Source organism: Aotus nancymaae, unplaced genomic scaffold (assembly GCF_030222135.1).
Source record: "Aotus nancymaae isolate 86718 unplaced genomic scaffold, 86718_ANA_hifiasm-v0.15.2.pri h1tg000019l, whole genome shotgun sequence".
NCBI classification, from domain to species: Eukaryota; Metazoa; Chordata; class Mammalia; order Primates; family Aotidae; genus Aotus; species Aotus nancymaae.
In genome coordinates this window covers 29675002-29786973 of record NW_026988431.1, presented here as the reverse complement: position 1 = coordinate 29786973, position 111972 = coordinate 29675002, and the positions used below count along the sequence as shown (strand labels likewise).

The 111972-nt window shown below is 38.6% G+C and overlaps 2 protein-coding genes, 1 non-coding gene and 1 pseudogene across 12 annotated transcripts; 3 read left to right on the top strand and 1 right to left on the bottom strand.

Annotated features, from left to right (window-relative positions):
* Positions 1–19863: 19863 nt before the first annotated feature.
* Positions 19864–20023, top strand: LOC135275988 (U1 spliceosomal RNA). The gene has a single exon (XR_010343564.1). It is a non-coding gene; the product is annotated as a U1 spliceosomal RNA (small nuclear RNA).
* On the bottom strand, positions 19936–103759 carry CEP63 (centrosomal protein 63). 8 transcript variants are annotated; one of them, XM_064378715.1, is made up of 16 exons: positions 103473–103759; positions 91451–91515; positions 79474–79651; positions 58413–58508; positions 57455–57577; positions 53193–53306; positions 44269–44501; position 44212; positions 43846–43985; positions 42651–42788; positions 40924–41038; positions 39850–40047; positions 37856–37942; positions 34016–34221; positions 32937–33216; positions 30530–31053 (listed from the first exon to the last, which is right to left on the bottom strand). In XM_064378715.1, exons 1-16 carry the CDS (start codon positions 103647–103649, stop codon positions 30895–30897), a joined length of 2310 nt encoding a protein of 769 aa, XP_064234785.1. In that variant the 5' UTR covers positions 103650–103759; the 3' UTR covers positions 30530–30894. The 8 variants fall into 8 exon arrangements, 7 of the variants coding, with proteins under 7 accessions (XP_064234785.1, XP_021522308.2, XP_064234783.1 ...); XR_010343453.1 differs by lacking the exons at positions 32937–33216; positions 34016–34221; position 44212; positions 44269–44501 and adding an exon at positions 19936–20019 and having other exon boundaries at positions 30751–31053; XM_021666633.2 differs by lacking the exons at positions 32937–33216; positions 34016–34221; position 44212; positions 44269–44501.
* On the top strand, positions 75297–76186 carry LOC105716504 (developmental pluripotency-associated protein 4-like; annotated as a pseudogene).
* ANAPC13 (anaphase promoting complex subunit 13) lies at positions 103460–110623 on the top strand. 3 transcript variants are annotated; one of them, XM_012451181.3, is made up of 4 exons: positions 103469–103563; positions 104214–104343; positions 106207–106332; positions 110386–110623. In XM_012451181.3, the coding sequence occupies exons 3-4, from the start codon at positions 106234–106236 to the stop codon at positions 110509–110511; spliced, it is 225 nt and encodes a 74-aa protein (XP_012306604.1). In that variant the 5' UTR covers positions 103469–103563; positions 104214–104343; positions 106207–106233; the 3' UTR covers positions 110512–110623. The 3 variants fall into 3 exon arrangements, with proteins under 3 accessions (XP_012306602.1, XP_012306604.1, XP_012306603.1); XM_012451179.3 differs by lacking the exon at positions 104214–104343 and having other exon boundaries at positions 103460–103563; XM_012451180.3 differs by lacking the exons at positions 103469–103563; positions 104214–104343 and adding an exon at positions 103620–104053.
* The last annotated feature ends 1349 nt before the right edge of the window (positions 110624–111972 follow it).

Here is a 111972-nt window from a genome sequence, read left to right as displayed (position 1 = left end):
CAAAAGATGCTAAACTGAAGTTACTTTTCTCCCCCAGATTACTCCCAACTCCTCCTGGGCCCCCAGTTCAGTAAATGCATCCTATCCAACCAGATAACTAAGTTAGACTCATGGTGGTCACTGGTGATGAAACCCAGTCCCTTCTGGATGTGTCTCACCTCCTACCTGCTCTCCCAACTCCACCTTCGCTCCTTTCCCACGACCCGCTACAGCCAAGGTTCTCATCATCTCAGCTATAGTGTTTATGTTTTATACTTCCTATGGTGAGATGATGCTGCCCGGCCCCATCACTGTCCATACTGGCCTCCCATTCATATATTCCTACAGCACCAGGATGATCGGGTTGTTAAGACAAAGTTTCCAAGAAATCCTTCCGGAAGAAGCTCACCATCTCTGGAAAGACATAATTGGTGTTAGGCACTAGTGGGAGAGGTAAGTCTTCAAACAAAAACTGGTTTTTATAGGGAATCAGGTAGAAGCCCTGTCTCCTCTTTCTCTAGAGACAAGGTGCCAAGGCTACCCAGCCAGCCTCATGTCACACCTGAAAAATGCACAAAGGTCCCAGAGGCACAACAGCTATGCACCACCACAGGGAAACAAGGGGAATTTTATACCCTAAAAACAGCTTTTTTGCACACCTTTAATTTTATGGGCTGAAAGAAATGTGTTTCATCAAAATAATTAGTGCCTTCGATGATGCATGTCACTCACTGGCCTCGCACTGGCTGCCTCAGCCTACTCCACTACTGGGTGAGGGTATGCAGGGTGGCTCTTCATACCACACTCAGGCAGGGGACTCAACAGGGTGCAGGGGTGGAGCCCCACCTGAGGTAAACAAGTTCCATCCTGAAGCCAGACTCCACATGCATGGCTCCCAGGTTATTTCCCTTCTGTCCTCCCGGACCAGCAGCAGCATAGATCATATGTTCAGGTGGGCCAGTTGTATTCCCAGGAAAACAGATGCTGAGACATAGTTAGGAATGCAAGCAGTGTGCTGTAGGGCAATACATGTGGAAGGTAAAAGGGAAGGGGAAGCAGGAGGAGGCAGAGAGAAGCTCAGACAGTGGTGCAAGTCTGACCAAGTCCCAACCAACCCAACAGGGAGTTTCAAAGCAAAGATTTTTATTAGAAGAGTCTGGAGCTGCACAGAAATGTCCAGGCCCTAAAGAAACCATCACGCTCAGCCACTTGCTGGGGCTGCCTGGCAAGCGCCTGGCCCCAGTTCAAAAGCTCAGGCAGACCCCGAAGGTGCTAACCGCTGGAGACTCTCCACTACCTACGCTCCTTGCAGGGAATCAGCAAGTTCTTCCAGAGCAGCACACACAGGTTAACTTGCCTATGCTACGGAGGGTTCAGGAAAGACTGGGTGAAGGTTCTGGGTGTGAAGTCAGATACCCAAAGCCATCTGGGATCCAGCAATCACTGGGGCGGTTTCAGAAGATGGTTTGTGGAAGGGACAGGGGCCACTACATAGGAGAAACATGTACTCCAAGGGCTTACCCTCAAGGTGTTGTGGACTAATTTGATGAAAGGCAGCTTCTTTCTTACTTCTCCTTCTCTGCCTTTTGCCCCTGACACCCAGGGAAACCTGAACACAACAGCCAAGAGGATCGGTCCATGCTCCACTCTTACTTAAAACTGGCGAATGGTTTCCATTGTTCAGGGATGAGACTAGACCCCCACTCTGGCCTTACATTGCTTCCTTCACTCTGTCTCCCATGACTCTCCCTAATAGCCCCTTCAACCAGGCAGGCCATGGACCTCCCACCAGTGTCCTTTATACGTGCTATCCCTTCTAGCTAGGATGCCTTTTCCAGCCTAAGGAAGCTCTGCCTGGCCTTCATGGATCAGGCCAGCCCACCCCTCTGTCAGAGCTTCCTAGCCCTCCCACTGCCCAAGCCATGGGGGGAATTATCTGCCCATATTCCATGTTCATGTTACACTTTGTTGTTTATCTATTAATCCAGAGCCTTCTACAAGATTCTAGGATTGAGGAGGTACTTGGAGGTTCTGCCGCTAAGGTGTGAATTCCTTGACAACACATGCTTTGGTTCTGCTCCTTGGCACACAGTAGGTGTTTGGTAAATGCTTGGCAAGTGTTTCACTGGGGAAACAGAGAGGCTAGGAAAACAGGGCCAGGGAAGTACTATCGCCCAGCAGTCCATAACCACCCACTGACCATTTGTCAAAGCACGTTCCCATTTCACCAGGGCTGGCCCTTGTGCTTTCTGCCCAACTCAGGATGCCACATCCTGGACACTGAGGAGAACCCAAGATTCTCTCAGAGGAGGGCCCCATCCTGGGGAGGGCTGGGAATGGAGTAACCACCCTGGAGGAGGCTGAGGATGCAGCTAACTGTAGTCTTCAAAGGAAGAGGCCCTTTACCAGGTCCAATGCCTAAAAGAAGACACACACAAACTATGTAGAAGATAGAACAAGTCCTGAAAATAGGACTTGGTCTTGACTAGAGAAGGATGGCCATCTTGTCTGTGAAGGTGGGTAGCACAGGGTGGTCAGGGATTCTTTGGCTGTGAACAGTTTTAATGGAATTTTCTTTCCTTTATCTAGATTTGTTCCTGCTCCAAATATTCTCCATGGCTCTGTTTGAAGATTGTGTAACCTATGCTTGACGCTTCTGTTTAACCCAGAATGACATAAAAATTTACCTGAGGGCACCTGTCAATCCCACTCCCACCCACCCAGAGACTGACAAACAAACCTTTCCATGGGAAAGCTTCTAAAGCCCCAGAACCTGTTTTCTCAGGAAAGAGCTGCAAAATGCAAATGTAGCTATCTATGGTCTAAAGGCATAAACATTTTCTACAGGCAAAGCCTGAGTATGTGGTGCTATCCTGAAGACAGTTGATATTATGGAAAGCAATGCTCCAGGGAACACTCAGACTCATAGTTTCTTTGAGCACAGTTGTCCTCAAGGCTGATCCTCTGAAGAGGAGCCCCTGCAGGATGAGGTGTAAAAAAGAATGCACCACAAAGTGCTTGGTGTATCCAATGGCAAAGCCGAGCCATCAAGGTTTGAGAATGAGAAGGCCACCTGGACAGGGCCCACCAAGAAAGTCCCTCTCCCAACTTAAACCAGCACTCTAGATGCTTGCTCATCATTGCCTGGGGTACTGGGTTTATTTAGACGGATTCTGAGGCCATATCTGGGCTCTGCAGGAAAGAGTGTCATGACTAGCTAGCAAGTTGTAGACAATGGATTAAAGGGTGAGGTGTGCTAGGTATTTGCCAATCCTAGCTTAAAGGTAGCCAAATCAGGGCTGAGACCAAAATAATGAAGGAGACTGTTTAGTCTGTTCTTGCACTGCTAATAAAGGCATATCTGAGACTGGGTAATTTATAAAGGAAAGAGGTTTAATTGACTAACAGTTTGGCATGGCTGGGGAAGCCTCAGATAACTTAAAATCATGGTGGAAGGGAAAGCAAACATGTGCTTCTTCTCATGGTGGTAGCAAGAAAAGTGCTGAGCAAAATGGAGAAAATCCCCTTATAAAACCATCAGGCTGGGCATGGTGGCTCATGCCTGTAATCCCAGTACTTTGTGAGCCCGAGGTGGGTGGATCACCTGAGGTCAGGAATTCAGGACCAGCCTGGCAAACATGGTGAAACTCCGTCTCTACTAAAAACACAAATATTAGCTGGGTGTGGTGGCAGCCACCTGTAATCTCAGCTACTTAGGAAACTGAGACAGGAGAATCACTTGAACCTGGGAGGAGGAGGTTGCAGTGAGCTAAGATTGTGCCAATGCACCCCAGTCTGGGCGACAAGAGAGAGACTTCATCTCAAACAAACAAACAAAAAACCGTCAGATCTCGTGAGAACTCACTATCATGAGAACAGCATGAAGGTACCACCCCCATGATTAAATTACCTCCCCCTGGGTCCCTCCCATGACACATGGAGATGATGGAAACTACAATTCAAGGTGACATTTGGTTGGGGACACAGCCAAACCATATCAGAGGCTATTCAGACCAGTGAAGAGCACTAGCTTCCCACAAGCTAGCTTATGGACTGACAACCTGTCAGCTTTTAAACCAAAGGTCCCAGGATGTGCTGAGGGCCTCCTGACATCCCCTGGGCTCCAGCCAGATTCTACCTAGCATGCATGCCACCCAGTTCAGAGGACACAAATGCACACAGGCATATCACTCCAGGGAGAAGGAGCCTAGGCTGAGCGTATTTGCTCTTTTATCTCCATGATTAAACAGTGCCTTGAATTTAGAATGAGTGATCAGTAAATTTTTGAAGTGAACATTGCCTTGTCATTTCAAAAACGAAATGATAGATCTCTGGGTTGTTTACATGGCTGTTGACCAAAACGGCTGTTGAGTTACAACATCCTAAATAGTCATTTCCTTCTTTTGCTCAACTAGGAAAGCATATGCACAGCAGTGTACTCCTTTGCCCCTGTGGGAAATATATATTTACAGGAAGAGAAAAATTGCCACCTGGCTGGGAGTGCTCATGGTGTCTGCCTCTGGGAAACAATCAGGGCATGGGCAACCAATCAATGGGAGGACTGCCGTTCTTCTCGGGGGAATCCACCCGCCCTGAGCATGTGCTGAGATTGCTTTGTTTCCATCAGAGGGAATGGCTCACTGCCTCTGTGACACAAGGAATCAGCCATCATTTTGCCCTGGCTGTGCAGGGAGGACCAAGGCAGTGACGTCCCCCTTTATGGTGGCAGGGGCAGCTATAGAGAGGCTGGTGGCATGAGGACAGAGGGACAGCCACAACCACGAGTGCACAAGAACAGCTGGGCTGCATGACTGATAAAGTGCAGATATTAGGAGTGGGGAGCCCCTGGCGGCTCTCAACTGGGTGAAGGATGGTGGTGAGGAAAAATGAGGAAGCGTTTATTTAAAACAACATGACGGTGGGAATACAGATTGCCTGGTGAACACTTTGCTGATATTTATATATGTATTTGAATGTATGTCAACACCAAAGAGGTCTGCAAATTAACATCCACCATTTTATTATATTTAAAAAGTTGAATGAAGCCAAGATACTGGCGGCACTTCAAGGCTGTCCCCTCCTCCTAGCCCCACCCTAGGGACTAGGCAAGCGTGGGCACCATGAACCTTTTGGCATTCATCTCATGAGTATCAGATCCCCTTCTCCATCTCCCAGGAGCAACACAGTGGAGAGAACACGTTAACCTGATCATGGGAGGGCATTCGCTCTGGCAGTAAAAGCTTCACTTGACATTTTTAAAGCTCAACAAGAGTGTTAAAGTCTATCTTTAAAAGAAGCAAATGGGCTTCTTTCTGGAAAGATGGCCTCTTAGCCGCTGGTCCCCTGTTTGACTGAAATCTGTCTTGTGTGGTCAGGAGTCATTACTGTATGATTGAAGCCTCGAGTTTTCCTCTATACACATTGATTTGACTTGGAGAAGCCCTGTGGACCCCGCCTCAGCTCTGGCTGTAAGGAGGCTGGGGAGGCCTGTGGCTCAGCTCCTGTTTAACAGCAAGTAGGAGAGTGTGCCAGCTAAGAGCACACACCTGGAGCCGGCCACCTGATTCCTAACCCCAGCTCTGCCAGCTCCCAACTGATTTGTGCAAGTTACTGAGCCTCCCTGCCTTTGTTTCTTCATCAGTAAAATAGGGATACTCACAGCACCTACTGTGTACACTTCTTATGGGGATTAAGTGAGCTAACACTGGTACGATGACCAGAAAAGTCCCTGGCACATAGTAAGTACTCAGTAACTGTTGGCTACCATCACGACACAGCAGTCATTGTCAGCATAATGGGGATGACACTGATGTGTTGTTCCCTAAGGAATCCAAAAGTCTCAAGCCCCTCATAAAATCATAGCAGTCACTGATTTCAATGCAGAAATCCTATATACAATATACAATCAGCCTTTCCAAGAATACTTCCAGGGACCAGGAGCTCTCCACTCCATAAGGCAGCCATTCATTACTGGATACCTATGTTAAGGACTTACCTATACATAACTGCCTTAAATTAGGGCAGCTGAACCAATCCACCCACTAGGCTCGGTGAGTTGTCTACTATATGCCAGGACAACCATGTAGTGGAAGCCCTGAGTTACCACTACAAAGCCTAGCTTGAGTCTGGGGCTTCTGAGGACTAGGTAGGAGCAACTGCAACATACTCAGACAAGGAAGGGAGCCCAAAGAGCAGATGAAAAGAAAAAGAAAACCTCCCACTCAAGAGAGCTGTAAATCAGAAACCACATGAAGAAAATTAATGGTTAAAAAAAAATAGTGAATGGTTTTCAAAAATACAATCTGCATAGTGAATGGTGAGACCACCTCAAACCCTGTGTTACTTAACTCCCCAAATTTGGCTGTCTAACTTTTGTCCTCAAAGCAAAAACTGGAGGATATCACTCTGAAAAAAATGGATCAACCCAAAAAAAAAGGCCCACAGATACCATCTGTGAGTAGCGCCCCAGTGAAAAGACCAGCAACCCATCTGCCCATCTCTGGGAAGCCAGTCAGTCAATTCCTACACACACACACACAGTCTGCAGATGGCATTTGTGGTGATTTGAATTGGTGCTCCTACATTCAAAAAGTAGAGCCTAATTCCCATCCTCTTAAGTGGAGGCCATACTTAGTGACTCTCTTCTGACAAATAGAATGTGGCAGAAATGATGGTGTGTGACACTCAAGACTAAGATATAAAAGGCATTATAGCCTCCTCTTTCTTTCCAGATCATTTGCTCTCAGCAAAGCTAGCTGCCATGTTGTAAAGATGCAGCCTCTGGAGAGGCCCACATGGTGAAGAACTGAGCCCTCCTGCCAACAGCCATGTGAGTGAGCTATTTTGGAAGAAGATCCTGTGAGGATTTTGCAGCCCTGGCCAGCTTCTTGACTGGAATCTCATGAAAGACCCAGAGCCAGAACCACACACTTTAGCCATTCCTAAATTCCTGACCCTCAAAAGTTGTGAGGTCATAAAAAGCTTACTGTTCAAAGCTGCTAAATTTGGGAGTAATTTGTTACACAGCCATAGATAGCTAATACAGCATTTTAGTATCTCATTTTTTTTTTTTTTTTTTTTGAGACAGGATCTGGCTCTGGTTCCACTGCCCAGGCTAGAGTGCAGTGGTGCAATCTCAGCTTACTGCGACCTCTGCCTCCCAGGCTTAAGCCATCTTCCCACCTCAGCCTCCCAAGTAGCTGGAACTACAGGCATGTGCCACCACACCCAGCTAATTTTTTTTTTTTTTTTAAAAAGATGGTGTCTCACTTTGATGCTCAGGCTGGTCTTGAAGTCCTGGGCTCAAGCATTCCACCTACCTCAGCCTCCCAAAGTACTGGGATTACAGGCATGAGCCATTGTGCCTCACCTGTATCTCAATCTTAAAAAGGGCTTTGAGAGGACTTCTAAAGATCCCCAGACTTAAGGAAAATGTCTGACCTACAGGAGCCCCACAAAGAGAATGATAACACTAGCAAACACTGTCATCGTGCCTAGTTTGTGCCAGAATCTGCTGAGAATTAAATTATCAAAGACATATTTCAATGAATTTTCCAGAATTGTGAGACACTCATAGAGCAGTGAATGAAAACAGACCCACACTAAGGCTTGTGATTATGAATTTCAGATCACTAGAAACAAACAAGTCCTCCAGAGAAGAAATAAAGCAAGTCACCTGGAGCAGATCAGGAATCAGAATGACTTCACACTAGCAATGCTGAAAGTGAGAAAACAGTGGCACCATACCTTCAACATTATGCAGAATAATTTCCAACCTCGAGTTCTATCCTCAGTTAAAATTTCAATCAAGGGTGAGAGTAGAATAAGAATATTTAGAAACATTAAAAGTCTCAAAGAAAATCCACCTTTCATGAGCCATTTCTCTGGTGGAGTGCTCCACCCAGTGAGGGTCAAAGACCAAGAAAGAGGTCTGCCTGGAACCAGGAAGCTCCTTCACAAAGAAGAGACAAAGGAAATTCCTGAGAGGATAGTAATGGGATGTGTCTGGAGAACAGCTGTGCAGTGAGCAGGATGAACACAGTCCAGACAGGAGCAGGACAGACCTGTCCAGGGGGCATGTCATAGGGAAAAATAAAATGGGACTGATAAAGTGGTTACCTGATGTAGTTGACATTATTGGGGGAATTGTAGATTGCTATTTAGGACTTTAGAGGACCGTTTGGTGAAAGGTATGCGGAAAACTAAGCAAATGCTAGCTCCATGGGGAAAATTTGTACAAAGAAAGCAAATGTAATTGTAGTGTACTATATGTGGATATTTACATGGCCATAATAATGTAAATGCCAAGTATTGATGTGTTAGGCACTGTGTTCGGACATCTATCTGGAGCCATTCCAGCCCCATTCTCCCTTTCCCATCTTCCACTCTAGAGCAAGCAAATTCCCACTTTCTCTTAGTAATGCTTGGTAGATTTTTTATGGAGTCTTGCACATCTTTTATTAGATATGTTTCTGGGCATTTGCACGTGTATTTTTGATAATGTGGTAAATGGTATTCATTTTTAAGTTCATTTTTTAATTGCTTATTTCTAATGAGTAGAAATACAACCCTTGTCATGCATTGACCTAGTATTCAATGATATTACTAACTTTACTAATTAATTCTAATCATTTATAGGGAAGTCCTTTTGGATTTTCTACACACAGAATCATGTTGCCTATGAATAATTATCTTTTTTCACTTTTGTTTTAGGTTCGGGGTGGGTATATGTACAGGTTTGTTATGTAGGTAAATTGAGTGTCATGGCGGTTTGGTGTACAGATTATTTTGTCACCCAGGTAATAAGCATAGTACACAATAGGTATTTCAATCCTCACCCTCCTCCCACCCTCCATCCTCAAATAGGCCCCAGTATCTGTTGTTTCCTTCTTTGTGTCCCTACGTGCTCAATGTTTAGTTCCCACATGTAAGTGAGAACATGTGATATTTGGTTTTCTGTTCATATGTTAGTTCACTTATAGCCTCCAGTTCCATCCATGTTTCTGAAAAGACATGATCTCATTCTTTTTTATGGCTTTGTAGTATTCCATGGTATATATGTACCACATTTTCTTTATTCAGTCTACCATCGATGAATATTTAGGTGGATTCCATATCTTTGCTATTGTGAATAGTGCTGTAATGAACATTCACATGCATGTGTTTTTATGGTAGAATAATTAATATCCGTTTGGGAATATACCCAACAATGGGATTGCTGGGTCAAGTGGTATTTCTGTTTTAAGTTCTTTGAGAAATCATCAAACTGCTTTCCATAATGGCTGATATAATTTACATTCCCACCAGTGGTATATAAGCATTCCCTTTCCTCCACAACCTTGCCAATATCTGTCATTTTTTGACTTTTTGGTAGTAGCCATTCTGATTGATATGAGGTGATGAATAAGTATCTTTTTCTTCTCTGTCATTCTACCTTTTATTTCTTTTCCAGATCTGATTGTGCTGGGTAGAAGTGATGATGGTAGTAGGTATTATTTGCACATTCCCAATCTTAAGGGTGAAAGTGCTCAATATTTCACTATTCAGGTGATGTTAAACAAAACTCGCATGCCTGGAATAAACTCAGCTTGGTCATAATATATTATTCTTTTTATATATCACCTTTTATATATCATTTGCTTTGGTCATAATTTGTTTAGGATTTTAACATTTGTATTCATAAGAGAGTCTATAGTTTTCTTTTTTTGAAATGTCCTTCTCAGACTTTGTTTCAAGGTTATGCTGGTCTTATAAAATGAGAAGAGAATTATTTCCCCTTTCGTCATTCTCTGAGTTTGCTGTGTAGGCTTATTCCTTGAATATTTGGAAACATTCACTGGTGAAGTCAACTGAGCCTGATATTTTCTTTGTGGAAATTTTTTCAATTAAGGATCGGTTTTAAAATTATATATGACTCTTCATATTTTCTATTTCTTCTTGTGTCCATATTGGTATTCTGAGTTTTTAAAAGAATGTATTCATTGTGCTTAAATCTGTACAGTTGTTGACAAAGAGTTGTTTATGCTTTTTGTTAGAGTCTGGTGAGATCTGCACTTGTCTGTTTTATTATTTTTATTCCTGACATTTGTAATTTGTACCTTTACTTTTTTTCTTGGTAAGTCTAGTTAGAGGTTCAATCAATTTTGCTAGTCTTTTTAAAGAACTTTTGACTTTGTTGTTTTCTCTATTGTACATTCATTTTCTAATTCATTACTACTCTTTATATCTTCCTTCTTTCTATTTTCTTTAGGTTTAATTTGCTCTTCTTTCTTTTTAAGATAGGTATTTAGATCATTCATTTTCTCAGTGCTTTTCTTTTCTAAAATGCTAATTTAAGGCTACCAGTTTCCCTGTGAGCACAACTTCAATTGCACGCACAGAGTACAGTTGTTTCATGATAATTCATTCCAAAATATTCTGTACTTTCAATCATAATTTCATTTCACCCATGTGTATTTACACGGTGAATTGCTCAATTTTGCTTAATTTTCAAACACTTAGGTATTTTTAAAAATACTATCTAAAATTTATTTCTAGTTTAATTCTACTACGTCAAGGATTATATTACTTTAATCATTTGAATTTGTTGAGCATTTCTTCTCAACATATGTTTAATATGAGATTTATTTATTTATTTATTTATTTATTTTTGAGATGAAGTTTCGTTCTGTCACCCAGGCTGGAGTGCAGTGGCGCAGTCTTGGCCCACTGTAACCTCTATCCACCTGCTACAAGCAATTCTGGTGCCTCAGCCTCCTGTGTAGCTAGGATTACAGGCACATGCCACCAAACCTGGCTAATTTCTGTATTTTTTAGTAGAAATAGGGTTTTGCCATGTTGGCCAGTCTGGTCTTGAACTCCTGGCCTCAAGTGATCCACCTGTCTCAGCCTCCCAAAGTGCTGGAATTACAGACATGAGCCACTGCGCCCAGCCAATATTAGTTTTATTTGTATTTGAAGAGGGACATATTCTGAAATTTTAGGATGGAATCTTCTTCATAAGTCCATTAATTGAAGTTTGTTAATCTTATTTCTCAAATCTTTTACATCTTTACTTATGTTTGCTGAGAGAGATGTATTAAAAACATCCACTGTAGTTAAAATTTCCTTTTCCTTCTATTTCTGCCAGTTTTTTTTCCCTGAGCCTATATTATTAGTGCCATACAATTCAGAATTTTTTATCTTCTTACAGATTGACACTTTATCATCATTAAATCTCTTCTTTTTTACTTCTATTTCTATTTCTGGTTTAAAAAAATGTTTTCATCATTAATGAGTATTGAGTTTTGTCAAATGCTTTCTCCATCTATTAAAGGGATTATATAATTTCTGTTTGCTCGTTTCTATGTTTTTTGAGACAGAGTTTCACTCTTATCACCCAGGCTGGAGTGCAATGGCATGATCTCGGCTCACTGCAACCTCCACCTTCCAGGTTCAAGCAATTCTCCTGCCTCAGCCTCCCGAGTAGCTGGGATTACAGCTGCCTACCACAACACCTGGCTAATTTTTGTATTTTATAGTAGAGACAGGGTTTCACCATCTTGGCCAGGCTGGTCCCGAACTCCTGACCTCAGGTGATCCGCCTGCCTTGGCCTCCCAAAGTGCTGGGATTACAGATGTGAGCCACTGCCTCTGGCCTATATAATTTTTTATTTCATTAATGTGATATTGATTTCTTATTGCTGTGGTAACAAACTACCATAGAACTAGCGACTTAACACAAATTTATTGTATATTCAAAAGTACAAAATGAGGTTCACTAGGCTATACTCAAGGTGATAACAGGACTGTGTTCTTTTCTGGAAGCTCTATGGAAGAATTAGTTTTTGTATTTTTTACAATTTCTAGAGGCTGCCTGCATTCCTTGGATTGTGGCCCCCATGCATCTTTATAGCCACCAATGGCCAGTGGAGTCCTTTTCATACCACATCACTTTGATACTCTTCTGCCTCCCTCTTCCACACTTGGGTCCCTGTGATTACATGAGGCCCAACTAGATAAACCACGATAATCTCCATATTTTAAGGTCAGCTGATTAATTCCATTTGCTACCTCAATTTCCCTCTGGCACCTTAATTTCCCTTTGACATGTAAGATAATTACAGATTGCAGGGATTATTAGGACACAGACGTTTTTGGAGGGCTGTCTCGCATTCATATGAGATAAACTGCATGTTGTTATGACGTATTAAGCTTGTTCTTTATTAATAGATTTAATTTGCTAATATTTTATTAATGACTTTTGCATTTGTGTTCATGAGGAATATTTGTCCATAAATTTCTTTTTAAATAATGTCTTTGTCAGCTTTTGGTATCATGGTTTTGCCAGCCTAATAGAAGAACTTGAAAAGAATTCTTTCTCTTCTACTTTCTACATGAATTTAGGTATGGTTGCTACTATTTCTGTTTGTGTGTTTGTTTTTAAATAGCTTTATTGGGATGTAAATTTTAGATCATAAAATTCACTCTGTATAAGTGCACATTTAAATAATTTTTATAAATTCTTAGAGTTGTGCAGCCATCACTACAATCCAGTTTTAGAACATTTAAGTTACCTCAAAAAGCTTCCACATACCCACAGCCCCAGGCAACCACTACTTTGTAAGATTTGCCTTCCTGACTTTATATAAATGGATTCATACAATATATAATCTTTTGGCTTCTTTTACTTAGCATTTTTTTTTTTTTGAGATGGAGTTTCATTCTGTCACCCAGGCTGGAGTGCAACGGCGTGATCTCAGCTCACTGCAAACTCCATCTCTGAGTTCAAGCAATTCTTCTGCCTCAGCCTCCCCAGTAGCTGGGATTACAGGAACCCACCATCATGCCCAGCTAATTTTTGTATTTTTGTAGAGATGAGGCCTCACCATGTTAGCCAGGTTAGTCTAGAACTCCTAACTTCAGGTGATCTGCCCACCTTGGCCTCCCAAAGTGCTGGAATTACAGGCATGAGCCACTGTGCCCGGCCTTTAGCATGTTTTTGAGTTTTGCCCATGTTGTAGCATGCATGAGTACGTCATTTCTTTGTATTGCTATATAGTATTCTTTGCATGGATATACCATTTTTTATTTATTTACCAGTTGATAGACATTTACATTTTGGCTATTGCAAGTAATGCTGCTATGGACATTCAAATTATGTCTTCATATCTATATATATATAGATAGATATAGATATGGATATAAATTCTCATTTCTAGGTACCTAGCAGTAGAATTGCTGTGTTGAATATATAAAGAACTCTTACCCTTTCATAAGAAAATAAACAACCCAATTAAAAACTGCACAGAAGTTTTGAATTTCACCAAAGAAAATATATGAATGGCTAATAAGCACATGAAAAGGTGTTCAACATCTTCAGTCATTAGGGAAATGCAAATTAATACCACAATGAGTTATCAGTACACAACCACTAGAATGGCTATAATCTAAAAGACTAATTACTATCAAGCATTGGTGAGGATGTGGTTAAACCAAAATCCTCAAACGTTGCTGATGAGAATGTAGAATAGCTTAGCCACTTTGGAAAACAGCTTGGTATTTTTAAAAGTTAAACATAAACCCAGCAATTCAGCATATTATTCCCAGGAAAGTGCAAAAACCAACTCTGTATAAGCCAACCCTACTCCAAGGACAACATATGATGTACCTTGCAAGGTACTCATTTATTGATTGCAAATTTTATGTATGGTGTTGCCTTATATATTATACTTCTTCTAATACATGAAATCACACTGTGTTGTCTGCGAATGTGTACACACACAAAAATATGATTGTCAAGTGTCAACACCATCACCAGGATAGCAGTTGTTTCTGCTAAAGAAATGGTGTGGAAGACGGGTGCAGTGGCTCACGCCTGTAATCTAGCACTTTGGGAGGCCAAGACAGGTGGATCACTTGAGGTCAGGAGTTTGAGACCAGCCTAGTCAACATGATGAAACCATATTTCTACTAACAATACAAAAACTGGCCAGGTGTTAAACTAAAGAGCTTCTCCACAGCAAAAGAAACTATCACCAGAGTGAGCAGGCAGCCTACAGAATGTGAGAACATTTTTACAATCTACCCATCTGACAAAGGTCTAATATCCAGAATCTACAAAGAACTTAAACAAATTTACAAGAAAAAAACAACCCCATCAAAAAGTGGGCAAAGAATATGAACAGACACTTCTCAAAAGAAGACATTCTGCAGCCAACAAACATATGAAAAAAAAGCTCGGCCAGGCGTGGTGGCTCACGCCTGTAATCCCAGCACTTTGGGAGGCCGAGGCGGGCGGATCACAAGGTCAAGAGATCGAGACCATCATGGCCAACATGGTGAAACCCCGTCTCTACCAAAAAATACAAAAATTAGCTGGGCATGGTGGCACACGCCTGTAGTCCCAGCTACTCAGGAATCTGAGGCAGGAGAATTGCTTGAACCCAGGAGGCGGAGGTTACAGTGAGCCAGAATCACGCCACTGCACTCCAGCCTGGCACCTGGTGACAGCAAGACTCTGTCTCCAAAAAAAAGAAAAAAGAAAAAAAAAAAAGCTCAACATCATTGATCATTAGAGAAATGCAAATCAAAACCATAATGAGGGCCTGGGCTAGTGCCTCACACCTGTAATCCCAGGACTTTGGGAGACCAAGGCACTTGAGGTCAGGAGTTTGAGACCAGCCTGGTTAACATGGCAAAACCCCATCTCTACTAAAAATACAAAAATTAGCCGAGCATGGTGGTGCATGCCTGTAGGTCCAGCTACTAAAGAGGCTGAGGCAGGAGAATCACTTGAACCCGGGGGCAGAGGTTGCAGTGACCTGATACCGTGCCACTGCACTCCAGCCTGGGTGACAGAGCAAGACTCTGTCTCAAAAACAAAAACAACAAAAAAAGTCACAATGGCAAGTATTAAAAAGTCAAGAAACAATAGATGCTGGCAAGGCTGTGGGAAAATAGGAATGCTTTTACACTGTTGTTAGGAACGTAAATTAGTTCGACTATTGTGGAAGACAGCGTGGTGATACTGTAAGGATCTAGAACGAGAAATACCATTTGACCTAGCAATCCCATTACTAGGTATATACTCAAAGGAATATAAATCATTCTACTATAAAGACACATGCACAAAATGTTTACTGCAGCACTATTTACAATAGCAAAGATGTGGAACCAACCCAAATGGCATCAATGATAGACTGGACAAAAAAAATGTGGCACATATACATCATGGAATACTATGCAGCCATAAAAAGGAATCAGATTATGTTCTTTGCAGGGACATGGATGAAGCTGGAGGCTATCATCCTCAGCAAACTAACACAGGAACAGAAAATCAAACACCCCATGTTCTCACTTATAAGCAAGAGTTGAACAATGAGAACACATGGACACAGGGAAGAGAACAACAAACACTGAGGTCTGTCAGGGGATGGGGAGCAAGAGAGGGGAGAGCATTAGGACAAATAGCTAATGCACTTGGGGCTTAAAACCTAGATGACGGGTTGATAGGTGCAGCAGACCACCATGGCACACGTATGCCTGTGTAATAAACCTGCACATTCTGCACATGTATTCCAGAACTCAAAGTAAAAAAAAAAAAAAAGGTTAAAAATAAAAAATTAGCCAGGCGCATACCTGTAGTCCCAACTCCTCAGGGAGGCTGAGGCATGATAATTGCTTGAACCTGGGAGGCAGAGATTGCAGTGGGCCAATATTCCAGACTCCATCCCAAAAAAAAAAAGTGGATTAGAAAAGGCCACAGAAAAGTTTTTGTAAGCTTTTCTTCCATACAGGTGTGAAGCATATATGATGAAATGTTGACATTTGTTAAATCCAAGAGAAAAAAACCATCCATGCTACTATTTTTAAAAAAGAAGCTTTGCCTAACCCAGGGTCACAATTTTTTCCTATGGTTTTTGTGATTTTTTTTTTTTCCTAGAAGTTTTTTGGCTTTGGTTCTTTATAGATGTCACTCTATTGCAAAATGAGCCCCATTCTGGTTGAAGGGACACATGATGGGTGGCCAGTTTCTGTGGTTCCAGTCTTGTTTGGAGCCCTGCAGGCAAGGGAAGATGGCTCTCCTCCTACTGGCTACCACTTCCTTTCCTGGGAGTCTTACCTACAGTAATGCACCATGGCCCCAGGTCATCTTTATCACCCCAACACTAGTGTGGGCAGAGGTTACAAACTACTGTTCAGCCTGCACGGTGTTGTTTTTTGTTTGGTTGGTTTAAGTTAATTGGTGCTAACATTTAAAAAACAGGAAAACCGCATTAAAAATCTGACCAGCCAGTTTTTCCTGAGAAGCCTGTGAACACAGGGAGCCAAGTTTTAGTTGCTCCCTTTGGATGGGCTGGTTCTCCAAGTCACCCCACATGTGCCCCTCTATTGTCTCCCAGACCCCGACGCCAGGGTCAGCTTCCTGCCCGGATGCCTTCCTACAGCTGCCCTCTTGGGTGGCTGATGTTACATGCAGAGTCCCATCTACAGCTTTTTTATTGTCTTCCTGTTCAGCATCTCACCTGGCCTTGTGATAGCCTTGACGAATTAGGATCATAGTCCACATTCTGCATATGAAGAAACTGCCCAAGGGCGTACAGCTGCTAAGTGGCAAGCTGGCTTTGAGGCCCTACCTCTCTGCTCTCAGTCTCATCTCACTGGGCCTCACTGCCCTAGGCACTGGGGCTGCCTTCAAGCATTGGCGATGCAAATTGCTAAGGGCACAGGTGTGTTACTAGTCCTGCCATGTGCACCTGTCGGAGGTTCTTGGAGCAGAAAGGGAGCTGGCATCTGTGTCTTTTGTGCTGGCATCTTCAGGGAATAGCAGAAGCTCAGTCTTCTAAGATGAGGGGTTTGCTTGATTAATGTTTGATGAATGAATTAATAAATGGATAAACTGTAATTCTGAGTAGCCCATGTATGTTTAAGCATTAAAGTTTTAACTATGAAACATTTTAGTGGAAGCACAAAGGAAGAGGAGAAAGGGCTGGCCTACAATGTCCCAGAAACCGTACCAGGGCCTCACCACCAAGGCACTTTCATCTAGTGGTACAACATTCAAGAGAAGACTTCCTGTGAAAAGCATAAACAATAGTATTTACACCTGCAGCGTAAACTGGAGAGAATTTAAAGGGATCTATATGTAAAATTCATTTCATTTCTCTGCAGTATATCATCATGATAATGAAAATAAAATGCAAGTATTAAGAAACATTGAATTTATATGAAACTTCTAATATAATCTTTGCAAAAATATCTGAAAATCCCATGGTCTGACACAGTGACTCAAGCCTGTAATCCTAGCTCTCTGGGAGGCCTAGGGTGGATTGCTTCAGCCCAGGAGTTTGAGACCAGCCTGGGCAACATAGGGAAACTTCATCTCTACAAAAAATTTAAAAATTAGCTGGATGTGGTGGCAGGCGCCTGTAATCCCAGTTACTCAGCAGGTTAAGGTGGGAGGATCGCTTGAGGACAGGAGGCTGAAGCTGCAGTGAGCCGTGACTGTGCCACTGCACTCCAGCCTGGGCAAAAGAGTGAGACCCTGTCTCCAAAGAAAGAAAGAAAGAAGGAAAGAAAGCGGGAGGGAGGGAACTCCTGACCTCAAATGGTCTTGAACTCCTGACCTCAAGTGATCTACCCGGAGGGAGGGAGGGAGGGAGAGAAGAGAGAGAGAGAGGGAGAGGGGAGAGGAGAGGGGAAAGGGGGAAGGAGGAAGAGAGGGAGGGAGGAAGGGGGGAGGGAGGAAGGAAGGAAAAGAAGGGAAGGAAGGAAGGGAGGAAGGGTGGGAGGGAGGGAGGGAAAGAAAGAAAATCTTGAGTTTTCTAGCATAAAAATTCCTGATATTTTTAGTAACAATCTTTAGATTCTTCTTAGTCCGTATTGATGAGAAGCTTTGCCAAAATATTGTTAATTTTCTTTACAATATTTATTTGAAACTTACAACAGTAAAGATTGCATATAAAGATTATAATTGAGATTCCCCTTCTTTCATTGACAAATTGTTAAAATTCTTAGCTGCCAGTGGTGGTAGTTCACACCTGTAATCGCGGCACTTTGGGAGGCTGAAGTTGGTTGATTACTTGAAGCCCGAAGCTCAAAACCAACCTGGGCAACATGGCAAAACCCCATCTCTACAAAAAATACAAAAACTTAGCCAGGTGTGGTGGCACATGCCTGAAGTCCCAGCTACTCAGGAGGCTGAGGTGGATCACTTGAGCCCAGGAGGTGGAGGTTGCAGTGAGCCGTGATCGCACCACTGAACTCCAGCCTGGGTGACAGAATGGGACTCTACGACACACACACACACACACACACACACACACACACACACAAACACACACAAATTCTTAGCAATATTATGAATAAATTTTAAATCTAATCAAATATTTTTAGATCCAGTGTTAAAAAATAATGAGAAACACTTATTTGGAGAATTGTTTCTTGTTGGAGCAGGCACCCTGTAGCTGACTTGGCAAGAGAGGCAGCAAAGTATGCCAGCAGTAAACAGACATAATTGTCTGACACATCACTAGATAATACTTTTGGCCTTGTTTGTAGTGTTTAAGTTTAGGTCAAGGATCCAAAATGCATCTTGAGATTTCAGAAAGATTCAGAACCTGTTGGATTGTTTTGTAAAGACAGATTTGGGACTGCTGTCCAGAGTTGTGCCCACCTGAGCTCTGCCTGGTCTCTTGCAGAAGTCCCTCCTCCATCTCTCTTCTCGCCCCAGTCCTAAGGGACTGCACTTTGGCAGTGAGCAATTATCTTGGAGCACACAGAGCACCAGCTCCTCCAATAGTGCTACAGGCCCTTTGTCCACAGAGGAGCATACTCTACAACTCTGCAGAGAAAATGTCTGAGTAGTCCAGCTTCTCACTGGTCATATGCAGTCAGCCCATGAGGCTGCATGTCAAGCACTGGGCTTGTGACCTACAGAGATTGTAGTGTGCTTGGTCAAACCTGGTCTTCCTCCAAGAAGCCCCAGGAGAGGAGCACCCCCCCATCACAGGCTTGACTTCACTGCCCCAAATGCTGAGGGCTTCCAAAACCTCAGGGCCTAACAATAACAGAGGTAGAACGCTCTGATCTGTCAGATACAGAAAAATAGTTCTCCAAAATTCCAAAAAGTATGTCATGAATAAAAAATTAATATTACCTTCCTTGGGTAAGTTAATTTATTATCTCAGCCCATTTAAAGACTAAGCTCTTATTTAGTCAGAACAGCCAAAGCAATCCTAAGCAAAAAGAACAAAGCAGAGGCATCACACTACCCAACTTCAAACTATAATACAAGGCTACCATAACCAAAACAGCAGGCAGGGTAAGGGTACAAAAACAGATACAAAGACTAATGAAACAGAATAGAAAACTCAGAAATAAGGCCACATGCCTACAGCCAACTGATTTTCGACAAAGTCAACAAAAATAAACCATGGGAAAAGGACTTCCTATTCAACAAACAGTGCAGGGATAGCTGGCTAACCATATGCAGAAGATTCAAACTGGACCCTTACCTTTTACCATATACAAAAATTAACTCAAGATGGATTAAAGAGTTAAATGTAAAATCTCAAATTATAAGAGTCCTAGAAGAAAGCCTAGGAAATACCATTCTGGACATAATCCTAGGCAAAAAATTTATGACTAAGTCCCCAAAAGCAACTGCAACAAAAACAGAAATTGACAAGTGGGACCTAATTAAACTAAAGAGCTTCTGCACAGCAAAAGAAACTATCAACAGAGTAAACAAAATGGGAGAACATATTCTCATACTATATATACAATCTGACAAAGGTTTAATATCCGGAATCTACAAAAAAACTTAAATAACTCACAAGAAAAAACAACACCATTAAAAAGTGAACAAAAGAGATGAACAGACACTTCTCAAAAGAGACATATATACTTACGTGGCAGAGAAGATACAATAATCACGAAGGTGGTTCTCCCAGGGCGAAGCTTATCCATTGCACTCCAGATGTGCTGACCCCTGCGATTTCCCCAAATGTGGGAAACTCAACTGCATAATTTGTAGTAGTGGGGGACTGCGTTTGCACTCTAAAAAAAAAAAAGAAGAAGAAGACATATAAGCAGCCAACAAGCATATGAAAAAATGCTCAACATCACTAATCATCAGAGAAATGCAAGTCAAAACCACAATGAGATACCATCTCACACCAGTCAGAATGGCTATCAAAAAGTCAAAAAAACAACAGATGCTGGTGAGGTTGCAGGGAAAAGGGAATGCTTTAGATACTGTTGGTTGGAATGTAAATTAGTTCAGCCACTGTGGAAAACAGTTTGGAGATTTCTAAAAGAACTTAACTACCATTTGATCCAGCAATTCCATTACTGGGTATATATACAAAAGAAAATAAATAATTCTACCAAAAAGACACATGAACTTCTATGTTCAGCATTACACCATTCACAATAGTAAAGACACAGAATCAACCTAGGTTTCCATCAATGATGGATTGGATAAAGAAAATGTGGTACATATACACCATGGAATACTACACAGCCATAAAAAAGAATGAAATCATTGTCCTTTGCAGCAACATGGATGCAGCGAGGGGCCATTATCTTAAGCAAGATAAGGCAGGAACAGAAAAACAAATACTGTATATTCTCTCTTACAAGTGAGAGCTAGACATTGGGTAGTAATGGACATAAAGATGGCAACAATAGACACTGAGGACTACTAGAAAGAGGAAGAAGTGAGGGGAGGAAGGGTTGAAAAACTACCTATAGGGTACTATGCTCAGTACCTGGGTGATGGGATCATTCATACCCCAAATCTCAGCATCATGCAGTGTACCTATGTAACAAACATGCATATGTCCCCCTGAATTTAATATAAAAGTTGAAATTACTTATTTAAAAAAGACTAAGTTCTTAGAGTAATGATTGACATTAAGCACAAGTACTGCCCCTTGTTAACAAGTGAACGTTCACAGGGAACCAACATGACCAGGCATGAGACAAAACATAAGTAAGCCTCTAAACTCTTAACCTGGAGTCCACAGACACTCCCCAAGGAATCCAAAGATAAAATTTAGAGCTTCATGAACTTGGATGGGAAAAACTGACATCCTTATTTTCAATAACCTCTGACTGAAATGTGCTTTTCTTTCATGATGAGTATAGGCCACAGTGATAGCATTACCTGTAGTTTTATTCCAAAAGAAATTACAGAGAGTGTCATAGCTCATTACAATTGTCATGGACATCTTAAAACATTACTTTCATGTGTCCCCACTTCAAAAGCATGCTAGGTGATAGACCTGACCTGGCACTCAGTCCTGTTATTTAATAAGTTAACAAAGAAGTCCATAACAAATTTGTTTTTTCTTTGGTTTTCATAACTGAATGATGATATAATTTATTTTCCTTTTAATGCTTTGAATCTTATTTTATGCACTTGGTCATTATTCGAAGGGGTCCATAGGCTTCCCAACTCTGCCAGAGGAGTCCCTGACACACAGAGGGTAAAGAATCTCTAAGTAACTAAGTCACCAGCTCACATTCCATTTGGGAAGCAACAGAGGAATCTGAGGCAGGATCCTTGCCGGTAGGAGGGAGAGAGGGCTCTCCTAATCCCGCTCACAGACTGACCTGGCCCTGGGGAATTTGACTTGCCATGTTTTCCATTCTGTTTTGGCATATTCTTAAAAAATTCTTGATGTGATTTGGTTGTGTCTCTGCCCAAATCTCATCTTGAATTCCCATGTGTTGTGTGGGAGGAACCCAGTGGGAGGTGGTTGAATCATGGGGTCAAGTCTTTCTCATGTTGTTCTCGTGATGGTGAATAAGTTCTCATGAGATCTGATGATTTTAACAAGGGGAGTTTCTCTGCACAAGCTTTTTCACCTGCTGTCCTCATGAAAGATATGACGTGCTCCTTCTTGCCTTTCACCATGATTGTGAGGCTTCCCCAGCCACATGGAACTGTAAGTCCATTACACCTCTTTCTTTTGTAAATCACCTAGTCTTGGATATGTCTTTATCAGCAGCATGAAAACAGACTAATACAGTAAATTGGTACCAGTAGAGTGGGGCACAGCTAAAAAAATACTCGAAAATGTGGAAGCAACTTTGGAACTGGGTAAGCAGAGGTTGGAACAGTTTGGAGGGCTCAGAAGAAGACGGGAAAATGTGGGAAAGTTTGGAACTTCCTAGAGACTTGTTGAATGGCTTTGACCAAAATGCTGATAATGATATGGTGAAATTCAGGCTGACATGGTCTCAGATAAAGATGAGGAACTTGGGGGAACTGGAGCAAAGGTGACTCTTGCTGTATTTTAGCAGAGACTGGCAGCATTTTGCCCCTGCCCTAGAGATTTGTGGAACTTTTAACTTGAGGGTGATGATTTAGGGTATCTGGCAGTAGAAATTTCTAAGCAGCAAAGCATTCAACAGGTGACTTGGGTGCTGTTAAAAGCACTGTTTTAAAAGAGAAACAGCATAAAAGTTTGGAAAATATGCAGCCTGACAATGCAATAGAACAGCAAATCCCATTTTCTGAAGAGAAATTCAAGCCCGCTGCAGAAATTTGCTTAAGTAATGAGGAGCCAAACATTAATCCCCAAGACAATGGGGGAAATGTCTCCAGGACATGTCAGAGGTCTTCACAGCAGCCTCTCCCATCACAGGCCTGGAGGCCTAGGAAGAAAAAATGGTTTCATGGGCCAGGCCAAGGGTCCCCAGGCTGTGTGTAGCCTAGGAACTTGGTGCCCTGTGCCCTAGCCACTCCAGCTATAGCTGAAAGGGGACAACGTAGAGCTCAGGCCATAGTTTCAGAGGCTGTAAGTCCCAAACCTTGGCAGAATCCATGTGGTATTGGTCCCGCAGGTATGCAGAAGACAAGAATTGAGATTTAGGAACCTTCACCTAGATTTCAGAAGATGTATAGAAATGCTTGGATGCGCAGGCAGAAGTTTGCTGCAGGGGCAGGGTCTTCATGCAGAACCTCTGCTTGGGCAGTGTAAAAGGGAAATGTGGAGTCAGAGCCCCCACACAGAGTCCTCACTGGGGCACTGCCTGGTGGAGCTGTAAGAAGAGGGCCACTGTCCTCCAGACCCCAGAAAGGTAGATTCACTGACATTTTGCACTGTGCACTTGGAAAAGCCAGACTCTTAATGGCAGCCCATGAAAGTAGCTGGGAGAGAAGCTGTACTGTGCAAAGCCACAGGGATGGAGCTGCCCAAGACCACGGGAACCCACCTTTTGCATCAGCATGATCTGGATGCAAGACATGGGTTCAAAAGAGATCATTTTGGAGCTTTAAGATTTGACTGCACCACTGGATTTTGGACTTGTATGGGGTCTGTAGCCCTTTGTTTTGGCCAATTTCTCCCATTTGCAATGGGTATATTTACCCAATGCCTGTATCTCCATGGTATCTGGGAAGTAACTCCCTTTCAATATTGCAGACTCATAGGCAGAAGGGATTTCACTTGTCTCAGATGAGACTTTGGACTATGAACTTTTGAGTTAATGCTGAAATGAGTTTAAACTTTGAGAGACTGTTGAGAAGGCATGATTGGTTTTGAAATGTGAGGACATGAGATTTGGGAGAGGCCAGGGGTGGAATGATGTGGTTTGGTTGTGTTCCCACCCAAATTTCACCTTGAATTCCCATGTGTTGAGAGGAATCTGAGTGGGATGTGGTTGAATCATGGGGGCAGATCTTTCTCATGCTGTTCTCATGATAGTGAATAAGTCTTGCAAGATCTGATGGTTTTAAAAAGCACAGTTTCTATGCACAGGATCTCTTTTGCCTGCTGCCCTCCCCATGTAAGACATGACTTGCTCCTCCTTGCCTTCCACCAAGATTGTGAGGTGTCCCCAGCCACATGGAACTGTAAGTCTATTACACCTCTTTCTTCTTTTGTAAATCACCCAGTCTCAGGTATGTCTTTATCAGCAGCATGAAAATGGACTAATAAAACACTTAATACTTCAAATATTTTGAATCTCTGGAAAACAGCTTGAGAAATGTAGAATTTAAGGAATGTGGATTTAAGGAATGACTTTGCCTGAGAAGAGTCTGGAATTGCTTGGTGTTATTAAACAATGTGTTAATGTTAAACCTTTTGGAGCAAAATAAATAGATCAGGTGATGCCTTCTTAGTCTACATAGACATTGAACTTTTCCCATCCTTTGCTCACAGTCCAGAATTTATTAGTATGAGCAGGTTACTGCTGGGGTTCCATGCTGGGCTGAGGGGCCCATCTTCCAGGAGAGGGGATCCTTGGGGAAGCACCGGGCTCCTGCCCCAGCCACTGCCCTGTTGGGTTACACAGGGACTTGGAGGGTTGAAGTGAATGCTCCTGTTGGGACCAAAGGCTGTGCTTGCCTGTGGCTGAAGAAACCAACTGGGAGATAATACTTCCAGTCTTGTTTATTGCATTTCATTTAAGCTGAGGATCTGAAACACATGTCCTAGATTGCAGAAAAATCAGCGACTGGTGGGCTGTTTGGGTTTATGCTACACATCAATGGCAAGACAAATCCAAGAGCTGGTCCACTGAGAGGCTTCCATTGCCTCCCAAAGCCAGTGCCACAGGAATCAGGACAGCTCTGGGAAGTAGTGATTAGCCCATCCACACTAGATACCTATCAAAGGAGTAGCCACTCCAGAAAAGGACTGGGAACACTAGTTTCAAACAGTGTCATAGCTGATCCATTTCTCACAGCCAAAGAAATAATGCAGGTTTAGGTAATGTACTTGGCTCTTCTTTCTCTACTTTGCCCAGTCATGCTTGTAGAATGTTGAGGGACTTGCTAAGCAGTCTTAGGGCGGAAGTTCAATATGCTCACATTTCCACATCAGTGGTCTGTAACCCTCTCTAAAAGTGTTCTGTAAACTGTCCTCTAAGCACTCAGGTTAGTGCCAACTATTCCTGCAGCTCCTCCTTAGAATACACTTAGCTAAGACACTGCCTGGCTGATGAGTGGACTTTGCTGCCTGTACCCTTGCCTAGCAGGCAGCAGCACCAAGACTGAACTCCCACCTGGAGGAGCAGGAACTTCTGCAGTGTGCAGGCCCCTGGCCCTCTGCCCCACAATATCACACAGTGCAGAGCCACCCCACACCGCAAGCAATGATTGACAGAGCTTGATCATCCACTCTCTCAAAGAAAGGTACCACTGTTACTCCTGAATGTGAACTGAGAGCTGAAAATAGAAAACTTTAGAATAGCTTGTGCTATATGTGATATTTCCTTAATATAAACTTGATATTTTTAAGGTGCTGCCATGCATCAGAGGCTTTTTTTGATAACAGTTATTAAGATATAATTTACATACTATATAATTCACCCATTTAAAGTACACAATTCAGTTTTTAGTTGTATATTGAGTTATGCAACCATCACAATGTTAGAACATTTCTATAATCTCAAAAAGAAACCCCATACCCTTTAGTCTTCACCTCCTCATCCTCTTATCCCCATCCTCCACCGCCCCCTCCACTCCACCAACCCCTAGCAACTCCCAATCTGCTTGCTGTCTCTATAGATTTGCCTATTCTGGGCAATTCATATAAATGGAATCATACAACATGCGATTTTTTTGTGTGGCTGGCTTTCTTCCTTTAGCATAGTGTTTTCAAGGTTCATCCATGTTGTGGCATCAGTAGTATAATACTTTACTCCTTTTTGTTCCCATATAACATTCCATTACATGGATATACATTTTATTTATCCATTCATCAGTGATAGACATTTAGGTTGCTTCCACTTTGGTGCTATTGTGAATAACGCTGCTAACATCATTTATGTACAACTTTTTGTGTATCTATGTTTTCACTTTTCTTAGGCATATATTTAGGATTGGTATTGCTGGGTAATATGGCAACTCTAAATTTTTGAGGAACTGCCAAACTGTCTTCCAGAGCGACTGCACTGTTTTATATTCCCATCAGCAACATATGAGCATTCCAATTTCTCCACATCCTCTTCAACACTTGTTACTGTCCATCTTTTTTATGGTAGTGGGTGTGTAATGGTATTGCATTTTGATTTTGATTTGCATTTCCCTGATGACTAATGATGTTGAGTATCTTTTCATTTGCTTATTAGCCATCTGTATATCTTTGGAGAAATGTCTATTCCAATCTTTTGTCCATTTTTGAATTGTCTTTATTATTGAAAAGCTTAAATTTTGAATGACTATTCAACTGCACTTTAAAATTCAGCCCCAGAAGGGAGGGGCTGGACTCCTCCAATTTTATGTCTCTCCCCAGAAAACGGGATACCATTCTGGGAGAACTCTAGTCCCTAAAGCTATGGTTCTTAATCTCTTTTTGATTCACAGATACCTTCAAGAATTTAATGAAAATTATGAATCTTCTCCCCAGAAAAATGCACACATGCACATTTATGTGTTTTGCATTTAATATCAAGGAGTTCCTGGCCTTCCATCAACTACTGCCTTACGTTCTTTCTGTAAGAGCAGTGCAAAAGTTCTTCTGATTGGATGATTGTCAGATCATTGAACCTGGCCTTAATGGGCAACATAAAATTCCCAAATTCTAGGTCCTCACAGAGGACAAAAAAAAAAAAGAAAAAAAGATGTGAACTATACTGTTCGAATTATCGAAATTGCACTCTGAAGAAACAGCTTTTACAAAAGATTGTTTTAAAGCAGTCCATCATCCCTCTAAATTTTCCCCTTTCATAAGAGCTTTACAGCATTATGTTTGGGGCCCTCTCAGAACCCTTTCCTTTGAATTGGATGTCAGCCTTATGCCATCAACCTATAGTGAAGCACACTGTGGGGGAGCTATGCAGATTATTATTACCAGTTACGAAAATGTTGGACCTCTCTTCTGGATGTTCACATACTTTACAAAACGCTTATTCAAACACACAGAAAAAAAACTGCTTTTCTTAAGCCTATGATTTTTTTTTTTAATCTCATGGATACCATAAAACTTTTAGGTAAATGTTTTCTCCTCTGCTTTCCCCCCTCTGAAGCTCAGAGGAAACTTGGCTGCCTTCCTCTAGCAACTGGACTGGACAACTGGATTCATTAGTGAATTAATGTTTACGACCCTCATTTTCCCTCTGCCCTGATTCCACTGTTTGTTTCTTTTCGATACATTTATATATACTATTTCAAACTGTTTTGGGACAAGCTGACACATTTCTAACTTTGTCATTCTACACTTCAGTGTTCATGACAATTGTTTGCTTAACCTATGTTCTCATACCATAGAGTTTATTTTGTAGTTATCTTTCTTATCTGTAACATTTAGGTACTGGACTTGAGTGTTTTGCAAACAGAAAATCATCACCCACAGTTTACCAGGTGTTATGTGTATGTATGAAAGAGAAGGTAAGAATTGTCTAGGGTTAAGCAGACGTCATAGAAACACGGAGTGATGTAATGTTTTTTCCACACTTCTTGAGATCAAATGAGGCTGCAAGGGAAGTCAACTTTGCCCTCTTCAGCTAAAATCTGCACAGGAATCCAGATGAAAATTCACTGGGAATCCAAGACAAGAGGAATGAGATAACTTGCCCAATAAAACATTACCTGTAAACACCAAAAGTATACTACAGATCTCTAATCTTTTCATCTCATTTGGGTACCCTGACCACTGACAGATTTTGTAAAATGTGTGTTAAGATACTAACTCAAATTTAGTTTAGATACATTTTAATATTTGGTATTAATATATCTTTTTTAAAAATGAAGGTGAGAGACTATAGTCAAATGTTCCGACAAATTTGGACAAAGGAAATATTCAGGGTAAACTGCAAGTGAAAGACCCTAACAGGTGAAAGCTTCCTGCATTCAGTAACAGAAACGAGGCCAGCACCGGTGGAGCATAGTAAAGGATGATGCAATGGGTGATTAGACAGGCCCAGATTATCAAGGCCCTGTAGGCTATAATTCATTTGGATTTTATTCTGAGTGCAGTAAGAAGCCTTGGGGCGGGGCGTGGTGGCTCACGCCTGTAATCCCAGCACTTTGGGAAGCTGAGGCGGGTGAATCGCTTGAGGTCCGGAGTTCCAGACCAACCCGACCAACATGGTGAAAACCCATCTCTACTAAAATACAAAAATTAGCTGGGCCTGGTGGCACACACCTGTAATCCCAGCTACTCGGGAGGCTAGGGCAAGAGAATCACTTGAGCCTGGGAGGTGTAAATTGCAGTGGCTGAGATCTTGCCACTGCACTTCAGTCTGGGTGACAGTGTGAGACTCGGTCTCAAATTAAAAAAAAAAAAGGCCAACAAACATATGAAAAAATGCTCATCATCACTGGTCATTAGAGAAATGCAAATCAAAACTACATTGAGATACCATCTCACGCCAGTTAGAATGGCGATCATTAAAAAATCTGGAGAAAATAGATGCTGGAGAGGATGTGGAGAAATAGGAACACTTTTACACTGTTGGTGGGAGTGTAAATTAGTTCAACCACTGTGGAAAACAGTGTGGCGATTCCTCAAGGACCTAGAAATAGAAATTCCATTTGACCCAGCAATCCCATTACTGGGCATATATCCAAAGGATTATAAATCGTTCTACTATAAGGACACATGCACACGAATGTTCATTGCAGCACAGTTTACAATAGCAAAGACCTGGAACCAACCCAAATGCCCATCGATGATAGACTGGACAGGAAAAATGTGGCACATATACACCATGGAATATTATGCAGCCATTAAAAATGAGGAGTTCGCGTCCTTTGTAGGGACATGGATGAACCTGGAAACCATCATTCTCAGCAAACTGACACAAGAACACAAAACCAAACACCACATGTTCTCACTCATAGGAGGGTGTTGAACAAGGAGAACACATGGACACAGGGAGGGGAGCACTATACACGGGGGTCTGTTGGGGGGGAGGGCGAACAGCGGGGGGGTGGGGAGTTGGGGAGGGATAGCATGGGGAGAAATGCCAGATATGGGTGAGGGGGAGGGAGGCAGCAAATCACACTGCCATGAATGCACCTATGCAACAACTTTGCATGTTTTTCACATGTACCCCAAAACCTAAAATGCAATAAAAAATAAAAATAAAAAAATAAAAAAATAAAAAAAAGAAGAAGGCTTCGAAGAGTCTGAAAGGAAGTAGTGGTGACACTGTTTCACTTACAATTCTAAAGGATAACTCTGGAAGCTCCGCGAGTTAGTGGTGTGAGTAGTATCAGTTAGGAGGCTACTGCTAGAATCTAGGTGAAAGAGAAGTAGTCTGGATCAGGTGGTAGAAGTGCAGGGGGGAAATGGTTGGGTCTGAGATAAGATTCTAGGGGAAGAAATGACAGGACTTCCCAAATGACTGGATATGGAGATGTGGGTAAGGCAGGAATTAAGAATAACTCCTAGGAACTGACATAATGCTATGTCCTGACATGGAATCTTAGCAAGAGGGAGAATAAAGAGTTCTCTCTCGGAAACAAGATGTTCGTCAGATATCCAAGTGAAGATATCACATAAGCAGCTAGGTGTCTAAGATAGCAGCTCTGGCGAGAGGTCAAGATTAGTAATAAGGGTCACTGGCCTACAGGTGGTATGAAGAGCTTGAGAACAGAATGGAAACTTCTAGGGAAGAGGATATGGAGTGAGAAAACCAATGACAGAGCTCTAGGAGGCCCTCTGACTTAGAGGTTAGATAAGGAAAAGCCATGAGATGGAGTGAAGGATGAGGTAGAGAGGAAACCAGAAGTTCCAGGTCATAGAAGCCAAAAGAGGGTCCAAGTGTCCTGAATGATGCTCAGACACTGATTAGGTCACTGGTAAACTCAAGAGCAAGAAAGCAGTCTGGGGATGGAAGTGGTGTTGGAGAGGGTTAGGAGAGAACTGTGGTGGGCGGGGTGAGGAACTGGAAAGAGTCACCGCAGACAACTCTTTCCAGAAGTGTTTGGGTGAAGGGAAGCAAATAAACATACAGAACAGTAGACAGAGAACATGAAAAAAATTGAGTATTTTTTAAAGGGTAAATAACAGGATGTTTTATGCGATGGGAAAGATCCACTAGACAAAGAGGATTCACGTGGAGCCACACCCTTGAGCTGGCAAGTACACGACACTGACCTCATCTGTAACTGCACATTCTAGTTCCTTTGCTAGATCTATTTCCTGTGACCCTCAGATGCTGGTATCTTTCAGGGCCCCAAACCCAGCCTCCTGCTCTTCTCTCTCTCCACAGCCTCCCTGGTGGATCTTATCAACTCCCATGGTTTCAAATGCCTCCAGCATGTCAACATCCCTATCTTTGTCTCCCATCTAAACTTGTCCTCAGCAGCGCAGATGCTGAACATTTATTTCCAGTGGATATTCCATGGGTACCACACACTAAAGCCAGTACCTTGCCCTCCCCACCTCTCTCCACTGTTTGAGTGCTGAGCAAGAGAGGACTCCTTGCTAAGGTTCTTCAGCACACTCCCCTTATTTACTGCCAGCCTAACTTTACACATCACCAGCCCCTTAGCTAGGAGGGGCTACCAGCCCAGTAAATAATCAACCCGGTTGGCTAGTAAATGGCAAAACCAGTCTATCAATCCAAGTAAGTTTGACCCCTAAACTCATGCTTCTACACATTTCCCTTAAAGAAAGTTCCTGACTTTATTTTCAACATGTATTATAAAATCCTTATTACAGTACATAGTTATTCACATTTAAGTCAGCAAGATAAGTATCACTTTATGATAATAAATATTTGTATTAGAAAAAAGTCTAGCAAGTGTTTTATTCTCACAGGTTATTGCTGGAAGAAGTCCTTCAAACAAACCAGTGCAGAGAAAATGCCTATCAAAAGTACCTGTTTTTCAGATTTCTTCACCACTGCTTTAGATGTATAATTTTTATAATTTTATCTGTTCATGTTTTTAAAGAGCTGCTACTTCAGATGACAGTAACTCTTTGGTGTTTATTTTTATTTCCAAGATTGTGATTTTTTAAGAGGCTACTTTAAGGCTGTGAATTGTCTCACTGTCTTTTCACTCTCTCTTTTTAGTTCTTCAATATGGGCATCCAAGCGCTGCAGAATGTGATGAGACCTCAGTTCCTCCTCTTCCAAAAATCTGGTAGCTATTGAACCAAGGGGAGATACAGGCAAGGAACACTGGAAGAGAGACAAATTTTGACATGTGTAAATGAGTGTTACATTTCTAAGACACACTGTTCATGATATTTTCTAACTAGCAATATTAAAAGGTGATTTTTTTTCTCTGAAGAGACTTTTTTTGGTTTTTATCCTAAAAAGAGCAATAAAAGAAAAAAAATCAGTAAGTTCTGAAAAAATTAACACTCATCTCTCCCTTTCTGATCCAAGTTACAACAATGTAAAGTATCACAAGTTATCAGTTTGAAGAATATTTCAATTTAGACGTCTATATCCTTCTGTAGTTAATGCCTATTATTTCAAACTCACTTTAAAAACCTGAGTATGTCACTTTGATTTTAAAGCACAGAAAATTAAACAAAAAAAAAAATTAGATGCCAGCTAAAATCAATATTTTTTCTCCTCCAAACTTTCAGTCCACAGTCCCCTATTTGAAACCCTTGGGTCTAGTGATGTTTCAGAATTCTGATTTTAGAAAGGTAATACAGAACATATGCCATATGTAGTCAATACTCATTCCCAATAGCAGTAGTTGTGTTCTATGAAGTCACCCAAAACACTGAATTAGCAAATACAAAATTTTTGGCCCAGGGGAAATATACACATAAAACAAATTCACACACATACACACCCTCCCCACACAGAGAGTATAATCCTAAATCCTAGAACAACTCATTCTGGTAGATTTATTTTTTTATTTCACATGAGAGATATGAGGTTCAGAAGTGGTAACTCTCCTGAGGCCACCCCGCTAACTGGTGCCGAAGTTGGGATTCAGACTCCATCCAAATGGCGCAGAGCTGAACTTCTTTCCCTACACTGCGCTGTCCCTGCCATCTCCAACTTCTGGTCACCTCCACGTAAGCAGGGACAAGAAGGCAGAGTGTTGCCTAGTTCAACCTTGGCTGAGATTGTGCAAATTGGTCACTCAAAATTTTTGCCACTCTGCATATGTCCACGAATGACTTTGGGAGTTACAGAGTTTAAGGAGTAGACAAATTCACAAATACAAAATCTATGAATAATGAGGATCAACTGTATTACCCCAGTGGAGTCTAAGGGAACTTCCCATAACCAAACACACTGACATTTCTGAAGCAAAACACATGGATACTCACACTAAGTGGAACAGAGAAAGTCTATGCATATTAACACATCAGTTCAGGCCAGGGAAAGTTTTAATGCCAAACAATTTTTGCTGCTAAACTTAAGAAGAAAGTGAAGGGAGGACTTATTCTAAGAAATAAAAGAAAACCTTTCCATGGACTTGGTGGCACATAATAAGTCAAAAATACTGCATTTTCACAGCAATATGGCCATAGCTGGTGACAGAAAATGAAGGGCACATGGCAAGTACTTTGGCACAGAAGGCAAAAAGATGGCGCAACCTGCACGGCAATGAAAGCAGCAAGGGACTGGCACGGCATGGTGTCCTAGGCTCAGACACCCAAGCCATGCTCTGCACACATCAGAGGCGCAGCCTTCTTCCACCTCCGCACTCCCTTTCTCCTTTCCAGCAATTCCTCTTTTCCTCCTTCACTGCCTGTGTCTCAGGACTATTTTGGCATCCAAAGACATTTCTTAAACTAACCATTCCAGCAAAAAATTGAGCATCTCTGAAAAGGACAGGAAGGGAATTTCCAATTAGGGTTAAGGACAAATTAATACCTTTAACTTATATTTCAGAACTAGGATATATTTTGAAAAAAGTAGTCTTGGCCGAATGTATCTTCATAAGCAAAAACTGTATGACAGGGATAACTGAGAAGAGTACCTATGATAAAAGAACCAGTAAGGAAAAAAAAGAATCACCCTCTTCACCCTTAAAAAATAAAATCAAACTAAAAAAATAACAAATTAATAAGATCAGAAAATTTCCATACCAAAGACATAAACTCTTCTTGGTCATTCATACCCTCAGACACAGTGTCAGAAAAATTGGCTTCATTTGTATCTAGCACTGAAGGCAAACAGTGAGTTTTACACAGAGAGTAGGAAGTCAAAGACCTGGTGGAGCTGCAAGGGCTGATTTGAGGACTCAGGGGGCTTAGCACCCTGGATATGGGGTCTATACTATCCGACGCTCGTCCTCTTGGAGAATGAAGACCTGTTTTGTAGTGCTCAATCTTTATTCCATCATGTCTGTGCTGGCCATGGGTTGGCCTGGATGGTAGATCAGAAAACAAAACAAATAGAAAATTGTAGTAACTTTTCTCTTTCCAACAAAAATGTAGGAACTTCACTTAAGCAAATAGCCTAACTAATAAGGCTAGAATTAACAAAATTAGCCACCTACTCAGATCAGGTGTTCTTTCATTCATTCAAGCCCCAAAGATCCAATCCCCACTACCAGGTCCCTGCCCCCTCAAATACTTATGATATAGCCAAGAAAGATAAGCTGCCAGAGTAATCTAGTGTGATTAGTGCTGGGACAGAAGTACTGGGCACGTAAGAAGGCACCTTACCTCACTAGCAGGTTGGGGTGGATACAGGAATGGAGGTGAGGGTGTCAGCAAATGCTCTGGGTAAGAAAACATGTAATCCTTATAGTATAAGCTGAAGCCAGGTGGCGTTTCACTGAATGCTTATTGCTTATGGTAACAGCCTATAACAAATTGACTAAAATCACAAAGGAAGCTGTTTATAAAAAGCCAAATTCTACTTCTTATGGGGCAAATGGGATTGAAGAGGTGGGAGGGAGCATGAAAAGCCTCATGTAATACACATGTTGTTTATACTGACAACCAGAGTGTACAAAACTAAAGCTTTAATGAAAATGCTATACACCTCCCCCTCATTAATTTAACATGATCATAGCTTTACTTGTGCACACTATACTTCAGAATTAAACACGGAGTCTCTTGATGAAGATTTAATTTCTGTAAGTCAGAAGTTATCTTCAAAGAAATGAGAATTATATTGTACCAATACACATTTTAAATAAACTTTGAAGAAATTTTACTTGAACTCTGTAATCTTGAACTCAGTTGTTCTGCTGTGTGTTGGTTTAAAGATCCTGTCATTTTGTTTTTTGCACATCTGAGTAGAAATCTCCAGCTGAGATTTGGTATTCATCAAATCTTTCTGTAGTTGTTGATTTTCAGACACTAATTTATTTAATGCCTCAATATAATTATCCTGGAGGTCGGCTACTGAAATCTCTTTTGCCTAATAAAAAAGAATACTAGAATCACTTAATCTGTATGAGAATACTTATGATCTGTGATACTGCTGGTTAGAAAATTTAGTATTTTTTAGTTGTAATGAGTTGATCTATGGCTTTAATTTAGAAAAAGTGAAGCTTTCTTTTTAGTCCTCCAAAGACTAACAGAGAAAAAGAATTCTTCAGGTAAATGGTAGTGGAACTCTAGAAGCACAATGGGCTTTCTTATGTGCCAAGGAATTCCAAGGAGGTGGAGGAAGGATGGAACCAGGATGGAGGAAAGCTGTAAGAGGGAATCAGAAACAGGGAAAAAGGAAAATGGCAGCCATGTTTCTTCTTCAAGAAGGTGAAGGTTGAATAACCCCAGAATACCAAGGGAAGAAAACAGAGACCTAGTTCAAGGAAAGAAATTTGAACAAAAAGTTCTGAGAAAAAAATCTGGCTGGCAGGGACAACTTTTAAATAAATACTCTCTGATCTTAAACACTTTTCTACAATGTTGGCATCTACTCATATATAAATTTGGACATGATAAAGCAGGATTCAAGTATACAGTGGGAATTACTATTCTGATCTGGTATCAGAAATTTTATTGTTCTTTAATTCTAGGTGTTTCCTGGTAAGATACTACTTGAAAAAATGGCAGTCTGGGTGATTTTTTTTTTTGTAATGACAAAATAATTAGTATTCTGCAAAGTTATGGTAATATTCTTTGGAGTTTAATACCATGGTTAGCTTGGTCTTTCCTGTAAAAAAAAAAAAAAAATCTGAAAGTAAGCTGGTCAAGAGTGGTCTGACAAACGTAATATTCCTAACAAAAACATAAACTTTAGAATATACCTGTGAACTATCTGTGTACAAGTAGTGACTACAAGCTACAAAATCTTTCAACAAGCTGCCAATGCCAGGTAAAATATCAAGGAAGAACATTCACAGGACAGATGAGTTAAGATGAAACTATTATCAGTTTTTAAAACATGGTAAATCATTTATTTTATCAGAGCTGTTGCTTTCATTATTAAGATAATTAGGTAATTTATTAAAATAGACATTTAACCCAAACATTCATTTGTAAAAGTAACGTCAGCTTCCTACATGGTAAAATGCAAAAGGGCACTTTCTAACAATTATTCTTAATAATATCTACAATATATTCACACTATAATTTCAAAACTAGAGAAAGCTTATACTGCTGATAAGAGTTTTCACTAGTTTGATGTGTGATGTCATTAAACATACTTACTAAAAAATGATAATGCTTGCCTTTATCAGGCATGTTTTGCACACACCAGCTGTGTAAGAAAGAACAGTATTACCACTATTATTGATAGCTGGAAGTTTCAGGAGAAATTAAGCTGAATACAATCTCTGGTCATGGTCTGACTTAAGTTCCCCTGAGAGTTCTCATTCTTAAATATGAACGGATAATCACTGCATAAGATAAAAGTCTCTCAATCAAGTACTGCTGAATCCTAAGCCTTTACAGAATTCTGTGGTGTAAATCAGTTTAGTTTTTGGATTTATACACTACTAGCTTAGTATTGGCTTTATTAGGGGATATCAAGTTCCCTCCCTCCCTTCCTTCTTTCCTTCCTTCCATTTTCCGCCTTACAAAATGTTTAGCTATTGTCTCCTCTCCTATTAGTCCCAACCTTGTGGGTTTGTCCTTTAAAAGTAATCCTTTCACGATATTTTTAGAGGGATTTGAAGATAAAGCAAGATTAGATGAATGTTTTCATCTGCCACCTTCAATGACTGTAATATTTAATAGAATCACAAATTAATGATTTAAAGAAACATTTAGTTTATTTCAAAATTTTGGGTATCGCAAACAATACTGCAATGACCATTTTGTACACATTTTCTTCTAGTGAATGGCTTCTATGGGAATGTAAATAGGTAAGACCATTCTGAAAACAATTCAGCAACGACTATCAAAATCAAAAACACACAGGACCCAGGAATTTAGAGGCTATATGTATTTACACATTTGATGGATATTGCTAAGCTGTCCTCTAGAAACGCCATATCACTTTCTCATTGACAGTACAATAAATCTGTTTCCCTACATCCTCCTAACACTGGCGCTATATATATATATTCGCGCTATATATATATATACACACACACACATTAAAGTGTGTATGTATATATATATATACATACACACACTAAAGTATATATACATATACATATATATACACACACACTAAAGTATATATACATATACATATATACACACACACTAAAGTATATATATACACACTAAAGTATATATATACACACTAAAGTATATATATATATAGTTTAGTTTTTAAAGGTATATATAAAGGTATATATATATATATATACTTTAGTTTTTAAAGGTCATCATCAAAGCAATTAGTAAAAGAATGTCGATTTATTTTGCTTTGATTATTAGAGAGGTTGAAGAGTTTTTTCTTTGTTTACTGGACATTTATATTAATTCTGTGAAGTATCTATTTACATCCTTTGCCTATTTTTCTACTGGATTATCTCTTCCTTATTATCTTTGTAAAAAAATTTTATATATTAATTCATATTAACCTTCTGTCTGATTATAGATTGTTTTCTCCCTATTATTCTTTTTTAATGGGGCCTTTTGCCATCCAGAAACTTCACATTTTTATGTTGTAAAATCCTTTATGGCTTCATGATGTTTGGAGAATCTTACCCTTTTGAAAGATTACAAAATTAGTCCCCCATTTTTCCAGTTGAAATAAGGTACTGTATGGCCTTTTGTACATTCTTCCACCCCAGTATCCACAATCCAGGACTGTAGAATTAGAACTTGTGAGAGCAAAGAGGAAGCACCTTTTAAACTATATATCTTTTTGGAGGAATACTCTCTGGAAATGCAGGAAAAGAGCATTTATACGATTTTGAAACATCTGACCTACACCAAGAAAAGATGGGTCAGAATAGATGAGTCATTTTGCAAATTATAGGAATTTTGTAACTAAATAGTTACAAGAGCATCTGTACTGTTTGTAACTCACTGTTGGGTAATCATGTTCTCTCTGGTGTCACAGAAACTTGTATGCATTTCTAGCCCTTGCTAATAGATTTGTCTCTTAAAGGCTAGAGTAATTTGAGTGAGTACAGCTGATCCAAAATCTCTCTTAAAAGCAAGAAAGCTATCTTATTCATCCTGTGTTCACTATAGCATGTACTAAAATTCTTTGAATATAAAAGATTCTAAAATATTTTATTATGTGAACTATATCTTGTAGAAATAAAATTAAAACTAAATTATTTTAAAGACAATACTTTCTAAAAAGATAAAATGAACATAATAATCATTAACAATAATACCACCATCTAGCATATATTACATACTCACCAAATGCCAGGTACTATGCTAAGTCTGTCATATAAATTCTTCCAACTAAGAACACAGACTGTAGGTATATTTTATCACATACGTAATATAAAAAATACCTTCCTACTACTGGAGTGGAGAGTCATATTTTGCTCACTTCCAGCATTGTTTTGCCTTCACTTTCTTTGAGAAAATTTCTAAGTTGATCTTAACCTTCTCTTTATAATATCAATATTTACAAAGTGGTTTTTTTTTGAAGGCTTGGATAGTAAAAAAACAAGTTTCTATTTATGTACCTCATGCAAACCCAATTCCAATTTCATCACCATTTCATTAAGACGACGATTTTCTAATTTGAGTGACTCCAGCTGATCCAAAATCTCCTGAAAAAGGGAAAGCAGAAAAAAATAAATACAACATGTAACTCAAATGCATCTTTTGTTTTTTTTTTTTTTTTTTGAGATGGAGTTTCACCCTGTCACCCAAGCTGGAGTGCAATGAGGCCATCTTGGCTCATTGCAACCTCTGCCTCCCTCAAGTGATTCTCCTGCCTCAGCCTCCCAGGTAGCTGGGATTACAGGCTCGGCTAATTTTTTGTAACTTTAGTAGAGACGGGGTTTTACCATTTTGGCCAGGCTGGTCTCAAACTCCTGACCTCATGATCCGCCTGCCTCAGCCTCCCAACGTGCTGGCATTACAGGTGTTAGCCACTGCACCCTGCTTCAAATGCACCTTACAAAATTTTTCCACGTGGAATTTTCGTTAGGCTAAGTTACATTCTTCATTTATAAATAAATAAATAAAGAGAGAGAGAGAGAGAGAGACTTTCTGAAAAGATTTTTTAGGTGTTATTAAGGCGAATGAAGATGAATGGGATGAAGATATCATTCTAACAGGATATATCAGATGATGAAGCAGCAAAGTTTTAATTCACTGGAAATCCCTTAAATCCCTACCCATTCTCCTGTGCTAGCCTCCTCCAATTTGGCTTCTACCTGCAACATCACATAGAATTGTACTTCATTCACAAAATAATAACTTATTTTCAGTTCTCATTCCCCTTAGCTTTTATGGTTGACCATTTCCACTTGAAAAGATTCCTTCTTTCCTTGGCTTGGCAAAAACTATCCAATTTCTCTCCTCATTGCTCCCATTTTTAAGCTTCATTCCAAAATCTTTCTCACCCTAAATGAGAAGTATCCTAAGTTTGGTTTGAGTCACTTCTCTTCTTATGCTATGCTTTCTCACTATAATTGTTAAGGGGTCTCTTAGGGAGTTTCAAATGTTACCATGAAGAAAGGACACCCAGAGCTAAATGCTTAATCCTGATTTTAATCTTAAACTCCAGGCCTTCAGTGGAACTGACTATTATCCATACAAAATCCCAGCCTTTATTCCAAACAAATGTGTCAAACCAATGTCCTCTCCACCAGCTTCCCCAGTCTGTATACTTTTCACAAATTCATCATCTTTCACCAAACTTGCTCCCTGTCTTTTCTCTATTTAATTAAAGAGCATCACTTTCCATCAGCTGCCTAAGCTTAAATCCTGAGGAACATTGTTCCTTAACTCTACCTACCTCACCCTCCCTGCCAATCAAATACAAAGCCCAGTCATTTTTAACAGCCTAGTGTCTCCAGAATTCATCCATTTCCCTCTCCCTTTCTTGCCATTTCTCAGGCCACCATGTTACATCTGTAACAGCATCTGGGTGCTCCCTTTGTCTCCTTGCTTAGTCTCCATTTAAGGACCATTCAATTTTACTCCTGATTGTAGTCATTCCCTACTAACCTCAAGGTCACAGTATATCTCCTTTACGTGGCTAACGAAGCCCTTCAGGAGCCAGTCCCTGCTTTCCAGTTTCCTGCCTTCCACTCTTCCCACTTCTACTCTAGTTTCAACCACAGTGAGCACGTTCTAGTCTCTCTTAGAGACCTCTGTATTTGCCTGTGCCTGAAACATTTTTCCTCCCCCTCAACCCAGCTCACTCCTAACTCAGTTTCACTATCACACCTTCTAGAAGTCCTCTGCAGTGAGTGGTCTAGATTCAGGCTGCCTGTGATCGCTAGTGATTCTCACTATACACCAATGATATAGTCACTTTACTTTTCTGTGTCTACTCTCACCTTCCCACCATCTTCACTAAACTCTTTGTTAACCAGCATACCCTCAGCTCAAGCCAGGTATCTAATAAAAATTTACTGAATTAAATATTATGAAAATTACATCTTTAATCAACTCCATCTTAAAAAAAATTTCAAATTTAAGGAAGTTTTTGTTCAGGCTTCACCTTATGCTCTACTGCTTTTTCTTCTGCCCTCTGCATCTCTGCTTTGAGTCGCTTTTCCATGTCTGAGGAAGAACCTTTGGTGGAAGCAATAGTGATATCTCGTTGATGTAACTCTTGAGTTAGATGGGAGATTTCCAACTTCATTCCTTCTAGTGCAGAACTATAACTTTGTTCAGCCTGTAAAATCTGTTCTTTCAACTATAAAGCAGAAAAGAAAGCACCAAAAGTTAAAAGCAAGCATTTAGACGGAATAATATGTTAATAGCTAATAAAATAAAAGTTTACCTTATCTCAAGACATTAAATTTCTCATAAATTAAATCTACAGAAAAATTAGCAATTTACCAAGTTGCATATCCATACTGACGTCAGGTGGTTATACCTACAATCATTTCTTATACTTCAAAACAGGGAGAGATGGGTTATTCAAGTGCTGAGGACCAGAATCAAAGTCCATGGACACAAAGGACAGCACATGTGACCTTCATTCTTTTTTTAGTTGCGAATCGAGAAGTTTCGCTCATGTGGTATCTTGGTTCACAGGATAACAAATAGAAAGGGTAAGAGAAGAAAGGAGCTAGAAGTAATCTTAAAGAAGTAATAAAAAATACAAATCAACAAATAGGACAGTTAGGGCCCTTTGATATAGACACAAACAGCTCTGCATACCTCAATAGCCGACAAGGATATTAACTACATTACAACACAGGAGACAATATATAAATACTCATCTTTAAAATAAGAAAATATTAAACAACAATTCACTTTTTTTTGCAAGCAACCAAGTGTATGTCTTTTAGAAAACTTTTCATCAAAACATGTTTAAAATAAAGATTTTGAGTTCAAAAGGGGCAGCCTTCAGTTATCTTAAAAATATGTACTGGGCATCTGGGGGATGCCAGAGAAAGAACGCACTTTCCCTATGCATATTCCAGGTTCTCTTCCACTCCTAAATATCAAGTGGTCCCTTGAACTACATTATTCTCTCATTAAAAATAACCGCTACAATCTCCCAACCCACAGCTCAGTCCATAAACACATACAATTTTGCAATCCTAGGTATGTAGATTCTTACCTTCTTAATCTCTGCCCTGTATTCATTGTTATGTGCTTCCATCCTCTTCACTTCTTCGTACTTTTCCATTAGTTCTTGGCTCAGCTGTTTACATGTTGCACTCACAGATTCCAAACTGAATGACAAAAATAAGATCCCATATTTAAAACAGAACCAAAATCCTGAAACCTATAAATTGGACTATCTAATTTAATTCTTGATGTTCAAAAATACCCAGCCAATATCTTAAACATCACCTCACTCATTTATAGTGTTACATTTAAAATATTACTAAAAAGCCAATCAATAAAAAAATCTATGATAAAAATGTAAATTGTTGTCCTAATGTCAGAATAATAAACTTCATTTAATGGAAGAGTACACATATACCTCAACGATAACGAAGACTATCTCAAGTGCCCCAAGTATTCCAAGAGGAATAAAGCAAAAAATATGTGTGTGTATGTATGTTTGTGTACTTAACATGTAGATAAAATTAAGAAAATACTTAGTGGTTTCTGAAACCAGAAATAAATGTAAAAACAAAAAAATATTACTTAAAGATAACCTAAAAAGTGTAAAATGACATTTCTCTTGTTGTTTGACTTAAGGTTAACAGTTCATGTTAAAAGTACTTTTATCTTTCACATACAGAAAATGTCAGTGTACAAATAATGATTCATGTGTTTAAAACAAAATATCACACTCTTCTCAATCAAAAAGTTCAGAGGTATAAAAAAACAAAAAAAAAGTATGACAATGATACGAGTTTAGGTGGGTATGGTACAGCATTAGTCAGGATCCAATTAACACCCAAGGAAATATCAACACCACAGCAGAACAAAAAAGGAGGATCACCATGTGTCAAATGTGACCCATCCCATCCCTACCCTGCTTCTGAGGTGGTAGGGGGAAAAACCTAAGTGAAGGGCTGCTAAACAGGTGAAAGGTAAAGAAGTAGAGTCAGTACAGACAACTCTTTTGAAGAATTTTGTTTTAAAGAAAAATACAGAAATGTGGAAGTAACTTGACAGAAACATAGGATTAAGGGATAGTTTTTTTCCCCCAGATAGGTGATGTTATAGCACATTTTATACCAGTGGATATGATTCAGCAGAGAGAAAGAACTTGATGATGTAGAAGAGAAAGGATACAACTACAGAAACAGGACACAAGTGGAGTGGTTGGTCTTAGAAGTACAGATCCAAGGTAAAAATTATAGGTACAGGTGTGGGCAGGCTAGTAGATTTGATGACAGAAAGATTAAGATGTTCTCCTTTAATTGCTTCTGTTTTCTAATAAGAACTTAGGGCTGGGCGTGGTGGCTCACACATATAATCTCAGCACTTTGGGAGGCCAAGGCGGGTGGATCACCTGAGGTCAGGAGTTGAAGACCAGCCTGGCCAACATGGTAAAACGCCATCTCTACAAAAACACAAAAATTAGCCAGGCATGATGGCAGGTGCCTGTAATCCCAGCTACTCAGGAGGCTGGGGTGAAAGAGTTGCTTGAACCTGGGAGACAGAGGTTGCAGTGAGCCGAGATCATGCCATTGCACTCCAGCTTGGGCAACAGAGCAAGACTCCATCTCAAAAAATTAAATAAACAAGAACACAGGTCATTTGTGGATGCTACAAAAAAAATCTTATTTTTTTCACTAGAACTATTATATTTATTTACTTTATAAATATGATCAAAAATTCATTTTAATAACTTAAAATTTTTGAAATGTGTGTATAATTATGTACCTGCTTTCAAGACGAGTCACCTCTGCCTGCAGAAGTTCCTCACTAGTACGGGTAAAATTCAACTGGGACAGCACACTGTCTAAGTACCCCTGCCCTTGAGAAGTGTACTTCTTTTCTGCCGGAGAGTCTTCCCCTGGCCTATGGAAAGACACAGGATGATTGTTAAGGCCTTTATTTCTGCCAACAAAAACAATGCACGTCTAGTTTGCATTTTCCAATCATTTTGGGTAAACTCTTTGGAACTCTTGTTTGCCTCCTGCTTTATAAAAACAATATTGGGAAAGGAAAGAAAGAGTCCAGAGATGCTGCTTCTTTAAAAAGTCAGCAGCAATTTACTCCCTTCTTAACTGAGATTTGGCCTATTTTTCAAGGGAAAAAGACAAAATGTCAAAATCACTTCATTGACACTTGAAAGCTTGTACCAAAAAAATTGAAAAGTTACAGGAGAATTCTGGCAAAAATAAAAGTGTGCAACAGACTTTAATCAAGCAAGAAGGCTAGCCCAATGGCTGGCTGCTACTAATGATAAGCAGCTACTAATCATGCCCTATTCCATCAAGAAAGTGAGGCCTCCAGGAGACAGGAATGACACAGAAGACATGAATGACAATTCTCTTCACATTTGGAGTTTCACCAAGCACACAAACTGACCAAGAAGTTTCTAACTTTTTAAACATGAGAGTCTGAGTCTCTGTTAGGAACCCAAACTGGAGGCAGAAGAAAACTAACCAAACAAAATTTTATAACACTTTAAAAACCTAACTCAGATATGATCAAACATAAAATTATGAATATGCAATATTAAAACTAGTGCTTGGACAGGCACAGCAGCTCACACCTGTAATCCCAGCATTTGGGAGACTGAGCTGGGGGGATCACCTGAGGTCAGGAGTTCAAGACCAACCTAGCCAACACAGTGAGTCTCCATCTCTAAAAATACAAAAAGTAGCCAGGCGTGGTGGCGTGCACCTGTAGTCCCAGCTACACAGGAGGCTGAGGCAGGAGAATCACTTGAATCTGGGAGGTGGAGGTTGCAGTGAGCCAGGATTGCACCACTGCACTCCAGCCTGGGTGACAGAAGGAGACTATCACAAAATAAAATTAAAATTAAAATTAAAATTAAATTAAATAAACCTAGTGCTTAATGCTTAGCCATTAAGTGGCTAAGATGAATAATATTTAAGATTAAATTTACCTTAGAGCTTCTACAGCATGTTGAGCATCAGCTGCCTTTACTTTTTCTTGTAACTTCTCCTTTAGCATTCTTTCCTCATGGATGAGATTTTCTTGAGACTGAAGAGCTGCCCTCAATTCTGTCTTTTCTTCCTGCAGAGCCTGCAAAAAAGTCAGATATGATTATAATTTTCTTTCAATTCCATTTTCTTCCTGCAGAACCTGCAAAATACTCAGAAATTTCTAAGCCAGATATTATTACAATTTTTCTATTTCATGAGGAAGCCAGGAAGTCAGACTATTAAGTTATGTAACAGTTACAATATTAACACTTATAAAGTAGGAAATAAAGTACAGATTGTAGAACCTAGTTCTAGCTTAACAACACTCTCTTAAAACACTCATAGACACACTTCCCCCAATTATAGTGATTTTAAAACACAACTCTAATAGTTTTTCAGATTCCCTCAATTTTTCTTCTTTTTGCTGCTGCTCCTGCAGAACAGTCATATTGGTTCCAACCAAGTCATTGACCCTCATGGTGAGGCGCTCTATTTCCAACTCATTGGCACAGATAGTGTCATTGGCCCGCTCCAGTTTACTGCTTAAGTGCTGAATTTCTGATTGGCTGGAAAGTTCCACAGACTCTAATTTCTGTTTCCGATTGGCAAGCTGTGCCTAGAAACACAAACTATCAATCAATAGGTAAAAGGGAAATGATAATGAATGAATAAGCAAGACTAAAATGAAACTACTATTTCCATGAAAGCATAAAGTACTGGCTTAATAAAATACGTATGTTTAGAAGGGGTAAGAAAGAATTGAGAGGCTGGGCATGGTGTCTGTAATCCTAACATCATGGGAGGCTGAGGCAGGCAGATCACTTGTGCTCAGGAGTTGGAGACCAGCCTGGAAACATGGTGAAACCCTGTCTTTATTAAAAAAATACAAAAATTACCCAAGCATGGCAGCACGAGAAGATCACTCGAACCCGGGAAGCAGAAGTTGCAGTGAGCTATGATCACACCACTGCACTCCAGCCTGTGTGACAAAGTGAGACCCTGTCTCTAAAAAATAAATAAAATAAAATGAAATGAAATGAAATGAAATAAAATAAAATAAAATAAAAGAATGGATAAAGTAAAGGAATTCCTCAGGAGAAGAGATGCTACAGTATTCTACCTACTTACACAGAAATTCAACCACAACCTGTCTGGAGTTATTTCCTATTTAAAACATAGGAAACAGGAGCTATAATGCATTATTCTATTTCTGATGGAAGTTCAGAAATTAGAATTTTTAAATCACTAAATATGTAGTTTAAATTCCACCCCCCCTCCACTTAGAGCATGTTGTAATTATTCTGTTTTAACATTATAAACATTCATATTTAGATTAATCAAAGTGACCATAAAATGCTCTTTAAATTCAGAGAAATGGGGAAATTGTGGACTTTTGTTTATTGGAGAAAAAGGCGCTTATAAGGGAGAAGAGATGGTTCTATTATCAGTTTTTGGACACTTCCTGAGTTAAAAGAGGTAAATACAGTGCATCTCGAATTGGTTTCTCTCAATGACGTATCTACTGACTACTATGTTTTAGGCTATGCATCTCAGCAATATTGGTTTTCAGCTCCCAACTTTCTAGTTTTTACAAGTTTTAATTCAGCATCCTTGTACTTCATCTACAAACTTAAGATGAATATAAGTATCTATGGATGTAAACTTCCCTTATTCTAAATATTTCTAAAGGGAAAAACACACAATTTTATTTTTAAAATACAAGTAGAGATATCTCTGGGAAACTGTTCCAGATTTAAAGATTTTATTATTTACAGTACAGGTCCAAATACTGTACTGTATACTGCATTCAAGTAAAGTAGATGCTCAAAAGTTCCCATAGCCAGAGAGAGTGTACAAGAAAGGTGATGAGGCAGACAAATACTGTTTGTATAAATTACAAATCAAGATTTCAGTGCCAAGAGCCACTTTTCTTTTTACCAGATCCCCACAATGTTATGAAGAAAGAACATCAACATTTAGGTTTAGATTCACTAGAACAATTGCTAAGCATAGAACTGTCTCCAAACTTTTGAATACAATATAAACCTTTTTTCCAAGAGGAAATCTTATACAGAATCCTGTGCAGAATAAATAAATGTGCAGATTGGGTGAGGGTGAGAAGGAGAAAAGGGTTAGAGTCCAGCTTGCTCAAATGTCCCTTAGTCCAACCCTTAACCTGTACAGCAGCCCTAGCAGAACACAGCTAGAAACTCACTGCCCAATGGGCACTCAGATAACACATAATTACAAAACACTATCTTCTTAGTACTGCAATAGCTACTTAATACTATCGACTCAAATCTGTGATCTTAAATTCAACACTGATATAATAAACTAATAGTTAAACTAAAGTATATTTTAACCACTAAGTCTAGATTTGCTAAATACAATAAACTTCTCAGTTTTGAAAAATGAAGAACATAACCTTCTTTCACTAATTTACTATTTTATAAGTCACAAAAAAATACAGTGTTTTTTAAGCATAGTGAAAAGTACATAATCAACTCAAGTACAAATTCTAAATTTTCATTGCCTAGAATACACTAGGGCTGCACTACTACATGTAGCTACTGCACAACTGAACTGTGGCTAATCTGAATTGAGATGTGCTCTTCACTGTAAAATAAAAATTCAGTGACCCAAGAACAGAATGCCAAGCACCATATATTCTCACTCATAGGCGGGTGTTGAACAACAAGAACACGTGGACTCAGGGAGAGGAGCATTACACACAGGGGACAGTTGGGGGGGTCAGGGGAGAGACAATGGCGGGTGGGGAGGGAGGAGAGCATGGGGAGGGATACCATGGGGAGAAATGCCAGATACAGTGTGCACCTAAAGTAAAATAAATAAATTTTTAAAAAAAAGAAAAAAAAATTCAGTTAAAGATTTTAAAGACTTACTTAAAAATAGGTAAAGTAAATATGATATTTCTGACATACTGAGTTGAATATATTATTAAAATTAATTTCACCTATTTTTACTTTTTAATGTGACTAGTAGAAAATTTTATATTACATGTGACTTACGAATATTAGCACTACACTAATCTCAAAATTATCTCATCAATACTAAGAAAGGCAGAAATAAATGTAAAAAAACACTTCAAAAATCATGATTATTTCTGATAATTATCTGGCTTTAAAGGTATTTTAAGGCTGGCATATTTTTTAAACCCTTTTTTTTTTTTTTTTTTCCGCATGAACCACTAATTATTTGAGCCAGAAACAGGCATTCCTCTTATTAATCTACCATTTAGCATTCTATTGGAGTGGGAAGAGTTATTTCAACAACACAAATTACAGCAGAGGTAGTTAAAAGAAGCAATCAAGAAGGCAATTTACATCAGGGAGCCAAACTAAAACAAAAGGCCAATGTGGGCAGCTAAAGAGTGAAGGAGAGTAGAGAAGACATTGGGGTCTGGGGGTTGAATTCAAATCCTCTTCTGCATTTGTGGTATGTACTTCCTGGTGCTTCAAGAAAATTACTCTCCCAGAGAGTGAGATTACTATGAACAATGTGATATGAAGCAACAGGGCTTTTCACTTTCCAAGGAATCCCAGTATGAAGGTACGGCCGTTGTAAGCATCAATCCCTTACTAAGTTCTCCATCACTATCAACTCCAAATGTGCCAGTGCAGGCCATAGCCTTGCAGCATTTCCACTAGAGAGTAGTTTGAAGAGCATATTAACAACACAGCTCCCAGTAAGATCCTCTTATCACTGTTGTATCTATGCAACTACAAACTTTTAAAACAGTAGGTCTAAGCCAATTCAATTAACTCTGATAATTCTACCAAGACAACAGATTAATATTTGAGTTAGGATCATTTTTTTCTTCAAAACAAGAAAAGGATGCTTTTAAAAATATAACATATATACTTACAAATGTATTTATATACCTATAATTAAACAGTAGATTTAAAACTAACTTCAAGACTATCTTACAGCTCATCTAAATATTTTAAAAGGAAAACATATAAAGCAACCTCTACTTTTTTTACATACTGTTTATCAGCTTTTTCAAATGTTCTTAATGTTCTCTAAGATTGCCCTGTTTTCAAATGTTCTTAATGTTCTCTAACATTTCCTTTGCATTATGTAGGCAAGAGAAAAAGTAGCAGGAGATTCCTTGTCTTCTAAACAGAAATGACCTTGTGTTTTAGACTGTATTGATCCTTTTCCTATATTATATAACCACCATTCTGTTCTTGCATCTAGCATCACAGCTTAACTGTACTTTTTAATAAAATATATTTTAATATTTGATAGAATAAACATCCTCCATTACTCTTCTTTTAAAAAATGTTGGTGGTCGGGCGCAGTGGCTCATGTCTGTAATCCTAGCACTTTGGGAGGCCGAGGCAGGTGGATTACTTGAGGTCAGGAGTTCGGGACCAACCTGACTAATTCGGTGAAACCCCATCTCTACTAAAAATACAAAATAAGCTGGGTGCAGTGATGCATGCCTGTAATCCCAGCTACTTGGGAGGCTTAGGCAGGAGAATCATTTGAATCCGAGAGGCGGAGGTTGCAGTGAGCCTAGATTGCGCCACTGCACTCCAGCCTGGGCAACAAGAGTGAAACTCTGTCTCAAAAAAAAAAAAAAAAAGTTGGCTAGTATCATTCATTTATCATTCCACACGAATTTTAGAATCAGTCTGTCAAATCCTCAAAATGTAATAGTCAATAAATTATATAATCATTTTAAAAACAAATTTAGATCCCTATCAAATACCTTACACTAAATTAATTTTTAGATAAAATATATTAAAAAGAAATGATAAAGCATTAGAAGAAATACTGGCTTAGGTAAGACTTTATACTACGATAACAAAGATAGAAATGCTGAAGAAAATCTTGATAGAATTAAGTAATTCTAAATAACTATAAAACAATTGTATTTCCATAAAAAATACTGGGCAAAAATCAAAGTGAATTGAGTAAACACACACAACTGCAACATAATAGCAAAGGGCTTATACTTCACACTTAAGCGTATGAAGAGCTCTTTCAGAATAGTAAAATATAAACATCCAGCCAGGTATGGTGGCTCATGTCTGTAATCCCAGCACTTTGGGAGGACAAGGCAGGTGGATCACTTGAGGTTGGGTGTTCAAGACCAGCATGACCAACATGGAGAAACTTCGTCTCTACTAAAAATACAAAAATTAGCTGTAATCCCAGCTACTTGGGAGGCTGAGGAAGGAAAATTGCTTGAACATGGGAGGCAGGGTTGCAGTCAGCCAAGATCAGGCCACCACACTCCAGCCTGGGCAACAGAGACTCCATCTCAAAAAATAAAATAAAATATAAACATCCCAAAAGAAAAATGAGCAAAGGACACAAACAATTTAAGAAAAATGAAGATGGCCATAAACAGATGAAAAAAGTGCTCAACTTCACTCATATTAAAGAATGTATGTTAAAACAATGATATCATTTTTCTCACTTACAAGATTGGCAAAGACAAGCCTAAAAGTGAGGAAAGTCAAAAGAAATAATAGTGCTCAATGTGGGAAAGTATGAGGAAAGAGACATTGTCACATACTGCTAGAGAAAGTCTATCAATCCATCATTGAAGAAAACTTTGGCAATATATATTAAAGTACCTGAATGTATGCTGATACAGTAAATCCAATTCTAGGACCATTTCCTAAGAAAATAAATGGGTAAATACTCCTAAATGTTTATTCAAGGATGTTCATCTAAACACTATTCACAAAAATGAAAAGTGAGAAACTAAATGTTCTACAGTAAGTGACTGGTTACAAATGTAGTTATACATTTAACAATAGGGTGGACTTCTACACTATCATTATGACTACAAATTTGTGGACATGTCATATTTGAAAAGGAAAAATTTTAAAGCTGTGAAGTGCTTAGCAGCAGTACTTGTCACACAGTAAGCAATCTACATATTTTAAAATTATGTTTCATGGAAAATTTGAAGCATACACAAATATAGAGAGAGTAAGATGATGAACCCCTATATATATATATCACACAGCTTCAACAATTATCAACACTTTGCTACTCTCACTTTGCTATTTTTTAAAGTTTGCAACTACCCTTCCCTTCCCATACACAGTGCATATAGTTTTTTTCCCCTAACAAAAGTACATCAATGTATTGCATACTGTATGTATGCATACACAAAGTCAGAAGAAATTTACACCAAAATGTTATTCATGGTAAATCTCTAAATGGTAGAATTATGGGTGATTTTTTTTTATCATTTTATCTACAATTTCTTATGTTTCTAAAATAAGCATGTATTATGTAATTTTAATAGCTGACTAAAAGAAAAGAATTCAAATACGTAAGTCAAAGAATGAGAAGTTTCTGAATTATATTTTTAGATATTAAAAACATATAAGAAAAAATGATAGAATTATTTTTTAATGGAGGGTGGGTTAATAGTCACTTACTCAGTCTCCCAGGTTTTCTACTGTTATTGTTCAATGGTGACCCACATTTCAACCAAATGCAATATATCAACCTTGACTGAATTCTGACTCAAATATTCAATTGTAAAAAGATAGTTTTTTGGACAACTGGAGAAATGTGAACAGACTGGATATTAAATTATATTAAGAAGTTATTATTCTATTAATGTGATACTGATATACTGTTATTTTTTAAGTCCTTACCTGTTGGGAAATAAGATGATGTCTGTGATTTGCTCTGTAATATTCCCGCCAAAAACAAGAAGTAGGGAAGGGTATAAAGTTTCAGTTTGACAAGATAAAAAAGTTCCAGAGATCTGTTGCACAACAATGTACATATAGTTAATATTACTGTACTATATATTTAAAAATGGTTAAGGTGGAACATTTTGTTTTGTGTATTTTACCACAATTAAAGATTGATGCCGGGTGCAGTGGTTCACGTCTATAATCCCAGCACTCTGGGAGGCCCAGGCAGGAGGATCACGAGGTCAAGAGATCGAGACCATCCTGACCAACATGGTGAAACCCCGTCTCTACTAAAAAATACAAAAATTAGCTGGGTGTGGTGGTGTGTGCCTCTAGTCCCAGCTACTCGGGAGGCTGAAGCAGGAGAATTGCTTGAACTCAGGAGGCAGAGATTGCAGTGAGCCGAGACTGTGCCACTGCACTCCAGCCTGGCGCCTGGCAACAAAGTGAGACTCTGTTTCAAAAAAAAAAAATTGACAAGATAACAACTATTAATGCTAGTTAATGGATATAGATTAGTTTATTTCAATGCTTAAAAAAATAATGATCATGCAGCACTGGTATATACTGAATCACAGAAAGATTTAATTTTATTTAGTTTGCTAAGGGAGAAAGAGAAATACATTTATATGTAACATTTTTATTAAATGATCAGATAGTTTTAGGTTCAACAAAACTATCAGAAGAATAATTCAAACATCATTAGTAGGAAAAACCAATGTTGGCTGTTGAAAGGGTTCTTACTCTAGCCCTAGCTAATTTACAGTAACTAAAAATCCCATTTTTACTAATGATGAAGTTTTAATTATGTAGAGTCAATAATCACAATAGTAATTTGAAACAGGATAACAGTAATTTGAAGAGAATCTATAATCAATAATACTCCATGATAACGAATTGAGAACTGTAAAAATTGAGACTCAATTTGTTTTTTTGTCAATTGGAAGGCTACAACTAGACTATAACAACATGTTGGTTGATTGTAGTGGCTCACACCTGTAATCCTAGCACTTTAGGAGGCCAAGGTGGGAGGACTGCTGGAAGCCCAGGAGTCCGAGACCAGCTGAGCCATGTAGCGAGACCCTATCTCAAGAAAACAAAAAAAAAAATTATTTTGTTAAAAAAAAAATATATATATATATATAAAAAACAATATTTTATAGTTATTAGGTCTACATAGTGCTTTGATATTCAAGTCAAAAAACTGCTCTAGACATCTCAGAATTTCACTGGTGTGTCTGGCTGCATGGCTTGCTGCAGCCTAGAAAATAAATTTCTGCCTTGCAGTTGTTGTGGACTTTTCCTATCAATGTGAATGAAGTCACTCACAGCAGAGCCACTGTCAGTAGTTTATCAGACAGCTGATATTTCAAGGAGACGAACAAAAAGTTAATGCATTATTGAGACTTAAAACGCAAACAAATGCAGATTATTTTTTTTTTTTTTTTTTTTTTTTTTTTTTTTTTTTTTTTTTCAGACGGAGTCTCGCTCTTGTTACCCAGGCTGGAGTGCAATGGCGCGATCTCGGCTCACCGCAACCTCCGCCTCCTGGGTTCAGGCAATTCTCCTGTCTCAGCCTCCTGAGTAGCTGGGATTACAGGCACACGCCACCGTGCCCAGCTAATTTTTTTGTATTAATAGAGACGGGGTTTCACAATGTTGACCAGGATGGTCTCGATCTCTCGACCTCGTGATCCACCTGCCTCGGCCTCCCAAAGTGCTGGGATTACAGGCTTGAGCCACCGCGCCCGGCCTGTCTCCAGATTTTTTAATGATCGTTGTTCTAACTGGCGTGAGATGGTATCTCAATGTAGTTTTGATTTGCATTTCTCTAATGACCAGTAATGATGAGCATTTTTTCATATGTTTGTTGGCCTCATGTATGTCTTTAGAAGACATATTTCTAAATTAGGTGTCTATTTTTTGGTTTTGCTTAAGCCATTAAAAGAAAAGTTTCTACCAGTGTTTCAAAAACAATTGCTTTTGTTACCACAAAGACATCACTTTTAGTTAGTGTGCACACCATTGCAATGTGACTCTCTCCACATCTGTCTGCAAAGGCAGACGAACTGAAGCTCCCTGGCTGACACACCTTGGCTGAGGCATCCCAGTGACCAGATGGAGCAAGGCACGGACTATAGTAGAGCCAAGAGACCCAACAACAGAGACAGAAAGACCTGGGAAAGGAGACAGAGAGAGGAATGGGATTGGGGTAGGGAAGAAAGAGAGGAGAGGAAGACAGGGTGACAAAGCTAGGGACCAAGATGAGGAGAGTGAACATGGATACAAGCATAGAGTGAGCCTGAGTAAGTAAGACAATGATAGAGAGTGGGTGAGCAAGTGAGAAACAAGCAAGGAAGCAAAGCAGCAAACCAGCACAAGGACATGAGCCTGGACAGAAGAGAGGGTACGTGCACGTGTGAGGGCGGGCAGGAAGGAGGACTTGAGTCTAGATACTGAGGAGGAGAGGGTTCCTAAGCAAGAAAGAGAGAAGGGTTCATGGAGAGAAGCTGAAAGAGGCTGAATGGTACCAGGAGGCTGCATTAAGGTAGTTCAAACTTGATCAAAACCTGTCTGCTTCTCATTATTTTAAAATGTCTTAAGCCTACCTGAATTATCTCTGATTGTTCAGTCAGAGCCTTCCTTTGTGCCTCCAGTGAAGATACCTGTTGCTGATAAATCAAGCGTTGCTTCTCCCAGTCCAGTGATTTCTGACGGAATTCCTAAGGAAGCAATTAGGGTACTTAATTTCTGAGTGCTTCTCCTCACTGTCTCTACTTCCCAGACTCCCTTTTACTTTAGTTTCTCCCCATGTCCCTGGATAACTTGTACCTTTCTCCACAGCAGGAGCCCCATTACTCACTTAGCTGACAGAGCTGGAGAGTAATACTAAATTCCTCACATTCTGTGCCTCTGGATATCTGTCTTTCTAAATTTAACACCCTAATGGTGAGGAGTATGAAACGCAGATGCTAAGCACTAGATTCAGATTATTTTCATTGATTTGCTGCCACCTAAGGGTTGTTACAATTTTCTAGTAAATTTTCAGAAAACTGATGCTAAGATAACTAAAATTTCAAAGTATGATTACAGATATCCCTCACTATCCAAATTCTTGATATCTAGACCCGGAAATTGAAGAGATTAAATTTTCAGGTAAGTCCCTTGGTAGTCCAAATTTTAGTTCTCAGTATCTAAAACTCAAGAAGTAAGTAGATTCAGATAACACAATATCCTTTGATATCCAAATATTCATTATCTTAACAGAGGAACTGCAAAGGCTTGAATAACAAAGAAAATCTGTACTAAATTTTAACAGAATATTTAAACCCAAAGCCAAACAGTTCAAAATTAATGAATCAATAGTAACTTCAAATCAGTATTTATGAAAATGTGGCAAATCAAAGGGAAAGGAAACTCAAATCTTTCTATCACTATCTTCCAGGATCCTCAACTCCTGAAGTCTCAGGCTCCTCAAGATAAGCATTGTTAACCAAATTTCTGATATTCACTTATTCACTCATTCAATCATTCTACTACATATACTAGGTACTGCTTTAGGTGTCAGGGATACAATACTTAACAAACAAAAACCCCAGTCCCACTCAAATGGGGGCAAGAGACAACACATTTCTAGTATGGTATAGCAGATGGTAATACAGGTTTCGGAGAAAACAGAGCATGAAGTGTTCAGAGTTGGGGTTGTAATTTTTAAAAGAGATGGCCAGATTGACTGAAAAACATTTAAGTAAACACCTAGGGAGATGGGGGTGAAGTTACAATATTCTGGGTGGAAAGAACAGCCTTGAAGTAAGAGCATCCTGGTGTGTTTGAAGGTGAGAAAGGAGGCTGGTGTGGCTGGAATAAAATGAATGAAAGAGAAAGCAGGAGAAGACAAGGTAAGAGAGATAACTGGGAGTAAGACTACATAGGACATTAGGATAACTTAGGATTTTAAGAGAAGCTGCTGCAAGGTTTTTGTATAGGAAGTGGTATAATTTGACTTATATTACAACAGAATCATTCTGGCTATTGTGTTGAGAAAAGAGAAGTCTAGGATGACTCTGAGGTTTTAGCTTGAGCTAACTGAGTTGCCATCAACTAAAACAGAAATCAGTGTTGGAGAGACAGGGAAGAGAAAGACAGGACTTTAGCTTGGACATGTTAAGTCTGACACAGTTTTAGACATTATAGTGGAGACAGGAAAGAAGGAGTTGAAAGTTATTCTGTTATGAAGAGGCGACATCTTGGCTAGATATACAAATTTGGGAATTGTTAACATATACACAGTGTTAAAGCAATGAAATTCAATGGGATCAATAGGGAAGTAAGCGTAGATAGGAATAAAAAAAAAAAAAGAAAGTTTCAATGACATGACCCTAGGTTAAGGAGTAATGGAGATTGAGGAATGATGAACAAGGAGAAAAATGAGAGAAATGTGGTTTTTCTCAAGCCAAGTCAAGAAAGTGGTTAAGGAGGTGGGAAAGACCAGCTCTCCTACAAAGCTGCAGGTAAGATGAGGAAGATGAGGACCAGCCCACAGGCTTTTGGAATGTGGAGGTCACTGGTGATCTCTATGTGAATAGCTTCTGCAGCGTGAGGGGACAAAAGCCTTATTGAGTGGGTACAAGAAAAATGAGACAAGAGGAACTGGAGACAAGTATAGATACTGAAGTAATTTTTTTACTTATAAAATGAAAGAAATAAAATAGGGCAGAAGAGAAGAGAGGGGTCAAGAGAGGATATTTAAGAGGAGAGAAATTTGGTTGCTAGTAAAAAATATCTAGTAGAGAGAAAAAAATTAAGGCTGCAGAATAGAGAAGGTGAACTGCTTGAATAATGTCTTGGTAGAAAAGGGAGGGCATGGGTAGTTCCTCCAGGAAAGAAGGCAGGGTTCATGGGTACAGATGCAGATAGGTGAGTAGACACAAGAGTTGGAAGTCTATAAACAGAAAGAAAGATATAACCCAAAGTTGAGGATGTGGGGAAAGGTGTTGAAAGTTTGAGGAGAAAAGCAGAAGTATGAAATACTCACTGTGGAAAGTAGGAGATGAGAGGAATTATAGTATGATTCCAGGTAGCATTAGGACCCATCTGAGGTCAGTGCATGAATTTAAAGTGTGGTCAGACAGCATGGTTAGGTTTTTCTCCAGTCATGTTCAGCTACACACAACAGGTAGAGAGTGGGCAGAAAGGTGGACTTAAGCAGAGCTGTGATTCTGCCAAGCAAATATGAGGAAGCAAGAGAGAAGCACAGGAGATGAAGGGGAAAGTAAGAAATGTAATCATAGAATTTAAGCTGGGTAAGGACCGATAAGTGAGAACACTAATGGAGCAGTAAAAAGGCAGCAGAAGTCAATCATTTTAAGGGCTGGTTAATGACTACTGAGAGTCAAAGGACTAGAGAGAGCTAGCTGAGTAGACAGGGATTGGTAGTCCGATAATTAAATGCATAAAAAAGAGATTCTAGAGGGTGGCATATATTGATAATGACGAGAGCTAAGGAATGGCAATGGGAATAAGTAGATAAGACAAGGGAGATAATCAAAACTATCTATGGAGGAAAGAAAGCCAGGACACTGCAAGGTCAGAGTATTATAAGCATCATCCCTAATTGACAGTGAGCTGGGTGCTGAAATCTATGAGCCAGGGATAGAAGATGACTACTTTGGTTATATGTACATTGGTTGGCAGTATAGGCTGGTAACATGAAAATCAAAGATGAGGTTTTTGAGGTAGAAAGAAAAGGGAATGGTCAGAAAGTGGCAACGAGGAGCAAGAAGGATATAGGGTTTGGGGGAAAAGGTATTGTAGAAAAGGGTGGAGGGGAAGCAGTATCTGTGGCCTCCTGATTCTAAGCTCTTCAAATGTATAAAAAGATTGATATAAAAGAATATTAAACACAGAAATTATACTCTTAAGTAATAATAACATACTGGCATTTGTGGGTGACATGTAACCCAGAGTAAAAACTTGTGAGTGATCACGCAAAGATGTTGAACAATGTTTGTCAAATTAGAATCAGCTAGGGAACCTGGATACAATGCAGACCCCTAGGTCCTATGCCATACTACTGGATCAGCATTGCTGAGAGCCTAAAAGCACTCTGGTAATTCTTATGTCCACCGAAGAACTAATGGCAAGGACAGAAGAAGGGAGTGACAGCCTTGTGCTGCTCCTTCATCTATTCTTAGAACTATTAGCTCACCACCTCCCCTTACATCTTCAATATATACAATAATCATGGAGCTAATCAGTCTTAATAAAAACAAAGTCAGCAAAGAAGGAAGTGAATGGCTTACTATATCTAAATGGGAACTGAGAATAATCTGATATGGAGATTGCTCTGTACAAAAAGTGCCATATACTTTCCACATTTACTAAGCCCTGCTTTATTAAGTGCTTGAGATACAATGCTATATAAGACAAGAACAATGTCCATAGAGGACCACCTGTAACTAGTCGTCAATGTTTCCCAATGAGAGAGATAATGGCATTTTGAGTACAATAATCCTTCCTGTATGGATCACTCTTAGGCATGTTTAATTTCCCTGGTCACTGTCCCCTAAGTGTCAGTTTTGTTATGCTCAGTCATTTTGACAACCAAAAAAAATGCCTCCATACATTTGCAAATGCTCCCTAAGGGTAGTACTGCCCTCTTGAGAATTATTGATGGCCAATAACCCCTTTAACCATGGAGAACCAGATGATGATAGAATATATGGTGTATCACCCTCTCACTTTTGAAATAACTTGGTGGCAGTCCTAAAGATGGTAGAAAACTGCTTTTAGAAAATAGTGCCATTAGAAACAGCATTTTCCTACATGAAGGCTGACAATCACTACGAACAAATTATTACTATGAACATACCTCTATTTTTGCAGTTAACCTCTCAATTTCAGACTGATCTTCCCAGTGATTTTTGGTATTTCCTCTGAATTCCCTCATTTGCTTTTTCTGAAGCTTTTCGTAGCTTCTCTTCAGTCTGCCTAACTGCAGAAACAATTATTTCTATACTTAAAGTTTAAGAATTTGTAAAAAGTAGTGGTGAGACAAATTGGTATTATGAAAACAAGAGTAGTGCTAACCAGTACTACCGTGACCATGTTAGATTTCCAAACCAAAACACAAAAGGAAACTAAAAATTAAATATGTAAAACAAACACTAGTAATGTATTCAAATGAAAAATTAAAAAAATATATTTTTGAACAAAAGTTTTTTATTACAACAGCCTTGCATTTAAAGACCCAACTACCCACCCACTCAGCAAAAGCACCAAATAAAAATTCTTTTTCTTTCCTCTAGGTCTGTGATTCTCAAGCCATGCTCCTGCAGGTCACTGATACTCAGGAAGCAGGAGAAGACTACTTTTGAATTAAATCAGAATAAAAGCAGTTTTTTCCAAATCTGAAGAATAAAATTGAGTTAATGGATAGAACTTCCTTACTTTATTTATTTATCCCAAAACACTTCTTAAATCTTTGGGTCTTCCATTATTTAAAATCTAGTAACTGATAAAAAATTTAAATATTAAATATATTTTTTGCTATCAATATTTTACAATATTACACAAAAACAGCTCTATTTTTTTCAGGTATTCAACCAAGAAATATATTTTAGAATCTCTTCTAGGCAGTATCAAACCAACAATTAGGCAAGACTCTTTACCTGGATTAAAAAAAAAAGAAATGGATTCCCACTCCTGTATCTTCCATGGAATATGTAGTTCCCACTTTACAAAGCAGAATCTGGCTTTCATTAACAAAGTTCTCAAGGGTGAAAGAGAGAGAACTACACATACAACATTTAACAGAACTAAAATCTCACTTCTTCATGCAGTTTCTTCAACTCCTGTTTATACTCCATGGTCATCTCTTGCTTGATTTTTTCATGTTCTTCTACCTGCTGATGCAACGTTCCAACCTAAAAGCAGAAAAGTGGTAGTATTTTTCATTATTAGCATTGAAACAACATCCCTTAGACATAAAAATATAAAATAATCCCTGTATTTGCAAATTCAAGTTCTCAAATGCATATATATGGTGATACCTCACTTCTTAGGAAGTCAAACACACAGTTATTTAATAATTCTTAACACTGCCAAAAAATAGTGAACAAACAACTAGTTTTTAGAATTTCTAGGTCTGGATGAAAATTCTCCGTCTGATTTATTCTACTCAACCCTTTTCATCAAAAAAACTCATGACAATAAGAAATACAAAGTTTTGAGAGCTCTGGAAACAAAGAATACTTTATAAAAAATCTAGAAAACTTTAAGAATAATTTCTCTACAACAAAGTACAGAATAGTAATGTCAGACAGAAAAACAAGGCTTGTGCCTGCTTTACCATTTACCCAACTTCAGAGAAACTAGTTCCACCAACCAGAGTAAGGAAGGTGTCCTAACCCATTTTTCAACGATTTGATACCAGCCACATCTATTTTCTGCCAAGCCTTCACCTCCACAAGTATCCAGCAGTATTTCTTTTGATAATCAGCTAGAATGTCATCTACTGATAAGTAGAGAGGGAGAGAGAATATAGGGAGCAGGAGGGAGTAAACAATCATAATCTAGAACAGTAAATTTTTTTTAAGTACTAGAAATAAACTACTTATAAGAATGAGGAATTAATGTAATTCCAATAAAAAATTATAGCAAAATTTATTTTTGTAAGAGAGCCTGAAAAAGTCATTCTAAAGTTCAAACTTGAAGAATGGGTAAATATAGTCAATAAAACGGAAGAGAAAAGTCTACTTTTAAAAAAAGATGTAAGTGAGTAAATGAAAAGAAACTTTCTGAGCTTAAAACTAATGAAAAAGTAGTTTTAAAATGATAAATTTAACTATGTAAAACTTCTATTTTTAAAAACATCCAATTAACAAAATTAAAAGATAAACAGAAAAACATTTACAAAAAAAAAATCAAAGGGCTTTTCACTTTTAGTATACAAAAAAAACTCCTATGGATTTGTAAAAAGTATTAAGTTCTCAACAGAAAAATAACTCAAGAACAAGAATGATTCCCACAAAAATATAAATGTCCAATAAACATGAAAAAAGGCTTAACTTCACTAGTAATCAGAGAAAAACATCCAATGGCATTTTACATCTATCAAATTAGCAAAGATCTTATAAAATAAGGTTTGTGTGGGTAAGTTATTTGGAATCAGAGACCCATAAAGTGTTTAGAGAAATACAAAGCACGTAACTTTTCCAGAAAGCAATGTGGGAGTCTTTATTAAAATACTCATAAATATTCTTAACCTTGACTTAGTGAACACTGCTTCTAGAAATCCATGTAAAAAAAGTAAACGCAGAGCCAGGTAGACTGGTTCACACCTGTAATCAGCACTTTGGGAGACAGAGGCAGGAGGATGGCTTGAGCCCACGAGTTCAAGACCAGACTAGGCAACATGGCAAGACCCTGTCTCTGCAAAAAAAAAAAAAAAAAAGAAGGAAATAAATGTAGATGTTAAGAATTTGTTGGGAATGGGCATGGTGGCTCACGCCTGTAGTCCCAGCACTTTGGGAGGTCAAGGCAGGCATTATTACTTGAGGTCAGGAGTTTGAGACCAGCCTGGCCAACATGGTGAAACACCACCTTTACTAAAAATACAAAAATTAGCTAGACCTGGTGGCAGGCACCTGTAATCCCAGCTACTCAAGAGGCTGTGGCACAAGAATTATTTGAACCTGGTATGTGGAGGTTGCAGTGATCCAAGATGGCACCCACTGCACTCCAGCCTGGGCAACAGAGTGAGACTCGGTCTCAAAAAAAGAATTTGTCAGTAGGGATGTTGTTCTTTTATAAAAACTGGACAAATTGGAAGAAATCTAAATGTTTAAAAGTAAACTGTGAATGAATATAATGAATGAATTTACATGATAAAATATGCAAACATTAAGCTGTATTAAAATAGTTAACATGCAAAATGCTTACCATTTAAAAAAATATGGATATAAAAAGTACACTATACTAAAATCCCAATTTTGTGAAGATTTTTACTGAAGTCTACAACATAGCTTAAAGGATATATACCGAATGTTAATACAGGTTAACTCTGATCAAGGTATTATGGGTCATTATTTTTTGCTTAATAGTTTGTCTTTTCTAAATCTTCTCCAACAGCTATTGCTTTTATTAGCAAGAAAAGAACATTTTAAAAAATAAAAGAAAGGAAAAGAAAAGAGGCTGACCCTAAGCCCATCTACTTTGTTTTGATAAAGATCATGAGGATTTATCTGTTTGATTAACACAAATTGAATAGTCTTAATTATTCATATTTCCTAGACCACAATCCACCAGAAGATACAAAATTAGAAAGCATGGTAGGTAGAAGGGGTACAATGATCAGCAGAAATGAGCAACAGCTTTTAGCAAAGACAGAAGAAAAAAGGGAAACAGACTATCCCAAAAGTAGACTTGTATCTACACTGCTACAATCCATAAAGACAAAGTGCATCAGTATATAATAGCCATTACTCCTAACAAACATACCACAACCAAGAGAAAAGGTACCCCTCAAAACACCACACACACACACACACACACACATAAACACACACACACACACCCCTCCTTAAACTTTCAGTAGTGTGGCCCTTTGGCCCTCTATCACGTTAGACAAGACAGACCTGCAGAATCATAAAAACTTTAAATGATTTCGTAAGATCAGCTGACAGCATGGGAGCTGACTAGGGAGTTCTCAAATCTAGCCTAAAGAGTTCTTTGACCAAGATTTTTAAAACTCGAAGACAAAGAAGGAGGAAAAAAAAAAGGGGGGGATGTCAAGATGGCTGACTGACACAGCCTGGAGGAACAGCTGCCACTGAAGGACTGAGACAACTGGCGTGCTCCTAACAGATCTTCAGAGGGGGTCACTGAGAGTGGATGGAGGGAAGACACAAGCTGGGCTGAAGGGAGAGGAAACTGGGAACTGTACATGGGGTGACTACACACCTGGACCCATTCCTGGCCCAAACAGCTCTGGAAAAACAGGTGAGCTGAACTGGCAAGGAGCAATGATTCTTGCCACAGCCTCTGGAACCCTAGCAGGAGGAGACTCGTCAACTACCATAAACACTCAAGTTGACAGGGTAAGCCACTTAGAGAAGTGACAGGGGCAGCAAGCCAGCTGATACGGGGCCCAGAGAGTTTGGTGCGGGAACATCTGGGGTGGGGCATGGCCAGGGACAGCTATCCCCCTAGGTTTACCTGGCTCCCAGGTACTTTAGCTCTATGGGAACTGTAGGACCCAAACTCTGCAAGGTGGTCTTCCACATCAGATGGAGCTGGTCTCACTTCACCACCCCTTGGCCTCTTGGCCTCTCCTAAGACCCCAGCCTGTCCACGCATGCTTACAGGGCAGCCTTGGGTGGCTTAGGGGCCTGCATCATAGTTTCTGTGCTGGTAGACCATGCCTGACCAGCAGAGAGCTCCAGTGGAGTGGCCCCCAGCCTATACATTCTGTCCCCATACTGCAGCTTCCCTGGGCCCACAGCAACTCACCACATGGCTTTGCTGGCACATGTCTGTGCCCATGGGTTTTGCTTTTCTTGCCCCATCAACGGGCAAGTGTGCATGTATCCATCTTGCCACTGCTGTGGCAGGAGTGTAGTTCATTACCCATGCCCCCGCTGACCACTACTGTAGACAGAACCTCGGTAGGCACAAGCCAGCCAGCCCCGCCACCACCAGTGCCCCTCCCTTGCACCAATACTGCCACAGGAGTGAAACTAGGCACAGAAAAAGCAGATCCTCCCCTACACTGAGCAACCACTCCTGTTTGCAGTGCACAGAGAAGGCACAGAGACCAGCAACCGCCAGCACCCTGCCCCAAGCCAACACCACCAGTGCCACCGCACACAGTCACCAGCAGGTGCCCCTGCTCACCGCCCCAGCTGTTTTGCCTCCACTGTGGTGAACGCCCTCAGGGAGGCAGGGCACCTGCTAGCACCCAGCCATAGCTGACAAACGTGTCCCCCACTGCACTGCTGCTACCACTGCTGCTGGCACATGTGAACAAGGATGAATCCCACTGTCACCACACTATGAAAGGCTTTAGCTGACACCACCCATTGGGGTGTAGTGACCAGCAGTCCAGGAGCACCTTGACCCCCCTTCAAAGCAGTAGATTCCTAACTTCAAGGAGCCAAAGAAAAAAGTAGGGGTCCAATACAAGCCCCTCTAGAGTTAGAGCACAGAGTCTAGGAATTGGGAGCTGAGCACTGGCCCCCTAAAATCTTCCTGAAACAAAGCCAGTTGGCTGTATCCACCTTACACCACAATCAAACTCTCAAGGTCATCAAATTTGATAAAAGAAAAAAAAAACTCATCCAAAGGTCAGTAACTTCAAAGACTGAAGGACCGTAGGCCCACAAAGATGAGAAACAGTGCAACAACTCCAACAACTCAAAAAGCCAGAGTAGCTTCCTTCCTCCCAACAACCACATCACTTCTCCGGTAAAGGTTCCCAACTGGGCTAAGATGCCTGAAATGAAATGACAGAAATATAATTCAGAGTATGGAAAGGAACAAAGATCATTGAGCTACAGGAGTATACTGAAACCCAGTCCATGGAAGCTAAGAATCATGATAAAACAGTGCAGGAACTGACAGACAAATATGCAGTATCAAAGGAATGTAACCAATCTGACAGAGCTGAAAAACACACTACAAGAATTTCATAATGCAATAACAAATATTAAAAGCAAAACAGACCAAGCAGAGGAAAGAATCTCAGAGACTGAAGACTGGCTTTCTGAAATAAGACAGGCAAGAATAGAGAAAAAATAATGCAAAGGAGTAAACAAACCCCCATCTTGGGATTTGTAAAGATACCAAATCTACAATTCATTGGTGTCCCTGAGAGAGATGAGGAGAATGAAACCAACCTGGAAAACATATTTTAGGATATCATCCATGAGAACTTCCCCAGCCTCACTAGAGAGGTCAATATTCAAATTCAGGAAATGCAGAGAACCCCAGTAAGATACTTAACAAGATCATTCCCAGGACACATAATCATCAAATTCTCCAAGGTCAAACTGAAAGAAAAAAGTGTTAAGGGTAGCCAGAGAGAAAGACAGGTCACCTACAAAGGGAAGCTTATCAGACTAACAGCAGACCTCTTGGCAGAAACTCTACAAGCCAGAACAGATTGGAGGCATATTCAACATTCTTAAAGAAAAGAAATTCCAACCCAGAATTTCATATCTGGTCAAACTAAGCTCCTGAAGAAAGCACTATACATGGAAAGGAATGACTACAAAACATTACCAGCCACTACAAAAACACACTGAAGTACACAGACCAGTGACACTACAAAGCAACTACACAAAAAACTGCAAAACAGCCAGGTAACATCATGATGAGAGAATCAAATCCATACATATCAATAGTAACCTCAAATGTAAATGAGCTAAATGTTCCAATTAAAAGGAATATAACCAACCTGATAGAGCTGAAAAACACTGCAAGAATTTTATAATGCAATCACAAGTATTAATAGTGAAATAGACCAAGCACAGGAAACAATCTCAGAGCAAGCTGGATAAAGAACCAAGACCCATTGGTATGCTGTCTTTAAAAGACCCTTCTCACATGCAGTGACACACATAGCAGTAGGTAAGAAATAACCAAAATCAGAGCTAAGCTGAAGGAGACTGAGACACAAAAAACCATTCAGAAGATCAACAAATCCAGAAGCTGGGTTTTGAAAAAATTAAAACAGACCACCAGCTAGACTAATAAAGAAGAAAAGAGAGAAGAATCAAAGAGGCACAATCAGAAATGATAAGGATACCACTGACCCCACAGAAATACAAATAACCATCAGAGAATACTAAAAACACCTCTATACACATGAATTAGAAAATCTAGAAGAAATGGATAAATTCCTAGACACATACACCATCCTAAGACTGAAACAGGAATAAACTGAACCCCTGAACAGACCAATAACAAGTTCTGAAATTACATCAGTAATTAATAGCTTACCAACCAAAAAAGACCCAGAATCAGATGGGTTCACAGCTGAATTCTACCAGATGTACAAAGAAGAGCTGGTACTATTACTGCTAAAACTATTCCAAAAAATTGAGAAGGAGGGACTCCTCTCTAACTCATTCTATGAGTCAGACATCAACCCGATACCAAAACCTGATAGAGACACAACAAAAAAAGAAAACTTCAGGCCAATATCCTTGATGATCACTAGTGCAGAAATCCTCAACAAAATAATGACAAACCAAATCCAGCAGCACATCAAAGAGCTTATCCACTACAATTAAGTAGATGTCATCCCCAGGATGCAAGGTTGGCTCAACATATGCAAATCAATAAATTTGATTCATCACATAAACAGAACTAAAGCCAAAACCACACAATTATCTCAATAGCTGCAGAAAAGACTTTTGATAAAATTCAACACCCTTCCATGTTACAAACTCTCAATAAACTATGTACTGAAGAAATGCACCTCAAATCAGTAAGAGCCATCTATGACAAGCCCACAGCCAATATCATACTGAATGGGCAAAACCTGGAAACCCCTGAAAACCAGCACAAGAGAAGGATGCCCTCTCTCACCACTCCTATTCAACATAATATTAGAAGTCCTGGCAAGAGCAATCAGGCAAAAGAAAGAAATAAAGGGCATCCAAATAGGAAGACAGGAAGTCAAACTATTCCTGTTTGCAGATGACATGATCCGCTATCTAGAAAACCCCATAGTTTCAGCCCCAAAGCTCCTTAAGATAAACTTCAGAAAAGTCTCAGAATATAAAATTAACGTACAAAAATCACTAGCATTCCTATACACAAACAATAGTCAAGCTGAGAGTCAAATCAGGAACACAATCTCATTCACAATTGTCACAAAAAGAATAAAATACCTAGGAATACAGCTACCCAGGGAGGTAAAAGAGCTAAAGGGAAAATATACAATACTGCTCAAAGAAATTAGAGATGACATGCTCACAGAAGGAAGAATCAATATCATTAAAATGGCTATACTGTCCAAAGCAATTTATAGATTCCACACTATTCTTATTAAACTACCAAGTAACATTCTTCACAGAACTAGGAAAAATTATTTTAAAATTCATATGGAACCAAAAAAGAGCCTGAATAGCTAAGACAATCCTAAGCAAAAAGAACATAGCTAGAGGTATCACACTACTCAACTTTAAACTATACTACAGAGCTACAGTAACCAAAATAGCATGGCACTGATACAAAAACAGACACATAGATCAATGGAAAAGAACGGAGAACCCAGAATAAGGCTGCACACCTCTAACTATCTGATCTTCAAAAAAACTGACAAAAACAAGCAACAAGGAAAGGACGCCCTATTCAATAAATGGTGCTGGGATAACTGGCTAGCCATATACAAAAGATTGCAACTGGACCCCTTCCTTATACCATATACAAAAATTAACTCAAGATGGATTAAAGACTTAAACATAAAGCCCAAAACTATAAAAACCATGGAAGACAACCTCAGTAATGCCTTTCTGGACATAGAAACAGGCAAAGATTTCATGACAAAGACACCAAAAGCAACTGCAACAAAAGCAAAAACTGACAAATGGGATCTAATTAAAGAGCTTCTTCACAGAAAAATAAACTATCAACAAAATGAACAATATATAGAATGGGAGAAAACTTTTGCAAACTATGAATCTGACAAAAGACTAGTATCCAGCATCTATAAGAAACTTAAAGTTACAAGAAAAAAAACAAACCACCCCACTAAAACATGGGCAAAGGATATGGACACTTTTCAAAGGAAGGCATACATGTGGCCAACAATCATATGAAAAAATGCTCAATTCAACATCACTGATCATTAGAGAAATGCAAATCCAAACTGCAATGAGATACCATCTCACACTAGTCAGAATGGCTATAATTTAAAAGTCAAAAAAATAACAGACACTGCCAAGGTTGCAGAGAAAAGAGAATGCTTATACACTGTTGGTAGGAGTGTAAATTAGTTTAACCATTGTGGAAGATGATGGCAATCCCTCAAAGACATAAAAACAGAATTATCATTTGACACAGAAATCTCCCTGCTAAGTATATATCCAAAAAAATATAAGTCATTCCATCATAAAGACACATACACATGTATATTCACTGCAGCACTATTCATAAGAGCAAAGACACAGAATCAACCCGCAAGCCCATCAATGGTAGACGAAAGAAAATGGGGCACATATACACGAAGAAATATTATGAAGTCATAAAAAAAAGAATGAAATCATGTCCTTTGCAGGAACAGAAAACCAAATACAGCATATTCTCACTTATAAATGGGAGCTGAGTTATGAGAACACATAGACACATAGAGGGGAACAACACACACTGAGGCTGACTGGAGGGTGGAGGGAGAGAATCAGGAAAAAATGAGGGGTACCAGGCTTAATATCTGGGTGATGAAATAATCTGTACAACAAACCCCTGTGACACAAGTTTACCTATATAACAAACCTACACATGTACCCCAGAATTTAAAATAAAACTTAAATTTTAAAAAAAGGAAAACCATCATCTTTCTCACTGTAACACCTCACAATCCCTCTCATTTGGCTCTCTTCTTTCACTAGAATCATCTACATACCATGAGAACCCATATTCAGAAGAAAACACTTTGCCAATACAATCCTGTGACCCACTTGAAAATCTCTGTCCCTGAGAGTCATACCTAATAATTCCTCCTTCCTGGACTAATCTGAATTTCCCTGATCTCTTGGCAGTTTGAGTGTTTTCATCCACCACTAACAGATGAGATAAATCCCAAATTACATATATCATATTTATTGACAAGGAGAAAGGTAGGAAGTAAAATGTTTTTAAGACAACAAGCAGTAAAGACTATCTCCAGGCAAATTTGTTAATAAATAAATGCAGATGACAGTACCAGATCCAAAAGAAACAAGAAGAAATATAATGAAAAGAGACTAAAAGATAAGAGTGCATGTTTGATTTGCAAACTAAAATGCCAGAACAGCTCCTCCAAGTCCAGATAAATGTCATTTGCACATACTGTATAGTTAAAGTGAACTGCAAAAAGTCCATCCTTAAAAGGTAAAAAATATTCTGGAAAAATAACTCTGAAAAAACACTAAAAACAATGATGTGGAATTCAACATCCTCCTCCCAGAAAATAAAACTTCAGTAACACTGAAAGGGAGAAATGAGAGCTTCAATTTACAGTTAATTACACTATTGATTCTTATGCAATACTAAATCACTGATCAGTAAACAGAAGTGAGAATATTAGCTGTTAATGAAGATAACAAGACCAAGAAATTCACAGATCTTCTAGTACTTCCTACAAGAGTTCTAGATAAAACAAAAGAAAGTAGAAAAAATTATGCATGCAAACAGAACATACTAACATAAATTAAACAAGTATAAAAATACAAATGTACTTTGTGTAAATGTAAAACAATAAATGTGAAAAGATAAGGACTTTCAGTATTTAAAACAGAAAGTAAACATGCTAAGTCACGTTCAATCATTTCTAAACTTCCAGGCCCAATACAGAACAATCCAGAATACCCATGGGCAACAATACACAAAATACATATTTTCAACTATTCAAAGTGAGAATTGACTGCTACTTCTTAAAATACACTTAAATTGAAAGTAAATATTTGCACAGAAAAGTACAGCTCTCTTTTTGATAAAACATTGAGCTGTTTCATACACCTATAGCAACTTAGTATTATTAATCTTTTAATTTTTAGCCATTCTGGTGTATATTTAGGGTTATCTTGTGATTATAATTCATTTTTCTAGTAACCAGTGAAACTAAGCACCTTTTCGCATGCTCACTGGTCATTTTGATATCTTCTTTTGTGAAATGTGTATTTATCTTTTGCCCATTTTTCTACTCAGTTAACTTATTATACAGGTTCTTTATCTAGCTTTTATTAGTTTTATGTTGTAATTATATGAAAAGTTCATTATTTTAATATAGTCTAAATTAGTAACCTTTTATCATTATTTTTTAAGAAATCTTTCCCTACTCCAAGGTCTCTAAGATTTTCTCTTATGACATCTTCTGGAAAATTTTCAGTATTTCACATTAAAATTTATAAATCATCTAGAATTGAATTTAGTATATGGTATGAAACTAGAAGTTTCTTTTTCCCTCATATTGTTACTCAGTTGATCCAGTGCCATGTATTGAAAAGACTCCCCACTACCTTGCAGTGCCATTTGTCATGAATCAAATGCTCACATATGTGGGATCTGTTATGGGACTCTTTATTCTGATCCATTGGTTTGTTTTTCTATCCTTGCAATATCAGACTGTCTTAACACAGTTTTTAATAAATCTTGTTTTCTAGTACCCTAAGTGCTCCACCTTAATTTCTCTTCATCAAGATTGTCTTGGCTACTACCACACAAATATGAGAATCAATCTTGTCGATTTTCACTTTAAAATATGCTGGAGTTTTAATTAGAATAATACTGAATTAACAGATCAATATTGGAGAAACCAATACCTTTAAAATATTGAGTCTTTCTGTCCATGAACACAATTTATTCTTCCATTTATATCAGTTCTTATTTCTCTCCATAATTTAGAGTTTTATGTGTAGAGGTCGTGTACCTCTTTCATTGGATTTACTGTATTTGGTGCTTTTTTGATACTCCTGTTAACGGTTATCTTTTTTAACTTCATTTTAAATTGCTTTTTAGCTGGTATAAAGAATGCAATAAATTTTAGTATATTAACCTTTAATTCAGCAATCCTACTATTTCATTTGTTAATTCTAACAGTGTGTCTACATAGATTCCTTGGCTTTTCTGTGTACACAAAGCATGTGCTAGTTAATTACTGCAGTGGTAGTTCTTCCTCTCGAATCCTTGTATCTTTTATTATTCTTGCTTTATTGCACTGGCTACACCTCTACTACAATAACAAAAAAAATTGGTGATACTGGGCATCCTTGTCTCATTCATAATTTCTGAAAAAAGGTTCTAGTGGTTTACATTAATTGACACTTGTTATGTTTCTTGTATACCATTTTACTAAATTAAGGAAATTCCCTTACATTTCTAATTTTCTAAGGGATTTTAATATTTTTATCACAAAAGAAGTTTATTAAATTCTTTTCCTGGATTGGGGTAACTATGTTGTTTTTTCCTCTGATAATGTGATGAATTATATTGATTTACAATGTTAAAACAACCTAGAATGCCTAGAATAAACCTAAGTTAGTATGTAATACTGTTTCTAAATATTGCTGGATTTAGTCTGTTAATATTTTGTCTAACAGTTTTATATTCACATCCATACAAGACTGATTTGTAATTTTCCTTAACTGCTATGCCCTTAAGTTTTGAAATGAAGATTACGATGCTTCATAAAAGGAGTTAGGAAAATCTTATCTTTTCTTCTGTTCTTTGGAATATTTTACATAAAATTGGTGTTACTTATTTCTTAAAATGTCTGGTAGAATTCACTAATAAAGTTTACTGGGCCCAAAAGATTTCTCTGTGAGTGGGTTTTTCAATAAACAAATTGAATTTAGCCAGGCATGTGGCTCACACCTGTAATCCCAGCACTTTGGGTGGCTGAGGCAGGTAAATTACCTGAGGTCAGCAGTTTGAGACCAGCCTGACCAACATGGTGAAACCCCATCTCTATATATAAAATAAATAAATGTATATACACACAGTTAACATTCTCTCTAGGTACCACATTAGCTGCATTCCACAAGTTTTGATACATACTATATTATCAGTCTGTCCAAAATATTTTCTAATTTTCACTGTGATTTCTTATGATTAATGGACTATTTAGAAGTGTTATTGCTTAATTTCCCAGCTTTTGAGGATTTTCTGGTTTTGTTCTGGGATTAAATCCACTTTGGTCAAAAAACATGATTCCAATCCTCTGAAATATGTTGAGATATGTTTTATGACAGTAGTGGTAAATGGTCCATATTCACTTGAATGTGTATTCAGCAGTTATTAGGCACAATGTTCTATTTAGGTTAATTAGGTCAAGTTTGTTAACTAGGTTAAGTTTGTTAATCTTGATCAAATCTTCTTCACCTTAACTGAGTTTTTATCTGCTTGTTCTATTAATTGAGAGCTATGTGTTAAATCTTCCACGATTACCATCCACTTAATTTTTCCCTTAATTCTGCCTGTTTTTGCTTTGTGTATTTTAAGCCTATGTTATTAGGTATTTACAGAATTGAATTATTAAAGCAATAATTGTGTCCCTAGATCTCTAGTATTGCTTGTGGCTTTAATGTTTGTCTCATGCTAATATAGTTACATCAGTTTTCTTTTGGAAGTTTTCTCATGTCATATTACTTCCAAGCTTTTATTTTCATTTTTTTAATGTCTTTCTTTTTATGTTCTTCAAATTTAGCAAGTTCTTTTCCTAACCTCTTGAGATGAATCATTACCTCAAGATTTTCAGCCTTTCCTTTTTTCTAATACATGCTCTTATGGCTATAAATGAGATATTTTATCTACATTCTGTAAGTTTAATGTTGTAGTATTTTCATTTTGAATTCAAAGTATTTTCTAATTTCCATTGTGATTTCCTCTCTGATCCATGAATTATCCAGAACTTCATGTCCTAATTTCCAAATACATGCAGATTTTCAAGTTATCTTTTTCTAACTTATTTCCAGTATATGCTCAGAGAACATACCTATGATTTCAAGCTTTTGAATTGTATCAAGATTTACTTTAAGGCTCAGCATAAGGTCGATTTTGGTAAGGGTTTTATTTGTGCTGGGTAAGAATGTGTACTCTGAAATTCCGTTGTATAATATTCTGTATATATGAATTAAGTCAAGTTTGCTGATCATGCTGTTCAAATCTATATTCTTTCTTATGTTTGTCTGCTATTCCATCAGTTACTAAGAAAAATGTGTTAAAATTCTCCCCTATGATTGTGGTTTCATCTGTTTCTCCTAGTTCTGTCACTTTTCACATATAGATAAGAGAGAAAGAAAATTTTCCTTTAAAATTATTTAATTAGATACTTAAATTAGATACACAGACTTTTGTCTTGGTTTCAGTCCCCCAACAAAGTATAGTCTGAGACATGGACTTCAGGGCAAGCAATTGGAGGTGACCCCAGGATGCACAGTGAGGACACAGGGAGAGCAAGGCAGAGAAGGAAGAAAAGCTAATAAAGGGTGTGTTACTGAGCATATTAAGCATATTACTGAAGTAAGCAGCTGGTGCTGAATTCCACTGGGAACCCACTAAGGAACCAGACGGAATGTTTCAGAACCGTCCCTCTAAGGGATGGGAACTTGGAGAATTCACCCAGTTCCTCCACTACTTGAGCCTTGACCTACGAGTGTTAACTCCCTGACAATTCCAGATTTGCTCTGAGCAGCTTTCCAAGGCCCCAGAGAGAGAAACATAGTATAGTACAAGTGTGACCAACCCATAGCCCACGGGCCATATGTGACCCAGTACAGCTTTGAATTCAGCCCAACATGAATTCATGAACTTTGTTTATCTGAAAATGTCTTTATTTTACCTTTATTCTGGATATAAAATTCTCGTTTGGTAGAGGAAAAAGTCATGTGCTTTCTTTGCAGATATTTTATTATTTTCTGGCTTTCACCTTTTTGGCTAAGTCAACTGTTAAGAGCTATTTATAGATAATCTTTTTTTCTTTGAATGCCTTTCAGATTTTTCCCTTTGTCTTTAGTTTTCAACCATGGTAAGTGGTTCTTTTTATTTATCTTGCTTGAGATTCTTGGACTTCTTAAATACATGGCCTTCCTCACTTTTGGAAAAATCTCAGCCAGTATCTCTTCAAATACTGCTTGTGACCATTCTCATTCTTTTTTCTCCTTTGGGGATCCCAAAAACACTTATATTAGACTTTCCTACTGTGTCCTCTTCCTCATATCCTTTCATCCATATTTTCTATCATTTTTGTCTATGCTTTATTCTAGACATTTTCTTCTGTCACATCATCTAGTTCACTAATTATCCCTTAATCTTTAAGACCTTAACGTCAGTCATTCTATTTCTCAATTCTAAAGTTTCCACTCATATTTTTTATGGTTTTTAATCCTTTTTTGAAATGCTCAATCGTATCTTTTAGCTCCTTGAACACAATAAACATTGTGAGCATAATGCCAAATACCTAGATTTATCATGGGTCTACTTCTATCTTCTGTTTTTCTATTTTTCATTTGTGTCGTCTTGTCTCCTGGTCCTTGTTGTCTAAGGTTATTTTCTGAGCAAGTACCAAGCATTGTATTTGCAAAATTATTTGAAGAAATAATTTTTCCTTTGGAGAAAATTTATATTTGCTTCTTCCAGGTTCCTGGAAACCCTAGCACTCTGGAGATGCCTGGGGACAGTAGCACCCTTAAGTTTAACTTAAACTGATTTCAGGGATTTAGATGTTTGAAGCTGAGTGGTTTTCTCTTCTAGTCCATCCTTACTCCTAGGGTCCTAGGGTACAAGCCTTTCAGTGTCTCCAGCCAAAGTGAAGAGGAGTTCAGAGCCTCTTAGACCCTTGGTCCCTTAAAGTTATCAAAAACACCACTCAACCTTTTATCCTCTCAGCTGCCTTCTTTATTTTCAGTTAATAATGGCCCCAAACCCTGGACACACCTCCCTGAACCTCTTGTCCAGCCTAGATCTTGGCCTGGTAATTGTTCACCATCCTGACAGCATTTTACTTCAAGCAAATTTTTTTAAAATCTAACTTACCCATTTGTCTGCAGTGAGTGGACTGCCCCAAATTACCTAATCTGCCATTACCAAATATTAAAGTCTGAAAGAATTCACATTTAACTGTGAACATCCTGAGGGAAATTTACTTCTAAAACTGATTTCTATAGCCACTCAAAGTTTCAATCAGGCCTAAAAATAGAATAAAGATATTTTCGGATAGATAAGCTCTCAAAAGTATACTCTATCAAAATGGAAAAGTAAACATATAAAGATGATAACAGAGAATACAAGAAGCACAAATAGAGAAGCACAGAAAACCTCCATAATAATGGTGAAGGAAGTTCTCACAATGACAGCTATACAGCTATCCTTGAAAGCAACCTATCCACATTGGAGAATGGCAAGCTCCAGAAGAGATGTCTTCACAGCGAAAATAAATAAAATAAAATAAAATGGACAGATTACTTGCCCTGTCTAAACACAATGACAGAAGATTTACATCTGTGTCAGAGAGTTTGGGAAGAATCAATGGTAGGTATGTTCAAAAAACCAAATGAAAATGAGACATTAGTAATTTCCAGGAAAACAAAAAAGCAGTACAAAAAACAAGCATGCTTACAATCACATTACCTGGCTCAACTGTGAATAATATTTACCATGTCAGTGATATAGATACTGAATACTAATCTAACAAAAAATTAAAATATGCACTCCTGGTAAGATGAGGGGACAATAATTGTATGTAAGAGAGCAAAACCCCTCATCTTTCATAGTAGCAAGTCATTAAATAGCTAAAACTAAAAATTAAAATAGAGCAATAAAAAAGGTTCCTTGGAAACATAAGGAAAATGCTAAAAGCAAGAGTTAAAGGCTTGAAATCACTCCTCAGAAAAGTAAGAATCCTAGGTTCAGTGGGGTGGGGAAGATTACTATTTTTTTCTTATGAGCCTTGTAGAAACATTTTTCTTTTTATTTACTGTGAAAAGTATAAATATTAAAAGTGAAGAAAAGCTTAGGACCATTAAATGCTAAGAATGAGGGAAGTTACTTGTCCAAGGCCATTCAGCTGAAAAGAGGCAGGGGTCAGGACTCCAAATTCTTTACTCATTTTATAAAGTCAACCTGCCCTGTAGGGAGCTGGAAGATAACAACAGCAGGAATGTCCGTTAAAACCAACCCAGTGCCAACACTGTAATCAGAAACACACAAAGGCTTAACTTACAAAATAAGTTGCTTGTATTAGTGATCCACCAAGTATGATTTGCCAAAGTTGTTTGCAAACAGCAATCCAGCATAAGAAGCTTGAGGCAGAGTGTAAATCAAGTATGTCATGAAACACATTGTGCAACTGACATTCTTACAAGCAAAATTTTCTCAGCGAAACATGGATATACACTGATTTACATCCTGGTGCAAGCTTTTGATCTCATCACAGACCTGTCATTTGATTAGCAGTGGTTTACACCATAGGACTAACTGCTTCTGGGTCTGTACTTTTCAAACAAGAAAGAATGACTGATACAGTTTGGCTCTTGTCCCCACCCAAATCTCAAGTTGAACTGTAGTCTTCAACATTGGAGGAGCAGACTGGTGGGAGGTGACTGGATCATGGGGGCAGACTTCCCCCTTGCTGTTCCTGTGATAGTGAGTTCCCATGAGATCCGTTTGTTTAAAGGTATGTTGCACTTCCCACTTTGCTCTATCTCCTCCTCTGCCCTGTGAAAATGTGCCTGCTTCCCCTTCACTTTCCACACTGATTGTTAGGTTTCCTGAGCCCTCACCAGCCATGCTTCCTGTACAGCCTATGGAACTGTGAGTCAATGAAACCTCTTTTCTTCATAATTTAGTTCCTTATAGCAATGAAAGAATAAACTGATACAAAAACGAAAACATAAAGCCCTATTTTCTGGTTCTTATATACTGCTCAAATCGGATTATGAATGTGTTATAACACATAGTTGAAAGAAGTGTTTTGGTTCTGGAAAAGTTTTATCAAGCTCCACTTGTTAAGTATGGAGAAGTCAAAAAAGCAAGGAGTGGAACTCCACAGGAAGTTGAGGAAAGAGGATCAGCAAGCTTCTAATTAATCAAGCACAACTGCTTTGCCAGGAATATCAGGCAAGGAGACCAAACGAAAAATACCTGTCAAAGGTGACAAAGTGCTCTGCCCAAAGAAGAAGTCAGAGTTCAGTGACAACCTAAAACCTCAGAAGAAGATACCAATCTCTCCACTACCCTCTAAACTGCTACCCATTAATCTGATTCACCAGGACATCCTATGGGCCCGGTGCCAACATTTAAAGCTGAGCTCCAAAGGCCAGAAATTAGATGCACATAAGCACCTGTGTGCCTTTGCCGACCCAAAACAAAAGGACAATCTTAGCACAGCAAAAGAGGTCAGAATCTGGAAAGCATTACAGAAAAAAAAAAAAAAATCAAAGGTGGGCAAGGGGTAAATGTTCCTGAAAAGTTCTGAGGAGATGCATCCTCCTGAAGTGGCTCTTCCCCCTGAGGAGGGGCTGCCTGCCCTGGAAGAAGCTGCTGCTCTCCTTGAAGGAGTTAACACAGCTGTGAGACAACTTCTGCCCCAGGGGCTTCGCTGGCCTCCAGGGCCAGCGCAGGACACCAGAGGCAGAGGAATCTCCACATGAGAAGACCATGGGAGAAGTCTCCCTGCAGATAGAGAAGGTTGGGTTTACCTCCAGTTTCACACTGGACAAGCCTGGGCTCCAGAAAAGTAAGAAGGGAGAGTGAGTGCTCTTCTTGCTTCCTGCCTTCCAATTTTCCACCCCTGCACCTTGAAGACAGTAAGTTGTGTCCTAAGTTTGTTCGCAGGTACCAACTCTTAATAAAAAGCCTCCAGTCGGAACAAAACACCAGGAAAAAAGCACCTATATGGTAATTAATAGTAGAAAGGCTCAATTCCGTGGTAGTGGTGCTGGCAGGTGAACTCTGGTTCTCTCCACACCTGCTTACAGTCCATGCAGACTAGTGGGCTGCAGGTGTTAAGACTATGACACCCAGCAGTGCCTGCTGCTTCACTGGCTGAGATATAGACTCTAACGTTTAAAAATGGAAAAACATTTCACAAATTACCATTAATTCTAGTTAATACATAGAAAAAGTCATTTATACTACTCTTCTAAAATAGAAATTACTTCAACAGCTCTTTTAAGTGAAAACTTCTTCAGCTGAGCATTGTGAAGTAGTTAAGAAACAGGAGTTTGCTCCTGTGCTCAATTTCCCTCCCCAGCATACTGACAACTCTAGGAGCTACTCCATTCCAGTTGTGAATTTCATAAAATGTGAAGTATTTTAAGGCAGAGGAAGGCTGTTAATTGTCTCCCTCCCCAAAACACATGATTTTTAATATTCAAAACAGTATTTCTGTTTTCTTAATAACCTGAGACTTCTATGGTTTGATTCTAGGATAGAAACATGAGGTACTTTGTATTATTTCTACCTATAATTTTTTGTATATTTCTGCTGTTTAAACTATTTAAGGTTGCTCCCCACTCATAAATACATAATATATTGAATTTATATATATTCAAAACCTGTTGGTGGTACAGGCTGGATCATCTGTTTTTACAATCACTTTATTTAGGTATGACTGACACACAAAAAGCTGCACATATTTAATGTATCCAATTGAGTTTAACTGATTTTTAATTTTTTGTGTATTTCCTAAATTTATACTCCTGTGTGTCTTGGAACAGATCTGTTTTTTACTTGTCCTGTGTTTTAACGGCAGTCTCCAATATTGTCTTATCATTACAAGTAGTAGGGGATTGCCTTTGCCCCTTAAATGAAGATATTAAAAAATAATGCACTGGAAACAGTAGTAGAATTGTAACCCTCACGATACAGACTTAATAGGTTTGGGAGATAATCCTCAAAAATGTTAAAGCAAGAGAGGAAAGTTTATTGGCAAATGATATGGTTTGGGTCTGTGTCCCTGCCCAAATCTCACGTGGAACTGTAATCCTCAGTGTTAGAAGTGGGGTCTAGTGAGAGATGACTGGATCATGGGGGCGGACTTCCCCATTGGTGGTGTTCTCGTGATAGTGAGTTTTCCTGAGATCTGGTTGTTTAGAAGTGTGCAGCACTTCCCCCTTCACTCTCTCTCTCCTGCTCCACCATGTGAAGACAGCCCTGCTTCCCCTTCACCTTCTGCCATAATTGAAAGTTTCATGGGCTCTCCCCAGAAGCCACTATGCTTCGTGTCCAGCCTATATAAGTGTGAGCTAATTAAACTTCTTTCCTTTATAAACTACCCAGCCTCAGGTATTTCTTTATCGCAATGTGAGAACAGACTAATACAAGAAGCAAGATATTTTCATGGTCTCAATAGTGCTGTTCCTTCCTGCCCTTCATTGGTTGTTGGTGGTCAGAATTTTTCAGCACAATACGTAATAAACACATTTGTTCCTTAAAAAAAAAGAAAGAAAGAAGTGTTTTAATGCAACACAATCTTACACACAAATTCTATGGAACAGGTTCCCATTACTAGATTATCTTTAGAAACCTAGAAACTTAATCAACTTTCAGCAGCCCCATCAATGAAGTAATGAAGTAGCAAACTGACAAGACAGTTGCAATTCTAAATTTCTTGTATGTCCCCAGGCCAAACTTAAAATCTTGAAATCCTGACCATGGAATCTATCCATTTAATCCCTAAGCTCTCTTAATTTCTCTTTACAAGAAATTTTGATGTCAAGGGCATTAAGTAATGGCAATAATGCTCTTGACATCAAAACTAAGCCACAGAAATGAGTTCAAATTTAGCATCACAGTGACTAAACATTCTCATAATCACAAACATAACTCTTTCATGAGTTTCTAACAAAATTAATTATCAACTAGAAAAGCACTTTCATTTCAACTTGCTAAACAGAATTTTGTTTTGCCCTAGGAGAAACAAAGTGCTAGCTAAGTAGCCTACCATAAAAGAAACACTGACCCTGCCTAAATTATGATTTTTTTAAATCAAACATGATTATTATTCACTGTACTTTTATATCACCTTCTGTACTTCTGCATGGTTTGCAATTTTAAAATATATTCTCAAATGTCTACTCAAACTTTAAATTAACTGCAATTCAGCAAATAGCATTAGCAGAACACTTTGATACAGCCAGTGTTACCATGTACTACTTTGACCCAGGGTGCAAATGGCCAATCAAGGAGAAATTCTCTGGGTAAGCATAAAAACATCTTTATCAAGTCAAACTCTTTCCTTGTTACAGGAAACATTTCTAAATTATTCTTAATAAGTTTTCTCAACCAAATCCCAATCTCAGTGTGTACCACTCACAGAAGTGTACCTGGGTAAGTTGATGACAGTCTTAATGAATGGTGATCCTACTGGTAAGAAAGGTCTTCAGAGTGAGAAATGGGACCAGTGCTCCCCATAACTCTTTACCTCTTCCAATCCTTCTGAGATTGACGTACATACCAAAAATTAAGAGGCAACTCTCATATATAAATGCTTTCTACTTCCCTTCCAATATGAAGTGTACTTCCTCCTAATTTACTAGCTAAATTTATGAGAAGGAAACCAGCAAATATTATTAAACTTTTCCCCCAAATTACCAATATTAATGAGTGGTGGGACTGCAAGTAATTTTTATTTTCTTCTTTTCTTTCTTCTCCCCTAATTTTCAACATGGGTAAACATGATTTTTTTAAAGGGTTCTCTTAATTTTGTTTTAAATCTAACCAAAAGAAGCAAATTCTTGAATCTGGAACTTGTTTCGTAATACCAGCCACAAAGTGAAGCCGAAAGCAATTTCCATGAAACTCAGTGAATATTAATATGAACCTGTAATATGATGACGGTTACACAAAGTGTGGTATCCTTTTACATTTTCTTTTTTTTTTTATTTTTTATTTTTATTTTTTATTTTTTATTTTTTATTTTTTATTGCATTTTAGGTCCTTTTACATTTTCTTAAAGCAGTTATTTATATATTATATGTAACCAAGGTAAAATGATCCTTGAAATAAATGCTAATGTTCTTATACATTTTCACAATGAATTATTCTTCTAAAAGAAAACAGCAGAATCTTCATAAAAAACAATAAACTAACTTCGTATACAAATTCTTTAACAAGTATTTAAAAAGCATGTTCCATATAAAAGGCAAGATAAAAATATCAAAAAGAAGAACAAATAAATTGCTTTACCTCTTTATGTTTCACATCCAACTGACTCCTAAGAGTTTTAAGTTCCTGTTCACGGATTTTCAAGCAAGTTTCTAAAGCATGTGTCCGTCCTTCCCATTCAGATTTTTTATGAGCCACCATTATGTCAATCTGTTTCATGAGCTCCTGTAGTTCTGCTTCACAGGATGTCAAAAATCCCCTATAAAGAAGAACAGATCATTAAGAAAACAGTTCAAGTGGCTTTTCATCTTTTTCATGTAAAAATATAGCAGATGTAATTCTACCTGAAGTAAATAATTAAATGACAATAATAATGCCAATCAATAAATTACTAGAAGCAAAGAATATGATTTCTGAGCTTCTGCTTTTTTTTTTTTTTTTTTTTTGAAATGGAGTTTCATTCTTGTTGCCCAGGCTGGAGTACAGTGGTGCAATCATGGCTCAATGCAACCTCCGCCCCCTGGGTACAAGCAATTCTTCCGCTTCAGTCTCCCAAGTAGCTGGGATTGCAGGCATGCACCACCACGCCCAGCTAATTTTTGTTTTTAGTAGAGACGGGGTTTCACCATGTTGGCCAGGCTGATCTTGAACTCCCGACTTCAGGTGATCCACCCGCCTCAGCCTCCCAAAGTGCTGGGATTACAGTGTGAGCCACCATGTCCAGCCTTTTGCTTTTAATGCTCATATCAAGATGATTACCTATTCCATAGAATATCTTGTCTTCCTCTCATAGCCAACCTAAAGCCCAAGTTGTTTCGTTAAGCACAAGATTGATGGTTTGTGGAGCCAGGCTGCCACAGCTAACAAGTACCTCTGTAATATATTAGGGAAGCTTTCAGGAAGGATCCAGACAAGCCGATATGTCATAGTTCATCTAATCAAAGAAAAAAGCCTTGAAAAAAAGTAGGCTATCATGCAGGAAAGTGATAATACAATTTTAAGAGCTGCTTCAAGAAATTCATCCTTCATCCAGATTTATTTCAACAATTTCTGCCCACCTTTTTGTTAGAAACTTACTGTAATCTACCTTACTATTGTAAACTTACTGATGTCTTGGCATTTCAGGAGATGCCAGATATTGCTGAGAATCAGAAGTGAACACAAATATATTAAATTCAAAGAGGTTTCCAGAAATAGCCACAGACCACTATCATTAAAGCTTAAATACTTTTTAAAAGCACCTGTTCTTAGTGTGAAAGAACCGCTGTATTTTTACTTTTGCTTCTTAAGAGTAGAAAACTCAAGCTAGGATGAAGGCAAACATCTAGCTTCACACTGCTGTGATGAAGCAAACAACCCAAAAATATCTCCCCAAAATACTGTCTACAACTGTGACATGGATGAACTTAGCTTTTGCTCAACACTTTTGCTTCTGTACCCAAAGCACAATATGGTTGGAGGCATAACTCAGATAGGCTTTTTAAACTGCAGTGAGAAGCTTAAGGTCAAAAGAAAACTTACACTGGGAGTCCACACACACCACATAGGGGCCTGAGGACAGGCCTGCTGTGCCCACCACTACTACCACACACACTGTCCCAGGTACTGGTGATCAGCCAAGCCCCTCCTGCCACCACCAAGGTGCCTTGGAATCAACCCATCTTGCCCACTGCCAGCACCTATGCACACTGCTATCCAGGGACCTTGGAGAGGCCTGCCTCACCTACTGCTGCCACCACTGGTGCCTGTGCATGTCATCCAGGGGCCTGAAGATTGATCTGCCCTACCCACTACCACCAGTGCCTGTGCATGACATCTGGGAGCCTGAGGGCAGGCCCATCCTGCCATCACTGACTGGTACACGATGACCAGTCTGCCTGGTGCCCCTATCCCCAGCAGAGGCTTGCCATATCCTCCACTAACAACCACAGTCTAAGTTACTGAGGAACTCACAGAAACCACTGATACTGATTATAGCTGGAAAAATCATAGAAACTACATGTCTACACTCACTGAGAATCAAATCCAAAAAACCCTACCCAACCAACACTATAAAGACATCCACTGGAAAATATTTTCCATTTCCCTATGAAAGCCAAACCATATAACTGGAAGAAGTGACTGTTAAACCAGATGCACAGAAATCAACATAAGGACACAAGAAAAATGAAAAAGGTAAGAAAAATGAAAAAGGTAAGAAAAATTACACCTCCAAAGGAACACAATAATTCTTTGGTAACAGATCACTAAGAAAAGAAAATTTATAAAATGCCTTAAAAAGAATTCAAAATAATGCTATTAAATAAATGCAGTGAGATGCAAAAAAACACAGATAATAAAAACAAATCAGGAAAACAATTTATGTTCTGAAAGAGAAATTCAACAAAGAGATCGATATCATTAAAAAGAGCCAAACAGAAATCCTGAAAGTAAATAATTCAGTAAATGAAATTAAAAATGCAAGTGAGTTTCAACAACAGAGTAGAACAAGTAAAAGAATCTCTGAATCTGAAGACGGACCTTTTGAAATAACCCTATCAGACAACAACAACAATAAAAAGAATAAAAAAGAATAAAGAAAGCCTACACAGCATATGGGAGACCATAAAGTGCCCAAATATTCAAACTCTTGCAATTCCAGAAGGAAAAAAGTTGGGCATAGTTATAGAAAACAGAGTTAACAAAATAATAGCTGAGAAATTCCCAATTCTTGCAAGAGATATAGATATCCAAATAAAGGAAGTTCAAATATCCCCAAATAGATTCAACCTGAGAAGGTCTTCTCTAAGGCACATTATAGTCAAGCTGTCAAAAGTCAAAGACAAAGAATTCTAAAAACAGCAAGAGAAAAATGTCAAGTCACATATAAGGATATTGCCATCAAACTAACATCATATTTCTCAGCAGAAATCTTAACAGACCAGGAGAGAATGGGGTGATACATTCAAAGTGTTAAAACGAAAAAAACAACAACAACACAACAAAACAAAACTGTCATCTAAGAATACTATACCCAGCAGAGCCATCCTTCAAAAATGAAGAAGAAATAAAGTCTTTCCCAGACAAGCAATTGAGATAACTCATCACCACTAGACCAGCCATACAGAAAATGCATATGGGAGTCGAATATCATGGGGCAAAAGGATGATCTACTATCATAAAAACACACAAAAAGCATAAGACTCACTGGCAGGGGTGAAACACATGAGAAAGAGAAAGGCATCAAACATTATCACTAAAAAAAAAAAAAAAAAGACCAAATTACAAAGGTAAACAATAAAGGAAGAAAGAAACAAAGGATATACAGAAAGCAATTAACAAAATGACAGGAATAAGTCCTCACCTATCTGTAACCCTGAATGTAAATGGTTTAAATTCCCCAATTACAAGATAAAGAATAGATGAATAGATCAAATGCAAGACCCAACTATGAGCTACCTAAAAGAAACTCACCTCATCCATAAAGATACAAATAAACTGAAAATAAAGAGATGGGAAAAAATATCCTACACAAATGGAAACCAAAAGCATGCAGGAGTAGCTATTCCTATATCAGACAAAATAGAGTTTAAGTCAAATAAACATAAAAAGTGACAAAGTCATTTCATAATGAAAAGGGATCAATTCAGCAACAAGATATTACAGCTGTATATAACACCAGAGCACATAGACATATAAAACAAATATTAGAGCTAAAGAGACAGAGACAGACTCTAACACAATAATAATTGGGGGCTTCAATACCCCACTTTCAGCACTGTACAAATTATTTAGACAGAAAATCAACAAAGAAGCATCCAGCTTGTTCTACACTATAGACCAAAGATTCCTAAAGACATTTACAGAACATTTCATCCAACGGCTGCAGAATCCACACTCTTCTCTTTAGCACACAGAACATTCTCCAGGATAGACCACAGGTTAGGCCACAAAACAAGTTTCAACAAATTTTTTAAAATCAAAATCATATCAAGTATCTTAGACCACAAATGGAAAAAAGCTAAAAATAAAGATTAAGAGAAACTTTGGAAACTGTACAAATACATGGAAATTAAACAACATGCTCCTGAATGACCACTGGGTCAGTGAAGAAACTAAAAAGGAAATGCAAAAATTTCTTGAAACAAATGAAAATACAATATACCAAAACCTATGGGATACAGCAAAGGCAGCGCTAAGAGGGATGTTTATAGCAACAGATGCCTACATCAAAACAGTAAGAAGACAAAAAAAAGATTGAAATCACACCAAGCATCTTCTCAGACCACAGTCTAATAAAAATAAGAATACCAAGAGGAATTCTCATAATCACAAAAATACATGGAAACTGAACAACTTGCTCCTGAATGACTTTGGATAAACAAAGGCAGATATCAAAAAATTATTTGCAGTGTTAAGAAGAAAGTTTACAGCTCCAAACACCTACATCAAGATCTCAAGTTAACAACCTAAAACAATTTAATGTCATACCTAAAGGAACTAGAAAAGTAAGAACTAAACCCAAAGTTAGCAGAAGAAAAGAAGTAACTAAAATCCAAGCAGAAATAAACAAAACTGAGACAAAACAAATGAAGTAAACAGTTGGTCACAAGATGGATAGACTGCTAGCTAAATTAACAGAAAAAAAGATCCAAATAAGTACAATCAGAAATGACAAAGGTGACATTACAACCACCAATCCCACAGAAATACAAAAGATCCTCAGAGACTACTATCAACATCTTTATGTACACAGGCTAGAAAATCTGGAGGAAATGGAAAAATTCCTGGAAACACACAACCTCCCAGAATTGAACCAGTAATAAAGAGAAACACTGAAAAGATTAATGAGTTTCAAAATTGAATCAGTAATAAAAAGCCTGCCAACCAAAAAAAGCCCCAGACCAGATGGATTCACAGCCAAATTCTATCATATAAAGAAGAGGTAGTACCAATTCTATGAAGAAGAGGTAGTACCAATTCTACTGAAACTATTCCAAAACACTGAGGAGGAGGGATCCCTCTCTAACTCATTTTATGAAACCAACATCATCCTGATACCAAAATCTGGCAAAGATACAATAAGAAAACTACAGACCAATATCCCTAACGAACACAGATGCAAAAATCCTCAACAGAATACAAACTGAATCCAGCAGCACATCAAAAAGATAATCTATCACAATCAAGTGGGCTTTATTTCTGGGATGCAAAGATGGTTCAACATAGGCAAAATCAATAAATGTGATTCGTCACATAAATAGAATTAAAAACAAACACCATATGATCATCTCAGTAGATACAGAAAAAGCATTCAATAAAATCTAATATCCCTTTATGTTAAAAGCCTCAACAAACTAGGCATCGAAGGAACTGACTTCAAAATAATAAGTGCCATCTATGACAGACCCACAGCAAATATCATACTGAACAGGCAAAAGCTGAAAGCATTCACCCTGAGACCTGGAACAAGGTAAGACGTCCTCTCTTGCCATTCCTACACAACCTAGTACTTGATGTCCTAGCCAGAGCAACCAGGCAAGAGAAAGAAATAAAAGGCATTCAAATAAAAAAAGAAGCCAAATTCTCTATCTTTGCTGATGATACGATTCTTTACCTAGAAAACCCAAAAGATTCTACCAAAATGTTCCTAGACCAGATAAACAAGCTTCAGTAAAGTTTCAGAATGCAAAATCAATGTACAAAAATCAGTAGCATTTCTATACACCAATAACGTTCGAGCTGAGTACTAAATCAAGAATACAATTCCATTTACAATAGCCACACATTAAAAAAAAAATTCTAATACATCTAACCACGGAGGTGAAAGATCTCTACAAAAAGAATTACAAAACACTGCTGAAAGAAATCACAGATGACATAAACAAATGGAAAAATATTCCATGCTCATGGATTGGAAAAATCAATACAGTTAAAATGGCCATACTGCCCAAAGCAATCTATCGATTCAATGCAATTCATATCAAATTATTGTCTTTCTTCACAGAATTAGAAAAAACTATTTTAAAATTTATTTGGAACCAAAAAAGAGCCCAAATAGCGAAAGCAATCCTATGCAAAAAGAACAAAGCTAGAAGCATCATACTACCTTACTTTAAACTATGCTACAATGCTATAGTAACCAAAATAGCATAATACTGGTACAAAAATGGACACACAGACCAATGGAACAAAACAGAGAACCAGAAATAAAGCTACATATCTACAACAAACTGATCTTCAACAAAGTTGACAAAAATAAACAATGGAGAAAGGATACCCTATTCAATAAATGGTGCCGGGAAAACTGGCTAATTGTATGAAGAATGAAACTCAACCCCTGTACCTCTTCACCATATGCAAAAATTAACTGAAGAAGGATTAAAAATTCAAATATAAGACCTCAAACTACCAGAATCCTAGAAGAAAACTAGGAAATACTCTTCAGGACATTGGCCTACGCAGAGAATTTATGACTTAAAAAGTTATGTCCTCAAAAGTAAATGCAACAAAAACAAAAATTGACAATTGGGACCTAATTAGACTAAAGAGTTTCTGCACAGCGCATGCGCATGCATGCACGCGCGCGCGTGCGTGCGCGCACACACACACACACACACACACACACACACACAAATCGACAGAGTGAACAATCTACAGAATGAGAGAACATATTTGCAAACTATGCACCCAACAAAGGGCTAGTATCCAAAACATATGAACAGACACTTCTCAGAAGAAGACATACAAGCAGCCAACAAACATATGAAAAAATGCTCAACATGACTAATCATCAGAGAAATGAAAATCAAAACTATCTCACATCAGTCAGAATGGCTATTATTAAAAAGTCAAAAAATGACACATGTTGGTTAGGCAGTGGAGAAAAGGGAACACTGTTGGTGGGAATGTAAGTTCAACCCCTGTGGAAACCGTTTGGAGATTGCTCAAAGAACTAAAAATAGAATTAGAACTACCAATCAATTCAGCAATCCCATTATTAGGTATATACTCAAAGGAAAACAATTCTACCAAAAAGACATATGTACTCACATGTTCACTGCAACACCAATCACAATAGCAGACATGGAACCAATCTATGTGCCCATCGATGGTGGACTGGATAAAGAAAATGTGTTACATATACACCATGGAATACTATGCAGCCATAAAAGAAAACAAAATGTCCTTTTGCAGCAATGTGGATGTAGCTGCAGGCTACTATCCTAAGCAAATTAACACAGAAGCAAAAAACCAAATACTGCATGTTTTCATTTATAAGTGGAAGCTAAACATTGAGTACACATGGACATAAAGATGGGAATAATAAGCCAGACATGGTGGCTCACACCTGTAATTCCAGCACTTTGGGAGGCTGAGGTGGGTGGATCACTTGAGGGCAGGAGTTTGAGACCAGCCTGGCTAACATAGCAAAATCTCATCTCTACCAAAATACAAAAAAAATTTGGGTATGATGGCACGTACCTGTATTCCCAGCTACTTGGGAGGCTGAGGCAGGAGAATCACTTGAACCCAAGAGATAGAGGTTGCAGTGAGCCAAGATCACGCCACTGGACTCCAGCCTGGGCAAGAGAGCAAGACTCTGTCTCAAAAAAAAAAAAAAAAAAAAAAAAAGATGGAAACAATAGAGCAAGACTGTCTCAAAAAAAAAAAAAAAATAGATGGGAACCTGGAGACTCCAAAAGAGGGCAAGGGTAGAAGTCAAGCAAAGCCTGAAAAACTATCTATTGTGTACTATGTTCATTATTTGGGTGATAGGATAAACAGAAGCCCAAGTTTCAGCATCACAAAATACATCCTTGTAACAAGCCAGCACATGTACCCCTGAATCTAAAAAATAAAGAAGAACAAAGACTTCAAATAAACAACCTAACAATGCACTTTGAGTAGCAAAGCAAGAACAAACAAAACCCAATTAACAGAAGGAAAAAAATAACAAAGATCAGATCAGAAACAAACAAAATAGAGACCAAAAAAATACAAAAAAATCAATGAAACAAAAAGTTGGTTTTTTAAGAAGATAAAATCAACAAACCATTAGCTAGACTAACCAAGAAAAAGAGAAGACTCAAATAAATAAAATCAGAAACAGAAAAAGCAACATTACAACTGATACCACAGAAATATAAAGGGTCATTAGAGATTATTATAAACAACTATATGCTAATAAATTGGAAAACATAGAGGAAATAAATTCCTGGACACACATAACCTACCAAGATTGAACCAGGAAGAATCAGAAAAGCTGAAAAGCCCAATAATGAGTAACATGACTGAACCAGGAATAAAAAGTCTTCTAAGAGAGAAAATCCCAGGACCTGATGGCACTACTGCTGAATTCTATCAACTTCATAAAGAATAACTAACATCAATTCTTCTCAAAATATTCCCAAAAAAATAGAAAGAAAAAATTTTCCTAACTCATTCTACAAGGCCACCTTTACTCTGACGCCAAAAGCAGACAAGGATATAACAAAAGAAAAAAACTACAGGCCAATATCCCTGATGAACACAGATGCAAAAATCCTCAACAAAATACTAGCCAACCAAATCCAACAACAGAACAAAACGATAATACAGCATGATCAAGTGGGATTTATCACAGGTATGCAAGAATGGTTCAATATACACAAATCAATAAAAGTGATACATCACATCAACAGAATGAAGGACAAAAACCATACGATCATCTCAACAGATACAGGAAAAGTACTTGATAAAACTCATCATCTCTCCATGATAAAAACTCTCAATTAAGCATAGAAGGAACATACTTCAACATAATAAAGTCCATATATGACAAACCCCCAGCTATCATTATACTGAATGGGGAAAAGCTGAAAGCCCTAAGAACTTGAACATGACAAGGATGCCTACTTCCACCACTCTCATTCAACACAGTACTAAAAGTCCTAGCCAGAGCAGTCAGGCAAGAGAAAGAAATACAAGGCATCCAAATTGGAAAGGAGGAAACCAAATTGTCATTCTTTGTGTACAACATGATCTTACCTATAGAAAAACCTAAAGACTCCACCAAAAAAGTCCTAGAACTGATAAAGAAATTAAGTAAAGATGCAGAATACAAAATCAACATACAAAACTCAGTAATGTTTCTATACACCAATAATGAACAAGCTGAAAGAGAAATCAAAAAAGCAATCCCACTTACAACAGCTACCCAAAAAAAAAAAAAAAAAAAGAAACTAGGATTAAATTTAACCAAGGACATAAAATACCTCTACAGAGAAAACTATAAAACACTGATGAAAGAAATTGAGGACACAAACTAATGAAAAGACATCCATGCCCCTGGATCAGAAGAATTAATATATTCAAATGATTATATCCAAAGCTATCTACAGATTCAATGCAATCTCTATCAAAATATCTATGACATTCTTCACAGAAATATAAAAAAGAAATCCTAAATTCACACTAAACCATAAAAGGCCCTGAATAGCCAAAGGAATCCTAATCAAAAGGAACAAAACTGGAGGTATCACACTACCTGACTTCAAAATATACTACCAAGCTATAATAACCACAACAGCATGGTACTGGCATAAAAACAGGCACATAAACCAATGGAACAGAATAGACAACCCAGAAATAAATCCACATATTTACAGCCAACTGATTTTCAACAAAGTTGCCAATAACATACAAAGGGGAAAGGATGCCCTATTCAATAAAGGGTGGTGGAAAAAATACACATTCACATGCAGAAAAATGAAACTAGATCCCTATCTCTCATCATATATTAAAAAAAAAAAAAAATTAACTCAAAATGGACTAAAGGCCTTAATGTAAGACCCAAAGTATAAAACTACTAGAAGAAAACATAGGGATTGAGTACAGTGGCTGATGCCTGTGATCCCAACTACTCAGGAGGCTGAGGCAGGAGGATTGCTTGAGGCCAGAAGTTCAAGACCAGCTTGAGCAACACAGTAAGATCTCATCTCTGAAAAAAAAAAAAAAATTGTTTTTAAATTAGCCAGATGACATGCCTATGGTCCCAGATACTTGGGACACTGAGGCAGGAGGATCACTTGAACCCAGGAGTTTGAGGCTACAGTGCTGCCGTACTCTAGCCTAGGCAACAGAATGAGACCCCCATCTCTAAAAAAAGAGAAAATATAGAGGAAATGCTTCAGGACATTGGACTAGGCAAAGATTCTATGGCTTCAAAAGCACAGGCAACAAAAACAAAAATTGACAATTGGGAATCAAAGTAAACTAAAAAGTTTATGCCCAGCAAAGGAAGCAATCAACAGAGTCAAAAGACAACCTGCAGAATGGGAAAAAATATCTGCAAACTATTCATCCAACAAGGGACTGAACATCCAGAATAAAAAAAAACAACTCAATAGCAAAAAAACCCAAAAAACCCTATTAAAACATTGTGCCTGCTAGATTTGAATAGTCATTTCTCAAAAGAAGACATAATGTATATGAAAAAATGCTCAACATCACTGATCACCAGTTAAATGCAAGTGAAAACCACAATGATATTATTACCTCACCCCAGTTAAGATGATTATTCAAAAGACAAAAAATATCAAAATACTGGGAAGGACATGGACAAAAGGGAACTCTTATATGCTGTTGGTGAGAATGTAAAATTAGTACAGCCATTATGGAAAACTAAATGGAGTTTTCTCAAAAAACTAAAAATATAACTACCATATTGTATACAGCACCCTTAACATAAGTAATCATGCCCTCAGAGACCAGATGTTCACCTAATCAATAAAGACTGCACCTAATCAGATAACGACATAAACAAGCACAATATTTCACTATCAGTTCTCACCAGAAGACTCTGTGGCCACAAAAAGAGCAGGACTTTACCAGCTCAAAACAGCTGTCTTGATAAGACCCTGTCTTGCTGTCACTTGATCAGCATCTGGCATCTGTAGCCAAAGGCTCTTTCTTGCAAGATGTTGACAACCGTCCAGATCAGGCCAGAATACTCTCTTTGTCCACTTCCTCTCTTTGGACTAGTTTTTTAGTGTCCCTCTTTTTTCTCTATCCCCTTTTCTCCTGTTAAATGTTACTTTGCTTGATCTGGAATGTTTAATCTGTAACATTTACATATGTTAATTAAATATCCTATTACGTATGGTTTGCAATATTGACTGAGTTGTGGAAAGGCTTGAGCCTGTATGCCTATGGCTCTAACTATCAAATGCACTGGTGGTACTAGGGGAAACTGCCTCCTTGGGAACTCCATGTAGCCTGTAGCTTTTATGACTGAAATAGCATGAATAAAAGTCTGATCTTGTAGAAAGAGACAAACATGTACAGACCTGGATATGTCTGACCTTGCACCATCCATAACACATGTGATCCAGAAAGCACACTACTGAGTATCTATCCGAAGGAAATGAAATCAATATGTGAAAGGGATACTTATACCCCCATGTTTGTCGTGGCACTATTCACAAAAACCAAGATATGGAATTGACTTAAGTATCCAACCGCAGACAAATGGATATCCATAATAGAATACTATTCAGCCACAAAAAAGAATGAAACCCTGTCATTTGCAGCAACATGGATAAAACTGTAGGTCATAATGTTAAGTGAAACAACAGGCACAGAAAGACAAATACCTCATGTTCTCATTCATATGTGGGGTCTAAAAAAGTTGACCTCATGGAGGTAGGAAGTAGAACAATGGTTACCAAAGGCTGGGAAGGGGTTGGGGGTGAAGAATGTTTGGTTAATGGTTACAAACATACAGTTAGGTAGAAGAATAAGTTCTAGTGTTCAATAGCACAGTAAGGTGACTAGTAAATAACTAGCACACTAGAGTGACTAGCACAGTAAGGTTCCTTAAATTTTAACAATTTACTATACATTTCAAAGTAGCTAGAAGAATTGAACTATTCCCAACACAAAAAAAGATAAATGCTTGAGCTGATGGGTATACTAAATACCCTTATTTGTTCATTACACATTATATGTATGTATCAAAGTATCACATGGACCCTATAAATATGTACAATTATATATCAACCAAAAAAATAAATTAAAAACAAGCAAACTTACCCACCATGCCCTCGATTTTTCATTACTTCTAACAAAGCCTCCATCACCAAATTCCCTTTGTTTTGGCAACTGACAAAGAAAAAAATATCAGTCATAAGAAAATTCATTTCTTCAGTTCTAACATTCTAACTTACATCTTAAGAATGTGAATGAAAGCATACAAATAACAATGAGAAAATGCAGCACTTCTTAAGATGACTGTAAAAGGAGTCAAAGAATATCCCTTCAGGAATATTAGGAACAAATATACTTCAGACTAAAACAGAATAATTTAAAATTATCTGAATTACTGTTGACACCTTCTCCATGTAACTGTTATCAAATACCCCACTGTTCTCTGCCTAGTTCCTAATGTATGGCTGGGCAGGGGTGGAGATGGGATCTCTCTAGTAGAGGGATACTACATGAACCCCCTTACAAAATGAGAAATTGAGTTCACACATGTCACAGGGAAAGTACAGCTTTTTTTTAAAAAAAAGAGATAGTATAAAAAGTGTGAAATACACTGAGATTAAACTCTTTGGTCCATCATGGGAAAGCTTGCTTGACCGAGAAGATAAGCTCACAAAGCTTCCTGCAATATCCTCTCTCCACTGAAAGGCAGCCACAGGGCCCTCCCACCACTGCACTTCATTTGCTCCTAGTGCTTAACAGGTTCTTTCACAGGAGTTACACTACACTGGAAGTGAGTTTTTTAAAAACTATTTTTCCTTACTAGACTATTCATCCCTCCAGGGCAGAAAACCAATTTTATTCATCTCTGCAGCCCCAGAGCTCAATGTAGCATTTCAAAATGGCACATGGCAGATTCTTTTGGCTGAACTTAACTCCCCTTCTTCTTTTACCTACCCTCTCCCCCATGCAAACTGGTCATAGCTGGAGGACTACATGAAGGGTCTCTTCTCTGGGGGACTAGAGAAAAAAGAGAAGGGAGACAGAAGACTGCCATATAAAAAGCAAGATATGGTCGGGTGTGGAGACCACTTGAGGTCAGGAGTTCGAGACCAGCCTGGCCAACATGGTGAAACCCATCTCTATTAAAAATAAAACAAAAAAATTAGCCAGGTATGGTAACATGCACCTGTAGTCCCAGCTACTCGGGAGGCTGAGGCAGGAGAATTATTTGAACCTGGGAAGTGGAGGTTGCAGTGATCCGAGATCATGCCATTGCACTCCAGCCTGGGCTACAGAGAAAGACTGCATCTCAAAAACATAAATAAAATAAATAAAGGGTAAGATATACCATAAAGAAAGGTGAGAGTGAGAAAGGAAAGAAGACCCTTAAACTCAGAAGTGCTGATTAGTGGCCGGGCGTAGTGGCTCACACCTGTAATCCAAGCACTTTGGAGGCCAAGGCGGGCGGATCACCTGGGTCAGGAGTTCAAGACCTGCCTGACTAACATGGTGAAACCCCCGTCTTTATAAAAAAAAAAATACATAAATAAAAATAAAAAAAAATAAGAAGTGCTGATTAGTAGGTTCTGTACGCTTCTCATCTTTTATCATAAATCTTCAAAGTGTTCAATGTCAACCCACTTTTGACTCCTGAGAAACTTCTTTTTCCTTAAACCTTTAGACAATTATCCAAGACTATGGTGTAGAGCTTCTGCCCCTGGGCTAAACCTCATCTAAAAATTATATTGCTCTAAGAAGTAGATTTATTTTACTCAACATATAATTCAGTGTTTACTAACAACCAGATATATAGTGATGAAACATATGGCCCTTTTGAAGGTATTAATAATCTAGTATAGGAAAGAAAAAATGAGCCAAAAAGGCTTTCCCAGTGTGACAAATATAGTGAGAGGTATGCCTAGGGTGTTCCACAGATACAGAGGAGAATGAGAAAACTGGAAAATACAACCACTGTCCTTATTTGCATCTATTTCTAAAGATACTAACAAACTGAGTATTATATTATTCATGCACAAACGTGACAGGGAGTATTTTTTTCTAGTTGGTTTATCCTACATATTACACCAAAATTGCAAAAATAAAAATCTAAAGAAAAAGGTTCCTATGTTCTATTCCACTTTCAAATCACAACATAGTCAAATTACAATGCAACCAAGATTCCATGGTTCGGTCCACTCTAAGAGAACTGGGAGGCAGTACATAGTCTACACAGTACTAGATAGAGACCCAGGATACAGTCCTACTCTGCAGCTAACTAGCTTTATATTCTTGGACTTGTTTTAACATCTGTAAAATGAAGGGCATGAAAATATTCTCTAAAATTTCTTCCAGTTTTTTCATGGATTCCAATAACCAATTAAATGTCCAATGTTAGTCACAAACTCCTGACAACCATACATGGATACTTATTAACATTTAGGAAAGTGCTATTCTTTTTGACAGTGCTATCACAGTTGTTGAAAATCATCATTAGTAAAATTATACTTATTTAGGTCGTGTTATTCTTAAATATTAATATACTTAGTAATATAAATATATTTTCCATATGACTATTAATAGTTAATATAATAGTTAAAAGTTATTGAATGTTCAACAGCTGCCTTGTACACATTGTCTAAATCAATCTTCACAACACTCATAAAAGACAGATACTATTACTTTGAGAAAACTGAGGCTTAAACTTGACTGTGAGAAACTACAAACTACAGTCCTGGATTCAACCTGGACAGTGTGGCTACTGAGTCACAACCAATGTGCAATCTTTATATATTTTATGGTATTCCATATCTTAAAATATATCAGCATATCTTTTGGATTGTGTCTTGGCAATTAAAAAAAAAGAAATTAAACTGAAGTACGACATCACGACCATGGCCACCAGGTGGCAGCAGCACAATAATGAAATAGTCACATAAGAAATACTGCCAGTTTAGAAATCAAAATGGCCTAAGACAGAGATTCCTGCAAGGAAGTAGACCAGCAATATCCTCTATGAGAAATAAACTTACTAATGTGCAATGTGTTTCTTTAATAATACCTTCACCGCCTGCTTGAGTAGTGCCAAACACCATCAGTTCTCAGAATCAGGCAAATAGTAAGGGCTGACTTTCTGTGGATGTTTGTCATCTGAGTTGCTCGTAACTATTATCACTGATTCTTTTTCTAACCAACCTGACCCTCATTCAACTCTATAAACTATGTCATTTTGATTTCTTCTTTGCATGTGCCATGTAATAATGTAAAATTAGATATTCTTTGTAGTATTTTAAATACAAATTAAAACACTGTTTGATAATCTGCTACTCTTTGCCACTACCATGCAATACTAATGTGATTAAATGGAAAATGTATACCTCTACCATCAGTACTATCTTATTCATTTCTGCAGTTAGAACAAAATATCAACAAACAGAACTTATTAATTGCAACTCTCCTTTGGAATGAAGGTTGTTTTAAGTCAATGAAACCTGGAATTATTAAAAGAAATAAAAGCTTTTTCATAAAATGTGGGGAGCAAGGAATGCACACTTTAAATTTAAGGGAAAAAAGAATACAAATAGAATCTCTTATAATATAGGCAAATCTTTTAAATTCATTAACATAGACTTTATGAGCTAGAAAGCACTTCAACCTCTAATTTAACCTTATCATTTTACAGATCAGAAAAAATATCAGAGTATATGTCCAAGACCAAATTATTCACAAACGGGACACAGGAAGAAAATAAAAACTCCAGACATAATTATGAATAAATGTGTACATATTAAGAAAAGGGATATGCCTAACCTTCAAGTCTAAAGGAGGATAACAATACTCTGTCCTTTTACCTGTCTTGGTGTTACTGTAATTACAAAGCTCTATGGTTGTGTCAGATATATCATGGCCAGTAAACTACGGCTGTTCCGATGAACAATCAATATTACTTAGCATTTTCCAGAAAGGCTCCCAAATGAACTGATACCAGTAAATAAGGTATTAGAGAAATTTTTCGAAATATTAAAGTTTTTAAAAAATTGTCAAAACTATAATTCAAAATCCAGGAAGAATAATGAGAAAGTCTGAAAAATAGGAGTACATAAAAACAAACTTTTATATGAAAAAATGCCATAAGCAAAGTTAAAGGACAAATGACAACAGTACTTGAAAGTTTTACCACAAACAATTACCAAATATATAAGGAGCTTATAAAAGATTAGGGAAAAAAAATCTACAGAAACATGGACAAGAGATATAAACAAGCAATGCACATAAAAATACAAATGACCTAGGAGATCTAAGATGGCTGATTACTAGCAGCTCGGGATTGTAGCTCCCAGAGAAAGCGCACAGAACGAGAGGACGTCACACTTTCAGACGAATTTTTGTTACCCACAGACCAGAAGATTCCCAGCGGAGGAGCCCAATGGTAGCCAGCGCGACTCTTGTGGCCGGCGTGGCGGTTTTGCTGGCGCCCCAGCGCAGCGGTTCTTAGTGCAGAGTAAATGGGACTGGGTCCCCTTTTGGTCAACGTTTGGAACTCCGGGAAGCCAGAATCTCCCATTTACCTGATTGAAAAAGGGACTCAAGAGGGAAGCCAGACTGGAGATTCCTGGGCAGAAAAGCACCACGAATCTTAATGCCACTGTTTTAGCCGGCACAGTGGGTTGCTCAGATTTCGGCGCTGGGAATCAACAAGTTGGACGTCTACTCAGAGACCTAATTTGAAAGTAGGCAATTACAAAGACGACAGGTGGATGAACTCACAATGATGGGAAGAAACCAGCATAAAAAGGCTGAGAATACCCAAGATCAGAATGCCTCTCCTTCTACAGGGTATCACAGTTCCTCATCAACAAGAGAACAAGGCCTGATGGAGAACGAGTGTGTTCCATTAACAGATTTAGACTTCAGAAAGTGGATAATAAGGAACTTTAGTGAGCTAAAAGAACATGTTCTAGCCCAATGTAAAGAAATTAAGAACCTTGAAAAAAGGTTTGACGAAATGCTAACGAGAACAGACAACTTAGAGAGGAATATAAGTGAATTAATGGAACTGAAGAACACAATAGGAGAACTTCACAAAGTATGCACAGGTTTTAACAGTTGAATTGATCAAGGAGAAGAAAGGACATCAGAGGTCGAAGACCAACTTAATGAAATGAAATGAGAAGACGAGATTAGAGAAGTAAGAGTAAAAAAGAATGAGCAAAGTCTCCAAGAAATATGGGACTATGTGAAAAGACCTAATTTACGATTGATAGGTATACCTGAATGTCATGAAGAGAACAAATCCAAGTTGGAAAATATTCTTCAGGATATTATTCAGGAAAACTTTCCTAATCTAGTAAGGCATGACAATACTCAACTCCAGCTAATCCAGAGAACACCACAAAGATATTCCTCAAGTAGAGCAACTCCAAGACACATAATCGCTAGATTCGCTAGGGTTGAAATAAAGGAAAAAAATCTAAGGGCAGCTAGAGAGAAAGGTCACGTTACCCATAAAGGGAAGCCTATCAGACTCATAACAGACCTCTCACCAGAAACCCTACAAACTAGAAGAGAGTGGGGGTCAATATTCAATATCCTCAAAGAAAAGAATTTTCAACCCAGAATCTCATATCCCACCAAACTAAGCTTCATAAGTGAAGGAAAAACAAAATTTTTCGCGAACAAGCAAGCACTCAGAGATTTCATCACCACCAGGCCTGCTTTACAAGAACTTCTGACAGAAGCACTACAAACATTAAGGAACAACCAGCATCAGTCATCCCAAAAAATTACCAAAACGTAAAGAGTATCTCTATAATGAAGAATCTACATCAACTAATGGGCAAAATAGCCAGCTAGCATTAAATGACAATATTGAACTCATAAATATTAATTCTAAATTTAAATGGATTAAATGTCCCAATCAAAGACACAGGTAAATTGAATAAAAAATCAAAACCCATCAGTACACTGTATCCAAATCTATTTCACAAGCAACGATATACAAAGACTCAAAACAAAGGGATGGAGGAAGATTAACCAATTAAATGGAGAGCAAAAAAAACAACAGGAGTTTTAACTTTCGTCTCTCACAAAATAGACTTTAATAGTAACAAAGACTATAAAAAACAAAGGACATTACATAATGGTAAAAGGATCAATGCAACAACAGGAGTTAATGATTATAAATATATATGCACTCAATACAGGAGCACCCAGATACATAAGACAAGTTCTTAATGACTTTTAAAAAGACCTGGACTCCCGCACAATAATAGCGGGAGATTTTGACACCACATTGTTAATATTCGATGGATCAACGACATAGAAAATTAATAGGGACATCTATGATTTGAACTTAGACCTGGAAAAAGTAAACTTAGTGAATATTTATGGAATTCTCCACCCCAGGTCCACAGAACATACATTTTTCTCAGTATCATATTACACCTATTTTGAAAGTGACTACATAATTGGAAGTAAATCACTCTTCAGCATTTGCATTGCATTTCACAGACTTAAATGAAATATTGGTTGGCTGTTTGTTTGTTATTTTCTTCCCTTATTCCTTCCTGTCTTCGTTGTTAAGCACAATTATTGGCATAAAAGAGGTTTTTAATACCTATTTTTAGATTGCATTCCAGCCCGGGCAATAAATCAAGAATCCTGTTCTCTCTCCCCCTTTCTTTTTCTCTTTCTTTCTTTCTCTCATAAAAAAAAAAAAAAAAAAAAAAAAAATTATTAACTTTTCTCTGCCTTTCATCCTGGCCTATGATTGCTGAAGGGATAATTAGCTCCCTCAAGGAATCAAACTAAAAGTTCTTTAGTGAGAACAACCCAGTATATCTAAGTCGTAGAACTAAACACCCTTGTCACAGGATACTATTAAATCTTTTTTAAAACTCTTCTCTTTTTTTCTTTTTATTTTGCTTATAATAGCTGCTCTATTGAGGAGCCCCTATTAAAAAAAAAAAAGAGAGAATCTTGGTTGAAACAATACAAAGTCAGTTAAAAAGATGAAGCCAGAAGTGGGGAACCAACAACCATTATTGTAGAAATGATATTAGAAGGATTAAGGATAAGGAAATTATTGGACTTTTTTTTTTTGAAAAAAAAAAACAAATGACCTTAAATATATGAAAAGATGCTCAACCTTGTGCATAAGAGAAACACAAATTAAAACTACAATAAGTTACCCTTTCTTCTGTATCAGATTAACCAAAAATTAAATGTTTGATAATATACTCTGATGACAAGGCTGTGGGACAACAGGCACTCATATACATCATGGGTAGGAATACAAAATGATACAACTACTATAGAGGAGACTTTGGTGATATCTAACAACTGATATATGCATTTACCCTTTTATCCAACGTGACCTTTTTTTTTTTTGAGACGGAGTCTTGCTCTGTCGCCACACTGGAGTGAAATGGCGCAATCCTGGATCACAGCAACCTCTGCCTCCCAGGTTCAAGCAATTCTCTTGCCTCAGCCTCCTGAGTAGCTGGGACTACAGGCGTGCACCACTACGCCCAGCTAATTTTTGTATTTTTAGTAAAGACGAGGTTTCACTATGTTGGCAAGGATAGTCTCGATCTCTCAACCTTGTGATCCGCCCAACTCGGCCTTCCAAAGTGCTGGGATTACAGTCGTGAGCCATGTGCCCAGCCACAACTTTTAAGACTCTATCTCACAAGTTCATTGGCAAAACAACATATACACAGGGATATTCACTGCAGGACTATTTGTAATAGCAGAAAATAACACAGGTATCTATCCAAGGGGACGAGTTAAGTATTCATCCACCAATGGAATATTATGAAACTGTAAAAAGGAATAACAATCTCTACATTTTCCTACGGACGGGATCTAAGGGAATCACTAGGTGAAAAACATAATACATAATACATTAATCATCAGGGAAGCAGTGTCTGAGTTGTTTCTCCTTTTATGATGTTAACATTAAAACAGTATACATAATACATTTTATCTAAGAAAGAAAGGTATGTTTGTCCATGTATATTTGCTTTTAGGTACATGTTTTTTTAAAGGAAGAATAGACCCAAAACTAGTAAAAACAATTATCTGTAAGGAAGGAAAATAAGCAGAGTGGAAGAAACAGAGATGAAAGCTAAATTGTTTTATGGGTACTTGTTTTGTGGGAATTATGCTAAGGTTTTGTATATAATAAAACAAATCAAAACGGGAGAAAAAGCAGTACTGAAAAATCGGAAGCAAAATAAATCAACTACCAACTAGATATCAATCTGACAGGCTACCTATACAATAAATTACCTCATATGCCTTTAAAATACAATAATTTTACTATACACTTCCCCAGAGACATATAAAATAAGGGTAAAAGAGAATTGCAAAGAAATCCTAAGTACTATTCAGGAATCATATTGATAATAATAAAATGGGCAGCTAACTCGAGACTGTTATATACGACATGGGATGATGAAAAAACTAATTCTATTAATGGCACTAGGTACCAAGATTTTCAGCAAAAAAGATACAAATATAAATCAAATATGTGGGGGAAAAACTGTAAAATTAAGTTTAAATTTTGGAAAATTAAATGTTAAATGTTGGAAACAATGCAAACTCTGCATATTTGCTTTTTAATGTATAATATTTTCTAACTCTGGCCACTATAAATCCTAGAACCAATGACTAACCTAGTAGCAAGAACACCTCTCCCATCTAGACTGTGGTCTCCAAATACTATCTCAGACTCAAAAAAACCAGGACTCTTTGGAGACCAGAAATCTGTAAGTGAGCCAGGAAAATTATTTGCCAGGAAAATTATTTACCAGAAAGCAAGAAAATTACCAAAGCTATTGGTCATATCAAATAGAACAGGAGCCAACTTTAAGGGACTCCCATTGGCAAAAGATGAAACAATTTAAGTATTAATAACACAACTGTTTCCATATGTTGAAACAGTTAAACTATATTATAAAGTCTATAAGTTCATGATTATAGGTTTACAAAAAGGCAAAAACCCTCATGGTTACCTTTGGAGGTTGCTAGGCCACCAACTCATTACTGTAGTCTGAAAATAGAGGGAAAGAATTAAGCATTTTTCTTGCCTTTCCTGTACAAATTGTATTTCAGTGTAGTCAAACAGCTGATAAGAGAAAGTTCGTCATCAAAGATTCTCAGCTGATAAATATTGAAGAAATAATAGAATTTGATAATCACTACTTTGCAACCCCTAATGCAGTAACTGATACAGGCAATATAACCCCACAAAAGGACTTCACCATTAAGTGAAAGAGTCTTGGGGAATTTCACTGTGGGTGGATGGAGCTAAATACACCTAAACCCAATATAATGTTTAATGTTAACATCATAAAAGGAGAAACAACTCAGACACTGCTTCCCTGATGATTAATGAAATAGGAAGTATATTGCATGACCTGTGAAATTTTCTGCCCACTCCCCCAACTACCCCAAAAACAAAACAAAACAAGGGTGAAATTTGATCAGGCTTCTAGATCAATGCTGTTCAACAAAACTTTCTGCAATTATTTAAATATTTTATAACTGCACTGTTCAAAGAATAGTCACTTGGCAATCTGTGGCTATTGAGCACTTAAAATGTGGCTAATGCAAGTTAGGAACTGAATTTTTAATTTTATTTCACTTGAATTAATTAAACTAGCCATAGCTGGCTGGTGGCTAAAATACTAAACAGTGCAATTCTACATCTAACTACTGGATTAGAGCAGTGGTCCTCAACCTTTTTGGCACCAGGGACCTGTTTCATGAAGAATTTTTCCACTGACAGGGTGAAAATAACATATTTTGTAATTATTTTTTTGTGAAAATTCATATGAAATGTTGTTTTGGGGGAATGGCCAAACCACTTCTTGAGTAATGAATAATACACATGGATAGGGTTAGGGGCATGGTTTCAATATGTAACTGTTTCACCTCAGATCATCAGGCATTAGTTAGTGATTCTTATAAGCAGCATGCAACCTAGATTCCTCGCCTGTGCAATTCACAATAGGGGTATGCTTCTAGGAGAATCTAACCTCACGGCTGATCTGACAGGAGGAAGGGTTCAAGTGGTAGGTGATGCTCACTTGCCTGCCACTCACTCCTGCTCTATAGCCAGGTTCTTAACAGGCCACGGACCGGTATTGCTCTGCGGCCCCGGCCCCAGGGTTGGGAACCCTGGTTTAGAGGACATAAAGGCAACACAGATACGTGTTAAAGGATACTGTGCAATGCAATCTACTAAATTTAGAACTGTAAGGAAAAATAAGGGCTAGTCCCATAGCTATAGCTATGTGAGAACTGTTATAGATTAAAAGATGTCAAATCTGTATCACCCAAACGTAACAGGCAGATGTGGGATTTTGGTTCAAACAAGCTAATTGTAAGAAGACATTTAGGAGAGAGTTGAAAAATTCGGAATCTGACTGGATATTGACATTAGGGAATTTTTATTAATTTGTATACGTGTAATGACAGTATTGTGGCTTTGTAAAACTGAAAAAACCTAGCTGGGCGTGTGGGGGAGCTAAAGTAACAAAAAGATAGAGATTCAGTTCTTGAAACCTTATGTCAATGTTGGCTTTAGCTGAATTTCAAGTCAAGTAGACATTTTTTGAAAGCAGGAAGCTATGACAGAGTGGACTACTGATGCTGTCACCATCTGCCAGCTCAACATAAATGAGAACAGAAAGGACTAAGAAAAGGTCTTCCACCTTTTAACGAGAGGAAATGGCATCAGTACAATCAACATAAATAATTTTTACAACTTTTAGATTTCAATCTACATACATTTTAAAAGGCAGTGTTCTGTTCATAAATCTCTACCCCATTTTAGTTTCAGAGCCTTTTTTTACTACACTGATCACTGATAACTACAGTCAAAAGGCAAGATTAAAATAAAAATTGATCTAAAAATCATACTGCATTCCAAACAATATACACGTTTTATTATATCATTAAGCTACAGCTAACAAATCTAATCAATGATCCTTATGATTTCCTCTTGTCTAATAAAAGCAAACACATGAGGAACTGTATAAATACAGGGCTTCTACCCTACAATACTGCTTTTTCAAAGGAATAAATTCTTTTAATCAGTTTAATCAGACATAAGGCTCAGGGAAAACTATTTTATGCATATTAGGGTACGGTGCTGAAAGTATAAATGACTAGTCTCTGACATCACACTCATCTTTACTCTCCTGATGTCGTACGGGACATAAGAAAAACCACATTATAAGCCTAGATGTACTGTCTTCAAGTATCTCCATCATTAAAATGTTCCCAAGAAACCGTCCTTATTTCTTTCCATCCCTGATTTGTGTGCATGGAGTCGTTAGTTGAGGGTTCTCCAATTTCAGTCCATGATATCTGCCACATTGCCGTACCTCTTGTACTAACATAACCGTTTGAACTCACTATTTTAAAAGCTGCCAATCTTAACATGCCACCCTAAATGAGCGGGTCCCCTGTGAGGTGAATTAAGTAATCCCAACTGCGCTAGCTACACAGCAGCCCGGGCAGGGAGGCGGGGCTGGGGTCCCTGCACTGAAAGGGATGGTGGGTCTGCCGGGGAAAGTGAGTCCTGGCCGCAGCACGCCGGGCCACCTGGTCACCCTCCGAGGTGCCCCCCACCGCCCGGCCCCCGTGGAAGGGCTGACCACCCGGCGGAGCCGAACCCGTGAGCCGAACCCGCGCGCCGGACGGCGCCATGCCAGACGGCGCCAAGCCCGACTCCGCCGGTCTGCGGGGCGCAGCAGGCGAGGTCGAGGGGCGGGGCTCGGAGGTGGACTCGAGCCGGCGGGGACGCGCCTGGTGACTCGCAAGCTGTGGCGGGAACAGGCCGCAAGCCCTGAGGCCACGAAGCCAGGGTCACCACGGCAGCATGGGTCGCCTCCAGACCGGGACACGTCCGCCCCTTGCCCGTCCGACATGCGCACAAGCAGTTACAAGGCTGCCACAAGCGCGCCCCCGAGCTTTTCCCGCCGTTACCTCGGACCCGCACGGCGCACGCGCACCACCGCCAAGCATACGACCAGCCTCTGTCTTCGGCGCGTTCGTCCCGCCCACACTTTTAATTGAAACTCTTCTTCAGACTTCCCCTGCCCGCAAGCAAATGGACTCACCCACATCCGGGAATCCAAGGGAAGAGCGTGGGGACTAGGGATGTTGAGGGAGTGGTTGGAGGAAGCGTCAGCCGCTGTGTGCTGGGTGCCGGTAAGGGTTTCCAGCGACCCCGGTGTAGGTCTTGGGGGCGCAGAAATGCGTTCGTTCCTCAGTGTCGGACTTTCCCGTATTCCCATCGGCTGAGGTCGTCACTTTAAACTCATAACCATTTCCCTTACTGCACGTTGTGTCGGGAGGAAAGGGAATTGGGTGGCGCCTCCAGACCTCCCCATCCGCGCATCCACGTTTGGCACCTCCTGCCTTAGGCCGGAAGCCGCGGCTGACGGGCGGCCTCACGTACTGACGGTGGTGGCCTGCGAGGCTCATTTCTAGCGAGGAACAAGGCTTTTCCGCCTTGACCTTATAAATACGTGTTTACAAAGCTGTATATATAATACATAGAGATTGATAAGACATACTCCTGTCCCGGGAAACGCAGGCACCGCGTGTCTGGAAAGAAATACATCTGGGCTGTGTGACAAGCTCCCTAGTTGGTGCCCTGCTGTGTGCTCAGGGAACTAACTGTGCGACCCTTGGAGGGGTAGGTACTGGGACCGCGCTCAGCCTGGGGTTTGGAGGCGGCCTCCTACAGGAAGCTCCCTGGGACCTAAGATTTTTAGACTGGGTTCACTGGAATAAAAAGGAAGAGAGAAAAGAACATTGCAGGCATTGGCACTGTAACGTAAGAAAAGTTTGTTCAGGAAACAGTGGTCGTACTGTGTGACGAGTACTTGGGACGGTGGCTGTGCCCTGGGCATTGATTGTCTTGATGCTTCCGATCCTTCCGGTCCCTTATGAGTGAAGGCACCTTTGCATCTAACCCTGGAAATGGTATGTTGACCTCCAAGAGCTGACGCCTGCGTTGATCTTGAAAGAAAGAGTAGCATTAGTGATGTGGAAAAGGGGGTTTTAATTGCCAAGACTGGAAAATGTGACACGGTTGGAGGTGTTTGGAGAAGGGACAGGTGAAAAAGATTGAGGCCAAGCTGTGGAAAGATCTAAGAAATCATGGGTTAAAAATGTACCCGTAACAGTTGGAGACAATAATACCTGAGCAGTTGATCACAAAGCTGACCTAGCTTGTTTAGTAGATTAAGTTAGGACAAGAAACAAGTGTTCAAGGATAGAAGGCCTATGAAGCTCAAGTGATTTGAGAAAATTTTATTAAAAGGTGGAAAATCTGTGTGGGCCTGGGGAAATCAGGTTTGGATCAGCTGAGGAAAGTGAGAAGAGTATCCCAGGGGACAGAGTCGCAAGGACGAAGGAGTAGCAGCAGGAAAGTGGGGAGCTCTTGTAAGAAGGGACTTCAAAAGTATAACCAAAACTTCGTCTTGCATTGAGTTATCCACTAGGTAGTACTGGGTTAATTGTTGAGTACTGGATTAAGTCCTCACCTGGCTCACCAGTGATAGAAGTAACAGGACACATTTTGCTTAACTTTTGCCCAGATCCTTATCATGGGGGTAAGAATCCTTTTCCACACCAATCTGTGTATAATTTTTGCCAAGGAGTAGGAATATCTTGCAGTTATCCTATGGGGGACGTCTGTGAGCCATTTTTACAAAAGCTTCCACCTGCTTTGGCCCAAACCTCAGCATTCTTAAGCACAGGAGCTCATGAACATACTGAGATAACGCTGAAGTGGAGTATACGAAGGGACCAGCTACAGACCTGACACAAATCCTCAAGGCAAGACAATGTCTGAAGTTGAGCTTGTAAAGGAAATGGCTTTATTCCTTAAAAGAGCACCCAGGCTGAGCTCTGAAAAAAGTACCTCCAGGCGGTGGGTTCCACCCTACTTCCCCAAAATTACTTCTTCTGTGAGTCTCCATAGTCTCAGAAACTGAGAATACCTTTGGTGCCAGTGGCTTCCAGGCTTTTTGGATTGTCACTTAGTAGCAGGGAGCACCCATAGGATGATGCCTGTGATGAGTCAGGGCCCAACCTTGGAAACAGGGAATCCAAAAGTATCCTCCAAGCTAGCCAGCTTTTTGGATTAGATTAAAGCAGTTTTGGAGGAAAAATGGGGTATTAGGCATGGCCAAGGAGCTAAATAAGCAGCCTGACCATTTGGGCCAGAAATTGAAGGGAGAATAGCATTAAGAATTAGAAGAAGGAGCTACCCCATAGGGAAGCAGAAACTGGAGAAACTTGAGCAGTGTCAGGTTCTACCACTGTTGTTCACCTAGAAGTGCTTTGTTCAGATCTCAGCCAGGGTGCTGTTTTAGGGAAGGAAGCAGTTTCCTTTCCAGTGTGTTCATGTGGCTCCTGTGCCTAAGAATGCTGAGGTTTGAGCCAGGGGCTAGAAAGGAAACTTAGCAGGCCATTATCAATCAGGGACTCATCAAAGGCATCACAAACAGGAAAAGGTGAACGTTCAAGTTAGGAGAGAAGAGCTACATTTAGATGCAACATATTCATATTTGAGGGCCTCAGTTAAGAATGTTGCTCTCCTGTCACACTCTATGACACTGGCCTGTCAATTGGGCCATGTCTGTCCAGTATACACTGTAAAGTACATATCAGCTGGGCTTGGAGAGAGGAACTGTGATCAAAGTAGTCACCCAGCCCATATGAGAAAATGAACCTCTTTCCAAAAGATGGCCTCAGGCTAAGAAGCATGGAGAATCCTAATAGTGGGTTATACCATCTCTTCAGTCTTCATGTTTAAGAAATAATCTCTTTGGTTTTCAGATTTGACAAGATCAAAGCTGCAGGAAAATGGACAGTGAGGTTCAGAGAGATGGAAGAATCTTGGATTTGATTGATGACGCTTGGCGAGAAGACAAGCTGCCTTATGAGGATGTCGCAATACCACTGGTAGGTTATGATTTGAGCTGAGGATGGGTTAAAGGTATTGATCTGGCAGTAACTAGTGGAGGAGGGATATCAATGGAAGATAAACTAGTGTGGCGAAGAAATCAAAGCTGTGGAGTTCTCTAACTCTAGAAGCCTCTGGAGAGCATCTAGTCGTATGTTTTATTTAAAGAAAAAATGTGATTCAGGGAGCTAACATGGCCAGGTCAGTTAGGAGTCATGCCAGGATAGAGCCCAGATTTTCTGAGCCATGTTCTGTCCACCACACAAAAACCAGAGAAACCAAATAATGAGAGTTTAATGCGCAAGATGGGAGGAGCAAGAAGCAGCAGCATATGAGCTGTTTCTTACTTCGCTGCCTGTGGCTCATCAGTCCCTTGACATTTTTAGAAACTCACATTCTTAGAGCATATACCTATCTTAGGATCCCTGGAAAGTATTCAGAAGATACCTGGGTACTCTTTTGTATTTAGGCCAGCAGCCTTCTGGAATACTCTTCTTTATCTTTGTAAAACCCGCTGCAAGGAGTTTGTTAAACCTCATGTAGTAAGTGATCCAAAAGTTGTTTATACAAATGTTTATTAAAAATCCCATTTATGTCATAGAGACCTAAAACAAGGAAAACAAGGGACTTTTTCTTTAAAGCATGCCAGCTGCCCTGAGAAGAGTAGTTAGTATTAAATAAAATATAATTTACAGTTAGAATATCTGCTGCTGCTCTTTCCAAAGAAATGAGAGTTCACCAATATTTTCATTTAAGAATAAGACATAGTAATATGTTCAATGAATAATATACATAGCAAATAACAAGTCATAGCTTAGTTCAAGCCTAGGAAAATAGTCAAAAGAGAGAGCATAATAAGAATTATAGGTGTCATTTATTGAATAGCAGTTTTATGCCATGGTCTGAGGTTGAAAATATACATTATCTCTAATTCTTAAAATAACCCTGTGACGGAGGTGCTATTATTCCCATTTTATAGGAAAAGAATAGGATCAGAAAGAGGAAATTGTCCAAAGTCTGGTAGCAGATAAGTAGGACTTCCTATATCATATGCCTAGGTCTGGGAAGTTCCAAATCCTGTCTTGTGAACTTTTTGTTCATTTATTCATTTGACAAGCATTTTTTTGAAGCCTACTGTGTGCCATAAGACTTTGTGGACATAAGATACAGTTCCTGCTCCTGAGGAGTCTAGAAAGGCAACATTTATAGATAAGTAATTATAATAATAAATATTCTAAGCGGGGTCATGAACAGCCACATCGTATAGGAAGTGGCTGATTGCCTGGTGGGCATCAGAAAGGCTTCTGAGAGAATGTCAAGTTTAAACTGGGTCATAAGGAAGAACCAGAAGTTTCGTGGAGGTAGACAAGGGTACTGCAGCAGAGGGGACATATGTGTAAAGGCCCAGAGGTTTAAAAGGCTTTGGGAGATGGTGAGTCATTCAGTGTGGATGTAGAATACATTTGTCACATAAGTAGGCTGAAAAGTTGGGCTTGGATTAGATTGAGAGTGGTATTTGATACCACACTTAGACCTCATCCTCAGGATAAATGGTCTTAAAAGCAAGACTGGGCAGGGCATGGTGTCTCACACCTGTAATCCCAGCACTTTGGGAGGCTGAGGCAGGTGGATCATGATGCCACCCAAAGCGCTGGGTGTGAGATGAGGAAACCCCGTCTATTAAAAATATAAAACTTAGACAGGCACGGTGTAATCCAGCTACTCAGGAGCCTGAGGTAGGAGAATTGCTTGAACCCAGGTGGCAGAGGTTGCAGTGAGCCAAGATCGTGCCGCTTCACTCCAGCCTGGGCGATAGTGAGACTCCATCTCAAAAAAAAAAAAAAAAAAACAAGAGTGCTATGCTCAGATTTGGCTTTTGAAAAATCAGTTTAGCAGCATTGTTAGAGATGATGTGACATGGAGAAAGGAGCAAGTGAGACCAATTGGCGAGCTATTGTGGTGGTAGGCAAGGGAGGAGGGCCTGAACAAAGTCAAGAAAATAAAGGAGACATCCAATTCTGGAGAAGTTTGCCGCACAGATTGGAGAACATTTGTGTGGCAGGGGATGAAGGAGAGGGAGGTTTCCCTGCTGACCTCCAGGTGAACTTGGCTTGGCCCTGCTGCTAATTCATACCTTTCGCTTGTCTTGTGATTCTAAGGCAATGTGTATGCCAGTTAGGTTTGCTGCATAACAAATCACCCCAAAACTTGTGGCTTAAAAGAATAACTGTTTATTTCACTATTGTATAGCTCAGCTGGTTGGAACTTCTAATCTGCGCCAGGTCAGTGGATCCCTGCCGGGCCTGCTTGTGTTTTGCAGGCGGCCAGCAGACTGTCTGGAGGCTGGGTAATCTAGCCCTGTCTCATATGTCTGGCAGTTAGCAAGCTGTCCACTGGGTGATGGGGTGACTAGGCCATGGTCTCTGGTATCCAGCAGGCTGGCCCAGACTTCTCAGTCTCAGGGTTCCAATAGCAGCCTGAGAGGAAACCGCAGAGCTTCATTGAGCTTAGGCCAAGAACTGGCCCACTGGCATTACAGATTCATTCTTTTGGCCAAAACAACTCACAGGGCCAGTCCAAATCCAAAATTGGGGAAATAGATTTCACCTTTTGATAAGAGTAGCTGCAAAGAACTAAGGGCATTTTTACAGTACACCACAACAGATGGTTGTGTTTATGATACATTTATTTTTGTTTCCCAGTCATATATGCAATTTTATATGTTGGCATTTATTGCAAGAACAGTAGACACCAAATGAAAGATACATTATTTTAGAAAGCATACCACAGATAGGAAGAAATTAAGCCAAGTTGCCTGCTTCTGAATTAAATAATTCATTAACCAAGGACCTATTTAATTTTTGTCATCTATAAGTAATTATTAGGACTGAACTTTCTTGTTAAGTTTAAGATAATATATTACTGCTTTACAATAAATGATAGCTCTTTTCAATCTGTTCAAGTATTTCTGAATCTGTCTTATAGAACGAGATGTATGTGATTCAAATATAGATAAGTAAATATCATTTAATATATATCGAGCATAATTTTAAAGGGGAAAACATATTCACATACTGAAAATTAGAATCTAGTGGAAAATTTTAAGTCCTGATACTACATAACAGTTTGCTAACCATGAAACAAAACATTAATTAAGATAATTGAAATATATTGGTATCAGTGAACTCTGTTACAAAGTAGAACTTCAGTAGTAATATATTTACATTTAAAATATAAGTAATTGATCCCAGATTCTACAGTAAGTGTACCCCATGACTTAACCATTTTAAGAAAATTACTGGTAGGTTGTGAATTGGTCACTTGTGTTTTTTTGTTACCGTGCTCCACCACTAGGGGGAGGTCTCATCTATTAGTTGCATTTTCAGTATTTCCTGCGCCACCTCTATTTTAATTATAATACAGACATGTGAGGTCCAGGGTAATTTTTTTTTATATATTTCTTGTGTCTAAGGAATATGCCAGCAAACTAGTATTCTTTTAAAGCACATTCCCCCAAAAGATTTAGTATTGGCTCTTCTCAGTGTTCCTAGCCACTATTAATAATAGCAAATATTCCTTGAGCACTGAATACCCTACACAGTGCCCAGCACTTATCTACATTACCTCATTTAATCCTTACAGCAGTCCTATGAAGTGATGGCTCTTTTTTTCTCCCATTTGCCAAGGAGGAAACAAAGTCCCCAAGGGTTTGTATACCTTGCCCAAATAACCCAGCAAATGGGACAGTTGTGGTCTTGTATCCTAAGTTGGCTTCCAAAAGCCTCTGCCCTTAACCCTTCTCCCACACTGCCTCCTTCACAAATGTCAGAGTCAAAATGCCCATCATTCCCTACTGAAGAAGGCCCAGGCCATGTTTGAATGATACTTCTGATATTTTTCTCACATGTATGATTTCAGCTCTTTCTTTAGAATACATGTATCAATTATATTGCCTGTTCCTAGGAACTCGCAAACTTTAATTCTAAGTGTTCTTGAGTTCCAAGAAAATGCAGAATATATTGCTGTTCCGAATTTCCATTGTACCTTTTCAGAATGAGCTTCCTGAACCTGAACAAGACAATGGTGGCACCACAGAATCTGTCAAAGAACAAGAAATGAAGTGGACAGACTTAGCTTTACAGTACCTCCATGAGAATGTGCCCCCCATTGGAAACTGACACTTGGCTCCTTTCTTGCAGACGAATTTTCTAAAAGTACACAGATAAAAAATGTTTTGTTTCAGTCTCCTACTTCAAATCTTTGAGTAATAAATCAGCACTCAAAAATGTACACCCTTTTAGTTTGTGGTAGCAAAGTGCAATGTGAAAATGTTTACCAGAATGAGAAATAGATTTCTCAGTAATGCTGAATATTTGACTCTAAAAACTCTTCATTGAGTAGCTTGTATTTGAACATGATTGGTTAAACATTTGCCTTTACCTGTGATTTTGCTTTGCCGTCAAAGTTTAACACCGTCCAGCTACTTCGGTGTGTCCTGTAACACAGGTGATTGGAGGTGTGAGAGGGAAAGGCAAAGAAAAAGGAAGCAGACACTAGGAGAATTATTAACTTCTCATACTCCCCCACATTGAGAGGCATTCAGGGTGGATTTAGCCTGTAGATGTTGTGATATGCAGATATTCCATTCTTTGGTTACTGGCATTCCTAAGATTCTTCATGGTATTTTCAAACTTTGGATGAATTTACGGATTAGAAAGATATCTGACAGTTACCTCTGTTCTTCCTACAACTTCCTTTTATGCTGCTGGAAAGGATCTTTGGCTAGGTGGACGACTAGTTTTATTCAGTAATGGCATTTCTTATTTTCTCAAAGCCCGTTCAGATATAACCACACCACTGTGGAATCAGCATTTAGTTACACATTTGTATAAGAACCTGTATTTTGAAAAACACATTCATGTATATTTATTTCCTGGAATTATTTGCCTGGTAAACAGTGTCTTTCATGTTCTCTCCCTAGATTTAAACTCTGTGAGAAGCAGCGCTGGCTGCTTATATCTGTATCCCTTGTTGAAACTCTGAAAATGCTAAATAACCAAAATCTCTTCATCGTTTTTATGCTGGGTCTTTTTGTTTACCTAGCCTTTAGGAGGAAAAGGTACATGAAAAAACAAATGAGCTTATTTCATGTTTTCAATCAGAAACATGATTTTTGCAGCTATCCTATAGTGCAAACACATCAGGCTGATTTCTTCTCTCTGCATCAGTAGTTCTGCCTGGAAGGCATTCATCTTCAGAATCAAGGCTCCAAGGCATCAGTCCCTTCAATAAACAAAGAAAGACAACCTAATAGAAAAGAGAATTATGATGTTTAAAAAATAAAATTATACCAACAGGAAAAGATTTTGAAACAAAGTACCTAGAATACTACCATTCTTTCACATTCTTGTGAAATGAAGATTTTATAGCTTACCTGTGGTATGTAATCTCTCAGACACTAACATCTAGGAACTTGACAAATGTTCATGTGAATCCTGCCCACCCTTTCCCTGGAATATTAGTAAGCCAGTAAAATATGAAAGCTATTCTTGATTTCTGCTGAAACAGAATGTGATGCCTTGTAAGACAGCGGTTGGTTTGTATCTATGACACTCATCCGAGAACTGCCTCACCCCCAG

Bases quoted from the DNA above. Each gene is read 5' to 3' on its own strand.
- ANAPC13 (XM_012451179.3), top strand. From the start codon at position 106,234: ATGGACAGTGAGGTTCAGAGAGATGGAAGAATCTTGGATTTGATTGAT. The intron at 106,333-110,385 runs GTAGGTTATGAT...GTACCTTTTCAG, and splicing joins AGGATGTCGCAATACCACTG to AATGAGCTTCCTGAACCTGA.
- CEP63 (XM_064378715.1), bottom strand. From the start codon at position 103,649: ATGGGAATACGGGAAAGTCCGACACTGAGGAACGAACGCATTTCTGCG. The intron at 41,039-42,650 runs GTACATAATTAT...TTTGTCATTCAG, and splicing joins GTGACTCGTCTTGAAAGCAG to TTTGGAATCTGTGAGTGCAA. The intron at 37,943-39,849 runs GTGAAGCCTGAA...TCCCTTTTTCAG, and splicing joins AAAAAGCAGTAGAGCATAAG to GAGATTTTGGATCAGCTGGA.